This window comes from Onychostruthus taczanowskii, unplaced genomic scaffold (genome assembly GCF_017590055.1).
Source record: "Onychostruthus taczanowskii isolate IOZ18803 unplaced genomic scaffold, ASM1759005v1 scaffold31, whole genome shotgun sequence".
NCBI classification, from domain to species: Eukaryota; Metazoa; Chordata; class Aves; order Passeriformes; family Passeridae; genus Onychostruthus; species Onychostruthus taczanowskii.
The window spans coordinates 8,223,666-8,355,399 of NW_024500461.1; the positions used below are offsets into that span (position 1 = coordinate 8,223,666).

Below are 131,734 nucleotides of genomic sequence, written 5' to 3' on the forward strand. Positions count from 1 at the left end.
TTTTTAATTTCCTTTCATAGAAATTCTCCTTCTCTTTTCTACTTCCTTCTATAATACAGCCCTGTCTTTCTTGTATCCCTGTTAGGATGGTTGTAGTGAAAATGTACATCACGCTGAGGATGTGTTTGTGCTACAGCTCAGTCTTAAATTTATTTAATTAAACACAGCTTCAATTAAGTTCTCACAGTAATCACCTCCAGTGTTTTGGGCTCAGATTCTTCTGGCAGGCCCATTTTCAGTGGATATCAGGAATGGCAGAATGGGTGAGATTGGATACTGAGTATCTGATACCTAAATTTCCTGTTATTCATAAATCCCACTTGAAGTAGGGTCTCCTTATTGGTGTAAGAAATTTCCAAGGGTCCTTAAAGTGAAAGGACATCAGCAAAGTGGGAGATTATGACAGTGTTTGTCAGTTGTATCCAGCTAACACATGCAGTATGATGTTCCTCCATATATGACTTTTATCACCAGATGGAGAAGAAAAAAATAAATCTGTTACTGCCTATACATTACTATTTGCTGCTAAGTAAAAATATTCCTTTTGATTCCAGCAGCTGTGGATTTAAAGGCTGCCACACTGACATTAAGGATGACAGCTATTCAGCCACACAGGAACATGTTTTCACGAATAAGGTGCTCAGATTTTTTTCTAATGTGTTGTTTTCCCTATGCTTATTTCAAACACTCTCCTTTTTCCTCCTTGACTTACAGTAGCTAAATAAGAGACATGTTTTGCATAATGAAAAGGCAAAAGAGATTACCTCTAAGTTGCCTTTGCCTGTTGAACTATTTTGTCAAGTCCCATTTCAAGGAGTCTTTTAAAAAATCTTCTTAATAGTATGACTTTGAAGGAATTTTTTCCTGTTGCATAAGCTGAAAATGTTTCTGATAATAGCAAAGGAAGGTTTAAGAACAGCATTCAGGTCATGACCCCTCTCAGATATATCTTCAGATGAGTATGAGTTTGAAACTTGACTTGTAGTTACATTGCCAACTGTTAGGGATTTGGAAGGATGTAGAACCCAGTTAAAGCAAATAGCTCTGATATTGCTTTAAAGAATTTCTCAATGACTGCTTGCAACTTACCATATTTCTTACATTACTTCTGGATATGAAATTAAATGCTGGGGGTGACATATTTGTTATAATTCTTTAAGAAAGCTGTGGTATAAATACTTTCAAATATAAATATACACACACATTCAAACTCAAAAAGTCTGTAAATAGATTTTTTTTTTTTTTTTTTTTTTTTTTTTTGGTGAATACTGCACCAATAACAAATTCATGTTTAGAAGGAAGTTATTTTCCAGGAGACTTCCTGCTATCTTCCTGCTCAGTTTGTGCAGAGAAGCCTCATTTCTACATAAAACTCAGTTCAGGTAAGCAGCTGTGATTTTGCTGGTGTCCAGTATATTGCCATGTTCTGCAACAGGTTCTAGTATTGGCACTGCAGGATAACATCTTAAAAAACTCTCCATTGTACCTATCCTAAGCTGCAGGCTCTTGTTAGAATTAAAAATAAGTGGAAGGGAAAAACTACATTAAGATTCCAGTGGAATAAAGAGACAGCTGCTTTCCATGCTATTTTCTCTATTTGACAAAAATAAAGCAACCCCATTCCTACAGTAAATTTTATATAAATTGCTTTTCTCTCTGCTTAGTCATTCTGCCTGTAAGTTTTTGAATAGCCAACCAGGATATAAAAAGAAATAACTCCAGATCACTTACCACACACTACGGTGTTAATATAAACTGTCATGCTAGATTACCATCTGGCAAAGGTGCGTAAGGTAAGCATTTGTAAAGGATTACATTTGGTTATTCCCAAAGCAACATAGCAAACCTCTATGTGTTCCTTTTATTAAAAACAAGGGGGGTTTCTAGTTAGCAAGGAAATTGAACAAATAAATTGTTGATATCAAGGTGGAGCTTTTCATCTATACAATGATAGGAAAATCAGAAAAAATTATTCCACACTTCTAAGAGATAATGATGAAGCACAACAAATCTGTTAATATCTTATTATAAAGGGGACAATATGTAGAAAAATAAGTTTTTATAATTTATTTAAAGCTAAAAGGGGGAAGAAAATCTTTCTTCTGGCACTGTTTAGGCAGTTCATGCGATTTACTTAAAGAGGGAAATATATGCCATTAAAAAAGGCAGTAGAAACAAAGCCAAGTTATCTAAACTTGAAAGCAAAGGAACCCAGACGTACAGTCACGTTACGAAATGGAGCACCATTAGCAGCCGAAGCTCCAGGCCGCCCGCTGACCCTTCCCAGCGCGGCGGCTCCCGCGCCGCCCCCTGGCGGCAGCGCCGCTCTGCCGGGACCTGCGCCGCGGCCTTCGACCGCCACGGACTGCGACGTGCGAGTGCTCGCTGCAAAAGCCTTCTCCAGAGCTCAAAAACTCAAAACCAGAAGTTGTTTCTGGCCGTTGCGCCTTCCGTGGTAGTGGTGGAGTGAGGTTTGCAGATTTGTTCCACAGATAGGTTGTGCAGAGGCTGCCTCTTTATTCACCACTTACTGCCTCAGACCACCACTTCCGAAGTGGTCATTTGTCCATGTCGCTGTCAAATGTTTAAAATACTTACCAATTATCTGACTCAAATTAAATCATGGTGGTTTCAAACAGACTCTGTCCTAGGAAAACTGCATTAACCAGTTCTTGCATTATGCTCCACACACTGCCATCTTACTCTCAAAGAAGATAGAGCATAAGTACGTCTTATTTTTACTTCTAAAACAATGTTCTCAGAGATTGTTAAGACAACATTAAGATTTAATACTGAGATTACATGGCAGAAAGCTTTAGGAAACACATATATTCCACTTTCACTCATACTAAAATGAGCGATGGCAACAAAACAAAAAGGCAGGAGATAGTGAAGGAATAATAAAATACAGAAACTTTAATGTAACTGCTTAGGAGTGGCTTGGGCAATGGCAGACAAAGCCAAAAAGCGTCCTTTTAAGAAGTTATTATCTACCCTAGGTGGCAATATGAAAGATTCATCTCTTTGGGATGCAGAAGTTACCCCTTATTTTGGAAGAGAGCACAGGCTATCAAGAGTTTAGTTGATTTTTCAAGATTTAACTCCTGCAGCTTGTTTCAGCTAGCAAGTAGCATAACAGCAAGATATTCTATAGTATTTGAGAAGCTGAGAGTTGCAAAAAAGTTCTTGAAATATTAAAGTGTTCAAAAATATCTTCCATAAACTTTAAAATCAGAACAATTTTAATTAAGTTTTTATATAAGCATGCTAAAAATACCTAAAACTGTAAACAGCTGTAACTACACAGCTTTTATTTACCAACAATCTTTACGCTTTCTCCTAACTTTATTGAGAAACAAAGCTTTGTTCCTCCAGCAAAGACCACTATTCATGTCCAAGTTTTGCATGCCTTAATGCCAGTTAGCACAATCTAGGTGCTGCTTGTGCTCTCAGGTTTCCTGTTGTCACTAAGATGAGGAGGTCAGTGCCAGGGAACTCAGCTGAGTGAGCTGAGCACGCTGCTTGGTGCTGCACCACTGGGAGCCACGAGCCTCCGCACAAGAGCTGTGCTTCAGCACTACAGAGCCTGCCACGGGGTTCACAATGAGGCACAGGAACTTGGGCTGCTATTCAAAAGCCACTCAGCAAAAGTGAAGCGGCGTGGGATGGAATTAAAAAAAGATAAGGTTGTATTGCAGGGCTGCCAAAAAACTCATTTCCCTATTGGGAGGGGGGAATTAGTGGATCTCACAGCAATTTCTTTGGTACTTAACATATCAGCAAGGTGATGCTCTGTCCTACAGCAGAGAAAAAGACATTCATTTATACCACCAGCTGAACTGGAGTCTGACGTACTCTCTAAAATGTGCAGATGACAACAGTGAGCTGAAAGTCCACTTGAAGTATTTTGTGATGAACATTTTAAGAACTAGACCAATGCAACCACATTATTTTACATAGAAACCAGTGTCCATTATTACTTACCTGAAATCTGGTCACTGCAGGGAGTTTGCTTCTGCAATACTTACATACACTTGGTACTCTTGGAATTGCAGATGCTTAATACAAGTCTTTATTATCACATTCTCCATAAATTTATTAAAAAATTATTTTGAATAAAGGTAACCATTATCATGGCAGACACAGGAAATTTTCTGCAGCTGGTAGAATCCTTTAGAGAGCATTTGTGATCCCAGATTAAGACTCCCAAATAAATTCCTGTGTGACACAGTGTACACAGAACATGGCTGATGGAACTGGGAAATAAAGGACTTAGGCAGAAGGGGCCCAAGCAGGTATGATCTCTAAAAAACTCCCTCTTCACCAGGCCTTTTATAAGTAATACTGTAAGCACACAAAATTTTGATTTGAAACTGGTGCTTACCAACAAAGTTAGAGCTGCAGTGAGAACTGGCACAGCACATGCCAGAAAGATTCAGTGACCAAGCCTGGGAAAGGGCACAGCCTCTTTCAGGTGAGCTGATGTGAAAGCTTCATTAGATATTAAACCAGCATTTCTAAACAAGATGAAGAGTGTTAAGCTAAACTATAGACCAGTTTAAATTTCCATAGAAAATGTAAAATAAAACACGGTAACACTTTTCCTACCAGACTTCTGGAGTCAGTTTTCTATATACAATGAGGTTCTCCAAACTATCTTCCATTTATGTGTTTGCAGAATAAAAGCAAGAGGCTCTACTAATAATACAAATTTCCTGTCTAGGAGGTTATGAACACTAGCAGAGCCTTGAGGATGAACTAAGCCTTTTGTTTTTTAATTCTGAGGTTTTTCATAAAAAAAGAGTTAGTTAGTTTCATAAAATTAGAGTTTAGTTTAACTTTCAAACATCAATAAATTAACTCTCCCTCTGCAGTTTTTTCAATAGCAAAACTCATTTCAGAATGACAATGTACTATCAGCATCAGTATTGTCAAGCTCACAACCAAGCACACTCATCTCCTCTGAACTGTCCACAGGTGATGTTCAATACTGTGCAATGGCCATGAAGTAGAAATGTGTTCAGTGACAATGAAGTGCTAGGAAGTGATACTCTGAATTTCAACAACTGTACTGAGACGGGCTAGTTTGGGCTGTCATTTTGGATTTTTTTTGCAATTGGTTTTTCTCAAAACAAGCAATTTTTAGTTTTTGCAGTAAACATACCCAGACATTTGATATTGCTATTTATTTCTTTTTAAAAATTATATAATTCTCAATGCAATATTCTAGCAACATGCTACTAAGCACTCTATACATTCCTTCTTCAAAATAATTCCAACTAGATCTTGGCAAGGATAAACCAAATAAGAATTACTTTAATAGTACCAACCAGAGTTAAACCAAAGGAGAATTCCTCCCCTGAATCTGACATCATATTTATGTGAAATTGCACCACTCATATTTAATACTGTGTTGTCTTATATAACTATTCAAATACAAATATTTCATTTCTCTGACAGAAACATTGTGTGTATATTTTTTTCATCTAATTCAGAATAATAAAATAAAAATTTCCATGGGAATTAAGAAGAGTTTCAACTAGGGTTTCATATGGCAGGCTTTAAAATAGTGCCTGAACCAGTTCCTCCACAGAGTTCTTGGTTAAAATCTACACACTTTCAATAACTATTTCCAGCAGCGCAAATTATGTGTCCTCCGAAAAGTTTTAACGAAAACAATTAAAACTGGTTTGACAACCTGAGTATGCAAAGTCAAACCACAGGATACTAAATACTTTCTGAGATTTGTTTGCTTATCTACAAGCAGAACTTCCCTCCAAGATCCCATGGAGCAGAAACAATTGTGGTAGCAATTAAAAGATTTTCATTTGTCAGATTCAAGGTCACTAGTTAAATTATTCAGTCAAGTTTTACTTCCAGCAAAGACAATCTCTTACAGGCATGTATGGTTTTGTATGTTGTTTCCTAAATTGTTTAGAAGCACACTCTTATAGTCTCTATTTTACGGTGTTGTGCTTTTTTACTTATTAATCTGTACCAGTTTTTAGCTGAAAATTATTGTTCAATTTGTACAAATCACCCATAATTTAAACTGTATAATTACATTTCATGTAATCTCACAATTTCTTTGGGTAATTAAGTGATTCTCTACAGCTTTTTTATCAAAAAAAGAGCAATATACAACTAATGAATCCCAGTAGGATTTCCCCACTTCACAAGCACTGACATTATTTATTTAAACACACTGAACCAAATCCTTGGGCATGTCTGATGAGTTGTGCAGGAATCAGACATGCATGCAAAATGGCTCAAAGCTCACCTGTCACAAAGGGCCAGATCCTACATCAGGGCTATATCCTCTTCACAGAGAAAGGAAAAATAAAGTGTGAATGTCTAAATTACATCAGCTGTACAGATACAATGGACCTTCAAGCAGAAGGAAAGCCCAGTAGTATGCCCTCTTATTTAAATTCTCCAGCATTTACTGTTTTGTTTTAGGAGTGCATATGGAAAGGATATATGGAACTCTATAGCACCAGAGGATACTTAAAATCCTCTCGGGGCAAATTACACTGAATGTAGGGCCAGTTTAGGGCTGGTATTTTAATTTTCAGTAGCTATACTATTCTAGAGGATCTAGCCTGTATCATCATAGTGCAAAGGTACCTCTTCTATAGGTATCTTCTGGCAACAATTAAATAACAACCTTAGAAAGAGAAGTACACCTTGTTAGTGAGGCGTGGTACATGGACTCTGTTATGTACCCAGGCACCTTCTTTTAATGCAGAACCATCCACTTTTCAGAAAACATTTTAAAAATAACATTTCATTTGATAATATTAAAAGTAGATGATATGATTTTTCCTCAGTAAATTAATAAAGTACAGTATAAACTGATTTTTCCAAAGTCATTTCAGTTTAAAATGGGCTGAGAAATGTTACAATGTTCAATGAAAATTTCAGAAGAGTACCTGGTTCACAAATATTTTTTTTTTTGTAATGAGAAAACTGTCTGTAAGAAAAAAAAATAACCACATTTTCAAGTGATTTGCAGACAGTATTTTAGGTGCCACCACCACCTGCAGTTATGATGATGATGCATTGTACCAACAGAACAGTGTCCTACTGATGATCAACATTCATCTTCTTCATGCGATGAAGCAGGGCATCTTTTTCCATTTGGACCTCTGCAAGGGCCATTTTGGCTTTGGCCAGTTCCTGTTTGAGACATTCATTTTCTTCAATAAGCTAAAAGGAAAGGGTTAGAAAAGAAAGCTATTAGTATAACTCCATACTGATGACTTTTCCCATTTCAGTAACTTTTAAAAAACCAAATGCTCCCATTCACTGCTGGGCAGAGGTTTGCTGAGGCTGAGTCAATTGCAGCTGATTCTCAGTCAGTGAGTGTATAACATGGAGAGAGTTAATGCAATCAGCTCCAAAGGTGGGATAGCCAGTGTTTCAGCAATGGAGTAGAATGGAAATGACCCAAGATTGTGAGCTCTAGGACCAGATTCTTACCCAGTGATAAAACCAGCCAAATTAATGTGTGGGTTCTGTCATCATCCATTCAAAGTCTGGGCATGACTGATAGATAAGTATGGATCTGACCAAACAGTGAAGTCCCTTGTCTTTGATAGCTGTGTTGTACAGGAATGAGGGAGATGGGGAGAAGAAAACTCCCTTATAAAATTCCCTCTGTTATAAAGGAAAAGAGTCAGTGTGCAGTGTAATATTACACTATTTAGAAAGCAGTGTTAAATTGCTGAACCACACCATAATATCCACAATCCATATTTTCCATCTCAAACAGATTTCTAAACAGAAGTTCATCACAGGCCTACCTCCAGATAGCCTTACAACTATGATTAATAATGATTCTAACATAATTTTGAGGGGGCAGAGTGAAGTCAAAATGAGTTCTTTATACCTCATTTTTAAGGAAGTCAGATGAATCCCTGCTTGATTTAGAAGGTCTGGGTGTTTCCCAAGTAGTTTGCGTGGCTTGGTCCTGTGTTTTATGTTCAACAGATCCCACTGCTTGCTGCAATGTGCTGCTTGAATTCTTCATCTTTGACACATCATTTACTTTTTGATTGTCTGTATTACACAAATAGTGTGCAGGGGTTTTGTCAAAAAAATTTTAAGCTTTATTCTTATCAGTACAAAATTAAACCCACCTAAAACAAATATACTTATAATATTAAGTATATTGATATTTGCCTCTCAAAATCAAATTTAAGAATAAAATTTAATCAAAACTCATAACCTTTTAGAGGAAGAAAGAAACAATAGGTAACTTCCAGCCTGAAGCAAATAAATACATTTTTATACCAACCTGTATCATCACCACAGAAAATGCACTCTGAATAATCAGAAATTGAAGAACTATTAATATTGCTATTAACATACTGTCTCCAGGTCTCTCTCAAGACTGCATTTACATTTAAAGACACAGTGAGATAAACCTGCAGAATCAAGTTTTTAATTAGAAAATAACCTTAATTACTTGGCATTAAAGAAACTTGCTAGCATTTGTAACTGAAGTACACTATATAACACCTGTTAAAATACACTATTGTACATCAAGGGAAGAAATCAGGGTCATGGTTTTACAGTAGTTTCTACTAATACCTGCAACACAAAACAACAAAGACAACAACCACCTTGGAACTCTGTAAAGAAAGGCAATTTTTTTGTTTGCTTTGTAGCAACAAAGGAACCCTAAACTTATCACGATAAAGTGATATGCACTGATGAAGCATATCCTGATGACATTATAAGCATATTTTTTATTTCTTCCAGGGTTATCACAGCCAACACACTATTCAAAAAGGCAATCTTCTTTTTTGTGACTACACTTAGAATTATGGCATATGGCAACACAGCTTACACAAATTATCACCAGTTATCTTTTCATAATTAGTCACATTTATGCACAAAGGAAAAAACAACAGGATGACTGAATTATCAAGCTACAGCAACATACAAACCTCTAATGAGGAAAGTGCCATCATCATTTCTTTCTATCCAGAGTATGTCAATATGCAGTTTTATGGGTACCAGCTCAGACGCCTTAAGATTTTCACGTGGACTGTCATCCTAAAAAATACACATAATAAAAAATGAGTTTACAAAGAAATCAAAATAGATAATTAGGATGTTTATTTTAACATAAGTGCATTTAATGAAACTTGAAAGGGAATGTTTCAAAGCAGAATTTTCTAATGGGATCTCCACTAAACTTTGGCTCCCTTTTTTTTCCCCCAGGGATTGTTTTAAAGGCTCAAAATTATCTCTGGAGTAAGTCTGCTGAAGTCAATATATAGTCCAGCTAAAATACTTCAAAGTGTTTTTTTTACAGACATCTCAATAAGATTACACCCCAACTCAAGACATTTGTTAGCTCAGGAGCTGAGTCACAGATAAGAAGCCTGTGCTATATAGTGTCTGATTTTCCCTTGAACTATTTAAGGATTGAATGGGTACAGCTATCATTCCTGAGCAGATTTTGTCTTTTCAGAATTTAGTTTGGGATGACACCAACTGCAGTTTAGTTATACTACTGTATTTAACAGAAGAGAAACTTCACAAATTAGTTATTTGGGGTCTCCCCAGGAAGTCTTTATAGGTCATTATCCCTGTCAAAGAGAATAACGAAGCCAGTATAATCAGAAACTATACATATCAGCATTAAATGCGTACTAAGAAAGCTGTTGAGATATAGCTTCCAAAGCTTCTTGAAACAGCATTGAAATTGCAGCAGAAAATGCAAACAATAATCTTTCTCAAATGCCTCCCCTGCCATGAAACACATTGCATGAAGTCTCACGCAGAAGAAATAAAAGAACATACTGTATTGAATAGGCAATGCAGCACACATTTGAACCATATCTTCTCACTCTATAATACCCAACAAGTCTATAAACATGAATTATCTCTATGTCAAATCTGCAGTTTGTCAACCATCATGAGTAACTTCACCATGACTTGTGTGCACCGCTGAGTGAGCACTTTGGTGCTTTTGCTGCCAAGTAGAATCTTGTTGCCAGTTTGTACCTTCTCCATCTCAAGCAGCTGCATTCTCAAGAACATTTTCCTTAAGTCTTCCTTCTTGCCAATAAACCAGCACAATCCTGGTTTTAAATGCAAGTGATTATGTGTAAAAGTTTTGCTGTTTGCATTTGGGCATTCATGTTTGTGATCCACTGAAATCTGAGGAACAGATTCACAGCTCTTAGAGAAAATGCTTGTGCTAATCCTGTAGAGGAGGAACAACTCTAGGAGTACCCAAAGATCCTCAGGGGATAGAAGGGTTGTATCACTGAGGGAAGGAATACTGATGCATTTTGACTAGAACACAAGACAATTGCCTTTCCAGTCAATAATGATCTTGGCAGACTCAAGACCTTAGCCCCAGATGTAGAACTGGAGCTGGTCTTCCAATCTTCACCTTGTTCAAAGTTTGTATGGGTGATTATTACTGTCCAAAGCAATTATCTTTATGTTTGTTTGTTTTTCTGTTGTTCTACATCCCCCAAAAAACTGTTTGTAGTCATTATCTTTATGTTTGTTTTTCTGTTGTTCTACATCCCCCAAAAAACTGTTCTTTATAATCAGTGGTTGTGCAGCACCGAACTCACCATCTTTTTTAAATGGCTGAAAGAAAGTCCCCTAGGAGACTTGAGCAGAAGTGTCCTCTTAATGTTACTATGTTAAGATATGGTGCTGAAAAATGCTTGCACTGTTCAGTATCTGTTTCTAGAAGAACATGAAATTTGGATTGTGTTCAAGTGGTTTGTACTGGAATTCAATAACCTTTCTCCTTAGTTTGTACAGAACTTTCATTGCAAGAACTACCCTCCAGCTAGGAGAGAGAAATAACCTTTAAAATCCACTGTTTGTAATTAGAAAACCATATCCTTTGCTAAGCAAAAAAGCCCAACCAGAAAAACCCACATTGTGCCTCTAGAACCTTACATATAAAATTCCCAGACACCATCACTCTACAAGAAAGATTTGGGAGAGGGGGAAAAAAGTATAAAACATTAATTAATGCAAATAGCTTGTTCATGCAGAAAATTCCCCTCCAGCCATACCACAGAGCTAAACAAATCTATGGATATTAAAATTGTTTTAGTGTTATCTAAAGACCTTTCAGAGTATGACAGTAGTTTCTTTGAAGTTAACTGCATCCAGATTAGTAGTTTATCATCAAAGAAACAAGAACACAATTTTTTTTGGAGCAGCCAAGTATCTCATTGTTAACATACTTTTAAATTAATCCTTGCATTAGAAACTTTTATCTTCATAGGCATCACTTCTGCGACAGTTTCATCTTCTAGAAAATGCTGAATGTTTGTGAGAGATGATGTTAGAAATTCAGCACTGAAGTTCTCCACATGACACTGAAGAAACCCATTTTTTACAGCTAGCAGGGAATGTACAACAGCACTAGGCCCGCTTTCCCATCTCAGACTAATCTCAGGTGATGAATTAACAGGTCCAGCCACAGATTTACAGTCAGAACCTGTTGCAAAAAGAAAACAAATTTGCATTAAAATTTTGCAGTGTACAGAAAATCAATTATGATGTAATTATTTCCGCCTCTATTGTCCAACTGATTTTCCAAAAGGTACCAAAGAGTTATTATTCATAAAAGGCAGTGTTGCAAATACAGAACTTCAGAGCAAATTTCTAAGTATAGCACTTCAAAGTACAAAAATAAAGAGTACATATAAGGGCTAGTACCTCACTGTGACAAGAGAAATGACAATGCAGAAGTATCACCATCTACAAAAAAAAATTGTTTCCTTGGTGTCTTGATGACGGATAACCAATTATTTTGCATAATTTTGCATACTTTTCCACTAAGCTCTTAAATTCCAATTCAGAAAAACATTAAAGCCACTTCACTCTCTGAGGAGAGCAGGTATTTTCTTGGAAAGGCTGAAGTTCCTGACTTAAGAACCATAAACAGCAATGCAGCAAGATAGAGAGTATGACCACATATGCATTACTTGATTGGCAATAGACTTGAGCATTAAAAAACTCTGGCACTTTCTTGCTAATTTCCCCATCTTTAATCAGTAAGGACAATTACAACATTCAGCCTAAAAACCAGAATAAACTAAACTAAAGTAAACTAAATTAAAAATGTAAGGTAACCAGATTGCGGGGTGGACAGGGGGGCAGTGAGCAGTAACCATTTTTTGTATAAAATAGTTACCCCATGGGATTCTCAAGTCATGTCATCACTATGTGGCTGACTTACAGAAATTACAACAAGAAGCACAATCACAGTAACAGAAAAAACAAGCATTGAAAGGTGAAAGATACCTCAAGAAAGAAACTCAAGAAAAATCAACCGCATTATGTCAATTCATCATGCATCAGACACTGCCTAGAGCTACAGCAGCCTGACAACGTAATTGATTTGCTTTCCTATTTGTACATTAATTGGGTTCCTCTTCCTGTATAGTGTGGAGGTTCATGGATGATCTGGCACAGCAGCAGAGTCAGGACCTGTGCCCTTATCTACTGGCACTAGGGTCAGGGTAGATGGACATACTGTTGATCTGGGCTGATAAAGACCAACGACAAGATGTACATGAGAGTCTTCAGCCTCTGCTGTGAACAAGAATCTCTCCCTTTGTTACCTGTGTGAATAGAGGTTTCCACAACACTGACAGCCATGACTCCATCCTTCCATCTTTCCAATGTTTAAGAAGTGCTAAATCTCATATTCCCCTTCCCCAGAAAAACCCACCCCAGAAACCAAGCAACCAACCAAAACCATACTGCAAGTATCAACTATCTTTTTAGGCTCAGTCCAGACAAAAGTGAATAAACTACCAGCAGCCCAGGAAAAGAAGGGACACTCTCCAGACAGAAGAATAATGACCACTCTGTTCAGTGAATCTCTGCAACTGGTTTGGGAAACTTTGTTTCCCTCAAGGATCAATATACATCCCACACATACAGATAAAGAAATAAGCAGTAGGTGCCTTAAGTATTTCTGCACCTGAAAAGAGTGCCTGCATCATTGCTGGAAGGATCTAAAGTACAGAAAAAGAGCAGAGGAAAAGAACACACATTCAGGTTCAAGTCTCAGCCTTGAGTCAATTTTAGTTATCTTGCAGATACCTGAAAGGGGCAGATGGAGTAAAAAATGCGTTACAAAATTTGGAAGCTGCTGTGAACTGCTTTTGCCTTTTAACAAGCAGGTTCAGCATGATAAGATCTCAGTAAAAGCACAGCCCTCCCACAATACTTCTGCCATACTCCATCCCTCCTTCTTTTGGTTTTGCTGCCAGGCAAGATCAGATAAAGTTGCAGTCCTGCATCCAGCCTGCAGGGAATTGCACAGCTGCCATGTCGCCCTCAACTTAGTCCCACTTTTAGCCACATTCTTCCCTTTTTACACCTACTGCATTAACAGTATAGTAGATTTTAAATGGTTATTTTCATCCAGAACATCTTGTAGACTGTAATTATAAGTTGAGTATTCACTGCATTGCATGGTTCCTCAGATTACCAGTTTCAATTGTTAATGCAGCACTTGGAAAGTTTTATTAAAGGTCTTGAAGAGGGAGGTTGCTTTTATTGGGATATTATCGTACACATTTGCTCACCTGTTCTTTTAGTTGTATTTTGTTACTATTAACTCTTTTAAACAGTCTCTTTTGATCTGATTCTCAAGCTTTTTCCAAACTTTTTCTCTTTTAGTTCTAATAGAAATGAATATGGGACACAGGAAGCAGCAGCAGAAGATTCCTGACAGCACAGAAATCACAGTGAAGTGAAAAGATCAGTGGAGAGAAGATGTACATTACAGAATAGGAGTGACCGGCAATGTATAAAAAACCAAAAAAAGTGTTGGCTCACCCATTCAGGTACCTGCCAGAAAGAGAAAGGAAGAGATATAAAGTGGAAGTATTTGGAGATTCCAATCATGCTATACCCTTTCTATACACAAAATAATTAGACAGTGCACAAGCCTCTCATTATCAGCTGAGAAGCATTATCATTATCAGAGGCTCCAGTTGTAGATACAAACAAGAGCAGGAAGGTGGCATGTTCATGTTATTTACTCCCTCCAGCTTTTACAGAGGATATGGCAGATAACCAGAAGTCAATTTGTCTGCTGTATGAACCGAGGGTCAGCCATGACTCCTCCCTGCTGGATCTTCTCCTAGCCTTCAGATGCTTGACTACAACATCATGCAACAGCTGCTCAAGCAGCAGCTGCTGGCAGTGGCTCAGCTTACCAGCAAATGTGTTCTTTAGCCAGGGGATCAGAGGTTGTACCACCTCTGAAGCTGAAGCACCTCCTGTACAAAAGCCATGCTGATTGAAGGCTGGAATAAGGAAATGGCAGCCAACAGCTGCTATAGCTATTTCCTTGGAAAGGAACTGAACCAGAAGCAGGTGCGTCAGAGACCTGCCCCAAAAACCCTATAGTGCAACAGAGTTGACATCCAGCAATCCATGTAGAAGGCTGGCAGAGGGAAGCAAAGCGTGACATGAGCTGCCACACCAATACATCATACCAAGGAAAACACCTCATCCATGAGAACTTGGTTTTTCTGGCAAAGTGTGTATATATTATACTCATGCCCAAGAACAGCTCTGACAAGACACTGGTTGATCTTGCTTGCAAATATTTGGCATGAAACTACATTCTTTGTATTAAGCTTAAAAAACCCAAAAACAACCAACAAACAAAACTCCCAAAAAACCAAAACAAACAAAAAACCCCAACCCAAACCAAACTAAAAACAGTCATCTGTCTTTAAAGCTCATATTTCCTGACAGAGAAAATTTTTAAAGTTTTATTAAACTACATATTATAAGCCTGTTTAAACTCTGTGTGTCATTTAATCTAGAGAAACTGATCTTGAAAAAAAGAAACATTCCTTCAAAAGAAGGTACATAAAGCAAAGTACTATTAGAGTCATAAGGAGTTCCATCTTCACGAAACAGTAACACAATGCAATGTGTCCTGGTTCCACCCTGCCAGCAGCCAGGCCCCACACAACCTCTCGCTCACCCCCCACCAGTGGGATCAGGGAGAGAACTGGAAGGGTAAAAGCAAGAAAACTTGTGGCTTAAGACAAAGACAGTTTAATACAGAAAACAAAATCCAAGAACATAGCCCCATACCACTCACTATGAATACAATTAATTCTACCCCAGCCAAAACCAGCACATAATGAAGCTTACTTCATTTTCAAAAAAGCAAACTAATGACCAGAATTCAATACAATGCACCTTTTTACCCACATGATCATACACACTTCCATTTATTTATTCTTCCTTTTTAATGTATGGCAATGAAGAAAGAAATCAGAGTTCTAAACTAGCATAAAAGAGATGCTAGTCTAACATAAAACTGTGTTTGCATTTTTATTTACTTAGATCAAATATTTCCAGCTTCAATTTCAACGCACTGAATTGTTAATTCTTACCAACAGTTCTGTTGCACAGATACTGTCGAACACCAATATTTCCTAGTTGGTTTGGTACCACTTGGTTGACCTGTAAGCATATTTCTGTGTCTTCTCCTCTGATATCAATTTCACCATTAACACCAAATACTTGAAAAACCACAACAGACATCTGTGAACAAAATCCAGATAAAATAATATAAGATTATAAAATGAATTTACAGTGATTATTATTTGTAAGGTACGTCTAAACCTTTTTCATCACAAAAGGAAAACAACCCTTTGAATTGAAAACCCTTGCTCACAGAGAAGCAAAATGTTTTCTCATTTTTTTATTATTTTCTTTTTGTACACATTGGCTTCATAATGGATTGCTCAACAGCCTGTCTGAAGACAGACACTTGTATTTATACCCTACTGATGCCAATTCAGAACTGGCTAGAAAAGCCATGGAAGTGAGACAGAGTTTCCTTACTGACAGAGAAGCACATGACCTATGTGATACTTGACATCACGTATCTGACATTACCTACAACTGCATTCAACTGTATGCATATCATAAGCACAACCAAGCACTTGCAGTGCTGAATCAAACCAGGTTAAAAAGCTAGGACAGGCTACTAAACTTTGGCTATCTGTATAGTAGTCGGCCCTTTTTCTCTATTTACTGGGTTCCAGTATGTTTAAAAAATAAGTAGAAGCCAGTTTTAACTCAGTTTTGGTATCAGAAGATATGTATCCATCATCATTACTAATATTTTGCGTTCATTTTTCCAATGACTCAAAAAATCACCTCTAAAAGGAGACATTTTAGTTGTGCTTTAAAGTTTAATTTACATAATCATGTATTCTAATGGGATACAATAACATTACCATTTCTTCACTAGTCTCATGGGCATTTTCTGAAGCAGCACTCATGGCATCTGGAGATGACCCATCACAATTCTCCATCACTGTGCCTCCTTCATGGACATTTTCTGATGGGCTTTGATAGTTTATGGCTGTAATACCTTCCAAATACACATCAGAAAAAAGGCAAAGTTAGCACAGCATAATCTCAATCACTCTTACATTAAGAATAAAGTCAGTGTCTGTTAGTGAATGCACACATTAACTCATTTTTCAATATGAGTTGAGTGGCTTATTAAACAAATATTTATGACTGAACTGCCAAATCCATTCCTCTTACGGAGAGTTCCAAGTTCTAGATACTAATCAAAAGTAAAGCAAGATATAGTGACAAAAGCAATAGAGCACTCTACATGCATTGTTAAAAAAAAATGTGAAGGCATTTTTTAGTCTTCCACATCAAATAATATAAATGTGAGGCAGCTGGAAAAAAAATTCCAAGTTGTGTATCTAAAATACTGCACAGTGCCTTTAGAGCAGATGCTTGTATGTCTAGAGAAATAAGCTACATATATTTTCATTAGAGCAGTCATAATCATGATAGTGTTTCCTTGACAATTGGAAGGCATAGATACTTAATCTGCAGTTAAATATTGTTTAACAAGCTAAAAAGACATATAAAGGTTATTTAAAATGGAAAATGTATTTCATGGCATACTCCCACATAAGCACATGCAGGAATACTCCTACAATTCAAATATGTAACAGGCTTGCAAGTGAAGCAGTCTTCTCATTATTGCTCTAGACTGAAGAGAAATGCTACAGAAAAAAACCCAGTCTTATGCAAATTATCAGAAAAGAGGTAGCAATAAGGTCTTCTTTCTCTATTCCCTGACATGGGAAAACTATTTCATCAGTATATACACAGATGAGCAAAAATTGGACAAATACCTGCTATTACACAGTCAATACTAGGGAAATAATCCTTGAGGGATGAGCTGCAAGGAGACTACCAAACTTATCTGACTGGTAATTAGGATGGTGAGTACTAGTGAAAACTCGTTTCTTTTTCATCCCCTTCTAAAATGAAAGCTTCTTTACCACTTCAAGTGTAACACTGATTCAGGCTCCAACCTGTAAGTATTGCAGGCAAAGCAGTTGCTTTCAAGCATAGCAAGGAATAAGTTCTGCCTAATTCAGATTTGCAACACAGCACTTGAATGCTCTTACTTTCCTTAAGACAGGAAAATTAAGCAGTGTTAAAATTAAATAGTGCTGCTTAAGTAGTGCACATTATTGCTTTCCCCTGAAATTATATATGCTGAATACACTTGATATTACTGGTGACGGTAACAGAAATAGTCTTGTAAAGTATGCAGGATTTGCTGGACTAGAATCCTTTTGAGCATGACTTTAATAACTAACAACATTTTCATGTATTGCTTAAAAATATTTTGTTAAACCTGTTTACCTTTCTCCAGAAAGCTTTGACTATCACTTCCATCACTCTCTATCAAATGATCCTCTAGCATCATACTATCAATAGAGATGGTATCCACAGAGACTTGTGATGGACTTCTCTTCATATTTTTGTAAGAAACAGAGAATGCAGGGAGGTTGGACGAGCAGCGTTCCTTAGGCTTAGCACTTTTAAAATATAAAGATATGAGGAAATTATTATTTAAATTAAATAATACATAGCAGTTACTTTAAAAATTCCTCTAAACCAAGCAAGATGTAAATGAAAGTCTGATTATTCAATAATCCTTTGACAAGAAGAGGTAAATGTACAAACCTCATATATTCATCTAGGTATTTATGCCAATACTTCTCTCAATACATATTTACTAACATTTAAGCTAAAAGTAAATAGTTTAAATCAATTAACTAACACTTCATTTTAACTTTCACTGGATGCTGGATACTGCATAACTTTTTGCATGCTTTAAAAATTTTAATCTGCTAGAACACAGAATCAAATCACAGAACAGTCTGAGTTGGAAGGACCACAGAGTCCAACTCTTAAGATGTTCCCTTCCTGACTGCTGAAAGTACTAGAAGTCTGTAGCCAACAAGATTTCTAAATATTTTCAAAGAGTAGGAAAACTGTTTTAGTATTAATTTTCTATACCTTGAAGAAGAGTGGGATGAAAACATTTTAACTGAAGCCACTTTGTCTTTGTTGATTTCAAGTTCTTCAGATTCTAAGGCAGTTTCTGTTTCCAAGTCAGCGACTTGGTTAGGACAGCCTTCAGTTGTGCCTTCCTGTTCATTTAACTTATTTGAGAATATGTTTCTGTCATCCTCCTTATCAATGAAAAATTCAGTAGAATCTTCTCTCTTATTTAGAATGGACACCGAATCCCTAGGATTCAAACTACTTTTCTCACTTAGAGGTCCACAGACCTCTTCTGAATCACTTCTACTAAAAAGTCCACTGCTTCCTCCTTCACTTGTATCTCCCAAACCTTTATCTGATGCATCATCGGAAAATGACATTGCTTTCTGAAAATCCATATTACTGTCTGATTTAAACAAAAGAGGATCTATTAAAATTCCTTTATTAACTTCAGCATTCAGAGGCTTGCAGTCATTTACATAACCAAAATTAGTAATACTGGCTTCCACTATCTTACTACCAACTAATTTACTCTCTGAAGTAAGAGTTTCCCCATTTCCTACAGGGGAGAGTTCTGATGCCATGGGACTTCCTTTTTCCTCAACAGAAGATTTACAAGAGTTTCCCTGAGTCACTGGATGGAGCAGTAAGGCTACTTCTGCACTTTTCAGTAGAATCCCAATGCAGACATCTGTTTGCTTTGCAGGTTTTCCTGTCACTGCCTCTACGTCCTTCCTTAAGTTTTCCAGGAGCAATACAAGAGATTCATGGAGAAACAGCAAAAAAAGATACTGGTAGTGATTGATCTGCACGCTTACATGTTTTTGAACATGGACAAGAACATGTACATCTGCATCAGAGGAAGAGCTTTCAGAAAGCACTCCTGAAGTCTCAGACATTTGAATGCCATTGGTCGAGGGTTCTGATTCACTGCTGTAATACTCCTTCAGAAGTTTCTTACGTTGCAATCTATTAGAGAGATCACTAGATTCACTTTTTGGAATGTTCAAGGCTGTCTGATTGCGGGATACAAGCTCTTTTTGTGACTTTGCAAATCTTATTGGCTGGCAAATCCAAAGTGAAAGCGGGAAAGAGTCCACAAAGCTTATTGGCCGGCCTTTCCCACTTTTCGTTCCTTCGTAATCTATCCAAAACTGGGAAAAATGCATGGCCCAAACATCAGTAGCTGCAGATGTCTTTAGTGCACATTTATTCAATTCTGGAATGACATAACCTTTATAGACATCATGCATTTTGGTATCTTGTTCATGAGCATGTCTCTGGAAGATTGGATGTAAAAGATTAAAATTTTTAGGGGACTTAGGAAAAGTGGTGAAATTTCTGCTAAAAAATTCGGAGTCCTTGAAGTTCTGAAACAAAGCTTCTAGATCAGAGTGTCTGCAGTTCGGTGAGCATCTGGTATTCGTAGCAATCATCTCTGAACTTTGAATGGAAAGTGCACGAGGTTGATCTTTATGAATTTCAGGTTTGTTTTCAAATGGGATGATGATCTGCAAGGGAGAAATACATTTTTTCTAGTTAAAAATATATAGATTAACAAGGTACACAATTAAAGAAACCAAATAATAGCCATGACAGCTGATACAAAGGATTATAATTATAGTTTTATGAGAAATCAAGTACAGTGAAACAGAACAGGGATAAGTCAGGCTCACAGACTATGATTTATGTTCTCTCTCATTTTTAGAAGAATGCTGTGGCATCAATATTTGTACAAAAACATAAGGGTCTCAGGCTTTTCATCAATATTTGCACAAAAACATAAGGGTCTCAGGCTTTTCTTATCTGAAGGTCTTAAATTTAGTTCAGCTATATTGGCTGAAGTGGCTCATTTCCTCAACTCAAGAGCAGCTTGGTAGAACATTTCTTAAAGTGTTTCCAAAATTTACAGCTTTGAGAAACAGAGAATTATAATTTGGAGTTCAATCTGGCATGTCAGATAGGGTTTTTCACCATACAGTATTTTATTTCTTTGTTAAGATACAAGCAAACAGTTAGATGTACCAATGCAGCTAATATTCTTAATATTGAAGAATACAGATCAGGTATTTTTGACAATTATCTGATAATCATAATACATTTGTTTCACCAGAAAAATAGTAATATATCTCAATTCCTAAAGAACAAAAAATAGTTCAGCACACTGTAATTAACTTGTGTATTTTCAGTGCACATTTTAAAGTAAACTTGTTTTATGCCAAATCCTGAATCTTAAATTGTTAACATGAACCTTGGCCACTCTAGTTTTGCTATTATCAGTGACACTGCCTTCTATCACAACATCTCCATTCTGAATCTAGAAAGTAGGAGTAAAAAATCATCCCTAAAGACACAAAGATGGGAGTTATGAAGCTTCTTCATTTAAATACAAGGACTCAGAAAAAAAAAACCTAAATAAAATAATTAACCATATGATATGTAAACATCAATTCATCATTTGCTTGAACAAAAATAATGCTGTTAATACAGGGTGACATAATTATTATGAATCAAGGTTTGAGGGATGTAAGAATACTTTTATCCTCTCATAGTTTAGTAGGCTATTCCCATATAATAATTCAATATCAGATTAATCTACATTTGCAGATTTCCAGTTGTTTGCTCTTAATAACTGTTTCTATTCAGTAGAAACCATGTCTTTGTAAAGTCCCATTAAGGATGTAGCAAGAGCTTAGAAAGATAACCATCTCTCCATATGCTGACTTTTTAGAGTCCTTGGAACCTCTCCTGTGGGCAACACTGAAGAGACTAATTTTGTTCACCTCTGAACCTTGGAAACCGTACAATGAAACACTCAATGCAAACATGGGATGGGTGGGAAATTTATCTGCTCAATAATCCTTTTTTTACAAAGAAGGAAAGACAAGGGAAGCAAAAATTTGATATTCAGCTGGATTAACAAGCATCACCTGAACTACACCAACAGCCAGCATGAAACAGAAAATGGTGATCCTCTGGAATAAGCATACAGAGAACTCATGTACCTGAACTACACCGACAGCCAGCATGAAACAGAAAATGGTGAGAATGGGTTTTGGAGAAGGAAATATCAGATGAACTGCTTTCTTTACTCTAAAGCATTCACCAACAAGACAAAAGAGCTTTGATAGAATACAACCAGAGGAACAAGGGAAGACCTTTGCATTGACACAGAGTACAAATATTAATTTTTCACTTGTTTTTTTACTTTAGTGCTCAATTTCTTTTTAGCTCTGCTATGTAAAGTTCGTTGACCACAGGGAAATAATTTGTTACCATTCCCACTCAGGTCTTGAAGACAAAACCAGAATACCCAAACTAAAATACCAGGACACGGATGAAGAAGAACAGGAAACAAGATGTCTGTCTTCAAACAATCATATTCTGCAGAGTTTTTTAGAGAAGGGTTTTTTCATTTATGTAGGTATTTGTAAGAGAATAAAAAAAATATTCTTCCAAGAAACCAAAAAAACCCTACTCAATGACAGCGTACCTTTATCATTAGTCCATCCACTCTCACATCAACATGTTCATCTGATTTTGAATTGTCATTTAACTTGTACATGGCCATGAACTGAATAAGACTCTGTTTCAAATCCAGCACAAACTGGTTTAGCCAAAGAATACTTCTCTGATCCAGAGTGAATTGTAAAGCATTCAGCTGACCATACAAATTTGGACATGGAACTAAAAGAGAAAAAAAAAACGAAACCATGAGAATAAGTAAAATGTTTACGGGTTGGGTTTTTAAATGATTGCCAACTTACATTTTCACCAGTACTTTTCATCAGAGAAAGAACAGAAACTCAGTCCTTTGGTCTCAAGAAGAATTAATTGTTAGGGGATACCTGAAGCGATGCTTCTTTCTCTCACTCCAAGAAAGCAACAGAATTTTTGAGTGTAAAATACGAAGAATAGAATTAAGTCTGAAGAAATGGGGAGAAATTCTCACTATAGAGGAAATTTGCTGTCATCAAGTTCCATCCCCAAGAAATCCACTAACATTTCCGTATATAAAACAAGGCCAGCCACAGAACATATTCCTACAAATAACTCCAGCAGCTCTTCATTGCATTTTAGGTATTGTTGCAATCGTTTGAGCTCTTTTATGTAGTCAGACAGTGAAATTGCAGAAACAATATGTGGATGGTGGAGAATGAATAATTCATGTGCCAGTAAAAACACTGCCAGTATTTTCACACTGAACAACTATGTTTATAAAAAATAGTATTAATAGGAATGTGCAGAAGCAAGCACTGTGCAAATGGAGCAGTCTTGTACTCTATCTATTTTAGAAAGCCATTACCTATTTCCAAGCTTTGAGCTTCACAACGGTGAAAGTAACACACAAAATTTAGGCATCAGTAATAAAAAAAAAAGTCTTACTAGGAAAGTCCTTTCCATCTGGGTAGTAATATTCAGTGAATTCAATATGAATGGCTGGCATTTCTGGTGGAAGATAAAGTGACTTTTTATTGCAAGAGATCAGAGCTTTAGGGGAAGAACGACACTGGTCTGCTGTTGAAACCTGTAAATGATAAAAGATTATTTCATTAAAACATTACATTTCTATGAATGATTAAGCATTTGTAGTTGCATGGTACTGTCCTAGCAAGGTAACATTCCACTGCTCTTGGGTGTAGGCCCTCAAGCAACAGACACAACACAAAGTGCTGACCAACAGTGACAAACACTTAACTGCCTTGAAGCAGAAATGACTTGCACAGAAGAGTTTCACAAGAAAACTCTTGTAAAGGTACCAGATGCCCTTCCTTCATACAAGGCAAGAGGGAGCAGGTCACTTTCAAAGGTGTCCAGCAGAAGCCTAGAATGATCCGATTCCTTATTGCAAATACTGCAGCTACTGTTTAAGCCTTTATGCTTGCATGGAGTGTATTTCCACACAGTCTGGTCTAGATAAGGGATAGATAAGCTAGATAAGTTTATTACACACATTAGGTAGCTCTTGTATTGTCATAAGAACAAATTCCAGTACACAGGCTGACTCTCAAACTGTGTGTGAAGCAAGGTGTTCAGCATGCACCTGGCAGAGATGTGTAGGTTTGGATATGCCTGAAGGTCTGCTTCACAGGAGAATCAAGATGCTATGGAACAATAATCTCCATTTCTGTTTCCTTACAATGTAAATTATAAAACAAATAAGAAATCAACATTTGATATATATTTGACCTTAAATTTCATTGAATGCATCCTAGTTTAAAAAGCATGTTGACAAAACAAAGCTCTTCCATTCAATAGTTAGTAGGTTAAACTGCTAGTTTGAAATTACCCAATGTATTAATATTGAATATATGATGATGTCTGCTAGAATTTCTCTGGAAATAATGAATACATGACCTTTACAAGCCTGCTTCACTTTATGTAGCTGTTTTCAAGAGGCAAACATATCTGTATTAACAGATACAAAAATTCAAGTTAAATGATCTATTTAGAAAAACAGCTTTTAGGAAATTGCATGGAAATAATGGCAATTTAAAAACTGAAAATGTGTTTGTGTAGAGAGGAGGAGACAAGAGCAGAAGGCAAATGAAAACATGAACAGTACAAAACAATAGTATAAAACCACTTCAGATCCAGATGAAGACTCCCAGCAGCAATCTGCAATCTCCCACAACATCAAGTAGTGATATGGCAGGAAAGTGTTAGAAATTGGAAAAAGAGCAAGCAGAAATCACAGTGACAAAGGGCACACACTGAACATTTTTGTTAGGACTTGAAATTTAAGAGTAGATCCTCACATATCACTACAATTCTGCCTAATGGAGACACACTCCTTCCCTATTTCACTTGCCTCAGAACAGTCAATCTGGACCACAACCAGCAACTAAAACTACTCATTCTAACAAAGGGGAGGGGGATGGAAATGGTAAAAGTCTCTGCTCAAAATATCACTGGAAAGGGAGTGGCTGGAAAAAGATTTTAAAAACTTAATAAAACCTCTTAATAGTTTTAATGTACTTTGAAAAATATAACAATAAGAAACGCATAATATACAAAACCACATATTAAAATATTAGGCACATAAGATAGTACAATGAAAAGATTAAATTTGAATTCCAAATTCATAATTTGGAGAACAACAGAACTTAGATCCAACACTTAATTGTGATAGGATCATAATTTTAACAAAGCAGAAGCAGATTCATAAATGTCTACCCCAATAATGAATGGAAAGTCTCATTAATTTCAATGGGTTTCACACTGTCCCTTAAAAAACACAGTTACATAACAGTAAGGGTGGAGTTGCCCCAGTTTTACTAACTTAAAGAAATGTACCTGATATATATTGAAATCTGCAAGTCTAACCACAATAGGACTAGACATCAGTCTGCCCTTTGGTTGTTGGGAAGATACAGAGGAAGCCCTAGATGTTCCTTTTGGTATCTGTTCCTTGCCTGTAAGAAAGAATAGTGATGGAATCATTGAGAAGAACAGTCTTTTTTTTAGTAGTTTTAATATTACATGGAAGTAGAGAATTAGTGATGCAAACAAAATACCTGTTTGTAGGTTCTGAGGAGATACAGCAGGTGGTGATTTGGGAGGAGAATCTGTGACCTGATCCTTCACAGCCTGCTTAAGCAATTCAACATTGCTTTTGAATTCATTTAATAATTCTTTGGCCCATCCACTTCTGGTTTTAGTGGCATCACTATAATGCATCCAGTGATCACAGCTGTCTCCTGCAAATAAGATAAAGCTAATATTAGCTCATTTGAAATTTTGCTTTTAACAAGATAACAAGTTTCCACTATTTCACAAGTATTCTTCGAACTATAAGCTCATTGCATGCTGTAATTATAGAACAACAGCAGTCATACCAGACGTTAAAACAGAAGTTATATATTCCATATACATTCCATATTCCAAGTCTCAGCACTTCACGAAATCACTCAGAATATAGCATTGCCAGCTGCCTTATAACACCACTAACACTCAAAACATCATTGAGTATTTTCAGTTCAGAGAAATCTTACGACACATTAATGTCATATGTGAGAACATGCAAAAAAATGTTCAATTGAAAAAAAAAAGTGAGAGCAAGTAACAGAATGATGTTCTCATGCTCACTTTTTCCAAGCTTATCTTTCCTGCCAGAACTGTGTCTTAAGTAGTTCCTGGTCCCTTTCCAGAAATGTATTCTTTTTGTCTTGGTTCTCTAGCACCTTTATGGCACACAAACAACAATGTAAGTTCAAGAAGTGCTGCAGCACACACAGCCTTAAAAATCAATCCCACTGGAAATTCTTTTGTTCCTGCTTTCAATTCCAACATGTTTCTGTTCGTCAAGCACTCAAAGCTCTGAAAGAAGTCATGATATCTTCAAGTAGTCCCTGTAAAGACATTCTACTAACCTGTTCAATAATAAGGATGCAATAACAAATAACTTCTATCAGCTGGTACATCACTCTTTAAATACTACCATGTGAAAATTTACTTTATTTGGGACTTAATGACTTTTCAGATACTTATACTGGGGATAAGCAAATATGTTTGCTATTAAAATAGGAAAATTATTTTGGAAAAAAAAAGTGATTTTAAGTCTAAATGCAAATATTGCAGCATTAAATAAACTTTTAGGCTGGTGCCTATCACAAGAGATGACATTTTTCCCCACCCTTCTTCACAGATATCTTTGTCAGTTATTATCATTTTTATAGCTAAGGAAGAAGAAAGGGAACAAAAGGACAAAGATGCATTAGACTGAAGCCCATGACACTGGGATTCTCCAAAACAGGGCTAGCAGCATGGGGTTACTGCTAGCACATGCACGCAGACTCTGAAGGACCTACAGGACTTTGTTAGCAACACCATGGGGAAAGCTCTAACACTCCTTCTGGGAAGCCAGTTTGGGCAACTGCCTCTCTGAAGTGCATGAACACTAACACATGCAGCAGCATGTGGGAGCAGGGCAACCACATCCCTGTAGGCAGCTGCATGGCTGTGATCTCATTAGGATCACAGACACGTGGCAAGACAGCACACACAACTGAAATGCTGCAGGGGATGAACATGGGCTTTTGGGGAGCACAAGAGGGCAGGCAGGGCAAGACCAGTGCGAACAGATGGAGCTCAGCCTTGGGATGGATCACCAGTCAACTGAGTGTTTACAGGATGGGAGCAGAGAACAGAATAACATGAATGATGACATAGCGGATTTCTGCTCCAGACCATCTGATTAGGAAGATGATCAGATCCTGTTTTGTTGTCACATGCCCTGTAATGTATCCCCTTTTAAAATTTTTAGATTTCTACTAGAAATTACTTATGAGAAATGTTTTATTTGTAAGAAACACTTCTTTGGAAATTGCTAATTTTTTTTTAATAACACTACTTAACAAAAGCTACACAATTAAGCCTCTACACACTGAGGTTCTTGTTCAGCAAAATAATGTAAAAAGCAAAACACTTTTTGGAAATGGACAAAAAATTATAGTTTTCTATATATGAAAAAACCTAACAGATTGATTCTTGCTATCCAATTACTGAATTCTCAGTATGCAATACTGCCTTCCTCTGTCAACACAAAATTCTCTTCAAATCAGAAATGTGTAAACACTGTTTTGTTGACCATACAAAACAGTGAAAAGCATTTGGCCTAAAACAACTCATTCACAGAAATTAAATTGGTTCCCAGATTGTTGCTTTTGTTGTTTGCTTTTGCATATGGAAGGAAGTAAAAAGGTGCATTTCAAATGGTTTGAGCATGATTATCCAAGCTGTATACATGTATGCACAATTTTTTTTAGCTTTCAGACAAGATAGCCACAATCACAGGTAATTCATAAAGCACTTGCTTTCATACCTGCTTTGTGAAATGGATAATAATCCACTGTTAAATAGCTGAAGGAAAGCTGCATGGCCCCTCCTGTAACACGTCTGTTTGGGTCTGTAAAACAAAACAATGCTTGGCCCTGCAGACATTGCATTTAGCATGTTAGCTGCTATACTCCTTTAAACACCTAAGACCTACTTTCTTCCCTTTACTGTCTCTCCTTACAACCTCATTATCTTCCCTCAAAATTTTCATTCAGATAGTTTTCACTGGTTTCTAAAAATCAGCTTGCAGAATTCTGTACTCAGTCACTACTTACAAATTGCATGCTGTTTTCAATGCTACTAAAAAGACAACATCTTGAAAACACATTACTGCAGTTTTTCTGAAACAAAACTTTTTACACTGAATATATGACTATGATCAGTCTTTGAAGTCAACATTTACTTTCCAGAATACTATATAATTTTATTTGACAAATATTGCAGTGAAGGGGTCTTCTGAGAATATTCTCTTCTGACTATTTCCACTGTTGAATTTAAACTCCAAAAATAAAGGACCAATAAAAAGATCTCTCTAGGAGTGATAAATTCCAACCGCAGTAGACACACTGCATGTAAGGAAATACGTCTCCAGCCAGCAAACTTTATGCTCTGCTGTAATGAAAGTGTCTTTCCTAACCAAGGAAATGCATTTTTGTTAAACCCTACATTTTTCACGTTCTTCTTCAGCAGATCTTGTATGTTTCCATAAATTTTTCACTGACTAGTAATACAGTAGACCTTGTATGTTTCCATAAAATTTTCAGTGACTAGATATATAATAATATCTCACTCCCTATGATCACTATTGAAAGGCATGAGAAAAATGCCCTTATTTGCCTTCTTTTTTTTCCTGAATCTAAATGTGACCATATGCAATAGGCTTTTGTTAAAGAGAAGCAGTACAAGATTTACACACAAAACTTTAAGGTCACAGGACACTTGTTCCATTCTTTCCATGTGCTGCAGACCATATCAAATTGTCTAAATTAGTAACACAAAGAGGACTGCTCTTTTATTAGTTTGCATTTATAAGAGTATTAAAGAAACAGATTGTACAGTGACCCCTTCAAGCCACAAAAATGTTGCCACTGCATTCTTCATAACCCAGTTAACTTATAAAAAAAAAAAACCCAGAAGCAACAATCAGACTGACAGAATAAGTTCCTAGAAGACAGAAAAAGCACAGAAGCTACCAGCAATCTTAGGTTTTGCACTTATTCTAAAATAATTATATTTATTAATGAAATGCTGTCCTAATAGAGACATTTAAATAGCTTTAGATGAGTCCATAGACACTGGAGACAATTCTAACTATTCCTCTAAACTTAAGTCTGTTGACTTTATTGTATTATTATTTTCTCATTATCGTATTCCTCAAAATGTCTCCTCTGAAGATGATTATGATTCATAGACATGCAACTTTAAAAAAAATTACCTTTTTCTTTAGAATGGATATCATCACATATATGTAGGTCCAAGTGGGAAATTACTAAGTGATAAGAAGTTTCCTTAACATCATATTCATTAAACAATTTTACTATTGCATCGTTTTGATCAGATGCTGCTGTTGTCTGGTGTGCTTTCACCTGCTGGGAGCTGGGTGCAGGGGCAGAGCTCTGAAAAAATATTTAGTCAATCACATGAATTTATTTCTGTTTATTGTTTCTTTTAAGCATAAGTATCTGTCTCCTTACACAAAACAGGCATTTGAAACAAGGAAAAATCTGCACAACATGCATTCCCCCTGGGATCATTACTGAGATTGAAGTTTAGTGTTTTAGAATAAAGCTAAGTTGAGCTAACGGATGTGTGCACTGTACTGCACTGCCAGGGCACCCCCCATTCTCCCCATTCCTCACACTTCCTTATAGCCCTGTCACTCACAGCACTGGGATTTTTCTAACTTTTGTTGCAAGCTGTTCAGGGAACTAAACCAACAGTGGGCTCCTTTCTGCTAATTTAGTTCCTCAAGCTACATCATGATAGGGTCAAACATAAGTCAGCAGCAGTGTCAGAGAACAGGTGAGATGCAAGTACAGGGCACTGAAGAATCAGAACCTCCCTGCTCAAGAGCAGGTAACCATTCCACTGCTGTGGCTAAACCTTCACATCACTGCATAAGGCATCAGAGCCAGCAAAAGGACTGAACTCTCTGTTACATACACTGGCTTTACTCTAAGAGTTTCTCTACAACTGACTGCACTTAGTAATCAATCATGTTTTATTTTATAGCACTTATCTTCTATAAGTGTACTTGTCCTGCTTCTTCACAGACAAGAAGAGGTGCCTCCCCTCAACACTCACAAAGCCCAGCTGGTCTAGCCTGCTCTATGTGCTGAAGAACACCAAGATTTACATGCAGCATCAACAGCACAGATATGCCAGCAGAAATATATTCTAAGTAGAATTGGTTTACACCATATATTCCAACAAGGGCTGCATAAAGGTAAGCTCTTAATAAAAGCTAATTTTTCAGTTCCATGAGAACAAACTGGACAAGCACTTTAAATTATTATAGTAAACATAGCTACCCACATATTAAGGTTACTTTAATGTGTCTTAATTATTTAAATTCATAGCCATGAAATATTTGGAGAAAAAAATTCCTAAACAGTCATTAAAGAGGTAAGTAAAGAAGTCTAAATACTCTGTACATGGATAAAGAAATAGAAATACTTTTATTTTCTGCAGTTAACATCAAAACAAAAATATCTTGCAAAATAAAGACTATTTAAAACTATGATTCCCAGTATAATTTAAGATATACAGCTGAAAGAAAATGAATCACTGAACGTTCTCTAAAATAAATTAACACAACTAACCACACTGTGTTGTGTTGTAGAACACCTGATAATGATACAGTGAAAAAATCAATTCTCATACCTGGGCTGTTTCAGAAGCCAAGCTTTTCCTCTGTTCTGCTGATTTCTCTATGGCTTCACTAAGAGATTTGGCATACTGCACCATGGCTTTCAATTGGGAATCAGTCAAAACCCATAGCAAATCATCCAGAATCAGAACCAGTTTGGACGCCACAACATTACAGTCTTTTAACTGTAAAATAAAAATGTAAAGAAGTTGAACTAAGTACTTATATTTCTTATATTATATTAAATATGTGGGGCGAAGAAAAGCTTCATGCAAAAAGCAATAACAAACATTTTTTATTTTAAATCTTATTTCTCTTACTAATTAAGAAGCACCTAAGACACAGTATATTTATGCTTCACTCTATGTATTTGGCATGCATCAGACATTAAACTGCTGCATTTCTCTAAATGTAAGCAGTGTAAATATTACCAGAATCTAGAGAGATAAAACAATGAGCATCATCATGAACAAAACTCTGCAGATCAAACCATTTTATTAATGGGACCTATATAAGGTCTTCATTTTCAAAACCTGCCTGCAGTATTTCTTGTAAACTCTAGAGTCTTACCAGTTACATGTTATTATAAATTTAGTTCAGGTAATTCTACATTCAATATTGCCTAAATTTAAAATCTTTACTATGTATATGTATGCATTAAGAACATGAGCTACAAATTAAAAAATAAAATAAGACTTCAAACATTTCAAGTTTACCCTTCTTTTAAGCGTGACCCTAATTTTTGATTGGTTAGTAATCAGTCGAACTGGAGCACTCATTATTTCATGCTTAGAACTCTGGATTGCATCAGCTTCTATTCTGATCATCTGCCAGTTGATTTCTTTAAAAGTCAAGACCTTTAAAGACAGAAAAAAAGAGAAAAACACCTTGATGCAATATGACAGTTACTTGCACCTAGCCCTGTGCATGTGTATGTATACATCTGTACATATGTACACAAAAACTCACATGAGCCATATAGACAGAACAAATACAACTTACTTGTATTCCTGACACCTAAAGGTGTCAGGAAGTCCTCACCCTGCTTGTCAAAGAAACATTAAGCTACTTCCAAGCAGGCTAAGGTAACAAGCAGCATTTAAAATATTCAGAAGAAAATAAAGGTCACAGCTATGCATACTAGGCTGCTTTTGGGAGAGAAAAAAAAATGTTTAGTTTCAAAATGTTAAATAAGAAAAGGGCAGGGGAGGAAGCAAAGCTACAGGACAGGAGAGGTTTTTTTTGAGTGTTTTATTTCAATTAAAAGAAAAAGTTAAACATTGAGCACACTGCACGCCATGCAGACCCCACAAGCTCTAAATCCACTATATGGATTTCTAGAAGACAGAGCAAGCAAATGTTAGAATAATGATGACACAAGAGCATCAAGTACAGCTGGACACTGAAAATCAAATATGGAAAAATGAGCAACTGTCCAGCAGGAACATCATGGAGAACATCAAATGAACAGGACATCAATAGGGAAAACCAGTAATTCTAGTTTACCTAAAACTCCTTCCTGCATGATTTGGATGATGGGATCAAATTCCCTCAGTAAGTTCACAGACAACACTAAGCTGGAAAAATGTTGATCTGCTGGAGGGTAGGAAGGAACTGAAGAGGGATCTGGACAGTTTGGATTGATGGGCCAAGGGCAATGTTATGATGTTCAACAAGGCCAGGTGCCAGGTCCTGCACCTGGGTCACAACAACTGCAGCTAACACCAGAGGCTGGGGGCAGAGTGACTGTTCCGTGCTGGACTGCTTACTTCAGCACAGACATGGAGGTGGCTGGAGCATGCCCAGAGAAGGTGAAGGGTCTGGAGCACAAGTCTTGTAAGGAGCATCTGAGGGAGACAGGCATGTTTAGCCTGGAGAAAAGGAGGCTCAGAAGTGACCTTACTGCTCTCTACAACTGCCTGAGGGGAGATTGCACAAAGGTGGGGGCTGGTCTCTTCTCCCAGGCAGGAGACAAGACTAGCGACAGGACAAGAGGAAATGGCCTCAAGCTGCACCAGGGGAGGTTGAAGTAGGGACATGAGGAAGAATTTATTCACTGGAAGGGTGGTGAAGCATTGGAATGGGCTGCCTAGGGAAGTGTTAAGAGTCACCATCTCTGGAGAGTTTCAAGAAATGACTGGACATGGCACTTAGTGTTATGGTTTAGTGGGCATGGTGACGTTTGGTCAAAAGTTGGACTCAATGATCTTGCAGGTCTTTTCCAACCTTAATGATTCCATGAGTCTATGATTGCTCTCTGAAGAAACAAGGATAAGCCATGAGTAAAGAGCAAGACAAAAGAATTAGTCTGGTATCTGACTCATTCTCCTCTTGTCAATTTGAAAACTTTACAGCATATGTCCTGAGAAGATATGCAGAGACTTAACTAAAACATACCCAGGTGTCTGGAAAGGAGGTACACTCCATCAAGTGAGCAAGATGAAAAGTGCAGTGCAAAGCATCCTGAATCACTTTTTGCAGAAAAGCAGAGTACACATCCTCCTCATACAGGAGATGCAGTGTAATCAAAAGCTTCTAAAAGTATTGTAAGGAGATTCCTTATTATACTAAGAATGTAGCTACAGTGCAAAGCTAAACAATTATGCCCTAAATATATGGCTCAGCCCATGGTATCTTCAAAGTACAGCACTGGTTTTGGTTTTTCACCTTTTCATGCAATTTGCTGCTAACAAGCCATTCACTGTAATATCTAGAAACTTGTTTCTGCTATTAATTGCACTAAAAGGAACACTCTCCAAAGGAAAGCTCTGTTGTGTACAGGTCAACTGTTCAGAATCAAATCCTTCCTAAAAACCACAAAATCAAAAACTCTGCCAATACAAAACTCCATCTAGTTAAACTTTAATTCTTCCTATTCAGACTTCATTAATATGGGAGCATAAGCATACAGATAAGCTGCAGGAAAGGAAAACCATCAGAAAAATAGTTTTCAATTTCTTACTTTTGTGGTATTTTTAACTGATATTCTCTTGGGGTTTCTTTCCCTACATATAAATCAGCTCCCAGACTCCTTAACTCTGGAGTAAGCTGGCCAGATGTATGATGCTAAAATAAGTCTCCTTGAATACAGTATTTAGAATCGACCTTGCACTCAGTATACATTTAACTTTGCTTAGCTGGGAGAAGGCAAATGAATGGTGTACATCAAACTAACACTTCCACGTGCTATTCTCTGGGACAGCAGAAACATACACACTTTACTGCTATTACTTTTTTATACATGCATATTATTTAGGTATTCCAATAAAGTAATTACAGAAGACCTTGACTAAATTTCATTTAAAACTGCTTTAGAAAAAGAAAATCCTTATCAGGCAAACCCTCACAAGCAAATAAATAACCAGATAAAACTTTTAAAATATAATTCCTGTTGCTGCTGTTGTTATTATTATTACTTCTACTACTACTAACAACAGCAATAACAAAACCAGCACAACTTCTTATCCTTCCCTATTAAATTTACTGTTCTTTGTTCTTTCAGTACTCTTCAAGTCTGGTTCAGTTTGCATTTTAGAATAGTCATTCACTTAGAGAACGTAAGAGGGAAACCATACACCTGCCTTCCCTGCTCTTTGTTCTTGCCTAAGCATCCACGTTGGCTCTTTGATCTGACTCACTTCCACCATTTTTAGATATTTGTGCTCCTAAAGGACAACTGAAATTACTGAGCACAGAATGTCTCCATTCCCAGTAATGGCATGTTCTCTACCCCGTAAAAGGCTGCAATTCAACTTCCTCCTTTACCACAAAAACAAGGGAAAAAAGTTAGTAAAAGGCATTATTTACCTCTCCACGTTGAGCTTCTTGTATTCTGGTAAATCTAAGGTCAGCATGCTCCCAGTTTGCATTTACACTATATATTCTCAGCTGGGAAAGTTCAAATGAAGCATTAAAGGCTTTTGCACCAATCCTTATTATAATGGAGTTGACAGAAACTGAAATGCCTTCTACCACTTTTTCAGCAAAGCCATATTCACTGAAAAGTGAAATGCCAACATATTAAATATAAACCAAGTGAAAGGGCACAAAATTAAACAGAGTAAATAAATTATGAAACAGATGTTAAAATAAATGAAGTTACTAATGTGTTCTACAGTTTGCAACTTTTGCTCAATATACTTGACGTAGTTTACAACTGTCACTCTGTGATCTTCATCTCTACATAATTAACATATATTTGACTAAGCAATCTACACAAAGTATAACAGTTAATATAATCCTTTGATGTCAAATTACATGGATGCATGTATTATATGTTATTATACATACATTAAAAAAGCAGTCTACATCATTATGCAGAAAGCCTACTCTTCTTTATGCATACATAAGGAGTAATTCATGTCAAATTAATTATTTGACAATTCCAGTGTGGTTAGTATTTATGTCTATAAGCCAAATTATTTTGTCCATTAAAAATAATAACTTTCAGATATTCAAAATAGTATAAAGTATTTGCATTATTTCATTCTATAAAGAAAGGCATCCTAAATGGTGGCTACACTTCTAGAGCAAATCAACATGCATTTCAGTATTAAAGAAGATTAAGCTGTTGTAAATAATTTTTAAATAAAAATCTTACATGTTATGAATGTTTTAGGTTAGTGTATGGAAAATTGAACATTAAATATTATTTTAGCATCTAAAAACTTCCACCCTTTTGTTTTCTTGTGGGTTTTTTCCTGCTTGCTAAAAAAAAAAACAAAAACAAAACTTGTGTAGTTTGTCATTCCTTTTCCTTTTTCAACTTTCATTCTACACAAAATCTCTATGGCCTTGGTTTTCAAGCTGTACCTTAGGAGACACAGAGGCCCATGGACTACTTCTACACATTGCATAGAAGTTACTACAAGAAAAAATACTGTATCATCAAATCTATTTCTCTGTATACAGGTCCCAGTGACCATGGAAAAATGTTTTGAGTCCCTGTAAAGGAAATTATTGGGATGTAGAGAGACAAAATGTGTTGTTTGTCATTCCTTTTCCTTTTTCAACTTTCATTCTACACAAAATCTCTATGGCCTTGGTTTTCAAGCTGTACCTTAGGAGACACAGAGGCCCATGGACTACTTCTACACATTGCATAGAAGTTACTACAAGAAAAAATACTGTATCATCAAATCTATTTCTCTGTATACAGGTCCCAGTGACCATGGAAAAATGTTTTGAGTCCCTGTAAAGGAAATTATTGGGATGTAGAGAGACAAAAATCACTGATGTAATGTTGCGTTGTCCCACCAAATTGCTTAAGTTTTGGTCTACACAATGTGCATTAAATCTCCCAGTAAGAATCAGCTGATACAATTAAGGAAATAGAACTTTAAAACACTGCACTAACAAACAACCTTTCAAACTCTTTAGACAAAACAGATAAAGAAAAATTTTTAAAACCCACATGAATATTATATGTATTTTCCAAAACAGATGAAGGCAAGATACTATCCATTTTTAAAAAACTTAGTACCAATTAAACTCAGTAAATATCTGACATAGCAGTTGCACCCCTATGAAATGTACCTTGCAAGCTCTATATCTAGTTCACATCTTCTCTCCAGGCTTGGGTCTGAATAACTCCGTTATCACTATACTAGTTCACACACAAGCAATAAAATAAAATTTTGGAGCAGATGGGAATGCAGGCTGCAACTCTATACACTTCTGAAAATTTGCAGTCAACGTGTTTTACATAATGCCAAACCTTTTTTGACCAATTACATGTAAGTGCCATCACTGACCTCTGCCCGGATGCAGTTGCTATAGGAGAGGGTCCATTAGGGGCACGTGGCTCTTCACATGTGCTCATTTCCATTACAACTTTATCCAAGGACTTGAAAAACAAAGCAAAGCAAAAAAAAATTTGAGACCTTACAAACAAAGTAAATAGATGACATATGAAGAACCAAAATCCAAATGAAAAAAGGACCCTTGAGAACTTTTTTCTGAAATATACATAAAACATTTCCTACCATGTCAATTTTTCCACAAAATTTTATAACACACTAGATTATCTTTTTTAAACTTTTTTCTTATGTTCTTAATTTTGTGAGTTCTAACACACAACCCCAGTCAAATATTGATTCATTAAATTCTTGAACCCTGAATATTATTTATCCAACACATAAATTTTCAAAAATCGCATTTCAAAATGGACATGCTTTAATGTGTAGTTATCTGAATTTTCTTTCTATATGGCTGTTCTTTCACTAAAATACTTAATGCAAGCTGATTCAAAGCACAGCAGTTAAGATTTTTTCCCTGTCTAATTATAACTTTCTACTAGCCTTTCTGAATTCCCCCACTTATGCTCTTAGATCAGACAAATACCAAAAACCCCTTTGTCCTCAATTTTAGATTTTTCATGATTCAACCTGCCTTAGCCACTAGATTATTATCATATTGTGCTAATCACAATATGATAATGCCTGTTGTCATAATCTGCTTGCTCAACATTTATTCTGTGCTACTCTTATCCATGAAAACCTGACTACAATCAAAAAATTCATGAAGTGTCTAGTCTGAATTTGTTTATACTTCACTGTATTTTGATGCTTAAAGGGAAGCAATAGCTGTTAAGAGTAAATCTAGACATTTAAAAAAAAAATGTTTAGCTGTCTCAATGATTATATTTCCTTGAAAACAACAGAGAAAAAAAAAAAACCAAGAAAAACCCAATCCCTTAGTTTGAGGATGGTGGGGGGAAAGCCAATATTTCTCCTAGTTATCCTAACAGTTTTGGATGTTTGACCACTATTTTAAAAATTCCCTTTACTATATGACTAGTGCACAGAACAGTATGCTCCACAGATTCAAGGAGATTGCACAATACAAAAAAGAGATAACGAAGAATGCCTGGATGCAGATCTGTGTCTTTTCTCACTGGCAACTTCTGTACTTGCAGAGAGTAAAAACTGCTGCAGATCATCCTTGGGGCCCAAAATCACTCCTCAAAACTCTCTTGTTTATCATATGAAACCAGAACTGGGTCATGAACAGTACGTGCGACTATGTCAACAGACTGATCCTCACAAAGGGCAAGCCAGCTTAGTCCCTTTGGCTAGACAAGTGGGTTCTAGTTATCCAGTAAGCTGTGCTAACAGAGGATGCTATTCCAACTTAATTCAACTCCCAGTAGCAAAAATATCCCCCCTCCATGTCCCTGCCAAAATACCAGAAGTTCAGTGATGCAATGAAGGGCTGAGGTCTGGCACTTGGGCCACTGAATTCACATTCCTTTAGAAATCAAAAAGGCTGTTGTACAATTTACCATTGCATAGTGAACTTTTGTTACCTATTTAATGCACTTGTTCAAGGACACCTTTATGTAAAAAAGGCTACCTTGAAAGTTATCTTAGCCTCAAAGAGTGCTAATGTAAGTTCAACAGGAGCAAAGCAAACAGCGCCTTGCTACCACAGGTCAAAGTGTGTCATGTTTAAGAATAGCACAGCTTAAACCCATTTCCTACTTTGGCAGTTGCATCTCACAGCCAAGAAGTTGAATCATCCCACCTCGGCATTACCAGACTTTAGGTTCTGGGTGTCAGGAAGAAGCAGAACAGACATAAGTACATTCCAACTGGGTCACTAGCAAATGCATCAATTATTTAAAACAAAATGTCCTTCCCAAGTCTGATTCAGAATGAAGGAATTACAAGCACATTCACTGCAAGACTGGGAAACATGACAGCTAAAGGCATATTCACTCTTAAGCAAATGCAATTGAGAGAGTTTACTCATCATCAAAGACATTACTTCTGGTGCTACCACAATTGTTAGTATATTTAAAATTAAAGAACAAAGGAGAATAAATGCAAGCATTAATGTGACTGCTAATTGTTGTTGAGTCCTATTTACACATTTTACCTCCTATTTATATCCAGGCTGAATCCGAGCTGGTTACAAAAACCCTATAAATGCTATGTGTGTCAAACCTGCTATAGCTGAGATCACAGTGTAGAGTACAGATGTAGAATTGAAAAGTCCCAGAAAAGACTGCTCCAAAAGAAAGGCAGGAACTTGTAAAAGGGGTGACTTGGACAAATAACTACCCTTCAGATAAACCCAAATTAAGATGCATAAAAATGTGACAGAAGTGAGCTAAAGGTCAAACATTACGGTGATTACACTGAAGCCACAGATTAAGAAAATAAACCTACCAAGGAAAACATTAAGGCATTTTGCCTAGATCTGCTGCTACCCAGAGGACACTTAGTAAAGGCCTGTTAATGTTTCAGTTATTTCCAGAATCACATCAAGAGAACTATATAAATATTTGATATGGATTCTGCTACACACAGACTAGTGTATTTCAGAGTTCATTTCAGAACTTACCAAAGAGATGGGATGTGTTTTCAATTTTGTCCATGGTATCTGCAAGAGAAAACACTACCCTAAAGCAAATTAAATATTAAAAATACAGTAAAATAAATCACAGAGAATGTGTATTAGGCATACAAATTATATTTCTAACTTCTCAACTCAGCATGATATTACCTTCAAAATATTAAGTTCATCTGAACATACTATATGGTAACTTTATGCACACACTAGGTGTTAAAAACATTAAACTTCAAAATCTACTTATCACTGAGTAGAAAAACAGAAGAACAAAGTAGAATCTGTCTCTTTAACAGTGAGTTGTCAACCATCAGAAAAAGCATCACAGCCTTACACATTATTTCCTTTAAAAGGAACACATTTCCTTTGTTGACCTACAACTAATTGGATGCCTGCAGCAAAACATCAAGTTCACTGCATTTAGAAAAATCAGGACAATCTCCCATAGTTGGAAAAAAAAAGCAAAGAAAAAACACCAAAAAACCATAAACAAACCCCACCAAAAGACTAAGGAGGTGTTAATGTTTGACCAAATTGTAACTTCAGTCAACAACAAGCCATACTACTTTTCTTAATCACAGATTCATACAACGTGGTACAGATGATACACATTGTTTCAATTATTAGCAGCCACAATGACCAAAAATGGAGTAACTACTAGATTTGCTGTGTTTTCCACATTTCCCACAGAGATCAGAATCCCTCCAAAAGGTATTTTTGGAAATAGGAGCAGAACAAGAGGGAAAGCAATAAACTAAGAGAAGTGAAGAGAGAACACACAAAAAAGAGAATAAGAAATAATTATGATAGCCTAAGTACCACAGACAAATATGAACTTTTACTTCTACCACATTTTCAAAACATGCAGAAATGAATTCTACTCAGTAAGAAAAGAATTTAAAATAATAACTCTTATTTTCATTATTTCCAGACGTATTTTATGTCATCACATGAGAAACAAAAATAAGGAATAAATTACTGTTGACAAAATCTTTGTTGTTCTTTAAAATTTTATCAAGCACTTATCACAATTTCCTACTAATACAAAGTTGCTTGGAAGTTCACAAAGACAAAACAAAAAGAAAAAAGATTTGGTTAATTACTACTGCAGCACAATAAAACACTCACCCTAATGGATGCTTTATTACAAAACACCTTGTTTATAGCCAGCCATGTTGGAAGATCCAGCATGTTCTGGAGTACTTCTTGATCCAACTCTAAATTGGTCAGCTGACCTTCCCCCTTTAACGTGCTCAGGTTGATCTTGTCAGGTGACAGATTTTTGGTGAACCTAAAAACAAACACACCTTAAGTAAATACATGTAAAGCAATCAAAGTTATCCTGCATATCAGTGACAATTTAACTTAAAGCAATGGTCTGGAGGTGAAGAAATCTTTGATGAATTTCACCCAGGAAAGAAATGGTATGATGGAATTGATTTGTCCCTCTAATTTTTTTTCATCTCATTAGCCCAATTTATAAATACATAAACAAAAAAAATATTGTGAGCTATCTTTTAATTTTTGTGTCACCCAGAATAACAAATGATCCTTGATTCAAACTATTGAACTATTTATTTTAACTATATAAAGTAGAATTGAATTATTTCACTCTAATTTTTTGAAAGGAGAAAAAATCCCAAAAATTACTGTTGTAAGCAATACCTTTCCATATATTTAGCTAAAATCTTGTAATAAAAAAGTTTTATTTACAATATTAATTTGATTTAGTCATAGAATTTAATGACAAATTAGAAATACACATACACACACATAGCAGCATGAGGTATATAAAATATTGGATGAAAACTTGAAAGCTCAATATGATTTCCATGTGGTAAAAAGTGTAACTATTTAAAAGTGTACATATAAATTACTCTATATTTCAAATGCACTAGGATTTGCTGATACAATGAAACAATCTGTGTGACTGTGTCAAATGGTTCACATCCTTGGGAGACAACACAACAGCCCATGGGTTCTCTACCTTCAAACCAACAGCAGTAGCATTGTATCTACCTTAAGTTAAGAGCAGGCTATACTTTACCACACTTTCAATCTGCCATGAAAAATTGTTTCTGCTCATGAGTTGAGTCTAGTTTTACAAGATTAGGTAGTAGAAAATACTGCTGTTGGCAGTATGCTTTGTGCCGTTTCCCACCAAAATCTCCTGGTGTTGCTATTCTCCAGGCAGAGAGCAAAGGGGTTTGTCTGTCCTCAGTGATGGAACATCACACTGCAGCAATGCCCCAGGAGGCGCAATTCCAGCATTTCCTTTCCATTCAAGAGACCAACTTGTAACTGAACTACAAGGTCCTCATTAAGTTTGATACTGGAGGAGACAGTGGAAGATGATGAAGAAAGTTGGCAAGCTTTTTTTTCCTCTTAACAGTTTCCAAATACAGCTTGAAACAGAGAAGGCAATTTTTGAGTCCAACTCCCCAACTCCACTCCCAGAATAGTTAGCTTTGAAAATGCTAACTAGCATTACCTAGCCTGAAAAATACAAGTAGTATGTGTTTGCAAATAATACTAGACGTGTTTCTTATGACAGAAGTGCTGCAGTTGTTACTGTATTGCTTACAGTCATAAGTTATCCACAAGCAATGAGATTTAATCCATGAATAATATAGTTTCATAATTTCAGTACTAAAAATATATTGACATAAGGCTACTGATAAATGTATTTTCCTTGGCAAGTAATGTACTTCTAAATGGTCTGTTTAGAAACATTATGAGGGGAATAAAGGACTTGAATTATTTTGTTTTCAGGTTACCCTTTTTTTCAATAAGAAAGAATAATGAGAAGAGCTAAATAACCTTCCTCATTAAAACAACCTACCAGTAACAGCAAAATATAAAACTTCCTATCTCAGAACCAATTGCAAAGTCTCATATGACTCAGTTAGTACAAAATTCCTAGAAGATAAAATCAGCCATTGAGTGTTTTCAGTCACCTGGTAGTACCTCTCACTCTTGACTTTCTACATAAGGGTCAACATAAGAATTGCAAACTGGTGTCATTTTGAAGTCACATTTACACAGCAAATGCAAAACCATTCTGCCATTACACACACACAGGTACACACAAGTCTCCTGAGACTCATGCTGTGTGAAACAAGTCCCCCTCAGAGTTCCCTGTTGCTCAGCCACACCAGAAATGCCTCTCAGCTTGGAGACAGATCTAGGCATTATTCTGGGTCACAGCTGCAGACACATCACAGTGAAATGCACAGAACCTACAGAAAGAGGTTTTCAAATTTCAGAGCAAGAAAGATACCAAAATACCAATCAGGGGGAGAATGGCAACAGCAAAGCCATTTTTGAGTTACTTTCAATATCCTTCAAATCAAACAAAATAGAAGCCAGTTTCTCTCAACATGGAGCAGAAGGACAGGGAAAAAATTCAAGACTTTTTCTATACATATTTTTTTTTTAATTCTTCATTCAAAAGAGACAGACATAAGAGGATCTCTACCTGTTAAGACTGTACCCTTCATGTCGAAAGTCATGGAAGGAAACTCTCAACAGGTGAGCTGTGAGAAGGTATTTTTAGCACAACTTTTCACAGATTGAGTTTCAACTTTATAAACTACACTTCCTTTCTCAAAACATATCTGAGGTTTGAAATACTATGTTATAATATGGATTTCAATACAGCTTTAATACTGAATTTCATAAGTAGAATAATACTGTAAAATATTTACAGTTTAAATGCAAGAATCCAGAAATATGAATTTGTCAATATCCCAAGCTGCCTGACACAGCTCTTTGGGTATCTCTACACACATATGCACTAAATATTCCTATGCAGTTACCGATACACGGTTCAACTTCAATTTACAAAGAACAGACAAAGAGTTTTGTGAAAAGCATAAAAGACTGTACAGTAACCATGCAGTATTAAGAATCAAAGAGGAGTAAACTACAATCAATGTATTTCATCAGGACCACAACAGTTCTTTCAGTTCTCTCCCTCTAAAATAACTCAAAACCTGCACAGAAGAGACATTTATTTCCTTGGCTAACATATTTATTTTCTAAAGGTTTGTTTGTAACACCACAGGCTTGGAGCTCCACCATGCTGGCAGAGAAGATGGCCAAGAAGCTGAAAACAGAAACAAAAAAAACCCCCAAAACCAGGTAGAGAAGACGGAAAAACACTTTTCTGAAGCCACAAGCTTATGGTTTGTATACAGAAGGCCACAAACTACAGGAAGCATAGAGCAGTGCTCCACAAAGGTTTGGCGTGAATACCAGGTGCCAGGTGTCAAGTTTGACAACAGAAACTCCAACCTCTGGATTTAGCAGACAAATAAGAGAAATCTGGATCACATTTGGACACAGATTCTCAGCTGCTTTTCCCCCCAGCTCTACCATGTGCCTTCCCTGCTTTTGAAATAAAATTTCCTCAGTGATATGACCCTAAATGTATGCTCTAATCATGATAAATTATTAAATCACAGTATGTGCCACAAGTTTTACTTATTTCCTTGTTATGAACGCAAACTGCTTAAACAGGCTTTGAAAAAGGGAAGTATGACCTACTAAGCACTGGCAACTGGATCAATAATAGAACAGCAGAAAGAACACAAAGATAACTGTTTTTTTTTTTTACTGTTTCACCTGGCTGAACCACATTATTTGATCACTAAGGAATATTACACCATTTCTGAAACAAAAAAAAAATGGTCTTTTTCAATTGAGTTTCTCAGGAAGATGTTTCCTTCCCATGACTCTAAGTAACAGAATGAAGGAGGTCTACTACCATTCAGCTCACTATACCACTTCAAAATTTAAGATTTCAAGTATAGAAGAGGAATAGAACTAACTCTCTGTCAAATTTCTCACAGGAAAAAAAGTGTTGGAATCAACAGCGTATACTGTTACAACTGAGTTCCTCTCATCCAATGTAACACTACAAACCATAGGTGATTTTAAGTAACTGGCTTGATCAAGTACACCCCTCACTATGTGTGACACCCAACTGGCACCCTGTTACACCCTCCAACATCAATTTGTACATGAGAAAAGTATCACCCCTTTACCCATTGGTATTGTGGCCACTCCACAAAAATTCCTACATGCTTTTTATCTATCTCACCTTGAACATTTGCAGAATTGCCAGATATGTATTTGCTGTCTGAGTGCAAGATAGAGAACCCTCCATGGCCTGTTGGATGTCCAGCACGGAGAGGATCTGCATCACCTCCTGCAAAGCACTTTGTGAAGGTGCTCATTGCGCTCTGGAGCAGGTCAGGACATTTCCTTGTTTATACACCCAGCCTGGACCTACTACTCTCGGGCTGGCCATGAGTTATAGCACACTGGACAAATCCAAAATAGCACCTACAACAGCTTCAGGTGGGACTTTTCATGCTACTATACGGGACCTCAAGCACCTAACAGTTATCATGCTTTTTGACCTATCATAGTGTAAGGACTAATCTTCTTTTCCAGGGAAATCACTAATTAGGACCGTGGCTCAACAAGCAACCCATATTTGTGTAGCCCATCTGGTGCAGCGTCACACCACCTCCTGATCCATCCCATTGCAGGAGTCCTGAATAATACATCTACTTTGCCAGCACTTTCCAAATAATTGCTTCCATTTCATTTCAACACAGAAGGACTTCAGCACAGACTCCCACGCCAGGTTACTTCCTAAAGACATCTTAGAACACTTCTACTCACTTCAAGACCTTTCCCGCACTTTCTCAAATAATGACATCCCCACTAAGTACATAATGCTTCCCGTAGTTAATTCTGTAGGAACACGTATAGGAAATTATTTTCTTTCCATTTAGAAAAGCTGTGTTGCTTGCTTTTTGGGTACAGGCAGAAGTGAGACAGCTGCTGTCATCACTGGTTATTATCTAATTATGTGTCATGAAGCAGATCTGTGCAGACACAGCCAAGCAGTGTGCACAAACGAGGAGCTTGCACTGCACAAATGGCAATCATGTCGCAAGTAAAACATTGCTCAAGCAATTTACCTTTCATTTATGATAAATTCTCACACAGACCAATATTAAGCTTTTGTATTCCATATTTTCACATTCCATATTTTCACATCAAGCAGAGAAATGGCCAATATGATCAACCTCAAATAACTTTATTCAAACATGACAATCCTATATGTCATGCCTTCATGATACATTGTGTACAAGATCATGTAAAATCCTGAATATATCAAACAATATGTGGAAATGTATATACAACTTCCATATTGCAGGCAGCAAAAACCCCCCTTAATTTTCTTATACTTGATAACTATTAAAATTGATAACCACTTGATAACCATTTAAAATACAATATTCTGTACCTAATGAAAAAAAGAAAAAAAAAGCCATTTGATGAAAAATAACTTCAGAAATTTAAAATAATAAAATAATTATACAGTGTAAAAGCATAACAATACCTGCTTTTTGGAAATGGCATCATTTATTTATATGACATTAGCAGGTATCTTTTTTAATGCTAACTGATCAGATCTCACAACAAAATAAGATCTTTTGATATTAACTATAAGAACTCTTTTATTAAAAAAAAAGAAATAAAATCAGTCACTTTCTTCTGTAAACTAGTTAAAGAGCTGACTGATCCTTCAAATATGTCAATACAGAGCTAATACACAATAAGTAATGAAAAGGAATTAATTAGATGCAAATAATAAACAGTAAACATTATATAGCCTAAAGATAATTGGGAATTACCCAGATTACATTTAGAAAATACACATCAAGGCATGTTTATAATGGGATTGCTGATTTAGTCCACAAGCCCAAATTTAGTTTAGGACTTAAAAAAAACCAACAAATCCAAAACACACAGCTGCATACAAACAATTATTTTTTGCATCATTTTAAATTACAAAAGAAACAGGAGTGGAAACCCATGTAACATTTTATAGAGCTCACTTCACTCCTAAATTTATATGAATACATACCACCTCTTACATTTACTCTATGAAGGTGGGAGAGGGGAAGTTACCTGAGGGCAAGGTATTCAGACATAAGGCCCCTATTCCTGGTGAAAGCAAGTGGTCAGTTGCCACGGCTTCTGAGAAGCTTCTGGTACTCATTTTGGTAGTAAGGATATTCACAGCAAACCAATCTCCACCAGAGCCAGCTGGGATCGCTGCAGGGAACGGGACAGAGGGGACACACAAGGGATCAAGTTCAAAGGGAAAAAGGAGTGATACAATAATGTAAGAGAGTTTTAGCTGAAGAGAACTGCAGTTACAACAGTTTGTTACACATCATGACACTACAGAATTCAAAAGGAAACAGACCTGTGTAAAACACTAGATTCCTGTGAGAGTGTCCCTTGCTTTCTGATAGTACAGTACTACTGGAGCCCTGTTTAAATGAACGGCTTATGAAGAAAATGTTAGTCATGCAGAAAAGATCAATATAACATAGCCAAGTCATTTCAGAGATATCCAGTAAGTACATTCGGAAGATGAGGAAGAAGATAGCCCAAAGATGCAGCATATGAGGGCTTTATTTTATTTTTAAATGGGAGACAACTTTTCAGTTTTGTTTTGCTTAGCCTGAGATTTCTCACATCACTTATTCCTATTGACAGTGTCTCAACCTCAGCTATTTAAAATTCACACTAAAGAAACCTGACTCTAGAGATGTAGGGGAATGGGAATTCTGGATCTGTTTTTGTGTTTGGGGTGGTGATACAAAGACCTGCACACATTTGACAGTCTGATTTCTCAAGCTATGAAATTTTAGTACAGTAAGTTCCTCAAAAAGAAGTTCTCTGTTAACTGTCTTCACTTCAAAGAGATACCTCAAATATAATTAATTCCTACACTTTCATCCTTTTGGGTGCAACAAAACCCAAACATTTGGACAGTGACCTTGGCAGACCGTTCGTTGGGATATCAGAACAGAATTTAAGGGATTTATCACTGAAGTGAATTACAGATACCTAGTTACAAATTATTATTCTTCTCAAGTCTCCAGACCCCCAGTAAAGGAAGAAACTGCAACATGAAAACTGTTTCAGAAGTAGGCAACCACGTAATTCAGATTCCTGAGTAGTTGGATCCAAGTTGTTGCTTCCATGGGGGGTCTCTGAGGTAAAAAAAAACCCAAAACTCCAGAGTTCTCAAGCTAAATGGTTAAGATGCATGGCAGAGCTGCCACAAAATCTGTGCTGGGGACATTCTTCTTCCAGCAAGGCTCATACATCCATCCAGGGGAGGCTGGAAGAACTCAAAAGCACAGCCTAGCTGGCACACTTTCCTGTCCTGTGTTTCCTTATCAAAAAAGAAGACAATGAAGAGATCTGAACCTTGGTCAGCACCAGCTCCACAAAGGTGTACTCCTACAGGAGTTACTGGATTGAGAAACCTGGGTTGTTGTGCAAGTGGCCAAACCCAAGATACTCTTGATATAACTGAGTAATTTCTTTTTAGCAATTATACTGATGATTCGCAAAAAACCTGTGAAATAAATCACTTTGCATAAGCTTTTATGATTCCATTAATGTCTCATCATAAATTACCTGATCTCCTTCATCCAATCTTCTTGTAGAAAAAAAATAAAACAAGCCACTTTGAAAAGAACCTCTCATTCTTGGGGTTATTTAGTACTGACTTTTATTCTGCTTCAATATTAAAAAACCCTCAAAACACTAAGGCTTTGGAAGGAGAAATAACAAATTTCAAAAAAAATGTAACTCTGGGCTAGTTTTGATTCTTACATACTCCGTAATCACTTGACCTTAAGAGACAATTGTATTCCTTACAGGCTTTATTTAATTACCTTTTTTTCCCAGGGAATACCTGATACTAGTGTGTCAGATACTTGAACAAAGCAATCTTCAAGATAATTTTCATTGTGAAACTTACTATTATTCTGAGAACTCTTTAAAGAAAATGATCACATATAACTAAAATGGTGCTGATTAATTCTTCTTGATTGTGCAAATGTATTAGTTTTCATCATGTATGCACAAGAGCTGTCTGACTTCAACAAAGCTTCAGCAGAACTTTAACTGTACAAATACAGTGTCTGTAGAATTAGCATTTAGATGTATAAGACATTTGCAAAAATAACATAAAACAAACTGCAATGGACAAGTCAAATTCTGTGACTTCATTTTATTAACCCAAACGCTACTGAAAGCTTAAGAGATCTTTCTGAGATGTAACACAAGCTTTAACAGCAAATCTTAATAAAGGTAACGATTTAGAATTTTCCAGAAAATGCATTATTGCTCATTTATCTCCAAAATACATGTATAATTTCATAAAGCACAACAGCAATTTCAGTTTGAATTTTGGAAGATGTTCTGTTACAGAATCTTGAAATGCATAAAGATACTAACAAAAACAGAAGAGAGTGAAAATTTTTTATTTCTGTTTTAAAAAGCATTTATTGATTCCTTCATGCTCATCAGAACATTACCAACACGTTCACATAGAAGAAATTGTTGGCATGAAGTCTCCACTTAAATACTAAAAGTATTGATTTTCAAACATAGGGGAATTAAAAAATACAGGATTACAGTGAAATTTTAAATTGCTCTTTCTCCTTCTTGTCTGCTGTCTCAAGCAGTTCTGCTTTACTACCTGTAGTTTTTTAGGCTTATTCTTCCCCTAGGTGCAGCCTTTAAGACACACATAATGCTAACACTTTTTGCAAGCATTCAGATACAATACAGACTCATTCAGAACAATAGAGATTGTTATGTCTACATTGTGTTTTGCAATTTTCTCACATACTACACAAGCCAAAAAAGTCAGTCACCTAGAATACACTCTGCAAAATTAGTACAAGCAAAGAGAGAAGCGGAAAAGTACACATTTTGTGTTCTTTGGCTGGCTAAAGGAATTGGATACCTTTCACAAAACTAAAGTGACACGCAAGTGGAATACACAAAACTGAAAATAAGCAAAAAAACTACTTATTTTGCTACTAGCAGAATTTTCAAAGTTCATCCAAACAATTATGGTCATTTACTTTCAGGAAGGAAATGGCCCACTGTAGCCAATAAAAGTGTTACACTGCTTTACTCTAAAAGAAGCCAGCTCAGATCTCCTGAGAGGACAAAATTCCTCACCAATCAGGCACATCTGACTGGCATAAAAGTAGGTCAATATGCAGGGCAAATACTTTGGTAGGATGCATGTCAGTTGTACCAGATAATGTAGGGTATCATTGTTTATATCAGTACCAGCTGATTCCTGATATTCACACAATTAGGATGCTATTCTTTGTACAACCATTCTCCATATGAGCTTTAGAATGACTTGCTAACTATGAGATGAAAACAATTGTCACAAAACTCACTGCAATTTTCTTCTATTGAAATCTTAGAATGTTCACGTCTATTGATTCAGATAAGCAAAAGCAAAGGTCTAAGTTCATGCAGAACATTAACTAATGACACAACTGAAAACAATTTCTGTCATACCAAACACTTCAAAACATCTTTCTCTTTTCTTTGTGGAAAATACTGAGTAAAATGCAAACTGTAACTTTTTAAGTTGAACTATGTGTTATCATTAATAAACTTAAGAGTTAATATCAACTGAGGTGAAGACTGTCATATTCAGTGTGGCTACTTATCAGACCAGCAAAGCTTATATGCTTGCCTTCATGCTTCTTACACATATAAAAAACCCCCTGGTTTTCACAGAAAGGTATGGATCATGCAAATATACAGAAGACTCAGACTGCTCATTAACTAGAAAGGGAATTTCAGTGAGACTAGAAGCCAAGACTACAAAACACCTGAAAACACCCTTATACAAGTCTGAGTTAGTGATACCTGATCCCTGTATGCACCTCACATCCAAAAACCCCAAGACTGAAACCCCTGCCATAGAGATTATCCCCTCAAAAACAGAGATAGTATTACAGTAACCCCACAGTGAACTTGCACAGGGCAATCTAGATTCCTATTGGAAATCTTTAACAACATTGTTTCATACACTTGTCCACCAAGCCTGAGAAAAAAGAAAGAATGCTGAAGGATACCTGCAATCATCACAGCAGAGCACTGAACAGTAGATCTGGCAGTAAAAAGGTGCTGCTCAACAACAATTCTCTCACCCACTGAAAATAGGTAACAGTACAAATGAAGATTCAACACAAGTTCCAGTTCAATGGGGAAGACCTTTACAGTACAAGTAAGTGATCCCAACACTACAGAGAAGACTTCTCCTAGGGATGGTGTATCTTTCCTACCTTGTAAAGGATGATGAAGTGTTTTCCAGACACTTGTTTCATTTTAGGGCATATATGAAATAAAGACACTCCATCAACTGCATTCAGTAAGACCACACCTAACACAACACGGAGATGTCAAAATTTCAAGCCTCCAAATGGCAAACTCATTTCCTCAGTTTAGTTGATACATTTAGTTTCATATCCTACACCAAGCACCACATAATGTGAAGTATAACAAAAACACATGTAGTTTGTTCCTAGCCCTTCCCTCCTTCTTGTTTTCTACCACAGCCTTGGGAAAGAACAACGTATTTTGAAGACAGAGGACATTTTTTAAAATTTTAAAAGACTGGAAAAGCAAAGAACTCATCACCACATTCTCATATGAGATAAAGACTTGTTACAAACTGAATAAAATAAAAAATTAAAAAAAAAAATATCAAAAAAAAACCTTTATAAAAGTAAGAAGTAATTTGGATACCAAAATGGTTTCAAAATGCAGTTTGGGTCATCTTCTTGTTCTCAGACTTTAAAGACTCATACCTCTGTAACATTTTCACTGTCTAACAAATGTAGAATAATGAGGGCTCCTTCTACACCAGTGTCCATTATCAGTTCATCTAATAAAAGCACTGTGAACTGCTAAATGGAAACTGCATTGCTGAATGACACAGTGCTTCCAAATTTGCAAATACAGTACCTAGATAGGAAAAAGAGTAAAAACATAACCAGCAGATATTGCGGTAATCTTCACGGCAAACATTGTCAAATCAATGATGATTTGGGGAGCTGAACAAGATCTAAAGATCCCTTCCAACCTCAACAGTTCTGTGGTTTGTGGCAAAAAGTCAAAGCACTTCTGTGTAATTTAAGGTACAACTTCATCTATTTGTTCAAACATAACGGAAAATAAAATATTCAAAAGTGAAAATAAATCAAGATAAGAGGGTAATTCTTTCCACTATGTATGTACCTCTTCCAATAAATTTGAGTCCTCCCACTAATGCCTGTGTAGTTGAAGATGACAAGCAGGCAGCAGTTTCAATAAACTATGAAAACTGCAGAACAGCAACTATTATAGTAAGAGTAAAAAGTGAAAGTGTCTTTTGGCACTCTCTCTATTACAGGAAATTCCTTATGTGTTTGGCTCCTTAGTCACATTCTCACAAAACTTATTAATGAAAATCCTGAATGAATACTTCTTTATTTTTTGCTGAAAAATCAAGGTGCTGAAATTCAAGCTCATGTCACCTGAACTCTGCTTTCCTGAGTAACCAACTTCTGAAACCATTGAAACACTTGCTCTGCAGGAAGTAAAAGTATTATCTGAACATGTAATGAAGAATGCCCATAACAAGGGGCTTAATAATACTGTCTACATTTTAGGTATCGAACACACTCTGAATAGTATGGATTATGAGCATCAAGTTCAACTTGCAAGCCACAGATCACTGGATATATCCCATAAGCTTTCCAGAAGTGATAAAATTTGTCATAATCATTTGACAGAGCCTTGTCGAGAAAGCATTATCACAACACAGAAGAGAAGAATCACAAATTTATCAACATGACAAAGTACTTAGTTCTAATCTATTCAGCTGTTCATTTGAAAAACTGGACAAAAACCAACTCATCTTACTCATGGCCTAGTTCCCAGGTACATTTTAGAGTTAACCTGTAGCACAGAGACTAGAGCTTACTTCTCTTTCCATACAGCTTGCTACATATCACTACGGGAAACAAGCTGCTAAATCCAGCTATTCCAAGCACACTGCTGATTAGAAAACTGACTCAAGGCTGATGACATCTTCTTGTTGCATTTCCATTCACACGGTGCTCTGTCATTTTCATGTGAAGAGAAGATTTCTTTGGTCAGCATTCCCTGCTACATAACTCATGAGCAGGGCAGAGAAGAAAAATTATTCTACTACAGCTCCATACATCACATTTAGAAGATAGATATCAAAGGATTTGGAATGAGAATTATGTTCTCCGTATGCACCAACAACAGATTAGTCAAATGACAATCTGTCACTTAATTTTGTTTGATTTTCTCTATAAACACTTTTCAGAAATACTAGACAAAAGTGGAATAGAACATTTTGTAAGAAAGAAAAGTATAAAAATGAAGTATTTCAGGTTGTATTTTTTAAGATATAAAAGTAAGCTCTGAAGAATTAGCAACGCTATGGTATTATGACAGATCAAGTAGCTAACAGGTTTTTGCCTCTCTTTAGAAAATGGGAGAAACCTGATGCGGCTTTTAAAAACTGTATGAATCAGATTCTGTACTTTCTGAGATTTCTCCATCTTTCAAACACACGACACTGACAGCTAAGAAATTTACAGGAGGTTTGTTTTGTTTTAGGCCGCGAGGCACCTCTGACATTATTTCAGTCACCCAGAAAACCACGAACTTATTTTCACCTCTCCCCGTGCACCTTTCTGTTGCCCGGCCTCACCTGCTCGGTGTCTCAAGAGCTCGGAACTGGCGAGCTGAGCTGCAAGGGCACAGGCCGAGCTGCCCCGGCCCCGGCCAGCAGCGCACCGCGGCGGCTGCTGCTCGCCCCCGCCGCCCGGGAGCCATGAGGGTCGGGGTCTCCCCCGCTTCTCTGCCCCCCGCACACCTCGGGTAGCGGGGGCGGGCGCCGTCAGCCCGGCGAGGAGGCGGCCGGAGCCCGGCGGTGACTCACTCGGTGACTCCCTCCTGCGCCAGGCAGACCGAGCCCCCTCCCCGCCTGCGCCGCCGGGCACCGGGCGAAGGAGCCGGGGGCCAGGGGCCAGCTAAGCGGCCGTGGCCGCCGGACAGCCCCACACGAGCACCCAGCCACCTCCTCCGCCTCCAAATCACTACGAGGAGGCGTCTTCAGATCCCACTTCTGCGCGCAGAATAGAGCCGGTGCCCCCGCCCAGCGCCCAGACCGGGGGTCGCTCACAGGACAGGGACCAGCAGTCGCCCCCGCACCGCCTCAGCCTGCCCGGTGCACCGCGCCCCACTGACCTGGAGAGATGCTTCAGGATCTGCTTCTTGATAATCCCCGCCATGGTGTCTGCCTGCCCGCGCCCCTCACGACGACCAGCCGGGACCGGGAACGCGCCTCATCCCTGCGCCCGCCCCTGCCCGAGGTGGGGAGAGCGCCGGGAGCGGAGCCGCTATCCCCACTCGCGCTTACTCGACGCCCGGCGCCATCTTGGCCGCAGCATCGCCTGGTGACGGGGGCGAGACGGGGCGGGACGGGCCCGGGGCCCCCGCCCCGCGCGGAGAGCGGCGGCTGCGGGCGGGCAGAGCGGCACGGGCCGGGGACAGGTACGGACACGGGCGCACGGGCACTCGAGGGGCCATGGGCGAGGGCAGTGGCGCCTCCGCCCTTCGCTTGTTCGCAGAGCCCCTGCCCGCCTGCTCAGCATCTCTGTTCCCATTCAGCGCCCAAAGCCTCTGCCCTCCTCAGCCCCACCGCCCACCTTTTCCCCGCTCTCTTCCGCCTGCTGTTTCTTTCATCTCTCTTCAGCCTTCCCATCTCCAAAATTCTGGAAGCGTATCTCTGCATCCCCGCCTGTGGCTCCATCCCTCTCCCGCCTGTGGAGCGTGTCCCAACACCATCACGCCTTTACCTGGGCCTGACCTCGGCCAAGCCCAAAGATAGGACAGCTGCAGCTTCTACAGCACCGCACAAAAGAAACAAGGCTACATAAGATAAAGGGCTCACTGACAGAAACTTACAATGCTATGGCAAGAAATTCACATGTATACACACACATAAATGTCCTATACCCAAATTGCTCAAACACAGAGACTTGTAAAATCAGGTGGTCCCTCAGATGCTTACATTTTGCTGGGTATCTGTGACAAATATGCAGCCTATGAGTTATTTTACTTTCAAGAGAACAGCCTCTCGTGCTGTAGCAAAATCTCCAAGTCAGTTAAGAAATTAGTGTCTTCTATTAGTTTTGTTCATCCAAACAGGGTTTTGTAACCCTTTTCCTCTGGCACTGCCTCATTCACAAAAGGCATCTTGAAGAATTTCAGTGGTGGGTAACCAAGTGCCCTAAAAACATTAACTGGGGGGCAGTCAGAAAACTAAAGTTTTTCAGATGTGACCTCCATATGCAGGATGGGCCTCTGAAATAGAGCTTGAGCTGCAGAGCTGCAGAGGAAAGACATCAGATGCTATTTGCTCTGCTTCTCATATACATAACATTAATGATTTACAAGCGATGAACCAAAACCGTAAGGACCTTTAAGTCAGAAATATAAAGCAGAATAGAAAATAGGTCAGGAGATGAAAATTTTCAATTGATTTTTCCAGACATTTCAAAATCAGTCAGTTGTGTAATACTGACCTCATTATATTCTTTGGGAGATTTATAAAGTAGGAATGAGCTGTGTATGAAGCTAACGCTTTTATGCCTGTTTTACGTTCGGTTTTCTCAACTAGCAAAAATTCTACCAGTATCATGGAGAAACAATACTCATCATCATGATGGGTCAGCTTCTCATCAAGAGAGAAAATACAAGGGGTAAGGAAAGCTGGACCCATGCCATGTGTTCTCTTTCAAGTGTCCTGCAAGCATAGCTCTGAAAGAACAGGGGAAGTCCTGGGGCTCTTCATTGATGTCAGAACTGAAGACCAGAAATATTTCTGTCCAGCAGGATTGATTTGAGTTGTGACCTCATGTTGTATCCCCATGTCCTGGAGTATATTGTGTAGAGGAATAGAGGAAAATGCACAGATTAACACCCACCACACACCACACCCTCCTCACCCAGAAGGTAATTAGAAGGGCATCAACTTTTTCATGTTGATTTCAGACCGTTGCAGTAACTGTGGACCTGCATAGTGATCCCCAGACTATGTCTGGCCCTTGCTAATCCCACCAGTCCTGATCCTGATTGTGACCTGAGGATTGTCTTATGTGCTTGATGTTCCACCTGCTTCACTGTCACATTAACCTGGGCTCTGGGCTTCACTTCCACACCTGTCTGCCTTGCTCCATGGCTGGGGGTGGTGGGACAGGCCCTGGCTGGCAAGGCCCTACCCTGCTGGCCACAGTATCCCTCCTGGCTCCTGGATTCTCTCCCTCTCAGAGCAGCTGGCACTCATGTCACTAAGAAAGAATCCCACTTGTAAGCATATCCAGGATGCTGAAATGATCTCAAAGAAAAAAATTGTCTTATATTTGCCATAGGTATTTTTAGGGCCTATTTGTGACCACAACAGAATTTGTGAATTCAACAGGACACCCAAGGAGCCATGGATCTGGAGTTTTCCATCAGGCAGTCATCTCAACCAGCACCCTGCCCTTCACCATCACATGGAGCACTGTTCATTGATGCGAAGTCCAATGCCACCCCTGTGTCAAAGGGTGCAGTAACCTCTTCCTCGAGGTAATCTTTCTTTGGATGCTCTAAACAATCTGGAAATTCTGTACTTGGCATCATTCAGTCATTCTGAGGCTACTTGTTCCCAAAGACTGGAGCACCTGTGCTCTGTAGAGGGTGTGCAGAGTTTGACACTCTCAGTTTCATGTGTTCATGGGGATTTCTTAACTGTAAAAACTGAAATGGAGTTGAGAGGAAAAAACCAAAACCAACTGGATCTCAAGCAACTTCAGAAATGTGAAATTTTTTTTAAATTGTTTTTTCAATTAAATAAAGCAGTAGGAGATGTATTAAGAGAACAAATTAATTTGGGCTAAGTTTCAGTGAGTGCTTTGTATCATACTTGCAGAATGAGAAATCTGGCATGCCTTCTTATAGATAATGCAAAAGATAATGGTCTGTCTTCAAATGTAGATGTGCAAGGCTTAAGTAGTCTGATAGACCATTATTCAACGAACATCACAAAACATCAATTCTCACTATTTTAAGGGGCAATGTACAAGGTTTGCTACCACTTGGACTTTTGAAAGACCTATTTATGTGTCCTTGCTGTGTGGCTGACTTGGTCTGTGTTATGCACTCCAACAACAACAGAAAGTCTTATCAGAAGTGCCATTGGAATATATGGGTGAATGTGTAAATCTCAATAAATATGTAGGAATTGCCCTCAAGTAGCAGTAACAGAAAATACACCAACTTTAGTTTGAAGAGATTTGAAATATTTATGTATATGAACCGCTTCCTATAAATCTAAGTAAACTCTTAAAAGCCTGGCACTTGTCCTAGATCCTAGAACAAAAAAAAAAAAAAAAAAAAAAAACAAAAAAAAAAAAAAAAAAAAAAAAAAAAAAAAAAAAAAACCAAAAAAAAAAAAAAAGGAAAAAAGCAAAAGTAACTCCAAATAACACAAGTCATTGGATGATAACAGATGAAGCTTCATAGAGCTGGAGCTAGTACTTAGAAGGGAAACAGTCATTTACCAAATTTTGGGTTTCACTTTTACTTTCACAAGGCAAAAGTTATCAATAGAAATTAGGACTTTTTGAATCTAAACAATTATTCTAAGGACTTTATATTAGTAAAAGCATAAAGTAAAAGTGATGCAATTTTTAAAGTAGTATTTTATGTTTCTCTTTAACACTGAATACCTAATAAATTTGTTACTATTCTATGTTTTGTGTATTTTGGATTTTAATTACAAACCCAAAATTTACAATGAGTATACCTGTCAGTAGGCAAAGAAGGGAAACAACCTACAGTGTTCTTTAAAAAGCACCCAGGAGCTCCTGAACTTGGAAAACAGGCTTCTGATAATTCCTGTGACCTCTTCTCAAGAATCAAATAATGTATCTGCTACGGTCAGGATTAAGGAAGCTGTCCTTAAGATACACTTCCTTCACAAGCACATAAAGAGGATTTGTCTAAAAGCAGATTGCCATGTGTTCCAATGAACATCCTAGCTCGTGGAAAAACATTTTATATTTGTTAGGGAGAAGAGCCATCATAGAGTAGCAGATACTTTTAAGTTAAGGAAAGTCAATTACACACAAATACAAAACTCTTTCTGTTTTACTGGAATACAACAAAGGAACTAGTGATGGTAAGTAAAACATATAAACAGAACAAAATTCATCACCAAGACAAATGCAAGGTGCTGCACCTGAGATGACATACCCACAGAGCCCAGTGCAGGCTCAGAGGTGTGTGGCACGGAAACAGCCGTGTGGAAAAGGGACTGGGGTCTGGATGGACATCAGGCTGAACCATACTTAGCAGTGCACCACTGCAGCAAGGAGTGCAAAGCAGATCCTGGGTTGAATCTACATGGGCATTGCTAGCAGGGACAGAAACTTGGATCATCCCACCCTGCATGGTGCATTTCAGGCCACACCTGGAGTATTGTGTCCAGTTCTGCTTGCAGCAGTTACAAAAAAAATTGTGGGCAACTGGAGAGCATCCAAACTAAGGCCATAAAAGTGATCAAAGGCTCAAGAACACACAATGAAGAAAGACTGAAGGACTTAGTTTTTTTCTGGAGAAGCTTGGGGGGACCTTATAACAGTACTGTGGTACTTACAGAGTGACTACAATGATGGAGGCTCTCTTTTCACAAGAAGACAACTTAACAACAAATGTTAAGTTGTACCAGCAGAACTTTGGTCTCGATATAGGGAACTTTTGCTCAGTGAGAACAACCAATCACTGCACAAACCATTCCTCAGAGAGTTCCCACTGCAGGTTTTCCAGATGGTGTTGGACAGGGTGTTAGATTATCTCATCATGGTTCCCTTTACTACGAAAGGTTGGACCAGATGATCTTTCAGCACCCTTCCACCTGGTGCTGTTCCGTGGTTCTGTGATTCTATAAAGCTGTGTGCTGCTATATTACACAGACTTCAGGAAAACAAAAACTGGTCAGAACAGAGAATTCCAATAACACTGTTTTCCATACTATTTGTAATAAAAATGTTAATTTTGCATGCTTTGAAAGACTTTCTGCGTGAAGGAAGATTATAGCCAGTTGGGGTTGGTCTCTTTTCCCGAACAACGAGGGACAGGATGAGAGGACTTTGTCTTAAACTGCACCAGCGGAGGTTTAGGTCGCATATCAGGAAGAACTTTTTTTGTTGTTACTGTTTCACAGAAATGGTGATTAGCCATTGGAATGGACTGCCCAGGGAGGTGGTGGAGTCACCGTCCCTGAAGGTGTTTAAGGAAAGGTCAGGCATGGCACTTAGTGCCATGGTCTAGTTTACATCGTGTTCAGTTACAGGTCGAACTCAGTGATCTCAAGTCGTTTCCAACCGAATTGATTCCGTGATTCCGTAACAGTGAAATGATGATGATATAATTTAGAGCTGTCTCCCTTTCCATTGTGTCACATTCTTACACAGCCCAGGCCCGTGTTGCTGTGCATTTCTCAGTGAGATTGTCACTCATCACCTGTATCCCGAGGCGCGGGGTTCCCGCACCGCAGCATCCCGAGCCAGCAGGGTCACCGAGGCAGTCTGTACTTTAAACCACCGCCACACCGGGCTCCCGCCCTAACCACCGCCGCCTTGTCCCCAGCCGTCGGTGCCGCCCCCGCGGTGCTGACGGCGGCGGGGAACGGTCCTCCCGGGCCGGGCGCCGTCGGCGGTGACGCCGTGTCACCTCCCCGCCCACCCGTGTGACGAGCGCTGCCGGGTCACGCCCGGCCAATGGCTCCCGCAGCTCCGCGAGCGTCACCGGCACGGCGCGCGCCCCGCGGCAGAGGCGGAGCGCTGCCGGCACTCCCGCGTCCCGCGGCCACACGCGCGCGCTGCTCCTCCGCTCTATGGTCACCGTAGAGATCCACGGCGGTGGCGGATCAATACTGGGACGGCGGCGGCCGTGGCGCCGTGGGGAGCATGGCGACGCTGGTGCTGGATAACGGCGCCTACAACGCCAAGATCGGCTACAGCCACGCCAACGTCAGGTGAGGGGTCGGGCCGGGACGGGGCGGGGAGAGCGCTGGGCGTCCCCCCACGGCTTCGCCGCCGCCGCCGCTCTCCGCCGGCCCCGCGCCCCTCGGCCGCTCACCGGCGCGCGGGCGCGCCGTGTCACACCGTGCCCCTCCGTGTCACACCGCCCCTCCGTGTCACACCGTCCCTCCGTGTCACACCGTGCCCCTCCGTGTCACACTTCCGGTGGCAGGGGGTGGCGGTTGCAGCTCAGCGCAGTGTGCGGCAGAGGTGGGGGTGGAATTTGGTTTTCCAGAAGGTGTCTCGTTTGCACTGGAGTTGTCAGAAATTAAACATTTCCGTCACGACTGGCTCCAGTTAATGGACTAAAGCCAAAATACATCAGCAAAAATATTATTGAAAGTACACTGTTAAGGAAAGTGGCGTAAAGAAAGTGAATGTGTCTCATACCATGTTTAATAGGAAACTTCCCAATCTTTTCCAGCGTTATTCCCAACTGTCAGTTCAGGTCAAAGACTGCACGCTTGAAAACTTTTACGGCAAATCAACTGGATGAAATTAAGGATCCCTCTGGTCTTTTTTATATTCTTCCCTTTCAGAAAGTAAGTAACATATCTCCAGTTTAATAAAGCCAAATGTAAATTGTTCTAAGGAATAGTTTTCATAGAGTACATCCCAACCACGGGGTTATATGTAGTATCATATAAGAATCAGTCAGCAGTGTGAAGTTTAACAGTAATAGAATTGTTTAGGTTGAAAAAGACCTTTTAAGATCAAGTCCAAAAGTTAACCTGCACTGTCCAGCCCATCATTTAGCCATGTCCCTAAGTGCCACATCTGCACATCTTCTAAATACCTCCAGGGGTGGTGACTCAGCCAGTTCCCTGGGCAGCCTGTGCCAGTAGTTGACAGCCCTGTTGGTGAGAAAATGTTTCTAATCTAAAACTCTCTGGTGCAACTTAAGGCCATTCCCTCTGGTCCTGTCACTTATTACCTGGGAGAAGAGACCAACCACCACCTCACTACAACCTCATTTCAGGTCGCTGCAGAGAGCGATAAGATCCCCCTGAAGCCTCCATTTCTCCAGGCTAGACAGCCTCCCTCAGCTCCCTCCTCACAGGATTTGTTCTCTGAACCCCTCACCAGCTTTGTTGCCCTTCTCTGGACTTGCTTCAGTCCTTCAATGACTTTCTTGTTGGGAGGGAGCCAAAACTGAAAGTAGGATTCAAGGGATGGCCTCAGCAGTGCCAGGTGCAGGAGGGCAATCCCTGCCCAGGTCCTGCTGGCCACACTATTGCTGATCCAGGCCAGGATACTCTTGGCCTTCTTGGCCACCTGGGCACGGCTGGCTCATGCTCAATGGCTGCCAACCCGCATTCCCAGGTCCTTTTCCCCTGGGCAATGTCCCAGCCACTCTGTCCCAGGCCAGCAGTGCTGCATGGGGTTGTTGTGACCCAAGTGCAGGACCCCGCCCTTGGCCTTGCTGAACATGATAAGATTGTCCTCAGTCCATCAATCCTGCCCATCCAGAAATCTTTACAGAGCTTTTCTACACTCCAGCAGATCAAGTCCTACCCAACTGAGTGCTTTCTGTTGAACTACACCTGATTCCCTTGTCCAGATTGTTATCAACAGTCTGTTAATCCTATGTATCATTTACTCCTTAGAGTAAAAATGTAAATTTAGACATTTTAACTCTCAAATTTTTTATATTACCAGCCTCAATTGATTTTTTTTTTTTAAAGTATGATGTTTTTTTTCTAAATAGTGTAAATTTGTTTCTAAATTCCTACAGGGTTACTTGGTGAACTGGGATGTTCAGAGACAGGTTTGGGATTATCTCTTTGGAAAAGAAATGTACCAAGTAAGAGCCTTTTCTTAATTACATATTTTGTGGAGATTAAATACTGACTAATGGAATTAACAAATATTAAGTAGAGCGGGTGATCTTACTGTTCTTTTTGAAATTGCCTTCAATTAGAAATCACAGGGATTTAAGTTTTTGCAAATATTTTTGAGTTCTGGTGTAGAATTTTGAAAAATACTAAATTTTTTTAGTCTTGTAGGTATGTACTGTTATTGTTGTGAGTGCAGCTCACATAAGAAATTCATATCAATATAATTAAGAGGTCAAGTTAATTAAAAATAATCACAGACAGATACAATGTAGTTAAGCTATCAAGGGGGGAGGGATGAGCTGGGTCAGTAAGCCAAAATACATAGACACTTAGTAATTACCTTTGGTTAGCCATTTTCTACCCCTGAATAACTTAAATGTATAAAATATGAAATATCTAATACTTTATTTTTTTCATATCACGCAAACTGGATTTAGCACAGGAAGTATATTAAGACTTTATTTTACTTTTTTTCTTTTAAAAATGTTACATTCTCTGGAAATTCTTGAGTTTTTTCTAACACCTGTATACTGAGAATGAAGGTAATCCCGCAAATTAATTTATATTTTTAAATATAAAAATGTACATATCTGTACATTTTTGTATTTAAAATGGAAAATGCTGGCTTTTGATACATAAATTTCATTTTAGTTTTGGAACTGTATTCAATGTAATCATGGTTTTGAGAATTTGTTTATAATTCTTCTTCACAAGTGAAGACTACAGAGAGATATATCTGGTAATGTTTTTAGGGCCATATCCAGTTATGGTTGAAGTAGCCCTATTAAGTCTTCTCTAAAGGAGTATTTGAGATACTGGTAAATGTGGGAAGTCCAGGATCTTTTGCTGGCCTCAGCAGAGGTCACTGGGAGTTTTATTATTGATTTTTCACTGTACAGGGCTTTGGTTATTAGACAAGTAATCTGTGGTGCAAGTGCTGAGCTGCCAAGGAGACTTAATTTTCTGTAGCTGACAGGATTAGTGTAAAGTATTTTACATTAAAATTGTAGTGTTCCTTTGTGGTGTCTCTTTAAAATGTTGGGTTACAGTTTGTAAGGATGGGAACAGAATTGGGATATATATGAAAGTGTTCCCTTCTATTATGTTTTTTACCCATTAATTAGATAAACTTGTATCACTGATACTGAAGCCTTTAAAAAAGCTAAAACATTCTAAGTCTAGCTTCTACAAACAGATATGGCAAGTGGTAATCATGTCTTCAGATTTACATGATTTTCCACTGCTGCAAAAGATGGTAAGGGATTATAAATTTTTACGTTTTATGCAAAGACAATCTTAATGTTTTTTTTTATAGGTGGATTTTGTAGATACCAATATTATTATTACCGAACCTTATTTTAACTTCACTTCAATACAAGAATCTATGAATGAAATTCTATTTGAAGAATATCAATTTCAAGCAGTTCTTAGAGTAAATGGTGAGTATATCTCCTTCCAGTTTGCATTTATGTATTTTGAAGCGTAACTCTTTAAATAAATGAATAAACAAGCACACATGCACACACACACACACACACACACACACACACACATATATATATACATAGTAAAAAATATTACTTCAGTTCCTTCTTGGCTCTTGAGTAAAACTGGATTCAACATTTTAAAAATTCTTTCTTTTACAAATTCCAGCTGTACTCTTGTACTACTTCCTAAAGAGTGTCATTGTTTGAAATTACAGGAAATTTGAGGAGAGTAAGGATGACAGAAGTAACAGATGGATTTTGGAACGGGATAGCATTTAAAAAATTCTAGTAAGACTTTGCATGAAGTCTTTGATAATTTTCCTTTTTTAAAGGGGTAGGATTAGTTTTTTGTTTGGTGTTGTTATTTGTTAGCAAATAAAATGCAGCATTGCAATTATGAAATGTATTGTGTCTCACAGGGAATGGGTAAATACCATACCACCCTTCTGACAGGTAACTGGATACAGGATACTCCTTTAGAAGAGTTTGATAAGTTTGTAACATGATCAGTGTGATTATACTTTAGAGGAAATGGGAACATGAACTGGAATTCCTGAAAAAAATTAAATAGGGCCATATATAACACTTAATTTTATCCACTGCCAAAATGAATAAATGCAGTGGCTGTATTATTATGTATTGAGGTCTTGAAGGTCTGTCAAAGGCATTTAAAATATGAATCAAGTACACCTTCATATCATTGTAAATTATAAATGTTCATATAAAAATGGAATTAAATTTTGTGTATTTCAGCTGGAGCTCTTAGTGCACACAGATATTTCCGGGATAATCCATCTGAGCTGTGTTGTATCATCGTGGATAGCGGATACTCTTTTACCCACATTGTACCTTACTGCAGAAGTAAAAAGAAAAAAGAGGCAATCATCAGGTATACTGCACCATATATGTTCTAAAAGAACTGTTGTGCCTAAGTTAATAATGAAGAAGTTATAATGACAGAATTCCTCATGTTACTCTTTTCCTGTAGGATTAATGTTGGAGGGAAACTCTTAACCAATCATCTAAAGGAGATCATCTCTTACAGGTAAAGCATGCTAATTTTCACTCTGAAACTTGGTATGAAATGAACCAGAAGTTTATGGGGTATTCTTACTGGTTCTGTGAATTTTAGATTAATTGTTGTTTAAAGGAGAAGGGAATTTTTTGTCTGTTAACTACCATCTTGACCTTAAGATCAAGATGAATTAAGATTGAAGAATTAGGCTGTTATTTTTCAAAGTGCTAGTGCTTTTGAAGTTGTTGGGGTACCTGTGTGTTCACAATTATACAAGTCTTAACATATTTTCTGAGGTGTCTCAGTAGGTCATCAGGCAGTTTGTTGACTGATTGTGGCAATACCATAAATAAAATGCAGTAAGATCAACCTTTCATTGGGATCCTTCAGCTTGGAACTTTATCTAGGTACAGGTCTTTACCAAAGAGTTACTGGCAGGATTACAGCTGTGCTTTTTAGCAAGACAGTGGGCAAATGCAAGTTGATGTATTTAATGAACTGTGAAACAGGACAATATTAAGCTCCAGTAGGCCAGGAATGCTTTTGTAAATTGAATACAAGTTTAGATATTGAGAAAGTAGCATCCTGCGGCTGAAAAACAATGGTTGCTTAGTTCCAGAGGAAAACTGGACAGGAAAGGGAGCACTTAATTATTCTCAAACTTCTGTGGTTTTGGTTTTTGTTGTTCACAGGCAACTACATGTTATGGATGAAACACATGTAATTAATCAAGTGAAAGAAGATGTGTGTTATGTTTCTCAAGACTTTTACAAAGACATGGACATTGCCAAGTATGTATATGATGGTACTAAATGTAGAATAATCTGTTTGTAACAAACAAAACTATACTCTTAATCATAAAATTTTCCAGTTAAGTTAAAGAAGTCTTCTTAGTATAAAATAGTTGGAATTTAGAACTTGTCCTTTATTCTGTTGAATTTTACATTCTTTTTCAGATTGAAAGGAGAGGAAAATACTGTAATGGTAGATTATGTTTTGCCAGACTTCAGCACAATCAAAAAAGGATTTTGTAAGGTAATAATAGTTCTGAAGTTTTTTTTGACTGTTCCCTGCACAAGTCTAGTGGAGAGGTTAAAAATACTCCCTTTTTTCTAACGCTGTACTGTAACCTCTTCCTTGCTATGCATAAATTGGTAAAGTTTTTCCTCAGTAAGTTGGGATGACAACAAAATACTGTTTTTCCAGCATAGCATTTTATGTTCTATTATTTAACAGTTGTAGCTTTCTCTGTTTGTGCTCTGTCATATAACTTATCCATATAATTATTATGATTTTTAACATTAAGTTATGAAATGTTTTTTCTGCTTTGATGATTTTTTGTAAGTTTCTCTGAATTACATTTAAACACCCAAATAAGGTTGAAAGTTCAAAGTCATGTTATAGAAGAGCCTGAAATACCAGAGAAGACAGTTTAACAGTTTTATTTCATTTACTGAGCCAGCCATAGTTTTGAAAGCAGTCCTGTACTTTAAGGCCACTCTCATGCAGTTTTATTTTGCTTTGGGCAAAACTGCAGTTTATAAGAGCAAAGTCACTTCAGATTTAATACCAGAGGTATGCATTATTCTTAAAAGATTTGCTGATAGATAATATGACAATGGCAGCATACACTGCCTACCTCTGCAGGACATGAAATAGATCGGCTGAATATTCTAGGATGTGATTTCTTTTCTTAAGCAGTGGGTACTATTCATGTCTTTAATTTAGCCAAGGGAAGAGATGGTGTTAAGTGGAAAATACAAGACTGGTGAACAAATACTTCGTCTTACAAATGAAAGATTTGCAGTTCCAGAAATACTTTTCCATCCTTCGGATATTGGTATTCAAGAGATGGGAATTCCTGAAGCCATTGTTTATTCTATTCAGAATTTACCTGAAGGTATATCCTGAAAGTATTTTGAAAAGGACAGGGGGGTGGGAGAAGGAGGGATGGTGTAATGGCTTGGTTTCATTTGGTGTGAAAGTGACCAAAAGTCAGTAATTTAAGCAGCGAAGAGTAAAACCTTTCTGACTCCTGTTTGTCAGAAGTAATACTAAGGCTTTAATTTCATAAATTAGGTACAGGTAATTATTATTACAAAGAAGATTTTCATAGGTTTTATGATGCCATGTAAGTATGGCAGCATTTAGGCTATTAATGTACTCTTAATATAAAAGCGTCACTTAAAATCCCTCTTGAAAGGGGAATTGTGTTGGCGAAAGTGAAATTTAATAAATACAAGAAAGCAGTAGTTATCAAAGCCAAATTCTGAAATCGGGAGAACATAGGGTGATTGATCACCTTCTCATATTTCTATTTAACTGATACAGTGATTAAATTATCATGAATTTTTTGTATGCATATTTCTTCTGTTAAATTCATAACATAATTGGAAAAATTACCACCTTTAATCTTTAGATATATGTTACATCTCTTAACTACAGATTTACTTAATTATTTTACAGAAATGCAGCCTCATTTCTTCAAGAACATAGTTCTGACTGGGGGAAACACCCTTTTTCCAGGCTTCAGAGATCGGGTTTATTCTGAAGTCAGATGTCTCACTCCAACTGACTATGATGTTTCCGTTGTTCTTCCTGAAAAGTAAGTCCTAAAATACTAAATAGAAGGGACTTTATCTTTGTAGCAGAATAAACAATAAAGTAGGGTTTCTTTTGGTGATTAAGAAAGTAGATTGAGTAAAAGTTAAGTGAACAAAAATAGTGCAAGAAAGATGTTTTAAATCAGTGTATTTTCAGACAAACTAAATAAACTAGAGATCACCTGTTTGCTATGTACTTTACCCAATAAAGTTAAGGAAGTGTTTTTAGGGTCAGCCATTTAACTGTAAACAGATAAATAAGACTGTATTGTAAGTATGTAAGACTGGAACTTAGTCTTTTACTTAGAATTTTCAGCATCTGAATGCTGCCTTGTCATTATTAATGTACCACTTCAGGGATTAGGAAGGGGTAACATCTTTGCAGAAGGAGTGGAGACAAAACAAGTACATTTTGAATATGCCAAAAAAAGTCTTACTTTTAAAAAGTACTGTTGAGGAGTATTTTTAAATACTATTACAGAATTAATATCTGTGCAAAGTAAATACAAAGAAATATCCATGTTGTTCCCTCTTCACACCTGCCTTCAAATAGGGCCTTTTCTATAAACCAAGTCAGCTAGCCCTGCTACAGTTTCAAACTTTGTCTCATAACTTCTCTGGAGCTGGATGGTTTGATGTAGCAATCAAAAATGTAGTTTGAATAGGTGCAGCTAAAGAAAAGTCTTGGAAATCATCACTGCTTATTTCTATTTTAAATGAATCTATAGAGGAGTAACAATAACTTCGTTCATTTTCCAGCCCGATCACTTATTCTTGGGAAGGTGGGAAGCTCATTTCTGAAAATGATGATTTTGAAGACATGATAGTAACTAGAGAAGACTATGAAGAACACGGACACAATATCTGTGAAGAAAAATTTGATATATAGGTAGCATAGTTGGATATGTTGTTATTCCATTGATTTACTTAGAATGGAATTCTTTGAACTACAACCTCTTTTCCATCAGCTAGGATTGTGTTTTAGCTTTCCTGTATTGAATTGGGTTGAGAAAAAATAATTTTAAGTGTTTAGAAATAAACTTTTACACATGTAATACTATGAAATAATATGTTAATTGTAATTTCATTATGTTTGTATCTTTTCTGATAGCTTCACTGTATTTTTATTGCAGAACACCTCAGTGCATGAGGCAATAAAAATAGCAAGTGCTTGTACTGGTGTGATGCTAATATATAGTGAGAAGAAATGGTATTTTGTTTTTTTTTTTTTTTTTCCAAATGAGTATTCTAACTCACTTATTCCACTAAAAGAGCATTAAACATGTCTCAAAAGGACCCTTTGATGTTGCCTCTCCTGAAAAGAAACACGAGTTTTATTTTTGGTTATTTTAGTGAGTTATTTTAGCTATGAGGGAAATATACTTGAAATGTGGCCACTGCTATTGACAATATGCTTAGGCTTTGAGAAAAGAGTAGTTTGAACAATTCCTTTTTCTAAAGGGTTTTGAATTTAGTAGGTTGTGGAGTTTTTTGTTTGGTTTTTGTTTTAAACAATGCCTGAGCAAATAAGCTTCTTACCACTCCCATCTTTTTGATAAGGTGCCACAAAGGTGAGCAAAGCTTGCAGCTGTGTCCTGGGCAGTGACCCGTCTATGTCCTCTCCATGCATCCTAGATAAACACAAACATCCCAGAACTTGTTATTTCTGGCATCAAAAGCTGTGTTCCTTTGCCATCAGTTGTGCAGCATGGCATGCAGGAGTGGGCAGAGCCAGAAGGCTGGCAGGGCCAGGTGAGATGGGGGTGCCCCACCTGGCCTGCTTGCTTGCCAAGACAGACAGGCAGACAGGGTGGATAAGGGACACTGGAGTATCCTGTTGAGTTTCATATTCCCTCTCTCATCTGTCCTAACATAAAGCCAGTAAATATTCCTACACAGTGCACTTACCTGGCTACCTTGAATAAGAGTAGCATGGAAGAACAGCCAGTGCTTCAGAGAATGGGAGATGATATTTCTTCTTGAGTGTGACTTTTTTTACTTTGGAAAAAGTTCAAGGTTGCTTTCCTCTAGTCTAACCTGCTGAAAGGAATGAAAGGGGTACCTTCCTCCTGCTCTGAGCAGCTACGCGAGCCACACAGGAGGCAGCTAGGGTGTGAAGGCCTGAGACCAACACCTACAACTTGTTGGACACAGATTTTATGACTTCGTGGAGGACATGAGTAAGTCTGGTACACTGTCACTTCGACAGCCACATGGAGAAGCCCTTGTGTCCAAGCTCTAGTTTTTTAACTTAAGTGCTTCATGAAACTGTCAGCATACTTTAGCTGGGACTTAAAGAAACATACACATGAAAGCACTAATTAACTTTTTGTAGGAGCAAACATGAATGCTCTGTGAATAGAAGCAGGCCTCCTTTGAAGGTGGCAGCACTTGTACTTTAATAAGACTACTGAAAAGTACCTCAACTAAACTCTGAATATTCTCTACCTCAAACAAATTCATACTGGCAATTAATTTAATAGCTCTATGCTAGAAATCATAAACAGAAATGAGTGGCAGGTCCCAAGTTCCCCTACACATGATTCTGTGTCAGATACTGTTAAAAATACATGACAGAACTTTCTATAGTCCAATAAAATTTTTCTAACTTTGGAATTTAACTGAAAATCAGTAGTCAATAGTTCACCAAACTGTTCTGTTCAGTTCTGCCCTTAGATGTAAAATAACAGGCTTCTGTCAACAGAAGATTAAAAGGTGAGTAGATCCTCCTGTTAATGTATGTGAATAAAACAGGGCTCTCAAGAGCTCTTCCTTTCCTTTGCAGTACTAGATCTAAGCTTCTTGTCCATGAACTGAAGGGAACCACAGGGCAGCTATAAACTGCTGCTTGGAACACTTCCTTACTGTTTAATACCTCGTTCTACCCCCCCCCCCGGGCTGCCTCTTCCCAGTGAATACATTATGAAATGAAAGGCTCATCACTTTTTATACAATGATTTATTATATTTAAATTAGCACAAGAAAATTCTAAATCAAGTCACAAAGTGCAAGTTTGTTTTTTAACGACACAGTTTTTACCCAAAGCAATTCCAAGCCCACAAATTACCATGTTATCACCCCTGCCTGTTACCAGGTTTAGTATTTTGAGTAAGACACAGTAAAGGGACTGAAGAAAGAGAGAAAAAGAGAGAGAGATTAGAAAAAAAGAACCAAGTAAAAACCTCTTTCTTCTACTGCGCAACACCAGAAGCACTTAGTTAGGAAATACTTTCCCGTTTACAAGTCTCAATCGCCTGCTTCTGTATGGGCTCCCTCTTCTGGGAGAATGACCAAAACCCCACACAGGGCTAAAAAAAGAATACATGGCCCTGTACTATAGGAATTAAGGCATTCACCTCTGAAAGGGGAAACTTGGATGTTTCTCCTCCTCTAGAAATTATTTCACACTGGTGAGTCACACTTAAATAGCAAGTGCATGAACAGGGATTCATGGACAGAGATTTCAACTACATTCCCTGATTTCTAATAGGGCCAGGTAATTTAAATAAGGCTACTTCAAATATGCAAGTTAACTAAGTGTACAGGTAATGAGTTGTGTTGTTTATATCTTACACTGTCACTATTTCAATTTAAAAACAAAACACTTGTTCTAAGAAAGCTTTGGTATCCTGCTGACTTGACTATATTTGAAGCCTATGGGAAGATGGAGACAAAGCAGCACACTCACAACAGGAAAAAAAAAAATCATGCTTGTAGTGGAGCTAGTCCAGCTCTGGGACCAAGAAAACAATAGAGAAGTAGAGGATCTGTCACACAGGGAAGAGGCTGAGAGTGCTGTGATTGTTTACCCCTGAGAATGCTCACAGGAGGGAGTGAAGACTGAGCCAGACACTTCAGCAGTGCCAGTGAAAGGACAGGAGGCGGTGCAAGAAATTCTTCCTAACCATAAGGCAGTTTATTTTGATTGGGTTTTTTTTTCTTTTTTGGTGTGGAGGTTTGTTTGCTTGTTTTTAAATACTGTGAGACTGGTGAAAGTCTGGACCAGACTCACCCAAGAGGCTGTGGCATATCTGTTTTTAGAGATATTCTAAACTCAACTGGAGAAGTCCTTGAGTAGCCTTGCACTAATCAACTCCAACCTGGATGGTGAGACTAGACCAGAGGTCCCTTCCAATACCAAGTCTTTGAGCCTTTGTCCAATACATGACTAAATGTCTGTTGCAAGGATGAAAATAAGTAATGTAACCCCTATCACACTAGATCACATATTTGTTTATTATACAAAAAAGGCTGAGAGAGCATGAAAAAGAGAAGGCTTTGGGGTGACCTAATTGTTGCATTCTGGTACCTTAGGGAGAGCATTTCTTCAAAATGTAACTTTTCCCTTGAATTAGCAGCAGCTCAGTCAGCCACAGTGGGAAGGCAGTAACAAGAGGTTGTAATTACTGACTGCAAGCACACACAGCTCACCTGCCTAATAAATCCTTCCTGCTGCAGATTCAAAACCCACTGACCTGCTTCCAACATTTTTTACACACTTTTACAATACCCACAGGAGTCATAACCTATGGTTTAAGATAAGATGAAGTTATTATTAAAGATAGAAAATATTAAAACCCCCTACTGATTATCAACCCAAGCATGGCTCAGAACATAGATGTGGCTCAGATAGAAAGCCATGGGGTTGTGGGACAGATTGAAAAAAGTGCCAAACCCTGAAATCAAGGCAGCCCAAGCAGTGAGCTGCTATTACTTACAAATAACTAAGTATATTTTCCTTAAAAGATTAATTAGATTCAATGCTTTTTAGCAGCATAGTAATTTTGATAGTTGTAGCTTCCTGAAACTGAAGATGTAAAGATGTAAGATAAAAACATTTTTCCTGAGCAATTTTCATGTGCCTCCTTCACTCCTTGAAAAAAATACTAAAAAAAGGCTGTATTTAAGTCTAACCATTTGGAGTACAAAATTCACATGTAGTTTTACAACCACTACAGTAGACAAAAGAATGGTATTTTCGGAATTCTTTGATTAATTTCTTCTTTTGCTTCGAAGGAACAGTAGGGTCATTGTCTATCTCTTGAACCAGTGCTAGAACATACTGATTGGTTTGTTGCTTTTGATCTTCATATTCTTTAGTTGTAATGCGCTGACAGAAGGTGAAGCCTTTGTAAGAAATCAGAGGTTCAGATTAAGTTTTCATGCATCAAATAAAAGCCTTGTTAAAAAATATGATAAAAAACATAGGTATATTGATATTCCAGTTCAGATGCGATTACATCTACCAGTAATGTCAAACTTACAGCTCTCCATTGAGAATGGATGGAAATCTAAACATGAATTGCAAAAAAGTTGAAAGCAGTGTTACAAGTACAGTACCATAGAAGATTCTGTATTGCAAAACAGGCCTGCAAGAAAAGAGCAAATACAGCTCTCACACAGAAACCACAATGACGAACATAACACAATAAGAATGGCACATTGCATTTATCAGGATCCAAAGATTCTGTGTGAGTAAATCAGATCTTTGCAAGGTTCAGTACCTAATTCAAGTGAATAAATACTTCGGAGAAATAGTTGCCTCTAAACCAGACTACAAAAATCAGGAACAGAATTTAGGAGCTTCTATGTGAAGCTCCTGATCTTTAAAAAAACCCGATCTTTACAGAAGAGAAAAAGACAGTTTGAAAAAAGAGGAAAATAAAAGTTGGTTAAATCCCAGAGGACTACAGAAGCAGTTTATTATATGGCCTACTATAGCCTACATGAGTGGACAGCCGAGCATGGTTTGGGCACCAGAAGCAGAAGTGATATAAGAGAGATACGTAACTCAGCACAACTTAGCTATTAAAAGGTTGTGAATCTCTGCAATAAAGTACAGCCCTGCAAGGACTCAAGCCCCCTCACTGGGCAGGTGAGTTCTGGCCTGAAGAAAGACTGGCATTAAGCTACTCCACAAACGCTTTTTCTCCCTACACATATTAGAGAGCAATTTGGTTGAACAAGCGTCAGTTGCCTAAAGTGGAAAGATTTTTTACTAATCCTTCTTTACAAACACCATCTTCTTCAGGCTTCACACAGAGAGCAGTATTAACCTGAGCTGTCAGAGTTTTCATGTGGACCTGTCCTTCCCTTCTTCTAAAGTAAGTTTGTCAAACATCAATACTTTTATGGTTTAGTAGAATCAGATGAAGAAAAAAGACAACTCTTTCAAACGGGAAGGCTTAACAACTGATAAAGAGATTAATTCTTAAAACTTCAGCATGGATCTTTAGTTCTGTGGTTTCAAGTGTCTTACTAGATTAAAACCAATTCCACAGTTCTCTTGCTGGTTTTAGTCTTGTTTATTTCCAGCAGACCTAAGGATTACCTTCCTGCAATTGACAGACCCCTTTTCTTATCTGGGTCTCCCATCCTTCCCTCCTGCTCCCACCTGGACTTAAGAAGTTTACCAGCAAAGAATGCTCAATAGCTCCTAGGAAAGATTTTGGAAAGAAAAGGGAAAATGACACCAGCATATGAGGCACACAGGAAAACAGGAATATGCCATGCCAGAGTTTACAATCAGATCAAACTATTTCAACAAGTAGATGGAACCTATATTTATTTACAGATTGTAACCCCAAAACTTAGTAGGAAAAATGGAATATGGGGTTTGTATTTCTGTTGTCTTGTCAATGTGTCAATTGAGATGACATAGCCTCCGAGAATATTACAGACAGGCAGCTCTTCCCACTGCTGCTCATCTCTGTATTCTTTGGCTTCGTAATAATGTGATTCTCAGAACACTGAACCAGAAGGAATTTGGCCTCATTCCACAATCCAACACAGATGATAAAAGATTCTGTACCAAACTACTTCTCTGGCAGCTGCTGTATTAAATATATTATTACACAGGAAAATAACTTAGTGTAATTTGTTTCCCGAGGGGTTTCTCTGCAGTGTTTAAGCACACAATGCACTGGCAATACAGGAGTCAAAGAAGATAAAGAGTCAGAGAGAAATTCAATTATTTAAGCCAACTCTTTTAATCAGTATTGGCAGCAAGGCCAGACAGAATGTTAGCTGAAAGAAATAAGCTGAAAAGCATTAACTCTACATACAGAAGGGTAGTGTAGCCTAAAAGGAAGGCATTTGACACTTGGTGTGTAAGTCCTAAGATCTTAATAAACTTTATGCTTACCCAGAAAAAGGAGAGAGTTCTTCAAAACACTTAACAGTCAAAACACCAACAATCAAAGTCTGTGCTCAAGTCATCTATCAGAACCTTGAACTACTCAGTTCTGTGAGAATTTATAGGTGTCTTGTAGCAAAAATAATACTGTTCCTAAATACAAAGTCCCATCAAATTCCCAAACCAAAGTAGAAGCAAATTTTGCACCACTATTTCCAGAAGTAATTATTTGGTAAAAAAAAAAAAAAAAAATTAAAAATTGTAGCATATCCAAACCAGATTAATAGAATCCTTGTTCTCCAATATTCAGACCAGTCTTGTAGACAGCATACAATTTAATATTTAGTGCATTAGCCACTAATCCCCCCAGTGCTTCACTTCCAACAAAGGAAATAAAGTCTATGCACGATTATAGTCAACAATCAGTCCTTATACAATAATTTATATTGAAATTTATCCCATCATCTACCTGAATTGACATCTGGATCTCGCCCTTCTAGCAAACTCTGAAGTCTCCTACTTGTTAGTTCCAGAAGAGTTAAAGGAGCCTGAAAATACAACCCAACAAAGAAAAAAATTACAAAAGCAATACTTCTGTATTTCGATAATCTAAAGCTTTCAGATAACCACTTTAAAAACACATAGTTAAATGCAGAAGAATTTATGCCCACATTTATTTAGGTACACACTCAAAGTCTCTCATAGAATTGCATTAAAACACTTAGTTTTACTAAGATACATGTGCTTATTTCTGGTATTTCTGGCCAAAGAAATAGGAAGCAAAAAGTTCTAGATGCCGTTTTCCATGGCAAAAACTGCAGTGCAAAACAAGCTGATTTTGACTTTCACACAAGGCTCTCAATTGCAGCTGTCAGAGTGAACCACTGTCCACTTGCTGTCACTGCTGCACAGTTCTGGCCCTAACTCCAGAGGGCAATCAAAGGCCCAACCCTCATGTCAGAACCCTTAACACAAATTAAAAAAGGGCGGTTGGCTGTGTACTAACAAATACAAAACCCTCATTAACCACGTAATGCTAACTAAAATGGAGCTAATTAAAAAAAAAAAAAAGTTCTCCCATGTCTCAGCCTGAACTCAGAAGTGGAAATTAATGTGTTATATAAAAGTACAAAAACAGTATTTTACTGAAACAAAATTTCTGTGTCGTTATAGAATAAAGTTTCATCTTTTAATCTGTGATAATATGATGGAACATAAATTAAGGAGATTATAAAAAACCTGCATATTTACACAAATCATCAAGTCTAATAGAAAGGCCTACTAGCATTTTGTGGTTGTATTTGTTTTCTTCAATTTAGAAGCTAACATTCCTAACTACTGAAGGATCTTTTAGAGTTGTCAAAGCTATACATATACACTGAGGTACAAGAGCATGCCATTTTTCTACCACGCAGAGTATGCCAGTGAACTTCTGAAGGAGAAAGGCACTAAGATACCTAAATATTTAGTAGGCATTAATTACCAACAAGGTGCCAAAATGACCCTATAAAGATTATTAATATTTTAATTATTTTCCTAATACAAATCATGTAAATATAAGGAGAGGAGATAATTTATAAAGGATTGCAAAGCTCTCAAAAAATCTGTCCTATATAGTCTGGAATAGCTTCTTACTCTGTTTGGCTATACTAATAATCTGTAACAAATGGAACATTAAACACAGTTCCTCAGACTTGCCATACTCAAAAAAAGGCAATTCATAGCATTTAACATTTAAAATGACAAAGCCAATGATGTAAGGAGAATGATACCTTGAAGAGCTCAGAGTGATTGTCCATCAGAAACTGAGTCAGGAGTTCCGCCTGTGGTTTTGACAGTGTCCTGTTTTGTAAGATGAACTTTGTACAAGTCTTGATGATCACAAATCTGTTCTCAAACTAGAAAAAGTAGCACCCAGATCTGGCATTAGATTGACTTGCAGTGTGCTAGCAAAGACTAACTACAACAGGATGCTACCAGTGGGAAACAGATTACACGGAAAGGCAGTAAACAGAATACTTCTAACTAGACTAAAATTTTAGCTTTACTATGAGAAAGTGCTATTTTTCACATTAAGCAGAACAGATACTTACTTGTTTTTGCAATCTATAGCCCTCAGATTCCGATGCAATGGCCAGGAATGTAAGGAGCCTGTGGAGTTCTTCACTGATATTCGGTGCTAATAATTTTAAATAAAGTTGCAATGCCTCTAGAGCTTGATCTGTTTTTCCTTTTTCTGCCATGGAGTAGAACAGAATATCCAATGTTACTATTAATTTTCAGAGTCATGAATACTTATTTAAATCCCAATAATAATCCCAGTTTTGGGGCTGTTTCCTTCTAAACAAAATTTCACGTTGTTCCAATTATTAAAGGATTCTTTTCTCAATTCACAAGTTTTAATTTTTTCTTCCCCACCAGGGGCAGGGTGGCAGCAGGCAGTGAGTGAGCAGCTTTGTAGTACTTAGTTGGCAGCTGGGCTTAAGGCACAACAAGAACCCAATAGGACTGATGCAGGAGCAACAAAGCCTATTTAGGTAGGATTAATCTTAAACTTGCATTTAAATTAAACCCTTCTGGTTTGCTTGTATGCATACAATAGGAGGGCTCTTAATAGGGCCTTTTATAATTTTAAACAATTTCTATTACTAAAAAGGACCCTATGTCCATAACTTCAAAAATCTTATTCTGGTTAAGAGGAAAAACTTTATAGCAATAATTTTAGTTATATGTTATTACTTAGTAGTAGCAGTAAGGCAAATTCTGACCTGAGGTAAGTAACTTTCACAATGGGAGTAGTTACATATTGAAAGCGGTACACATAGAGGTTGGTGAATCTCTATCTTCCAGATTTTCAAAATTCAGATGGACCAGGCCCTAAGCAAATTGATATAACTTTGGAATTTGTCCTTGTCTTGAGTACAGGTCCATAATAGTGATCTTGAGCATTTCCTTCCAACCTAAAAAGTGCATCTGCAATGGCATTGCAAATGGTGTCATGATTCACTCAATTGATACTTAGTGGCATCCTCTACATAGCTTTCATCCTTATTGTTTGTTCCAGGTTGCTCTTACCTATAAGTTCTATAATTCCTGAATGAATATCAAAATCCTGGGTGGCAAGAAGAGAGTCCTTCTTTTGACTGTAATACTTCATTATAACATCAAAAAGAATCTTCTTGTATGTATTCAGACTGCTGGGGTTGTTAGTGCTTTGAGGTAACTGCTGACTAACCATCACTAGGAATTGGTCAGGAAAATACTCCAAGCATTCAATTGCAGCATAGAGCCACCTGTCAAGCCTGTAGAAGGAAAAGGTTGTTTTAGTGCTTGCTTTAAAATGCTCTACCTATTTTTATTTTCACAGATTCATAGAATGTTCTGAGTCAGAAGGGACACACAAGGATCATTGCATCCAACTCTTAAGTTGTGAGATTGAATCTGTAATCTTGGTGTAATCAGCACCATGCTCTAAACAACTGAGCTATCTTAGGGTCCATTTAATTCTTTAAAAGAAAACTAGATAGAAATAACCATGCAGGTATAGTCACATATATGAACCACAATGCTGAACTGGTTTATTAAGCAGTTTGTGTAACTTATTTCACTACAGCAGTTCAAGAACCTGCTCAAAATGAGCAACTTCCATGTTTTTCCTACACTAAAGGCAATACACCTGAGACAAACCCAGACCAAAACAAGATGTAAGCATGCCAGACTGTCACTGACCCCAGGAATACAGCTAATATTTAAAAACCAAACACCACCCCACCATTACTCCAACACACACATTGAGAACCCACCAGATCTTTACAGAAAAAAAGACAGTTTGAAAAAAAGAGGAAATAAAAGTTGATTAAATCTCAGAGGATTACAGAAGCAGTTTATTATATAACCTACTATAAAGGCATGAGTTTTCACAAGCATCTACTGGTCTCTATATCTTGACTAAGGGAAGAAGATATAACCTAATTATGCACCTAAAATTCGGGTGCATAATTTATTGTTGAAAGAAGCCAGAAGATCAGAGGAAAAAGTCTCAACGATTTTGTATAGAAGGAATGTAAAATCATAGAAATGTGTGGGCAGAGGAACAATTACTTTTATCTGATTCTGGATGTAAAATAATTTGATCTGAACCAATGGCAAGTTGCAAATATTATTTAAGATCCACAGAATCTTATTTTTATCATGGAGAACAGAAACAAAGATTGTGAAATTGCAGGAAAAAACTGAATTAATTTGACAAATATAGTCATTTGACAAAAGACATTCACATCAGCCTTGATGTATTCCTCAGAAGTATATGCAGGATAGAGATCAGCCTAAGTACACTAAACAGGAACACTTACTTAGAAAAGTAAGAGAAGATTTAAGGAAAAGAACACTGACAACATACAGCCACATTTATATTCTCATTATATAAGCATTCTTCAGTGCTACAGCTTAGTCTCTCCTTTTCTCTTGCTAACAACAGATGCCTTACTGACTGTGGATCTTCACACCACAGCCACCAGGAACTGTGACAAAGACTCAGAATAAAGTTTTCAAGTTCTGATGTCTGTTACAGCGACCCAAGAGTAAAGAATCTGGTCTAGAAACTAGGAATGTTTACAACATTCAAGGTTAAAGTTTTAATGTTTACTTGAGATGCTCAAGTGTCCAACCCTAAACATATACTTCTTGTGAAATCACTTACCACTTCTGAAAAGAAGTCAATCACACTAATGCCACCCCTCTCTACAAGTACACAAGCATAATGATGTCTATCTGTTGACTTATCACAAATCTTTGATCAAGACTAAAATAAAGTCTTTACTAACAAATTCATTTCATAGATGTATAACTTACTCGGGCAAGTTTAAGCTACACGTAACCTCTCTGTCCAGGAAAGTATTTGAGAAAATCATGTCTTCTTCTTTGCCAAAACTGTCTGATTTTGTCTTCACTGAAGACACCAAGATATCTTCTAGAAGGGGAACATCAATTAACTGCAGCAGTCGTAGCAGAGCTTGCTGTTTCCAGACATCTTCTATTACTGATACCATAAACAAACAAAAAACCCTCAGAAACAATATCTTATGTAAACAACTAACCTTTGTTTTTACTCACTAAAGAAACTTTTAAGTGTTCAAAGAAAACATGGTAACAGCACAGTGTAAAGTTACTGTGCTGGGTAAGAAGGGATCAAAATAGGAATGCTAAAAAAAAAAGTCTCCCCCATCATATTAGGATTCAGAATAAACTACTCTAATTAGTAGAAGAAAAATACAAGTGAAAAGCACTCACATAATAAAGACAGTCTTAATCTTAAGACCTACTTCCTTCTGAAGTAGTATTTTCATAAACAGCACCATTATGCAAAAACATAACCCTGCTGTGTTTCCCTCTGTTTAGTTACTACAAGCATTAACCCCTTTAACACAGGTTAAATTTACGTCTCTGTGGAGCATTGTTTAATAGAAATGGGGCACTCACTCCAAGATACAGTGAAGAACAATCAAGTTTTAAAAAGAAAAAATTCAATCCTCACCTCCTTTTGAAAGCAAGCGAGTTGGTTCATTAACCATGATCTTTGGAGGTAAAGATGCATGAACATATATTGATTGAAGAAGGTCCTCAATCCTCTTTTTATCAGCTGCTTCCAATGCTAAGGGGTTTGAAAGTGTTGTGCCACACTTTGTTCTGCTTAGGGAGGAGAGAAAATAGATGTATAACAAATAGTATTAGAACACATTTGTCTTTCTTAAATTTAATTAATTAAATTTAATTAATTAAATAAACTTACTAAATTGCTCTTAAATCAGAACTTTAGAGCTTCATTATATCTAGAGTCTAATCTGCTACTAGAATTCCTATCATCCACATGTACTTTGTGGAAAGGGCAAGGATATTGATTCCAAATACTGTTTGCTAGTTCCACTTTGTTTACTGGCTTTCAGCAATGAGCTCATTCTTGCTAAGCCTCAGATGTCAGTACAACTGGTAACAAAACCAAATTATTCCTAGGTTTATGCTACTGTGCCAGACTCTATTCCAAATAACAAACAGCAAATCAAAATACTTTACCCAGAAATACCTGGAAGCATCTACAATTTAGACATAACGTTTCTCAAAACTGGCAGAGACTTTTCAGAATTCTCCAACACCTGGTTTAGACAGACATAGCTTCATTTAAAGGTAACCCTCCTTATTAAAAAAAAGAAAAAAAATTAGAACAGTTCAGAGTAACTCACTTAGAACATCTTTTTGTTTTCTGTTTGCAGATTTGCTCAGGAGATAAGCTTTCATTGTCCATATTCTTTCTTGGAAGAAGAGGATCAAGACTGCTATTTACAAATCTATAGAGACTAGAGTACGTGTCTTCAAACTCAGTTTCCTTCCCATTCTTGAATAAATAAAGCTTGGCTCCAACTGGCTCAAACACTTTGTGATCCATCAACGCTTGGCATACACGGACCCCCTTTAGCCGAGAAATATCATTGCAGCTTAGGTACATGCTTTGCATAAGATGGCTCAGTACCACATCAACAGCATTGGAGCCGGTGAAACAGTTTCTATATGTTTTCAGGTGTTGTCTACGTCTTTTGATTTCCACTTGATTGTGAAGGGCACGTATAATACTATTCCACAGCTGAGTTGCTTGAAAAGGACCATCACAGTCTGCAAAATGATTACAATAAAGTTTTACAAATTTATAAACTTTTACTTTAATACTTAAAAATATATAATGTGATTTTAGTTCTATATTTTTTTAAATATTCAGAAACCAGCTGAATTTTACAAAGATAATATTTAATGAGTCAGGCCTTCTTGTAAGCTCACACCCACTATAGTAGAGTCAAGAGAAGAGAACAAAAATCCACTAAAAACAGGTGACAAAGGTTTTTTTTTGTCATTGTTACAACGACACATATTACATGTATGTGCTGTGTACAAACACATTAAATGATAAGAGAATCACAAACCAGCCGAGGCTTGCAGGGACTCTGGGATCTATCTAGTCCACCCTCCCTGCTCAAGCAAGGCCACCCAGAGCTGGCCGCCCAGAACCAGGTTTTGAGTATCTCCAGAATCCGAGATGTGCACACACGACAACACAACCTCTCTGGGTACCGCTGAAGAGTCTGCCTCCATACTCTTGCACTCTCTCTAGATCTTTGTAGACACCCCAAACCTTCTCTTATCCCGGCTGAGCAGCCCCAGCGCTCTCAGCCCCACTGGGGGAGGTGCTCCGAAGTCCCCAGTTGATCCTCACACATCATGCCCAGCTCAGCAGACAACAAACAAGGGTTAACCGTGCATTAACCGCGCCTGGCACCCAGCCCAGCTCCGCGCCCAGCCCTACCAGCGGCGTCCCCCGTAAGCTCAGCTCCGGAGTACGGCCGGAGGAAGCTCCTCTCCCCCCCGTTCAGCTGCCGAGCCTCCCTAGCTCCGTTCTGCCCGCCGCCTCCCGCGGCACCGGCAGCCGGGGGTGCCAGCACAAACAACGGGCAGGCACCGGCGCCTCGCAGCCCGCTCCACTCCCCGGCGCCTCCGACACTGCGGGGGAAAAGCTGCTGCGGCGGAGAGACGGGGATGACGCTCTTCGCCCACCTCGGCGCCGCCCGCTCCCTCGCCGAGGCTGCAACTCGCTCTGGCTGCGGATCCTCCTGAAGCGCGGAGTCAAATAGCCCGCCATGGCCGCGGCCGGGCCGCTGGCGGAAGCCGGCGGAGCGCATCACTTCCCGCCTGCCGCCTCCGGCCGCGCCCAGCGCCGCCCCTGCGGGTCGGAAGTGAGCCGAGCTCCAGCCGCTCCCGCCCCGCCGCCGAGGCTGCCGCCGTCACTATGGAGTAGTCGCGGCAGGACGGGGTCCGAGCGAGAGACGGAGCCGGCGTGACAGGCGGCCCGCCGGGCCCACAGGGCGACGGGCAGCCGGGCTCTGCGCCGGCAGCTTCCCGCGGGCTCAGGTGAGAGGCCGCGGCCCGGGTCGACAGTGGCTGCCCGTGGCCTGGTGGCGCTGCGCGGGACGGGCAGGGCCGGCCGGCTTCGGGGGGGCGGTGAGCTCGGGTCCCGGGTGCCCAGCGCTGAGGGCTGGAGGGGAAGGGCCGTCCCGGAGGCTGGATCGCCGGGCGGGGATCGCTGAGCTGCCCGAGCCGGCGGATCGTGGGTCACCTGCCGCCTGTGCCCACCCCCCGGCGCGCTGCTCCCGGCTGCCCCGCGGAGCAGGGAGCGCAGGCACCGGCCCTGCGGCGCGGAGCGGTGCGAGTCCGCTCTCGCTGTAAATAACAGTAAATACTTCATCCGGGAGGGCTGGCCCGCAGGAGGCTTACCGGGATTTGTGCAGCGCACGGGCTGGGTTTCACCTGTCACCAGGCTACAGACAGAACCGTGTTCATGGATCTCGTTCCGTGAGGTTTTGGTAGGGATTCAGCTGAAGCTCAGTACCGGAGTGGTGCATGAAAGTTAAGGTAACGTGCGGCGAGGGCAGCCTTGCACAGTGCTTCATTGCATTTGACCCTCTCGATGTTTTTGTAACAAATGCAGAAGACTGGTTGTGCTTTAAAAATGCTGGGGTTTTGTCCTTTTGTTTGCTGTGACTCAGTTGTTCCAGCACTTACTCCTCTGGATTGATCCTGGCTTGGGGCAGGTGGATGGGATGCGGTTGAGTGGCGTGAAGTAGCTTCGCACCAGCCTGCTGGTCTTGGCTCCCAAAGGGGATCCCAGCTTGATGTAGTTCAGAATAGTGGTAGTGTGTGTTGTGCTACTGTGCAGTGTGCAGCACAGCCATACATCAGGTGAAGCTATGAATTAGTTTGAGGTTAAACTGCTGGGTTTGCATTATGCATTTGCATCATTTTTATGAGTGAGAATTGAAAAATGGTGGACAGTCTTTGTTTTGGATTTCAACAGTCTGTGTTTCAACATTTTGAATGTTCTGCCTCCTGTGTGAGTGCAGTGTTGGTTGTTGCTTACTACCTTGCTGAGTGTTTGTTCTCATCATGCTGCCGTATGATTGCTGATGTACAGCATAAAAACCATTCCTGATTGTGAGGGGCATTCATGAAAAAACATATTGAGCATTCAGCATTTTTTAGGATTAGTTCCAGGTTTCACGGACTCAGAATCAGTAGCATTAATATTACTCATGAAATTCAAACAGGAAGAGTTCTTAAACATTTACTGCATGTCCTGTGTTTCTTGTCCAGACATTGTTATACTTCAGATTTTGCATTTTTCTCATTTATTACCTTTTAACTTGAAATGTAAATTTCATTGTGGGTGACTGGCTTTATTGCCACTTGGTTTTTTGGGGGTTTTTTTGGAAATACTAGACCTGTCTTAACTGAACAAACAAGTTTTCCTACTGATGAGAACTAGACTTATGTATTTCAGATGTGGTTAACGTGTCATTATTTGTGATATTAGAGGTACTATCCAAAACAGATTCTTTTGGTGGGGTATGGATTTTCTAGGTACATTGTTCCTGTTGACATGTATAAATTTTTTATTGAAGTTGGTAATAGCAGTTGTTTTTATAAAGCAAAATACACAATTTTAGCTTACATTCAAATGTTGATAAGAGGATTTCTACAAATTTACAGTTAGGTAGATGTAAACTTTAAACCCCGTCTGCTTATTGAGAAATAAGTTTCTTGGTACTGCTTGCTCAGAAGCTAAATTAAACAATAGTTTGCCTACCATCAAGCTGGAGGGGAACAGGTTGGACAGGGTCTGCCAGGCTTGAATTTTATATTCTAGCACTTCAGATACTGGAATGCTGTTTTCATTCTCACCTAGTGGCTTTTTCAGGCTATTCACTGCAGTTTGTCTGTCACCCGCAGCAGAGAACACTTCTGATTTAATGAATTCTACACCACTTAACCACCATCTCTATAGAGAAGCTTCCTTTCAGGTTTACACAAAGGAATTTGAACATGTATCCACATGCATTTTCTTCATAATATTTCTGCAATTAATTTTGCAAAGTGTTTTAGAGTCCTAACAAGATGGTCTTGCATTGGTACTAGAGAAGATTGGATGGCTGGGAATGAACAAAACAATGGAAAAAGCACGAGATCTAAACCCAAGTAATTTGATTTGGGATTATCTTAAACTCATTAGGATTGACTTTATAGTCTTTTAGCATATAGAGTTTGACCACAGAATAGCTGCCGAATGAAATTGCTGAGAGCTAGAAATGCCTGTAGCTCCTTTTTAGAATAATCCATGATCCTTGTTTGTGCCTATTTATTAGGTTAATGAAAAGTTTCTTCATATGGGGATTTTAGCCAGTGTCTTCATAGAAGTTTGGTGTAGGGCTGCACAGTTAGGATTTGCATGTGTTTTTCCATATTGTGAATCATAATGTAAAATTAATTTCTTGTAATAATAATATTTCAATTACTGAAATAAAATTATGTAATAAAGGAATTCTATGTTTCCATAATTTATTTAAAGCTATGTTCTCAACAAAACACTAACTAGATACCAGATAAGTTCTTAGCTATTCTTCAGATTGTCTTGTTTATTTCAGACACAGCTTCTCATATCTAAAGAGTCAAGATAGAACAGCACAGCTATTCCTCATGTGCACTGTGCTAAGGTTTGCTTGGGGCTTGGCTAATACAGTTACACACAGCTGCACCGGAGGGAATTGTCCCATAACACAGGGAGCTTCTTAAAGAGTTTTGTTTAGTGTGTTTATTACCTCTTTTATATTTACAGACCTCTATTACAGGTCTGTCTTTGCAATTGAAACCTAATCAGCTTATTTGTCCTGATTTGTAGTTGAATCAAATCTATAGTACCAGGGAGAGAAGGAGTGCATGTCCAGGTAGCTTCAGTGTGGTTGATTTTGGTAAAGTTTGACTGAAGGATGCAGTTGTCTTTACATCTTACTTGAAAGAGAGACTGAAGAAATATCCTCAAGTGTTGCTTTTGAATATTCTGCATAATACTGATTCCAGGAAATAATTTCTCTTTTTCTTTGCTCACACAGATAAGGAAGATGAATGTCTATATATACTTTTTTTTCTGCTGTTTGTTTGCTGCCTTCATTCTTTCTTGTGTATACATTATCAGAGGAAACAATTGCATAAATGGCTTCAGAACTTGTATCTGGCAAAATAGACAAGTCAGATTTATTAAGAAAATATAGAAAACTCTGAAAGTCCATACTACAGGGGAAGATGAAGTAAATTGGAAGTTGCCACAGTCTTTTAGCTCTAAAATTTGAAAGGTGATGTGAAAAAAGCTTCCTTGCACAATTTTGGTAAAGCATAAAAAGATGGTTTCTTGTTTCCTTCCCCTGCACTTAATACTTAAGTTCATTAATCATTGGATCATACAAATGGCAATGTCAGAAGTCTGACGGGCAAAATACTGATTTTTGAGCTTGTATTTTGAAAAGCACTGCATAGGAAAGAATATTTCTGTTTTTACTTGCTGTCTGTATGATACACATCCATTATTTTGCTGGCCTGCAATCTTAAGCAATCCTTCACTTCAGACAAATGAGTAGTTCTGCGAGCGCTGGAATTAAAGGAGTCTGTTTTCCTTCAGATTTGTTTTTCTGTTTGATGTATTCTAATACACAGAGTGTGAACCTTTCCTGTTGGGGGACAGTTTATAAATCCTTTGCATTATTGGGTTACAGTTTTCAAGAAATGGTTGAATTGAGAGGGCTGTGAAACCCTTGTTTTCTTGCCTTTGTAGGATAAGCCATCGGTGCAAATTGAAACCATGGAGTCCATGCTGAACAAGCTGAAGAGCACTGTCACAAAGGTGACAGCTGATGTCACCAGTGCTGTCATGGGAAATCCCGTCACCAGGGAATTTGATGTCGGGCGACATATTGCCAGTGGGGGTAATGGTCTTGCTTGGAAGATATTTAATGGAACTAAAAAGTCAACAAAGCAGGTGAGTTATCAAGTGAAGACCTGTGTTTATAAACATTAGATGACAGATTGATTGGTAGCAGTTGGTAAGTGGCAGTTAAAGTCCGACTGGACAGGCTAATGTTATGGGTAGTGAAATGACACAAAAAACTCAGCATTATTTGAGTACGTTGTTCTCAGATATGTAAGTATTGCTTGCTTTAAGCCTTTTGTTGGAGAAAGAAGGGGTTCTGCATTCATAGCATAAAATTTGGAACCAAGATGAAGAATTCATCTGAGTTAAAAGTGATCTGACAAGAAGGAAGAAGTTTGCTTTAACATGGATTAGTTCCCCAGTTTGTTGCAGCTTGCAGCTTTTTTTTGGTAACAATTCTGTCTTTTTACAGTTTAAAATAATCATAAAATATGTCATCATTTGTTGTCAGCAGTACTGTAGTTTTTTGCTTAGTTATGGTGCAGAAATTGAGCAGTTAGGAATGTTAAGTTATGAGATACTGCAACAGGAAGGCATGGGATAGAGTAGGAGGTTGTGAAGGAAGTTGGTTATGCTTTCCATGTGCTGCTTTCAGATCAGTATTGTTCTTTTTTAGTTTCTTAAAGTATTGGGGTTTAGAGCACCAATACTCAAACTTTTGACTCACTTGAATATATGTATAAATGAATATGGGATTGTGACTTAAGAAGAAGGTTTGCAAAAAACAGAGTTTTAAGAATTATTATTACAGAAAATTATTTTGTTGCACTAGAGAAATGTGAAAAGTGTTTTTTCAAATTTGGGGAGGAAATACAAATTTCCAAGTATAAATAAAAGTGTTAATAAATTACAGTCTTTGGTTAAAAGTAAAGCTAAGTAATGTGGAGTCACTTAGACAATGCAACAGCTTGCTGCAAATGTACCAAAAAGAAATGGACACAAAGAAATTACTTTGGAAAATGTTAATACAGTCTGTTAGATCATAGGCAAATAAACAGTAGCAAATAGATACATGTAGTATATAGAATAAATAATCTGCAAAGAATGTGTGATCTGATTCTGTGTGACAGAGTCTGAGCAATGTTTAATCAGGTACTTTTGCCATGTTTTCATGCATATTTTTAGCTGGTGCAGAGCTCTGAGCATCTTTTATTTACTGAATTTACCCAACACAGCAGTTGACTAGGGCTTTTTTTTGGTCTTACTCAGCTATACAAAGTGATAACATTGGAACCATGATAATTTTGATAGGTTTTATACAATCTACATGCCCAGTAAGCATTTGACCTGTAGCAGCTATATCCTTAAGGTCTGGAGAGTTGTAGCAAGTTTCTTTCACTGTATAGTTGACAGAGTATATTTAACTAGGTTCCTGTCAGGTGTTCAGGTGCTCCATGTGATCCTGCAATGTATCTGTAAACCCTGACTAACATCTGTGCAGTTGTATGCCATCATTAGTAATTGAAAATACAGCAGCAGTTGTACTGCATGGAATTTTAGATGGCTGGTCTTTTGACATGCAGTTACCATTCATTATTAATATTACCAGTTAGGTAACATCATGTCAACATTCACTTTACCATTGCAAAACAATTGTGCAGCAATACAGCTTACGGTGTGTTGTGCTGCAATAGATGTTCTTTAACATTATTTTTTATTTCTTTCCCATGTACCTTCTGAATGTTATTTGGGCTGGCTGTCATTTTCCAGGTGATAGCAGTCACTTTTGTGAATTTGCACATATTTGCTGTATTACAAGTGTGTATATCTAAGTTGAAGCTATAAGGGTTTTTCTTTGCAGTGTGTATTGTAATTAGACAAGTGGGATGTAAGGGCTTAATTGTTGTTGTCACTTTACCACAACACAATAGTTTCAGTCTTACAAGTCTAATAGACTTAATCGTTTAAGTCATTGTAGCCAGATAAAACAACTAAATTTGGAGGGTTTAATGTTAAAGTAGTAGGTCCCATCAGAAATCTTTTTTTTCAGGATTATTTTTTGTTCCTATTTTGAGTCAGTGGACAGTTACAAATATTCCATGAGGGTTTAATGTTAAAGCAGTAGATCCCATCAGAAATCTTTGTTTTCAGGATTATTTTTTGTTCCTATTTTGAGTCAGTGGACAGTTACAAATATTCCATCTCTGGTGACAGTAGATATCTATAACTGTATTTTTGTTTTCTGAGTTCTGCCTGGTTCCTGCCTTGCTGCTTTTCGAGGATTTCTGAATGTTTATCTGTTATTATTTTTTAACATACCTTGTCTTTTCTTGCTTACTGTGTAAGTGACTTAGTAACAACCTAACAGAATATGAGGAAATTACTTACCTGTGTGCATATGTTTGTCTGGTGCTATTTCATAGCTGATCTGCTGCTGTTTGTTTGAAAGATTTATGAGTCACTCTGGTTATATATAGGTGTATAATTTCACAGTATGTATTTCAGCTTGTCTTCAATTTATTAACTTAGACTTTATGCACTTACACTTTTTTTTGGCACAATATGGCACTTGTCCTTCTGCTTAGAAAGTGCAATCATAAATAGATAGGGTAAGGTCACAAAGCACTTGCCAGCTCAGTTGTAAAGCTAGCAGAATTCAGAAGGTAAGTTCCAACAACAAGGCTACAGACAGTCAAGAGGGACCTAATGGCCTTGAGACAGCTGGTTCCTTAAGGATCTGAAGCACAAATTCTGTTCTGTTCTGCCAGGTGCAGGGAATTATGACTTTAAACAAACCATGCAGGATTGCAGCAAGCAGCAATAGAACTTACTTAGACTCATCACAAAATATTCAAACCACAGTTGGTTTAAATACTCACTTTCTGATTCTTTTCACTTGTAAACAGAGTTTTTTTCAGAAGTGCAGTCTTAATTTGAAATTTTGTTATTGGTCATGTACTGCTCAGTGTATTTCTTCCATCTCCTGTCATTGCTCTGCTCTGCCTTGTGTTAATGTTTGATCCATTACACCTAAAAGCTGGAGCAGGGAGCCAGTATGGATAGAGGCAGGAAAAGTGTACTTAGTTAGTTACAAGTATTCACTTGCTAAGGGCTTAATGAAAATAACTAAAAACCATTTCTTTGTGTATTGGGCTGAATTTCATGTTTTGGATAGCCTATTTCTAAGAGTTTATAGGGTTTTATTTAATTAATAATGAAGCTGTTCCTGTGAGATTTTAATTAGAGTAATGGTTATAAAATGTGCAGTAAAAGAGCATCAAGTCCTGCAGACTGTATTTTCATATTATTTTCTGCTTTCTAACCTTTATTAGTATTCATAATGCTGTTGTAGCAGCATATAAAAGTCTGTTTCATGATGAAAGATTTTAGTGCCTTTTTTTACATCAGTTGATAAATTTCACATTAACAACTTCCCAGATGGTGATGTAATCTAATTTTTTATTTTACATCAACCTCTGTAATTTCAAAGTTTTGTACAAATTTATTAATTTTCTCCTGCTCCAGTTGCTAAAGTTGGAGAGGATTTCTCTGTTTTTAACATTCTTTAAGCATTACAAAATTCTTAATGTTTTATCATGTGAATGGTCTGATCAGATTAATAGACTACTGTGACTATTTTGTCAGATTGTACTTGTTTGGAGCAGAACACTGAGACAGAACCTGGTTTAATAAAGCAACACTTGATATATACTCAGAATATTTTAACTGTTCATAGTTGATATAAATGCTTTCATCTACTTAAACTGATTTCTGACTGTGGATCTTCTGCTTTGTCACTGTATAGGTAGGGGTTATCGTTTACACATTAGTGTTTATACAATAAAGGAACATTAGTACCTTAATTCAAAATGTCTGTTTCAGGGTTTATTTATAGTAAGCTCTCCCATGACTGGGACTAAGTAAGAACAAGTCAGTTTCTTTGTTTGGTTATTGTATCAGTGGGATTGTACTGTTGATTCAAAAAACACATTTGTATATAATTATGTGTAGGCTTAGATTTTGGTTGTATTATATACTGAGAGAATTCTGTTGCTTATTTTCAGGAAGTGGCTGTTTTTGTCTTTGATAAGAAGCTAATAGACAAGTACCAAAAATTTGAAAAAGATCAGATTATTGATTCCTTAAAACGAGGTGTTCAACAGCTAACTAGGCTTCGACACCCTAGACTACTTACTGTACAACATCCATTAGAAGAGTCCAGGTAAGCTGTAGTAAAGTAGACAACAGTTACTTTTAATCATTGTTTTGGTAGTGGATGTAAGCTGTCTGGAGCATTCAATACATACATCTGATGAGATTCAAGTTTAGTGTATTTGTTCATCTGACAAGGTATTCACCCTACCCCCCTATTCCACCCCCTCACCACAGAATGCAGTTCGAGTGTGGATCAATAATCTATTGCTTGATTTTAGTCCAGTTGCACTTCCATATATACTTTCCATACATTTAATTCCATGTATGAGATGTATTTAGTACATGTGAGATTAGGGATTTTTGATAAATTTTATGTGTTGTAGCTAAATATGTGTTGAAAAGGCCCTCAAGGACCAATCAAGAGAGACAAAATTCAGCATGTTCTTCTGGTGCTTATTTGATTTATGAAAGGCTGGTCGCTGGTTAGTCTTACAGATTTATTTTTCAGCTGTAGGGGTAACAGCACACTAAAATCTAGCAAAGAAAATTGAGGTTTCATGTTAAAAGAGGAAGCTGATCCTGATACTACCAAAGAAGGTCATGGAGGTTTTAGGGCTTTTTTCCCCAAAGAGGAAGGGCGTTGGACTAGATGATTTCCAGAAGTGCTTTCTAACCCCAACCATTCTGTGATCCTGAATTGTAGCCTGATGAAGGAAGATTCATTACATAATGTCCTTCCTTTCCGTGTTGACTTTTTCCAAATGGTTTCTAGGAGCTGAGAATACTATAGGAATGCTTCTTCATCTTTGCAATGCCTGCTTTGAGGCAGGTTTATTGGATTAAATTACACTTGCATATTCATATCTATCTTTCCTCCACTGCTAAACACATTTCACATTAACAGGGGTTCAAAGCTGTCATTGCACCTGTGATCTAGCATGCCCCTTACAATTGCCTAAAGCAAATCAATTAGGTAGTTGAAGACAGCTCTCAGTACTCTACAGCAGTAAATAAACTATTACATGCTAAGTGGCCTAGGGTTATCTCAAATTATAGTGTGTGCAAGTGAATCCCAGAGTATACTCAGGCTTCTTCCTAAAATTGTCACAGTTTTCCAGCTGACTCAGCAGCTTTTCCCCTGAACTTTGCCCTTCAGAAGAAGACACCAAGATTCATACCTTTAAGAAAGCTTTGGTGGTGTTCTTGTGAAACATTTAAACCTTTTAAGTAAAATTAACAGTGTAGTTACATCATAGTTCTTGTGTGTGAGTTTTTAGTAATGCCTTACACTTTGCTTCTGCTGTTTTTGTTCCCATACTCGGCGCACTCAGCTGCTGGTAGAAACACCAGAAGCACAAAACCTGTACAGTTGCATGCTGTGTCAGAAACTGATGTAACAGTTTTTGGAGAAGATTAATAAAAACAAAGGTTTATGTGAAATATATGTGTGTGTACCTTGTGCAAGCATGCTGTAAGATTGCTTCAGGATTTCAGGTCTTTCCAGAGTGCTTATTCTTGAAGAAATCCCTTGTGGGCCTCTAGCTAGACTGTATCTTTTTTTGTTTTTCTTATATATTTCTTCTTTTCTGTTTCCCCAAAGTAACATAGAGTTGTAATGAGCTGCTTGCAGGTCATCCATTATATTCCTCCTTTATGGTGCAAATAGATATGTGGTGCTCCTGGGGCTGAAGCAGATATAGAAAGAAAGGCCATACCTTTCTGACCCTAGTGTGTAGATAGTTTCTCCACTATTAATGGAATGTTTTTACTACAAATTATTGATATCCAACATAGTTATATTTAGTATAAATGTACGTAATATATATAATGACATAAAACCTCTTAACATGCATTTAGATGAGTAAGTCCTTATTTATACTAAATATTTAATATGGTTATGTTTATTTACAAATGGTCTTGAATTCCATTAACAGCACTGGAAAACATTATTAATTTATATTTAGCTTGTAATTGAAGAAAAGGATGAAAAACAAAAATTGTGGGTTAACTCATAATATCATTCCTACCCTTTAAAAATAGTAGTAGTGTGAATTGTCCCTTATAATTTACTAGACATTGCATTTGCTACATTGTTTCTCTGTAGAAAGCATATGTATTTTTAGCTGTCACTTTTTATTTTTAAAATGTTTTTATCTCATTAAAGACTCTGAATTTTATGTTGATGTTATTCAGGAAACTGTTAAGGCAGCTGCCCTGTGTGGCAGGCATCACCTTCTGCAATATTCTGCTATTTAATTAGATTTACTGCATCTGTGGCTTGGGCCCTTTTTTTAAATTACCTCCTAAAGTAAAAAATAAAGGGCCATTTTTATTCCCTTAAAACAGCAGTAATCAGAGAGTTTGTTATGAAAACCACAGAATAACTGTTCCCTAGGTATTTTCATCTATGCCTTAACCATAACTAAATGGATAAGCTTAGTGGTAAAGCTGAAGTCAGACTGAAAAGAAAATACTTTGTCTTTCTATGTTCTCATTTTGGCTGGTGTTTATGACAGAAACAAGTTTTATAACCCTAGTCTTATTAATAGAAACATGAAAGGTATGTCATTATCAGAATGGAAGGGAGGAAACCCAGCAAAAAAATTCTGTCAGGTTGGCTTACACTTAGCATTCAATGTATTTTACTTTTCAGATGTTTTTCTTCTAGAGAGGCAGTAGGTGAAACTAAAGTCGGGATGGATAGTAAGAGGTTTGCATGTTTCAGCAGCCTTATTTTACTTTAAAGGTCAAGCTTGTCAATTATTGAAATACTGAAAAAAATGTGGTAGTTTCTTGCTGAGATGTGTCTTCTGATGTTTTTATGGAATGATCAAAAAGTTGGGCTTTGTCTTCTTGCCTAGAACTTTATGTTCAAAAATGTATCTTTGTTGCTGTTACTTGGTTTCAGTTCTCTGTGTTCATACTGATGCAGTATTTACTGTTCTCATGAATTAATGATCCTTAAAGCAGGTATGTGTGCTAACATCCATATAGTACTTTCTCAAAAAAAGCGCTTTAAAACAATTAAGGGGTGAATTGCAATGGCTGTCCAGGGCCTCCACTGCTGTGCAGAGCAGTACAAAGAAGGATGTAAAGAATGACTCTGTCTGTGCTGCATGAAGCTTGGGAAATTGAGACACATACCGGATTCAGGACCAATTTTGAAATTTGAAATTTTGACAGTGTTACGACCAGTCTTTATGTATGGAAGTTTGCTTCTTCTGAGATTTTCAAGCACAATTGGCACAAAAATGCATTTGCAAGACCATTAATTTTTCATGAAGAAAAAAAGTCAAAATAATTTAGAGAACAGTCACTTCACATGCAAACTGACGTTCATATTACAAGTGTATTTGTGTTTGCAGATCTTCTCTGTCAGTTGTCAAAGAATATTCAGGTGCTCCCTTATATTAATTTAGTTTCTGATCATTGTGTGACCTCATTAGGTACTGCTTAAGTCAGGGACATGTTTGTTTTAGGCATAGGTAGAAGTCTGATTTTGCAAGTTTTAATAGTAGGAAAAATTACTTGATCAATTTGTCCTAGATCAGGACAAGGAAAGCATTGTTTAAAAAAAAAAATTACGAAGTGTTGTGTGACTCATTAGTGATTTATGTGAATGTTAAAGAATAAAATATCCTAATTCTAGTAATTTTTTAAAACTTCAGACATTTATGTGTTTCTCTTTAGTATAATAAAAGAATTCAAAACCTGAAATACAGCACGGCTTTTGGTAGCACCTGGTGCTTTGGCAATATATATGGAGTTTGTATGGTTCTTTATTTGCCGTCAAGAGATATATTACAATTATGTACAAGAAATTTTTTAATGCATTTCCTATACAGGGATTGCTTGGCATTTTGTACAGAACCAGTCTGTGCAAGTTTAGCTAATGTTCTTGGCAGCTGGGACAACCTACCTTCTCCTTTACCATCAGACATTAAAGAATACAAACTTTATGACGTGGAGACCAAATATGGTTTGCTTCAGGTATGGTACAGGTTGTCTTTATAATTTTGTTGCTTTTAGTATTAATGATTTTTTTTTTAATGAAGTCAGTACATTGCCAAAGTTTTGTCTGCCTGTAGTAAATCAAATAATAATGAGGTGAGACATAATAGTGCCCTGATCACTGTAAGTGTAAAAGAGGATAAACACTAGAAGCTGTAAGCTGCTACTCTTTTTTTGATTGTTCTGATATATAAAACAGAAACTTAAATTAATTTTTATTTTCCATGTAAATGTCTATGCTACAGCTGTCTCTTCCATATGTGAATCTTTCCTTTATGTTCTGTGTAGAACCATTAGCTCCGAGGTTTTGTTTGGTGAATATGTTCATAAATGCTTCATAAAGCATTTTTACTCTTCTGATATGACGTGGCCTGAGAGGAGAGGGGAATGCACCACCACACTTAGGCTGTGGTAGTTCATTAACATTAGTAGTCTCACCCGTTGATTACCCATCTGTGTTTAATTTCTCTATGCTTAATTTTTAAGGCATAGGCTAAAATATGAAGAATTGGTTTTTAGTTAACTTAGGAATTTAACTGTGACCATAAGAACAGAATTTTTGTAAATGTCTTATAGGATGTTTGGGGAAATATTTAACCTGCAATAATGGTCTTTTATGAACAGGTTTCTGAAGGTTTGTCATTTTTGCATAGCAGTGTCAAAATGGTCCATGGGAATATTACTCCTGAAAATATAATCTTGAATAAAAGTGGAGCATGGAAAATTATGGGCTTTGATTTTTGTATCCAATCAACAAATCCATCCGAACAGGAGGTAATAATCTTTATTTTTATCATAATTCAGTTTCAAATTCAGGTCTTTGCCTGAAACCAGTTTTATGATTTTGCATTCCAGTATATAACCATTTATTTAATATTCACCTCTGTATTTTGTTGGCCAGAAGTTAGAACATATGGCACAGGTCTGGATTGAAGTGCTGCATTTGATCATCTCAGAAAAAGAGTTTGAGTGGACTCAGTGGGGTCACAGTAGTCTAGTGATGGTTTCAAGCAGAGGCTGCCACTTTTGCTCCCCTTCATGTTGGATGACTTGCAAGCCTAACTGAGTGTGTTGCACTTACTCAGTGCCTGGCAGCTACCTTTGAAAATGAATTCTATCGTATCTCATGTTTCCCCATTACAGCAGTGCTTTGATTTTACATTACATTTCCCAGCTCTAATATTCAGATAAATCTGCATCAGGAAATCGCTCTTAAGCTACAGACAGAGATTCTTAATAGTTTTGCCTTACTGTGTTGCTGTTTGATTCATAATTGAATTTGAGTGGCTTAATTATTTTTTGCTGCTCGAGTTTCTTTTTGAAAATGGTCTTTAAAAATCCTTGATAAATGTACTTTGTTTCACTTCTTGTAATTCTCTTGTAGCCAAAGTTCCCTTGTAAGGAATGGGATCCAAACTTGCCATCCTTGTGTCTTCCAAATCCTGAGTATCTGGCACCAGAATACATTCTCTCTGTGAGCTGTGAGACAGCCAGTGATATGTACTCTCTGGGAGCTGTTATGTATGCAGTGTTTAATAAAGGGAAACCAATTTTTGAGGTCAACAAGCAAGATATTTATAAAAGCTTTAGTAGACAGCTGGACCAGGTATTTGTTCTTTTTATGGTTATTGTTTGTTGATTTTTGTATTTGAAAAGTTACTACTTTAAAATAGATTTAAGTATTGAGAACACTATCAATGTTCAAACATAAACCATCTGATAATGTTATCTTACCCTGCATACTGTTGTTATAACAAGAAAAAAAGTGGTAGCAAAATATGAGCAATAAAGATATGTTTAGAGGAGGTTACGTGTACCAAATTTATAAACTAAAAATTGCATTTTTCTCCTGATTTCTCTGTTAACCTGTTGAATGCTGGTCTTGTGAAGTAATGGTTACCTGTTGGGGTGAACAGTAAGAAACACCTGGCAGTGAATTACCTATGTAGGACCATGGAAGAGGGCTGGGTTTAGAGTGATTTTGTCACTTTACACAGCAGTTGGTATCCACTTAGCTATCACTATTTCACATTCTTTGTGGACTGGGAGTATTAACAGAGGACAGTGTCACAGTTAATTGGATCAGCTGACATAATGTCTGTTCACATGCAGGTTTCCTTTGTTGTAAGTTCTTTGGGTGCCTATTGCCACAGTATGTACTGTGTTTTCATGTGTGCAGACAACACCTCAGAAAATGACATTTGCCTGTTTAAAATACCATGTTTGTGTTCTTTGATAACCTGAACTACAGTGGGAAGTTGAAAAAACGGGTGGGACCTAAAACAGGCAGGCTCTTGGGAAACAGAGAAGACTGTGAGCAAGAAGAGAGGGATATCAAATGCGTGGATAGAGAAACCATCGAGAGAACAAAGTATAGGCCTGCTGTATATTGGAAATAGTTACATGCAGAGTTTTCCGACTTCATGGTGTTCATGCATGAATTACTTCCACAGCTGAGCCGTTTAAGCTCCAGTACTCTTGAGAACATACCCGAGGAGGTGCGTGAGCATGTAAAGCTGCTCCTAAACGTAGCTCCGGCAGTCAGACCAGATGCTGATCAAATGACTAAGGTCAGTCTTTGGAAAATGCAGTAGCCTTAGGAAAGAGAGAAATTAGTGTTTGATTTGTATAACTATTTTGAAGTGTTTTCTGTTAATAATTTTATTTGAAATGTTAAATATTTTTTAACCATTTAAATGTAATGTTAGTTGATGCCAAAAGTTATCCTTATGCTGACATTTATTTATATGGAAAAAGTGGGTGCTGAGACAGAATTTAGAAAAATTATTATATTATTCAAAACTTATTCAATGCAACACTCTTTTATTCCTTTCCATTCAAGAAGATTTTTGGTGCTATGATTTAATACAATTCAGTCTTTGAAATTTATATCGGAAGGATTTGAAAGTGAGGAAATTATGAAGGACAGTAAATGTAAGGATTAACTTTTGGCTTATGATTTTTTGTGTACTCTTAAGTATGCAGAATAATAAAGTATATTCAGAAATTATTTGCCCTAACAAAGCAAAATTTAATTGCAAGCAGGATATAATGTAAGGTTTAATTTGGCAAAACTGTTGCTCCGTTTTCCTATCGGAAAGTAGCATTGTTCTTCCCTTGTCTTACACCCCATTTTCTCCAATCTAATAGCCTTTCAAATTCCTGCTCATAGTTTTGTTTTGCTAAAGGATTTTATTATTTTCCTGTGGTGTAAAAAGATGGTATGCAGAGATAGGAATCAGTGTTTTAACTGTTGAAGGAAGCAATGGGTGAAGAAGGGAGAGGGAGCAGGTGATGATTTTGTCTACCTATATGCTGAAAGATGGGAGTCAGGGAATTGGCTGATATTTCTTGGGTATCAGTTGTCTGAAGGACTACAACAAACAAATCTGTAAGGGGTTGTACTAAGCAGTATGGTTTTATAAAGATGTTGAGTCTCTTTTACCATATCTGCACACTGATTCATAGGGTAAAGAGATCAGAGTTTCCAGGGTTTCTGGAGTTTCCAGGGGTGAGAGCCAGGTGTGGATGACTGAGTAGGTAATCCTGTGTTGTAATATAATGTAGCATAATTATTCCTGGAAGAATATTTATTCAAAGTTTTATTTTTACATTACATTTTTTTTGTAAGCCACTTACTGTATATGAAATAATGTTTTATCTTAGATACACATAACATGCATGGGTTTTTGAAAAATTCTCTAGGAAAGTTCTGTCTTAATAATCAACCTGTATCTGAATATTTTACTACTTGGTATGTAAAAATTCAGTTTTCTAGTTGTTAGTTGCAGACATGTCATTGCAAAGGCTTACTGTCATGCATTGAAAGGGTAGATAGATGATTTTAATTTGGAATTATTGTAGCAGTGTCAGTGTTGTCTCCCTCCAGATCAAAACCTTTTAATCTTATTTTTAGATACCATTCTTTGATGATGTAGGAGCAATGACGCTTCAGTATTTTGATTCATTATTTCAAAGAGATAACCTGCAGAAATCACAGTTTTTTAAAGGACTACCAAAAGTTCTGCCAAAACTACCTAAGGTATGTCTGAATGATGTTGTGTAACAGCAAGCTTGAAAATATATGAATGTCTGTTAGCATTTTGACTCTTGGAATGCTGGACTTTCTGTAGCATTGTACCATAATAGACTGCTGTGAGACTGTCAGAATAGAGTGGAAGGAAATAAAGGGAGATTAGAACATGCTTATTCTGGAAATATTCCTTAGCAATCAATAATACTTTAAATGGAAAATGGCAAATAAGCCAAATACAGAACCATCATTTGCGTGTCCTGTTGTAGTTTATCCCAGTTTGAAAGGGAGTTGTCTTCTCTCCACTTAAAGGCTTTCCCTGTTTCCAGATGCCATCGTAGCTCTCTGAAGCCAATTTGCCACCTTCCTATAAGATTGCTTCAAGTTTTTTCATAGCACGGCAGTACTTTAATGCTGAATGATGCAAAGCTTCCTTCCCTCAGTAGACGAAGTGCTTTCTTGTGCTGGCAGTGCTCAGAAATCTCAAAGGCAAATGCCTGTCATTACTTATTTCTCCTGTGCAGTGTTAAGCAATATGTATAGACTGGCTCCCTTTCCTTTTGTGGTACACCTTAGTTTATATAAGCCTTAATTCATATGTGATAGAAAAGTAGAATTAGTTCAGTACATAATGGAATGACTGAGCTTCTCAACCAGTGCATTAAAAGTCTATATTTTTAATTCTGTTTTGCCCTACACAGTGCAACATTAAGACTCCATAGTTAATACTCTACTCTTTTTAATTTAGTAGTTTTTTCATTTGATCAGAAATGGTTGCTGCTTTGAATTTGGAAATACCCGGCATGTATTTTACCTAATTTTAGACTGGTTGACCAAATCATCATTAGGGAATTCTTTTTATTGTTTTTCTGTCTTGAAAGTATATTTTGTGAGGGAAGTGACTGTGCCCTTGAACCGTATATTTCTGTTATTGATGTCAAAAGCATTTAAGGATGTCTTAATGCTACAGTAGACATCCACAGTTTTAATATCTATTTCATCAGCAGAATCCTATATAGGGAATGTATCTGGAGTTTTATAGGAAGTTCTAGTGGGATTATCTGTTTGTTCAGTGAATGATGGGATACATAAGCAAAAAAATTACTAATTCGGAGGATTTAAAGGGTATTTTTTAGGGTTTTGTTAGGATATTTTTAAAGAAAGCATATGGGGTATTCATAACTCATGTGGCTCAAAGTCCTGTTTTCTGTGCAGTTAATTGCTTTTTGTTGATCTTCACAGTTGTTAGTTTTGAGTGCAAACAGAGAAAGTTAAGCAGAGTAGCACAGTGTAAATTAACTATAGTGTGCTGTGCAAATAAGAGATCAAAACTGAAAATTATCTGTCTACTTTTGTGTTAGTATCAGGCTAATAGAAAAGCTGCTGAACTTGCTCAATGATAACTTACTGCAGTGCAGTATGTGATTCATACTTGGGTCTTTTTTTCTTTTAGCGTGTTGTAATTCAGCGAATTTTGCCTTGTTTGACTTCTGAATTTGTGAATCCGGATATGGTACCCTTTGTCTTGCCTAATGTTCTCCTAATTGCTGAGGAGTGCACCAAAGAAGAATATATCAAGCTCATTCTACCCGATCTTGGTCCTGTTTTTAAGCAGCAAGAACCAATCCAGGTATGTTAATATTATTTATATTATAATTTTTATATTTGGTTTTGTTTTCCCTGAAAAAACGACTGGTTATTCTATTTCCCTTTTCCAGTTTCACACACATTGCCCAGTCTGCTCTGTAGTTGTCCAGGCAGTCAGTCTTGATTCAAAATAGATTTTTCTAGGAAATTCTCAAATCCGCTACCTCTGCTTGTTTAGATGGGTTCTGAGGGTATATTGCATTTATATATGAGATGAGATTTGCAAAAAAGGGTTAATTTACTACTTGGTTTTGGTTGATTGTAGAAGATATATTTGTAAGCATTTTAACACATATCTGGGCAATCTGAGCAGGGTTGTACAGTACAATGTTTGCATGTATTGTACCAGTAGATGAACCTGGGGTTTTTTTAGTTGGGTTTTTTCTTGTATTGAGTTTGCTGACATTGGGATCACGGGGTGGAAAAATTGTGGCTTTGACGCTCTCTAAGAAGTGCTACTTATTCATATTAAGAGTAGTATTTGTTTGAAGACTGCAAAAATTTGTGAAATTAATTTCATTTCTATTTGACAAATGTAATGTGTAAGTAAAATATGCTGTTTTCCCTGCTGTTTAAATGTATAAATGTATTAATACATAGTCATTACTGTAAAGGAGCAAAAATTTGCATCCTTTTGTCATCACCGTGATGATTCCTGAGAAATCTGTCGCAAAGTAGGGCATTGTGCCTCCACAGATGAGAGACAGGTATGCATTCCTTGTAGCTCACTCCAGTGTGCCATTATTTTTCTGCAGAGCACTGAGAGGGCAAGGTAAACATAGCAGACCTTTTATTTCTGGGTTTCAAAAAAACTGGACCAAAGGACCGTCATTGTAGTGTGGAGGTGGGGAAGGAGATAGCTGTCTGAGAATACCTCAGGAAATTTCAACTACTTAATGCTGTTTATACTTGGTACACTGAAGCTTTATGTTAGTTTTTTTGTCTTGAAAAAATGCCGTGTTTAACCAACCAAAAGCCAGTGAACATCTCATTTGTGCCGTGTCATCCTGAAAGGTAACTCTGTGTTCTGTTGCCTTCAGCATTAGATTTGTGACACAATCTTTGCTGCAAATAGTTTGTAGCAAAGTTACATCTGGAGCAGAATGGACGCAAAAGTTGGTTTGTATCTTGAGCGATGAAGGAAGCAAAATACAAACTTGGAGTCAGCTCATAAATACAGATCTTTGCAAAGTTTTTCTGTGACTATCTAGACACTGTTAAATTCTTACACTGGTGTTTTTAATGCAAAGGACTGCATGGCTTATTCAACTATTATTTCTATGGTCTTTTTAGTATTGCAAAGTTTAAATAATCTAGGTCATGTTTTTAAAGTTAATATATCAGGAATTCTGGAAAAAATTACAGAGGTTCAGAATGCCAGAGGATAGATTTCCAGGTGTGGCTGTCTTTGTGCAAGGCAGAAATGTCTAATTTCTGTGTGCTTGTAACTCCTGGAGAAGAACATTCAGGGTACATGCCAGTGTTTCTTCCAAACATTCTTTCAATATGTTACAGATTTGTATGAGGGGCCTGTTGCTTGACTTTAGTAGGATATTGAAATTAGGAAATGAATGCATCATAGGAAAGCTGCTCTAATTCAATGTGAAGAAATTTAGGGTTCACAGTGTCTTTTTGTAAGGGAATTCATAATGTGAAAATGGAATATTTAGATGAAGTTATTCTCTGGCTTAGTGTGGAGTAATGTGTGCTGTATGTTAACATCCTGGCTTACTCTGACATATCTTCCCAGACAAACCCTTAATTTGTCTCTGCAGGATTCCACAGACATAGGATCTGCTGTAAATTCTTTTTCTAACTCACTACACAGAAGTGTTCCCTGACAAGTACTGGGCCCTGCATTAATGAATAAAGCATTATTACTTAGAGTGCAACTGCTGTGTATTGCTTATTGAATGGTGTGTGTAAATCTGTGACTGTACCTTCTTAATTTTTACCTATTTAGATAAAAAAGTATCAGATAGGATCCTGGAAGCTTAAACATAGAAACTGTAATTCCACAATATTACATGGTTAGGGTGTTAGGGAAGAACAGGTGTTAAGAGAACATGTAAGTCTTAGAATCTCAAGTTTAGGACAAGGATTGTGTATTGAAGAAAGACATAAAATCTAGCTTTAAAACTGGTCTCATCCGTTTCACCCTGATTTTCCCAAATAATTGGGGTATTACATGAGAATCAATGTTCATGGAATGATTGAATGAATGAATGATTTTGTGTGTGTGTGCAGTTTGGGAAATTATAAATTTCCAGTAAGAAAACACATATTAGCTGCACTGTAAAAATCTATTTTTCTTCTCTGTAAAGAGAAGGGGGAATGAATAAAAGGGGAAAATCTGTAATGGGGTCTTGGTACATTTCTGTTTCTACACTTCAGTACTTCTGTTTATTTGACATAGAAGCACTGATTGCCATGTATTTTTAGACAAAAATGTAAGTCTTCCTATAAAATACTTGGCTTTTTGTTATAAATGTGATACTTTTAGACATAATTTATCCATCTACTTGAACCTATTTTCTGAAAGGAGTTCTGCTGTCAATGGATATTCTCACTGTCCCCTCTAGTACCTGTCTGAGTTGTAGTATGAATCTTCTGAGTTACATAACGCTCTGTATTTGAGACTGAGATGGCTGAGTGATTTAGAATAGTGTTTAACCTTTGGATGGCTGATCTTAAGCAAGATGGATCCCACTATGCATATGTGCTATTATTGTGGGGTTTTTTTAAGTTAATGTGATGGGAATATTTTGTTTTGAGATCATTATAATTTTATGATACACAGTTTCCATGTTAAATAGAATAAAGGCTTTTTTGTCCATCTAGTAGCCATAATATTGTTTTTATTATGTCCCTATTTTGATTTTAGATACAGGGAATACAGCTTATATGTGTGGAGTTGTGATCAAATGCTTTGAGGACAGAATCTGAGTTACAGTTTTTTGGAAGTTTAGCTTTTGTAACAGTGATGTGTGTATAAAGATTTTCTGTGGGTGTATATTAACAAAAAAACATACAGAGAAACAAGAGCTGTTTACAAGTTCTTGTAAGTAGAAACAAGAACTCCTACTGAGTCATTATGATTTGTTATTTCAGAAGAATCAGTCTAGAACATGCATATTTTGTTTGATTTGTATTTGCTGTTTTTAAAATGCAATAACATGTCAAAGTGTTTTTTGTCTTCCATGCCTTCAGGCAAGCAACATGGTAAGTGATCACATTTACTGAGTTATAAGAAAACTTCTGAAGTTTTTTGATATGATACAACACACTTCAAGTTGTAAATATATCCTTTGCAGTTAAAATTTTGGCTTCTGAATTGTCTTTCTCTGAATAGATATTGTTAATCTTCCTGCAAAAAATGGATTTGCTTCTAACCAAAACTCCACCAGATGAAATAAAGAACAGTGTTCTACCAATGGTTTATAGAGCCTTGGAAGCACCTTCGATTCAGATCCAGGTGTAGTAGTTGCAGCCTTTATTAAAACTTTCTTTTTCCTCTTTCAGCTGATATGCCAACTTTTTGTATAATCATGTGTTTGTTTACTTAAAAAAAAAAGTATATGCCTGAATGTTGAAAGAGATGAATGCTTTATTAAAGAACATTTGTTTTTGTTAAGGTAAAATTTAGTTTCCTTGTTTTCCAGGAAGGTAACCACTTGACTGTTGTTCTAATACTCTTATCTTAGATTCCTACAAGGCACCATAGCAGAAAGTAGGATATGCATTTATATTTCACTGCCTGTGCAGCAGAAACCATGCAGGCATGCATGCTTGTACCAGTCAGTGAGAGGTGGCTTATTCTGAGCTCCTGCTGGTGAGAACATCTGTGCTGACAGTTACCTCAGGAGACCTGATGTGCTGTAAAATCATATTAATATACATTGCAGTGACATTTTTATATATCCATTATTTTTTTTCTCCTCAGGCTTTCTCTACCTTTCTGAGGTTCTTCTGGGGATTTTTTTAATCATTCAACTGCAATTAACTTCCAGTTACCCAAAAACGTACAGGAGCGGGAAATAAAGAAACAAAATATTTCTCAAAGGCAGTTTTGGATAATCAGATGTGACTTTGCCTTTGCAAAGCCTTTGTAATATTAGGGACAAAGGTTTTTGTTTCTAAGTATCTGTCATGAGTTTCCTTCTGCATCAGTACTTTGGTTACTGAGGTGTTTGCTTACAACATACACTTAGTATTACTGTCTCTGTTTTTTTTTGAGATTGGTCTGAAATTATGTGTTTATTTTTTCTCTATTGCTAAAGTATGGTTAATTTTGACATTATATTTTATTATTCAGTCTATCATTGTACTGCAGTCTTACTGATAGTAGTCATTGAAATTTTCTTGATTTATGTAAGAGATTGATAGTTTGATGTAGTAAAAGCTGGGTTTTATATAAAGAGCCTTGTGAAAATGCAAGATATTCTTGCTGTTTAAATATTATAAATTTATGAATGCTCTTTTTTCTAAAATTCTTTTTTGAAGCTTCTGTATACATACCATGATGCTTTATTATTCTAGCTATTTTTAAGTGAGTCTGATAGATTAAGGGTAGCTTAGTTGAACATATTTCTTTAAATATTTCCTGAAGAAGAAAGCTTAAGACACTTCAAACTAACTGATATTGAGTTATATTAGTACTAATTTTATAATAAATATGCATGTTTCTTTTTAAACTTGTGTGGATATTTTTTTTTTAGGAGCTTTGCCTAAACATAATTCCCACGTTTGCCAATTTAATAGATTATCCATCAATGAAAAATTCATTAATTCCAAGAATTAAAAATGCATGTTTGCAAACTTCTTCTCTTGCTGTAAGTATCATAGTAACATTCTCTAGTGTTCAGAAAATGTTGTAACCTTTAATTACTTTGGGTTTACCATGTTGTATCTTTAAAGAAAAGCCAATCATTGTGTTCTGATTTCTTAGTGAAATTTTTTTTAAAAACTTTTGAAAAGTGCAGAAGCAGCATTTCTTTGCTCTAACAATTTTTAAAGTTGCTAACAACTTAGCATTTTTTAACTTGTCTTGAATTTTTCAGTACAAAGACTTTCTTATGAGTTTTGTAAATTTGTTTTGGTTTTTTTCTATAAATAAAGAGTTTGTTTAATTGTTATCGTACTTCACAGGTCCGGGTAAACTCACTAGTGTGTTTGGGCAAGATTTTGGAGTACTTGGATAAATGGTTTGTGCTTGATGATATTTTACCTTTTCTACAACAAATTCCATCAAAGGAACCTGCGGTGCTCATGGGAATTTTAGGTAACAAATACTTGCAACTTTCTCTTTTGTGCTTTGATATTGTTAATCCAAGAGCTTTTTGTGTTACCATTGAACATGTTTACATAGTGTATCCCTAAAATGGCTATCAAAAACTTTCTGATTCTTGAATATGTCCCTGTTCTGTTACCTTATTATGACATTTGAGCACTAGTACATACATTTTCAGTCCTTAGGGCCTGGTGCAGTTCTGAGTACTCGCTATAGTTCTTGGGCTGTGACACTTACATGGACTGGGTGCTCCACAGAGTCAGAGAGGCTGTTTTGTTCAGAAGAATATATGAGCTGTCATCTTTCAGATGCTGGAGCTTTTGAGATGTTGCAGTTGCCTTCTTTTACCACTCTTGCATGGCAGGTGCTGTAAATGATGGTGTACAAATCTGCCATTCTTTACAGCAGGTTTTGTTAGACTCATTTTGTTGGATATTTAGGCATGCAGTTGTGCCTGTGGGCAGAAATGAACACAGTCTGGGTGAGGTCTCCCAAAATGACTGACAAAGCCTAATGGTTTGGTACTTCTGGGAGGGGAGACCTCACTCCCACCTGAGCTTTCCTACTGCCACTTGGTGCTTGCCTGTTGCAGGGTGTGTGATTTTAGCAAATTGAATGGCCTTAAGGAGTCCAGATGACCAGAGCCACTGCCAAGGAAGAGTTGTGACTCCTTGGCCAAGTCTGGAAGACAATGACTATTTCTCCTCCTGACACCAAAGTGGTGTAGACCAATTGTAACAGCTGAGCTGCACTGCCAGTAACCCTCAATAAACACTGTACTAATATGTGATAGCAACATTATTTGCTCAAAAGCAGCAAGAAGGCATCTTGTCTGTACTGATCTAAAGCTGCCTGTTTCCCTTAACCCTTGCAGCTTTGACTTTTATTTGCTATCTAAGAATAAGGGACTCTTTTTGCTTTAGTTGTGTTAATTCTGAATTCTACTCAGATACAGTAAGTGAATCCTAGTTTGGAAATGATGGGCTGAAATCAGTTTTATATACTCAAGCTCTCTTTTCTTCCAGAATCATAATACCATCCTTTACCATCTTTGTCTTGGTGACAGCTCTCTTCGACTACCATAGAAAGTGAGGAAAGCTGCTGTGTATTTTATGCTAATATGTTCAGTTTTTGCCACCAGAATTTGGACTATTTCAGCAGAGTTACAGAAGAGAAACTCTGCAGAACGTTTGGGCTTAACACTGGGTCTTTCATGCCTGCCAGGGTTCTTTTTTCAGTGAATTTGAAAGAGATAAAGATTAAGCGTGAGTTCTGATACTATGTGTAACAGTCCAAACCTTCTAGTTAATAGTTTTTGTTAAAAAACCATCAGAGAGCAGGATGATAGTTAATCCTAGCTACTTGTAGTGAGCCAGGAGAGAACACATCCTTAGTTGATGCAACTTGATTTCTCAGGTGACAGTGTGTCAGTTTGTGACAAATCACTTGCACATTCAAAGATGTATATTCTCAGGTAATTTGCCAGAACAATACATTCACTAATACCAGGTTTCATAGCTGCAAAGTGTGACTTTGGACATCTTGTTCTGAACTGTAGCAAAGCCTCTTGCTATTTGTCATGGGTCGGTACTTAGCCTTTAATATTCTCTTGGTCATGTTTGTCCCTGCTCACACACAAGCACAGTGGTTGCTCAGAAGATCAATACATGAGTGTGCTACTTCGAGTTTGTTCACATTGTTTACTAAACTTAACAATTTCGCCTATTTTTGTCCTGTGTTAGGTATTTACAAATGTACATTTACGCACAAGAAGTTGGGAATTACCAAAGAACAGCTTGCAGGAAAAGTGTTGCCCCATCTGATTCCTCTTAGTATTGAGAACAATCTTAATCTCAATCAGGTAGGAACATGACTGTTTTGCACACTTTTCCTTGACAGTTATCAGAGAATGAATTTAAACTGTTGTCATAAAGAAACTCATACATTACTGCATGTCTGTGTCTATTGTAAAAATAAGCAATAGAAAGACCCTTCCCAATTTTACTGTATTTCCATGTTTGAAGCTTGTTATTTTTTAGTGTATTTAACTGATCTGGTGTAAAAGACCCAAAATTATTCAAAATTATTACTGTCACCTTCCAAATACCTGCAAAAGCAGTTAGCTACTAACATAATAAGCATTAAAATAAAATGCTATGATGCTATGAAATATTGGGAAAGGGAATAATAGGTTTGTTTGTTTGTTTGGATATGAATCTGGTAATACTCATCTGTGGAGGTTTTGTCTGCATTCGCCCATTTCAATTTTTTTTAGTGGCTTGTATTTTTCCCTGTTTCACTGTATGCACTCTGCTTGTAATTTGCTATCTACTGCACAAGAATGAAGGTGGAGTGTAAATTATTTTAAAGTCTGCACTTCCTCTTACGTTGTATATTGTAGGTTTATGAGGTATTACCTGCTAACTTACACCTATCTGATTCCATCACTGCAAAATCCAAACTTCTTATTTATTTCTTTTCCAGTTCAATTCTTTTATTTGTGTTATAAGAGATATGCTCAATAGATTGGAAGCAGAGCATAAAACGAAACTTGAGCAACTTCATGTCATGCAAGAGCAACAGAAGTAAGTGTTAATGTTTGTGTTGTAGAAGTAGTCATTTTTTGGCAAATGTTAGAGAACTCTAGCCATAGCAATAAAAAAATCAGGTAATTCTAAGTTCAGTAGTTGAGAATTATCTCAAATAAGTACAGTTGTCAGAAGATCTGCTTCTATGTGCTAAGCTGCTTTCCTGTAGTTGCTGAGAAATAAACCGTATCAGAGAAACGTATACAATTGCAGCCTTTTAGAAGGCTGTGATATTTTGAAGTATTTGGAGTTATTTTATGGAGCCTGATATGAAGTGAGATTTCTGAGACAAAATAATTTGGGATATCTGAAGTCTGGGTCACCCTGTTCAAAGGGAGAAATGAAGACCATGGGAAATTATTAAAAGATGTTACTATTTCTCAAAGGGACATTTGCCAGTCTGCTGAAGGCGCTATGGAGAAGTGGTTGCTCTCAATGCAATTTTTTGGTGTTATTTAAATGCAAAAGAATGATCTGCATTGTTAGATTAGTGTTGTAGATGTGATTGCAAATTTGTCTTGTTGTAATATACTCTGTACTATGTAGATCCTTGGACATAGCCAACCAAATGAGTGGGGCTGAAGAGGCGAGATCTAGTGGTACAGGCAATCAGGTAAGTAGCAATATATAACTTACACATAGAACATTGAAATTTACAATCACTTAGTTGATATTTACATAGCCTTAAATTACAAATATTACAAAGTATTTCAAATAACAAAAGTTTTTTTTCTTTGAACTTAAACAGATTGACAAAGTATTTAATAACGGAACTGACCTTCTAACTAGTGGATCTGATAGTAAAGAGAATGAGATGTCATCAATACAGAGAAAGGTGTGCTTTGTTTTATTTTGTAATGCTTTTTTTCCCATCTGTCTAATCCAAGGCTGATGGGGTTGCAGAAAAAGAGTGTGTGTATATAGGTACCATATTTAAAGCCTTAGTAGAAAAGCTAACTGCTTTATATAGTCACATGAGAAGGTCCGTGAAAAACGTTCAGATCATATCCTTCAATTTTGGTGTAAGCCTTTCCTTGAAAATATGTTTGTACAAAGTAGGCAGCAATTAGGATTATAAATTTGTGGTCATTTTCTTTCTCCTTAATTATAGATTTAAATGAAACTGAAACTTCACCACTGGATATAGGTAGGAAAAGCAAAATAGGGATGCTTATGATAAAATGACAGAGAAATGAAGATAAAATGTAGAATTTTAAGTAGTAGTAGAGACTAACTTTTACTGTACCTTTCAAAGTTAAGTGAAAACAGTCAATATGTGGTTAAATACAAGAAGTGAAGGAAAAACGTAGCAGAGCATCAAATATAAGCAGCAGTACAGTAAACATAAGCTTTAAGTATTGTAAAATTCTTTTTGTACTAATTATGGAAATGACTCCCCAGAATCTTTATGTTTTATCATTTCTCCTTCTAGTTATCTGAATCCTTGCATTAATTTTAGGCTAAGGGGGAATGATTTAATTATTTCATCCTTCATTATTAACAAAAGTGGAGGTTAAATCCTCAAAAGACTCTTGAGCAGTTTTAAAGTGAAATTCCTTTTTCAACTCCATGGTCAATTGCATTTCTAGATAAGTTAGTAACCATATAAAAACAAAAACTGTGAAGAACACTTTTTCTTATGCCCAGTATTAAGGAAACAAAGCTAAAGTGGTTTTGCTGATAGATTTCTTTTATTTGAGATCTGCTCAAATTTCTTACTGTGCTGCTCTTAATATTATATTTATTTGCTTTAAGTACTTTCTAGCAATATGGTAAATATTATAGTAGATTTCACTTATTGCCTTTCTCTTTTGTATAAATAATTGTAATGTTTACCACATATTATTAAAACAACAGTGCTCGTATGAAATAATAATATGAATGTCAGAATAACCATTTTGTGCAACTTACTACCAGTACTTTCCCTTTTAAAGGCCTCACTTACACTGGAAGAGAAGCAAAAGTTAGCTAAAGAACAAGAACAGGCGCAGAAGCTGAAAAGCCAGCAACCTCTTAAGCCCCAAACAACTACAGTAACACCTCCAGTGAAGCAGGTGAGAGAGAACAAACAACTGCACTGTTTCCATTGGAACTCTGATGCCTTTTCAAGAGCTCTATGCATTTAGCATTTTTTCCTCCTGTGAGTCACTTTTGTTTTCTCTGGTGGTACAACGGCACAGCTGAGAAAAGCTAAATTAAATTTTCATGTGCCTTCCATTTGCATCATTAGCAATATTCCAACTTTTTAAATTGCTGGAGTTTCCAAGGGTATCATTATTACCAGAAGGTCATGGTACTAGATAAGGTAAAAGGACATACTAAGAAAGGTTTTTCTCTGAAGAGTTTATTAAGGAAATATATATAGGATTTGGGGATAGGAGTGGAGCATTTAAGCAAACAGTCACACTAGTGCTTTGTGTGTAGTCTGAGATGTGAAATTAAAACTGCATAACAATTAGTACAAAGTACAAAGAACAAAAATAATTTCTCTTGTGTATTACTACATTTCATGCCCAGTTCCGTGCAGTGAATTCTAATTTCTGAAAAATTAATACCAGGTCTGCAGGGGTAATGATAAAATACTGTTGCCAGAGTATCTGTAAAGGAAAAACATTTAACTGCATTTTATATGTTCTGCAGACAAAAGACTTGACAGATACCTTGATAGATAACATGTCATCTTTGACCAGCCGTCCTATCAACCAAGCTCAAGTTGCATCTTCAAACACCTTCTCTTCCGTTCCTTCTGTGGGTGTTGGAATGGGATTTTCATCGCCCATTGACAACACAAAGAGAAATATGACAAATGGACTCAATACAAACATGGGGTTTCAGACTGCTGGATTCACCATGGGAGCAGGTCTTGCTACTCAGAATTTCTTCAGTGGTCCAAGTGCAACAGGAGCAACCAAGATGAGCATGGTACCACCTGCCAACATGCCAAATTACAATCCTATGAATGCTGCATCTGCAATCTCTCCACTGACACAACAAAACAGACCCCCAGATATGTCTGCTTTAGATAATCTTTTTGGTCCTCAAAAACCCAAAGTTAGCATGAAGCAGCTGGCTCAGCAGAAATCAAGCCAGTGGGTTAATCAGTTTGTGCCACCACCAGGGTCCCCAAATGCGAGCAATACAGCCTTGGCACCTCAGATGAACATGCTAGCACAGCCAGGCTTTGGGATACAGGGTAATCCTTTCTTTTCTCCTCAGAACTTTGCACAGCCAGCAAACACAATGACAAGCAGCAGCTCAGCTAGCAATGACTTAAAAGATCTTTTTGGGTAAAATGTTTTGTTTTCTTCCTTCAAAGATTGGTGAAATTTGGATCATGGGTAAGCTGATTAACATCTTGTTTTTATTAATAAAAGCATGACTTGGGGAAGCTTTCAACCCAGCAAAGACTTCTGGGCAGGAAAAAAGGCTGATGTTTCATTCACCTGGTACTGCAGTGGAATTGTGTAAGTCCAAAGTAATCTTACATGCTAAAGATTTCCTGTCTTTTTACCAACATGAGAGTGCTGAAGGTAGGATGCATATATTCATCTGAAAAAGAAGTATATTGAAATTATTCAGAGCTAAACCATTCAAGTCCAATGGAATTTCCTACACAATTTTGTTAAAGTTCAGCAAAAATGCTTAGGGGATAATGCTGCTGTTGGATGCAAACCTGGAGAATTACTCATGTTGCCTGAATTTGTCATAAGCTGTCATTTTGTCCTATGACAGTTTGCAAAAAGAAAATTCTTATGCTGGTCTAAAACTTTTGATAACCAAATTATACAGAGAGCACTCTAACGCATAACTATGGGTGAGACTAAGAAGGGAGTGTATTTTGACTTTCTTCTCTCATATAAGCTAATGTAATGAATGTGGTAGTAGACTGCAACAAGATTCATCAGGCATAAGAAGTTGTTCTAAACTTTGGTTCAAGTTTGGGACAGGGTAAGAACGCTGCTTCAGAGGTTGATCATGCTGGTTTACAATCTCTTGTAATCTAGATCCTTCTTACAAGCCCCATAGCAAAAGCAACATACCACTTAAGCAGGATTTTAAAATACATGTGGTGATTTCATCACATTTACTGTATTTTCCATTGTTTTGGCTAATATGATATTGCTTCTAACTGATGTGAAAAAACCTGTAGTTATGAAACCTCAAAAATGAATGTAAATGTAAAATTCACATGTTGACTGCCCCAACTGTGTAACTAACCACACATTACATAGTTACACAGAAACATCTTGAATTAATTAGTATTTTTAGCTCAATTGAGACGATGAAAAAGGATCACCTTATACAATTTGCACAGGGTTTTGTGAAAAACAGACTGCCATAAATTGCCTTTGCTAGAGTGAACTATTTCATTTTACTTTTGATTTAAATGAAGTCCTTATGAAGGATACATTGACATGAAGTGATTTCTCAAATATGGATTTGTAAGCTCTAGAGTTTATAATGCTAGATCCTTCTTACAAGCCCCATAGCAAAAGCAACATACCACTTAAGCAGGATTTTAAAATATATGTGGTGATTTCATCACATTTACTGTATTTTCCATTGTTTTGGCTAATATGATATTGCTTCTAACTGATGTGAAAAAACCTGTAGTTATGAAACCTCAAAAATGAATGTAAATGTAAAATTCACATGTTGACTGCCCCAACTGTGTAACTAACCACACATTACGTAGTTACACAGAAACATCTTGAATTAATTAATATTTTTAGCTCAATTGACGATGAAAAAGGATCACCTTATACAATTTGCACAGGGTTTTGTGAAAAACAGACTGCCATAAATTGCCTTTGCTAGAGTGAACTATTTCATTTTACTTTTGATTTAAATGAAGTCCTTATGAAGGATACATTGACATGAAGTGATTTCTCAAATATGGATTTGTAAGCTCTAGAGTGTATGACAAATACACAGGTATTTCAGATCCTTTTTATTGTATTATTCTAAATTCAATAAAGGTCTCCAGAAATCCAAATAGTAGTTTCTTCTGCTTCCAGAAGGTGTATGTTCAGCTTGCCCATGGTGGAATCTCTGCTCTCTCAGATACTACTGTTGAGTTTTAACTTTTTTTTTCTCTAAGAATTTCAAGAGCTTTCTTACCTAGTATTTTGAAGACTATAAATGGTTATTTTGAGAAGGAAAGAACTAGTTACCTTTTTTATGGAAAGCCTACTTGCTTTATTTTTCAAAGCCTTTCACTGAAGAAACTCTTCTTTCATTTGCTGCTTAAGAAACCAAAGGGCCTTATGCTGTAAATATGACTTGTATTTTGTTATACTTCCACAGTTCTAAGCTGTTATAGCATTAAGCATATTTCTTAAAGAATTCTTTATGTATTATAGCTGCTGCATTAGTCCTATTATTTTAAAATACCCGGGACCAATAAATTCGTGGTCTGGAAAACAATACCTAATACATTGTGATGCTTATGTGCTGTTAATATTCATGGTAAGCATTGTAGGTAATGTTAAAATATCCATGTAAATCTAAGTACAATACTAGAACAGTTGAGCTATATAAGTTCATTTACAGTTGCTGGCACTGTATACTCTCAGTCACACTCATGTCTTCTTCAAAGCTGTGTTTTGTTAGGGTAACCTAAGGCAATCCTTTGAAGAATTACTTGAATCTGTATTCCTCTAAATTATTTGGAAAATAAGTTTATATTAGAAACAACATCTCATAGGACTCTACAATGTATCAAATTAATGTATCTATGGCAAAGGCGGTCTTAAAAGTCAGTGTCCTGATCTGGGGTTTCAGTCACTGATGTCTCTGGACTGGGAGCTTTTCAGAACTGGATTTAGTTTAACCTATTGCAGGGAAAGTGGAAAAAAAATGATTTGATTTCATTCACTAGACCTCCTAAACTGTGTGGTTTGGGGTATGTGCTTTTGGCATGGGCTATACCAGAACATAATCTATTTTGTAAGAACAAAGTAAAAATAAATCCTACAGGTTCAAATTAAAATAAGCTCTTTTTTGAAGTCATAATGCAATGGAATAAGGTCTTATCTGACTCAAGCAATAGGACTTTTTTCCACTTATATTTGAGAGCATAACTTTGATTTCTCTTGTTTGCTGCAATTTTCAGAATGCCCAGAGTGGAAGAACAAGAAAGAAAACTGGAAAGGGTGCTTACAAAAGCTCTAACAAAATCTTCCAGTTACTTAATTTTTTTTTAAAAACCCAATAAAACAAAAGCAGTGAGTCCAATCCCTTTTCCACATAGATGCTTCTTGCTTAGTGTGTCAAAATGAGTTTGAAGTTCTCAAATTATTTCTTCTTAACTTAAAGGAAGGAGAACTTGCAAGAGGTAAGTCACCAAGGCCATGTGCCACTTGGCTCCTGCTACAATAGTTTTTCTTTAGGAATCCTTGGCCAACTGATCTCTGCCCTTACAAGTTGTGGTTCTGAGGCCCTGCAAGAGGCTGGAAGACTTGTTTTGTGGCCATAGTGAATTGTTTGAGAGCAGCAGTTATGCTTCGCATCCAAGTTGGTTTTTGGGAAAGACAGAGGGGAAGGAACAATGTTACAAAATGTTGGTATTCCAGGAGCCTCCTGTGGCTGAGCTTGGATGGAAAGCAGTGCTACATCTAGCTTGGCCTGAAGCAGAGAGTCTGCTTAGTCCTCATGTAAAGTACAGCAGAGAACACAGGTTTGAAATTGGTACCTGGTTAAGAAACTACAAATGCTGTTAATGAAATAGTAAGCCGGTAATAAGTTATTCTTTACAATGCCTTGAGGAAGACAGTAAATTACACTAAATTTCTGCCCTTCATATTCAACCTAATTTAAAGGAAAAATGTGAAAGCCTGTCAGGTTGTATCATCACAGCAGCCACTGTGCACCACTTTGCTCACACACCGTCAGCATGTCTTCATTCTACTGTGGAAATGAGGATGAGGTCTGGGCTGAAATGCCCAGCCCATCTAGTTTACATTCATTTGTAAAGGGGAGGTAACTGGAAGGGCATAAGTTCCTATTCTTTAAGTGATTCATCTGTATTTTGTTTTCTACAAAAGGAGAAGCTACGTGAAAATAGCTGCACATCTTACATCAGTTATGCTTTGGCTGCTCTGGTGTATGCTAAGTGAACATGACTGCACCAAGACAGCAGTGTTTTCCATATTAGAGCTCTTGGTTCCATTTGGGTTTAAGTATGAAAGTGTCTGAAGCATCCTCTCAAAACTCAGTCACAGAAAAACTAATTCTGCTAGAGGGAAGGATTGTATTAAAGAGGCTTGAAAAACCTTCTCTACTTGGGTTGATGGAGAACCTTAAAACTACTGAGTTTCAGATTATCTGAGAAGCCCCTAGTTCTGACTCTTGAGAGAAACCAGGAATGAAATGGCAAAGGTGTCACTGGACACCGAGGGAACCGATCTTCTGTTTCTTTTCATCACATGAGTGGTGCGAATAAGGCACAGAACAGCCCTTGGAACTTGCTTATTCAGGGGGCAGCAGTACCAGTTGAGTCTTTTGAAAGGTAAAGGAGTTACCAATTATTTGGGAGATGGGGAGAAATTCTACTGGGAGCATGGGTGGATGCTAGGTTTTTTAATGAAGATGCTATGTTCTCCTCACTGTGAATAAGAAATGCTGTGGAGAAGTTGTGGCCTTACACAGGTGTTGAGTACCCCAAGTAAAAGGCTGAATTTTTGGATGCGTAGGTGCACAACATTTCAAGCCTTATTCTTTAAAACTTTCCTTTTCTGTTTTGTCTTTTTAGCAACAAGTGGTTCACATTTTTCTGGAACCTTAACAAATACCCTGATTGCCTTTTAAAGTAAGAAAAATGTATGTTGACTTTTGTATTATAAGCTCTTTTGTAATGTTATCTATGTCTGTAGATAGATAAGTGTGATTATATTCTAGATTATAGGATTTTTTGATTTTTCATTTCAACTGCACCGAAAAAACAAGACTAAATGAGAAGTTAGATTTGAATCAAATTCCATAAAGCTTCCATACAGGCTAAGAATTATATGATACTTGTGTTATCTATTATAAGTAATACATGCTTAGTCTGCCTACATCTGTGTGACTTGAGCAGAAAAGGAAAGTTTTTGAAACATAAGTTTATGAACACTTGATCTTGCATTACTGGATCTTGCATTACAATGAAGTTTTTGGACTTTGGAGTGACCTTTGCTTATTGATTAGGGGTTTTTATTGGGGTTGGGTGGGATTTTGGTCATTTGTGCCATTTCCAATGAAAGAAGGGTGGGGGAATACAGAAATAAATACCCTGTTGTATATGTAATCCTTCTTTTTCTTTAAGAGATATGCTGCATTTTATATATTCATTGTGAACTTTTCCTTTGGAAAGCTGTGAGGAAACCTATCTGGAGAATTTTAGATGAGTTGGCTGATTTTCAAGTGAGGTTCTGCCTTGTACATTACCTTCCATTACGTGTTGACAGCTTTGAAAGAAAGTTACACAAGGCAGTAAAACCTTGGATTCACACACCAAATCCTGTTGCCTTTCAGGCCTCACCCTTGTATCAACATAACAAATAAGCCCTGAAGTTGTATTTCTTTAAATTCTCTGGAACAGGTCTAACTGCTGTACAGATTTCTGAGATGAAGCTGTAAATCAGAATGTGTTATAGTGAACTCAGGCCTTGTGCAAAATATTTAATACTTGTTTATTTGTCAAATTGTACAGTCTCTGTACTAGTGGCAGTTTTATGTTCTGATTGTAAAACATTAAAATTCTCATGAGATTTATAGTGATACTGTTGTTGTGTCAGCCGTGATTTATAAATAGAACTGTCATAGCATGGCATTAGTGTATATCTGGTTTATTGGACAGCTCTTCAAAACCAAAATTATTCTTGTATCAACTTTTAGATCAGTTACTTTAAAGCTATGTAAAAGGTACAATGACAGTTTTGAGAAATCCACATCACTTTGTACTCTGAATTAGGTTGCCTATGGAAATAAATGAATTTTCATATTTTCACGTTGGAAGATATTTTTATTAATAATTTTCATTAAATTAACTAACAGTAACTTCTGTAGAAGACATTTCCCCTGTACATTTTGTTGGGAATACATTATATCCCTTGTCCTTCTGGGTTAATTTCTTTGAGATTGCTGTCCAGATATTTGTAAAATGTCATCACATATTGTCTTCATGCAGTGGATTAAAGTTCTGGGGGGAAATTTCCATACTAGATGCCTCTAAAATTAGCATTTGCTTTTTCTGATGACACATAGTGATCTCAATTTGCATTTCACAGCTCATTGACCCAGAAACCATCCCTTTCTCTAAACCTGAGTTTCAAGATACACTGCTTTGGCAGGTTAGAGTTTGCCAGCACTCTGAAGAAATGTAGTTCTCAGCCTTTTGTATGGTATACATTGTTCAAGTACAAGACATCTGGTGTCTGATCTGATTAGAAGCATCATTGTTGGCCAGAGATGGTGTGGGAGAAGAGGAAAAGAACAAAAAGATAGATGAGGTGAAAATGGAAAGGTAGCATCAGCTGGCTTCAGTTCTCTTTTTGTTTTCACTTGCTGAGGATGACAGCAGCCCCTTTCCTTCCACAGCTGTATCCATCAAGTGAGCACAGTCCTGTCATCTGCCAGCCCCCTGCTGAGGAAATACCTGCCTTAATTTGGTCAGCTAATTACAGTCCTGATCTGACTGGTATGTCCTTCACTCTGGTAATGTTCTCTTTGTCTCTCCATTTCTAGATATTGGTAGGATCCATAACTCCTGCCTGTTTCTTAAGGTAGAAGGTTTCATGTGCTGAAATCCAGATGTTCTGGGTTGGTTTGTTGTGGAGCAAAGTTGACATTTTTATAAACTTTTTCATTAATCCAGATAGCCTAAATCTTCTAACAGGGAAGCTGGTTGGTTTTTCTTTGCCTGGAATCCTTTGATATTGGCAGCTAATTGTCTGTATTTAATCACTTAAATATCTCTAGTCCAACCTTTGGATTTGTCATACACCAGAACTTTAATCTTTTTTATGTCAGCATTTGTAGAGCTGTGTTACCAGCTGGAGACCACTGCAGTTGCTCAGAGGATTGGAAAATGGTTCATAAGGTAGCAAGGTGGATTCTGATTTCCTGTGCCAAACTGATAAAGCAGGAATTCACTTCATGCTCCTACCCATGCACAAAACCAAGAGCAGCTCAATAAATACTAGTTATTCAAACTCTGAAATAATTTACTAAGTATTCTATACATAAAATTTAAACTCTAGACTTTTTTACTTTTTTTTTTAATCTTTTTTTCTTTCTCCTCTGTAGGACACCTGCCTATGAACTGTACTATTATGGATCTACTGCAGTTTCTTCCCTCAGATTAAGGCTGTTGTGGGTGTGGAATGATTGGAAACTCAGAAATGGTAGAAGTTTAATGTCCTACTTATACATACCTACCAATTTTTTAAAGGGTTTTTTTTCATTATTTTGCTTGTGCCTTAATTATTATTTGGCCCTTTATGATGGAATTTCTTAAAATGCTTCACCTTTTGCACAACATCAAAAGACTAGGTTTTACGCTCTCCTGTAATAATTAGCCAAATAATCAAAGAAAGACCTCCATTTGTAACTACATCAATGAAAACATTGTTAAAACCCCTGAGAAGCAAGGAGTTTGGGAGTTGAAGTTATGACACAGGCAGCCTTTGTTCATGCCACTCTCTGTGTCTCCTTGATGCAACCTAGTACTTGTAAGAGTAAACAAAATCAAAACCTTTAAGAGCTTGCTTTCCAGCAGGTGACTGAAGAATAACTGCTTATCTTCTGAACAGAAAAATCAAATATTAGAGCGGAGAACTAAAAAAAACTAGAATTGCAATTCCTGCTGTTACCATGCAGATGAAACAAACACTTACCTGTGGCACCAAAGCTGTGAATAAGCATTTTAACCAATGTCACAGCAATGACTTCAAGTATTGAAAATAAGAAAATGCTAATGAAGCAATCAGATGCCTCTGCAATTACTGTAAATTTCATTTGAAGAATCTATCCTAACTTGGCTCCAGATAAATATTTTTATTATTTTGTTTTTTAAGAATTTCTAAGAATAATTGTGTCTTACAATGAAAATCTTAGAAAATCAAAGCAGAAGAATCAGGAAAAAATAAAATTAGACTAGAATATAATTTTCATATTTTTGTTGTTGAATGGGAACTTAAATTGTAGACCTTCCTCAAATGGCCTTATCCTATAAACCCTGGCTTTACTTGGGTAAAAAATAGGAAAAAAAATTAAAGTATTTGTAGAACTATATACAATTTTGGTGCAAGCTGTGCTTAAATTCTTGATCTGTTCAATAAAACTATCAACTGAAGTATTTTCTGTGTAATTTTCGGACTTGATAGATACTAAATGTCATTTCTGCAATTGGGGTGATTTCAGTATAAAGTACTAACATTTTAATCATTATTCTGTACAAGATTAAATTATTGTTTATCCTTTTTTATTATCTGGCAAGCAGGAAGCTGTTAAATTAGCTTTTTTTTTCAGTTTGATTGTCCTTAACTGGTTTTATGTTTCCTAAAGAATTCATTGCTTGAGTCTTACTGATTTACAGCCATTACAAATAAAAGATTTGCAGTGACATAGCAAATATCTCTTGCAATATCTTCACTGCCACACTTTGCAAACCAGAGCCATACCGCTGAAATTCTTCGATTTAGCAACCAGTAAGTATTTCTTAAGCTAACCAGATCATTAACTGGCTGCTGGGTAGGAAGTGTTACCTTACTCTCTGACACAGATAGGCCAAAGCTGTGATTTCCTGCACATTGCAGAGATTAAATAAGTGTGTCATAAATTATGTGTGTGTTTTATACATAATTTCCAATTTCACTGAGCTCAATCCCACGTTAGCACTTCCTCTGTCAGAATTTTTCTTTGGACCATGTGCCTGCTACTTTTCCAGGCCCTTTCTGGTGAAGGCATTTCTTGCATCTACTTTCTTCGATTTTTTCCTGCATCAGTGCTCCCAAGCAGTGCATGGCTTTAGAAGTAAGGGCTTTTGACAATTTCTTTTTTTGGTGATGCTTGTTAAGGGAATGCTGACTTTATGACAGTGACAGCCTGAATTTTGTGCTTGTTGCTTTTCAGCTGGAGATTGTTGCTGTGCCATGAGGGGCTGCAGAAGGGAACCTAACTCCAGGCTCTGCATCTCAGCTTGATGGTCGAGCTCTGGCAAGCCAGTGGAGTGGGCTGATGAGTAGGCATCTGTTTGCCTTGTCTTCTGTTCTACAGGCAGCGTGAGCCTGAAGTAGAAATATTAAAAGCAGCTGCAGGTGAGTGACCTGAAGGATTACTGAATCCAGGTGCCACAGTGATACAGCAACCCTTCAGTGCAGAGAGGCAGAGTTCAGGGAATTGCTGAGGCAAAAAAAAAAAAAAAAAAAAGGAGGGCGGTGGAAACTGTCATCTGCAAAATGCCAGAGTATCTAGTGCCTGCCCTGCAGGGTTGGACCTATTTTCTTTGAAATTGTATCTCCTGCCCACCTGCTCTCTTCACATTCCCGGGTCCTGTGCAGGGAGTGCTGCTGGATGCTGTTTTATGGAAGACCCTGACTTGTCCTGACAGCTATTGCTGCTGTTGATGGGCAGCTGCTTGAGCTCTGATTTAATCTAGTCTTAACACTTATTGAAATGCTTCATTTCTCTGTGTTTGTTTTTTTGTTGGAAATTACTACTTTGTTAAATTGAATGGCTGCAATTGGTAAGTTGAAAAATTCACTTTTTTTGCCAGTCCCTGTTTTACTGTAACAGATATTTTCTGGTGAAAGGTAGGTCAAATATTCAGCATGTAAAGATACATAAAGATTAGAGACATTAGAAAGGAACTTTATTAAATCTGTTTTAAAGCAAAATTTATTTGAACAAAAGTAATAATAATTCAAAGTACTATCCTGAACAGTGAGTTACTGGTCACTGTGTCTTTCAAGAAGGTACAGTTGTTTAATTTCATTTTTCTTCAGTACATTTTAATGCAGGCATTGTGGGGGAAGAAGTTTTGCTTTCTGTGTTGCTCAGTTTCTTAGTTTTGCAACTCTAATGATTTTAAATTGAAATAGAGCTGGTTTGCTTTCCGTTCTTTCAAAAGAGCTGCATGTGATGCTAGGTGTTTAGTCAGTGATTTCAGCTAGCTTAGCAATGAAGATACATTTAAAATTATGGCAAAAGCATGTGGGTTTTAATTTTTTAATTTATAGATTGTAAGAGATTTTACATATTTAGTCATTGACATCTGTTAATACACTTAACAGTGTATTAACTGACATCTGTTGGCGCTTAAGATATTGATTTAAAGCAAATATCTTGCTCAAAGAAAAAAAATCTTCATCATTTTAAGCTGTCTCTATGTCAATTTTAAAACAAGAAAAGGTTATCTGAAAAGTATTCTGGAGTTCATTTTATTCTAAGATAATTAAGCCCTAACTGCAGTTCAGCATAAACACAACTCCTCCTCCAAGTCAGCTTGAGCATTTGTAGATTTTCATCTCTGTTTTTAAGATTAATGTGACTGCTCAGTCATCCTTCTCCCTCATTCCTTCTCAGCCCCTTGCAACTTCAAACCTGTTTCCCACTTTCCGCCCTTGTTTGATGAAAGCACTGTTAAAGCGTTGTTAAGATTCCAAAGATAAAGAATTAATGGACGTTTTATGGTAATTGTTGCCTCATTAAAGGGACCAACTTTGCACCTCAGGTGAGGGAAGGGCTGTAAGTAGAGATAGCTCTGGTTAGACACAGGAAAATTCATGAAAGGGAGAGCCCCAGGAAGGCATGTTTTGTAAATTCTGATCTTCATGTAGTAATGAGTTGTATTTTCATGTCCCACCGTTTTGGTTTCCAACAGTATTTAAAAGGAAAAAAAAAATTCATTAACTTCTGTCATGATGTTTTGTTTTAAAGAGTTCAAATCTAGGATTAGAGAAACACAATGAGCTACATTCTATAATTTAGTGAATCCATCAAGTAAGAGACTATTCACAAATTGGGTATCACCATAGGTAGTTATGAACAGTACGTTATAACTGTACTGCCTGGCATAGATTATTTGTTAAATGTGGAGAGAAGATAATTCCAAAGACTGTAAAAATTTTTTTTTTTTAGTAAGAGGAAAAGGGAAAACACAATTTTGAAAAGGTGGAATGATCTTTTGAGTAACTTGTAACTAAAAGATTTCTAAAAACATCAAAGCAGTTCCTTACGGATAGAGACAGGCTGTAAAATGTTGAGATGTTAATTTCAAAATTACCTGTAAGGTACAATAAAACTGCCATAAGGTGTCACTATAACCCAAGAAACTTTCAAATAAATTTCAAACATTATAGAAATAGTCTTGTCCAGCTACAAGACTTTTCTTATACAGCTTTGTGAAAGTAAAAAAGGACTTATTTTTAATTAATAAACTGTATTCCTGTATGCACAGAAATCATAATTTAAAAAATCTCTATTAGTGCAATGGTGTAGGAACTCTGCCCATTTTTGTTTTGTGGAAAAACAGACATACTTCACCTAGAAACTTTCCACATAGAAATCCTTTAAATGCCCTCTTACAGCGTAAGGTAAGAAATGAGTACTTAATTAGAAGCTATCAGTAAGGAAAATTATAAATAGGAAATCTTATTTCTATTGTTATTTTGTATGTTTTAACATCTCAAGAGCCACTATTTTTATTTTGTGTCCAATTGTGATCAGATGTTTTTCATACCAGCCATCTGATCAGGAAGCAGAAACTAGAAACTAAAGAGGGATTTTTTTTTAACCCTTTTAAAACTTAGATTTAGTGCTGGTCTTGCTGTTGTTATCAGGGAAACAAACATAACATCTGACAATTTGGTTTGGGCTGACTCAACATGAAGCATTTTAACCTGGCAGGAAAGCACTCAGTTCTCATATATGGTAAAATAGAAATCAGGATTCTGAAGTCTTTGAATTTATCTTCATTTATGGCAGAAAACTGTAGGTGTAAAGCCATAGGTTTCAAAATCTGAAGGACCAGATTGCTTGTTTACTCTAAACCCTTGTATAACATGGGATCCCAGGTCACCTCTTTTATCTTTGACAGCCAATGCTGTAGATCTTGAAGGCTGGATTCCTACAGTGCCCTCTTTTTGATGCAATGTTACAATGACTTTTACAGGTGCCAAGAGAAATAGGGTTTCCAGTACACCAGACACTATTCAAATACAAAGGAAGAATTGGCTTAAGCCCAAAATTTTGTGCCTAACAATAAAATATGCTTGTCATCTCAGTGGACCTCTTAGGCACTGCCTAAGGACATGGTTTGGTGGTGGCCTTGCCAGTGCTGGATTAACAGAGGGACTTGATGATCTTAAAGGTCTTTTCCTGAAAGAATGATTCCATGATTCAATGAAATCTACCAGCCAACTTTTATCAAGGCCTTGTTCTTGGGAAAGCATTGTCAAACTCCCAGTGCTTTAAACATTAAAGTCTGCCAGCCCTAAGACCTATGTTCAGATGAAACCAACATTCATTATCTCTGCTTCATTACTTTGCTCATTTGCAAGAAATGGAGTCACTTAAAATGTTCAAAGATACTTAGTTTTGAAACATCAAAATTTTAAAATTCAATTTAAGTTAAGAAATCTTCAGTTAGTAAGAGAGGTCACTCAGGATTTTCTAGCCTTTGAGCTCTTGGTAAGAGATAAAAAGGCAAAGTCATCTTGCTTTAAGAAAAGAAGGTTCCTCCAAATAACAAGAGAAAACGATGATCTAAAAATCATCTCACCAAGCACCAGGAATGTGACCACATGGCCTTGAACTGAAAAGAAACTGGTGAAAAATTGACAAAGTTATTCTTGTCTATTTCCACTGGAGGAGCCCAGCAGCCTTTGGTTATTATTAAGGTTGATCACAAAGTGAAGCATCTTTATGTTAATTCAGCAGAGACACCAAAAGGTTAAATTGACTTTCTCAGGATGTTAGTGTCAGGGTGTCAATTACTGTCATAATTAAATACTTGTAAAGAGATCAAAATTTTATATTTTACAAGCACTGGGAGAAGTGACTGCTTGCAAGCAGATGAAATGTGTATGCTATCCAGTCTGCACTGAAAGCAGTAGCAAAAATCTCTTTTAAATGTGGCAAAGACTTTACCCTGTCCACTATGATGAGGAATCCTCGGTAGGCGCAGCCTAAAGATGGTATTTCAACAAAATAAATAACTGTAACAAATTAGATAGTCTCTAGGTGTACATTTTCGTGTACCTGTGGAAAGTACTGCTCCACATAAGTTATGTTTATTGCTAGTTCTGATATTTGCAAGCCTGGTTTTCATAAGGGGTCGCTAAAACTCTGAATCAAGCCCTGTGTTTGCAAGGCACAGCTCTTGTTAGGAAGGCACACCTCCTGTATGTGCACTCGACCAGTTCCAAGTTTTCTTGCAGTTCACTTTACTCTTGAACACCTGAGGTAGTGATGGTGTATGAGCGCTCAGCAGTGGCTGTCTGCATACTGGTTTAGGTCTGTATTGGGTCTAAAACATGGTTTTAATACATTTACTAATTGGCTCTGGAGATAGGAGTTACAGGATAGGAGTAGTTACAGTAGTATCTGCAAGCTATGTGAGCCATATAGTTTTAATTTTGCAAAATATTTCCTTACAAGTGCAGGCAAATGCTGTGTCTTGGACTCAGCCCCAGCTTGCAAACAGGAGACTTAAAATGAAATTATGTAATAGATTGTGTTTTAAGGAGGTCTGAGATAGCAAAAGGAGAATCACAAAGTGGTATAATTTCTGAAAAAGGAAATTAGGGCATAGGTTAAAACAGGAAAGAAAAAGGCAGTAACGATGACAGCTGGGTCTGTAAGGGCTGGTATCATGTTAGGTCTTATCAAGGAAGAGTTCCTCAGCTGATCCTCCGAAATGTGTGCTGGGATTAGTCCCGCAGGCATTGCCATGGCCTCATCCAGCACATTCTTGTTGGGAATTGGGTGGTGCCCCTGTGGATGGTGCCCCAGCAGGAGCAGGGCACTGCCAAGCTGCTGTGACAGTCTCTGCAGCAGTGTTTTGGAATCAGGCAGTTTGTTGCTTTGTGAGCCTGAGGAGGAGCAGAGAAGCAGCGCTGCTCCTGTCGAGCTGCCTCCCCTCAGAGAAGCAGCAGTGAGTAAAGCACTTTCTCTGGACCTTAGAGAAAGGATCTGTGAATTTCAAAAGGGGATACTGCTGTAGCACTGCAGACATGCAGGAAGAGAAGGATTACTGAGAGTAAGGAGGAGGGAGAGAGGAAACCTGCTGTGAGAAATGTGTAATTCTGTTAATGGTGAGACAAGTGATATTGCTAATGAGAGACCCCTACATCCTTGAGGAGAACATACTCTGCCAGGGGCCAGCCAGGAGAGATCTCTTAGGGAGCCACTTGAATCAGCCCCAAATGCATGGAGGACAGGCTTCAGAAATGTGTGCTAAATGCAATGAGAATGTGTGGATATGTGAACAAAACAGCAGATTTTAAGCATAAGTCCTTTCTTGTGTCTGCTCTGTGCTCTCTTTATCCAAACCAGGACCAGAAGACCAGAAAGATGGGCAAGATAAAACCCTTTTTTCCACAGCAGATGGCAGGTATGGGTTTTGAACACCACTTTCCAGCCTGAGTTCCAGTCTTCCAAAGGGGATTCCTTGCACTGGAGTTTGCACCATTTCCAGTTTGGAGCCGGGTTCTTCCATGATTTTAGGTGTTCAGCTGCCATAAGAGCATTCAGAATGCTATCTCAAATGCCAGCAAATACACGTTTGTTTACATGGAAGACAATTTTGTTTTGTAGTTTCACATGTATATATTCCCAAACCCCTATGTACCTCTGGTGTCTGGCAGCTGGCCTGCTGGGGTTCATTTTCGGTGTGTCTGGTGAAAACCGGAGGGGCTCCTTTAATGCACACACGTGGTTGTGTTGGGCCTTCCCATTGTGGCCTTCCTTTGCTGCTTTGCCCATCTGCACACCCACAACACAGGATTAGGGGTCTGGAGTGAGAAACCACTCAAGAAGGAGGAATTCCTTCTTTTTGCTCAGTTTAGAGATGGCCAGATGCAAGCCTGAGAAATGTGAGGAGGAGGAGGAAGAGGAGGTGCAGCTGCTCCCAGGGCAGCAGGAGGTGCTGCAGGGAGGGTCGCTGGTAAGTCCTTGAGTTGGCATGAGAGCAGCTGCTGTTCAGCCCAGATAGAGAGAAACACACCCAGAGAAGCCCTGCCAGAGGCATGTGGGTAGGTAGTGCTGGGATCTGGAGGTACCCATGGTCTAAATGCTTGCTATGGGAGAGTGTTCTGCAAGGACAAATGTGTTGGCTGTGCTGAGCCAACGCTTCCTACATCACATGAATTATTCAAAGAGGAGAAACTCTAACCAGTGCTGCAACAAAAGAGACTGCAGCAAAGCCAAACTCTCAGCTCCTAAGTATGCTCCCTCTCCCTCTCTTCTTCCCTCCTGGTTCATACTAGGAATAAAGGACTTCAGTGAAAGCTGCTTGCTTGCCTCACATAAATCGCCTTCCTCAAAGTGGAGCTGGGACAATCCAGAAATTTGGTGTTTGTATTATGGAGCGTTCTAAAACGCAGAGACTGGGGGCCCATGCAAGGAGCCAGGAGAGGAATGAAGTGGTGGATGGATAGTCCTCGCACAGCTTTGGCCCAGATTTACATCCCAGTCAAACCTGCTCACTCAGGTCAAAGACCCAAAGGAGGAGTTTTAAGTGAAAACTTAAAAGGAGGAGGGTTTTTTTGTGTTGTATTTTTTGTTTTTTGTTTAACTTGTCCCAACTTAACCCAAATCCAATATCTGAGGCCTTGCCAAAAGCAGAAGTTCTTCATTTGACTCCAGCCAATGTGCAGGCATGAGTGGAGTGGCAGGCTGCATTTCCACAACAGTTTCATTAAGTACTTTCTGCCACGCTAGGAGGAGTGTGTTGTCGTCATGAAGTCACACTGAGTTGGACTGGTTCACCTCTTTGAGCCACTTTGTGTTTCAAAAATGCAATGGATTCTGTTTATGACTGGTCTTCCATTGCTTATTCAAACAGCATCGCACCAATGCCCCTCCGTGCCTGTCTGCCCAAGGGCCCAGCAGCATCAACAATAAATGACCAGGCATGGGAAGGCAGCTTTGGGTTCAAACCAGCGAGTGTGTTGGGGCAGGATGCCTCCCCTGGGCGGGGGGTACACAGTGTGTGGGAGCTGTAGCTTGCAGTAATTCCCTCCCTGCAGAAAGGACTCGTAAATATTTAATAAACTTCTGGCCCTTGCCATAGACGAGGTCTTATTAGTGAACTGGAGTGGCTTGAGGACAGGTATTGTGTCTGTTACTATAGCACCACCTTGCACAGGATCTCGGTGTGAAAGAGGCAGGGGAGGGAGGGAGGGAGGGAGGAAGGGAGGGAGGGAGGGAGGGATGCACTGAGGATGAGCCCCAGCGAGCCAGGCTGAGGTTTGCCTGTGGAGCAGGCAGCACCTCCTGCCCAGGGGCGCCGGCCTGAGATGCACCTGCAGCTCCCAGCTGCAGCCCAGAGCCACTGCCCCGCACAGTGCCGACCCAGAGCTGCTCCCAGGGCCACGCCGAGCCCCTGAGTGCTTCTGGGGGGGCTTTGCTCCACAGCTTTTCCCTTCTGGCTTTCAAGATCTGACTTTTTTTATTATTATTATTAATTTTTTACCCGCTCCTTTCTTGAGCAACTGGTTGTTGCTGTAGAGGTCACCGGCAGAACTGGTGGAGGCTCCCGGCTCTGGCATTGGGAAATATGACAGCAGAAGTGAATGCTCGTTAGCATAAGGGATTTACTGAAGAAGAAAGACAAAATGCCTTTCAAAGGGCTTGGTTCACTGAAAGAAAGATTTTTTAACCCAGGAAAGGAAGAGGTGAAGAACACCATTAGTGACTCGCTGGGGAATCTGAGAAGGTAAAACCCAACAGAAAATTCCCAGACAGATCAATTGATTCAATTTATTAAGAGAAATGCAGTATGGAAAAAAAATGTATAAACATAAAACAGATTATAGAGTTGCAAAATTAATATCCGAGTACAGAGAGTGAGACAGCTTGCTGTAAGACAGAAGATGTAAAAGGAGCAGTTACAACAGCGTATGACTGTAGGTCATAGAATATTTATATTAAACAAAAAAGTGAAAATAAATTATGAAATAATGTTCTAATATTAAAAAGAGCTTGAAGAACTGTTTAATTAAAAAACCTTTAAATAATTAAATGTGACTAATTCTGTGGTTTAGCTTGCATGAGAAAAAACCAATAATTTAATGGGAATTAACACTCCAATGATGCCACTCTTGAAATGAGACTTAAATTACAGGTTTGGGGTTTTTTAAAACTTGTTCCAAATCAGTAAGAGAAAATGTATTGAATAGAGATGTGTATGTGTGAGTTTACTGACACTGCAAATGAGAGAGAGAATAAGAAGCAGCTGTTTGCTATCAGAAGCAGAAAAAAAGATTTAAGATTTTAATCTTCACATGATGTTTTATGAAGCAAGAAATGGAGGATTCTTATTTTTAGAGAAATGAAAATCTGATGTAAGAAATTATCGGTTTCATAAAGGGAAAGATATTTCTCATTTAAAGGGAAGATTATTTGTGTTTGTAATGGCTACTGACAACACTTATTTGCGTAATCAATAGATGAGAGCTAGAGGGGTTAGTGGCATTTCTTCCATGCTTGATGTTGTGTTTTAAATCTTTGTGTGGATCAGGCCAACACTTTAACTGAAGGTGTTTCTAGTGACTGAATAGTATTTGATTTCATATCCACCTCTTTGCCTTCTATGCTATTTTGACTCAAGAAATAGTTCTTGGTACATCTAACCAAGCCTTTGATCACAAGAAAATGTGTAAGAATGTACACATATCATACTGCGGTTATTCTATTTCTTTATCATGTGAGCAGAGTATCTGTGTTCTACACAGTTTCTCCTTAATTTTTTTAAATTTACAGTGTTACAGATGAAGTATGATGTTTTGCTTTTTTTTTTTTTACTTTTAAGATACTCTACAGTAATTCCAGGAAATCTGTTCATCTTTTAGAACATTGATTCACGTCATTTATTCAATGATAAATTCTCTTTGCTGTGGGCTCTGCTGGTCAGTTTGAGCAAATACCTGTAAGGTTTGTATCTAGTGAATATGTGATGTGGCAGTACACTGGGCTCACTTTAGATTATCCAGATTGCTCTCCTCTTGTAGCCATGTATTAAAGCTGTCATGCTAGTTCCTACACAGTTGATAGTACAGGCAGCCAACTTCAGCAACACTACTCCTGAATCAAATTAACCCAAATATCACTTGAGGTGCAAGAAAGTTTGCTGAACTTAATTATTTTCTGTTTTAAACATAGGTATCTCAGAGCCTTCCTTAGATGTACCAATCAGCAGAGGAAATAATCCAAACTATAAAATCTTTTTATTATGTCTGCAATCAGATCTAAGTAAGAATTGCTGCAACTTGAGCAGTCCTGTAGGAAATATGCAGTCATTTTGAATGTTTCCATAAATGAATGAAACATGCATGTTTTTAATATGAACTTCATTCTCTACAGCTTAGTGTACAAATGAGAGCATACACTTGTGTTTTTGTATGGTGGCACATATACCTATATACCAGCTGCAACCTTGACTTTGCTCTTCATCCAATCCAGTTGTCTTTAATGTGGTTAAAATCAGCAAAGAATTTGGTGTCTCTTCTAGCATTCATTATAATGTGATGAATTATTATAATGCACATCCTTGATTAGATCTCCAAGTGTGACTTCACTGACTGTGGTGTGTTGATGTCAAAACTGACACAGTGGGTAGAAAAACATGTTTTAGCTTTGGTAAATATGACTGGTCTATGCCTTCCTGCCACATCCTCTGTCTTGCAAACAAGAAAGCAGACCCAGAAGCGGGTGCTTGGCAAGAGCAGCTGCTCCATAGCAATTATCCACAGTCCAGCTCAAGTGCTAAAGCACAAGCAGCATAAAGCAGCTTACTGCCTCCTCACAGGTGTGCTTGTTTGGTGGGTGCTGCAAAATAAGAGTCTGCTCACAGGAGGTGACTTTAGAGTGTCTGGATCCTGGAAGGGAGGCAGGGGAGACTGAAATGAGAGACCCAAGAGCCATCCTTTCTTTAGGCTGTTGGCAGCTGTTTAATTTGTGAGATCTTAGAAAGTGTTTTAGAAAATGTTGTAAATGCTTTGTATAATTTTTTTTTAATGCAAAAGTGGGGTTTCTTTTGATTAATTTTATGCAGTTGGGCAGTAAAAATATTAGAGAATTCAAGGCTTGGGTGAATGAATATCAGTTGGGGCTCTGTCACCATTATGTTTCTCAGAAAAGAAAGATTTCGTACATATCTTCATGACAAACACAAACACTTTGATCCTTCTGTGAACTTACTGCAGTCAAGGAAAAAGTCAAAGACTGAAGTAAGATCTTAGGCTCTCCCTACTCTAAGGATTTCAGGAGTCCTGGACCAGCTAATGGCAACTGTGGTCTTCTTGATGAAGTGGGATGTGTTTAAGTGGGTTTACAGCCCAGTATTGTCACTTTTAATGTAAAAAGACATATGGGCCACGTCACATGGCTGCTGTATCAAGTGTAGCCCTGATGGGTGTAGTTCTGGCTGCTGTAGATGTCCCTTGGTGAATTAGCCTAAATTGCTGAAAACTGCATCTTGAAACTGGGTGATAGATGCTTGCATTGGACAGGGCTCCTCTGACTGTGGATCATGCAGTTATTCCTCTCAGATTTTCCCTTTGTGCAAAAGCAGGGGCAGCTTGGAGCCTCCCAGACCGTGCAGTGCTGAGAACACTGTGTGGGGTGTGTAGACCCAGCTGATGCACCAGTCGTGCCTTTGTAGCACTGTTAGTGCCAGGGCACGGTGCACTCGTGCAGCGCTGCACTGCAGCACCCCACGGGCAAACATCCCTGCTGAGGACAGACTGCCCTGCAGCCCAGGAGTGCAGCACCTGGCACATGCAGTCCCTCAGTGTCTGAGCCTGCCGTGTTGTGGGTTTCATGGAAATACTGTGCAGAAACCAGCAAGAGAGGTCCTATGCCCTGAGTAACTCAAGAGAGTTTGGATATTTGTGCAGGGATTTGGTACCAATGCATCAAATACAGGATGTTTTTATGGAAAATTATCACCTGGACACATCCCGAAAGAATTAATAAGATCTTAGGAGATTGTATCTGCTTTTGGATTAGTGATATTTTTTGATAATTGCTGTATAGGTTCCTAAATTACATAGGGATCATTGTAGGTACTGTATTTGTAGGTGTGAGCTTTGAACATTGTGTACGATTGTGCTCCAGCTGCCTGTGAAAGACTGCCACATCTGGTGAAATCCATTCTACAATGTGTTTTAACACATTTATTAACATTTGCCTGTTACTGTAGAATCAATGAGTTTTTAATAAAACAAAACTAAATTCTAGTACACCTAGAAAGAACTAATTCCTCTGCTAATACCCCCTTAAATATAGAGAGCTGAATGTATATGTGCTCTAGGGATTTTACTTATTACTGATAGGGATTTTTACAATGTCTTTCATGCTTTCAAAATTCTGTATTTGCCAGAGTAGGCATTCAATAAAAAAGAGAATTGTTGCATAAAGTTATGACATTTGGGCACAGAATATGGATGCAGATTCAAATAACTTAGCTCTTACTTGCCAAGTGTTGTACATTTGCTGAAAAAAGGAAAAACAGATCTAAGAAATGAACATTTCCTGTGCAGGAAAATACACATCTGCATCTCTTGCATGAGGCTGATAATTAGAGGAGAGCACTGGCCCTGAAGCAGTTTTCTTCTAAGTCATTGGTCTGCAACTAGTAAAAATTTTCACTGACACTGCAAAAATACATTGATCGATTGGAAGATAAATTTCTCTTCATTTCATGGAGTTGCTATATTTCCATTATGTACCTGTTCAATAAAATAAAACCAGAAAAACAGTGAAGACACTGGCTGTGTGAATGTTTGCACTGCTCTAATACTGATGTGTTTGGACTGCTACCGAAAAATAGTTTTCTTCTTTCTTCTGGTATAGAGGCATTGAAATTAATCTCCGGGAGTAGGAAATAAACTGTGTGGATTTGGGGTGATGGATCAATCCTCAACTTTCTCCTTTTAGTTAGTGAAATACAATAGCAGAATGATTAATTTCTCTGCAGAGACAATATTGGTCCATAGTTCTAGTCCTAGGTCACCACTTTTAGCACTGAATTTGGGGCAGAAAGATGTTTTCATGCCTATCTGAATTGACAGCCAGCTGAAAATGTCCAGATGTTTTGGCTTTGCATGAAGTGTCTAATCTTTACCAGCTGCCCAAAATAATGCACCCCCTAAAGTCTAATGTCTTTCTTATAAATAGAGTCTGGTAATATTTGGAAAATTGTTAATTGATTTAATTCCATCAATATCTTATATTCTGTTAGCGGAAGACAATTTTTTTCTTTTGGCTTGTTAATAACACTTTGGAGATGACAGCAGTTCCAAAAATAATTATTCAATTGTTTTTTCACTTCCTGAGATCTTTATTTTTGATATCTCATTCTGTTTACACTTACCTCTATTAACACATAGAGCATGGAATATATGGTTTCTTCTTTTTCAAGTGCCTGACTGAATTAGTCTCTCTACTTCCATTTCACTAACAAATGCTGTTTCCCTGCAGGTGCATCATAAGATCTCAATCACCCCCAATAACACCACAGTAAGGTTACATTTTCTGTGTTACCTTGCTTGAATGGGAAGTCTTTGCTCCAGTGTGACAATGAGCTAAGGATCTTACTTTGCAGTGAGCACTAGTTTGAGAAAGGAATTAAATAAAATAATCCCAGGACTTCCATTCTGGCCCAAAACACTGTGATTCTAGTGTTTCTTGAAAATGTGAGCTGGTGGACTGTAGCATGCTTATTTTCTTTTTCTAAGACTATGGCTGAAATAATGGGTTTATATTGTGATGTAAAAAGGAATAATATGGTAAATGATGCTCCAGTTAGCTCTAGAGCCTAAAAATGATGAGATTTTTAAGTGAAACTTTATATTGGAAAGATATATTTAAGTGCACAAGAAGCCATACTTACCATGTTTATCTGCAAACTGTCTAGTGCAGAGCACTATCTGTAAGATTGTGGGTAGACTTCAAGCAACTGGGAAAAGCAGTGATTTAACCAACGATGTCCCAAAAAACCCAACCCAGTCAGATGGAGCCCATCCAGGCATGCTCTGTCAGCATTTGTTTATCTTGATTTTCATTCTGAAAACTGATGTTTCAAATACATATCAAATATATACATTAGATTTCAAATACACTCAGCCAGATGTGTGGAAGAAGGAAATAAATTATTCCTTATCAGAAAGGAGTGAATGAAATAATCTCATCATTTTACATGGCAAGCTGGGCTTCCTTTAGGTTAATTAACTATTCATATTTTCTCAGTACGCCATGGCAGGCACATAAAGAGCTGGATCCTGAGCTCAGTGCTTCAGGGTGATGCCAAAACTGAAAGGCTGCTGATCAAGGCCTCTCTTAGTAAATGCTAATCTTAAATTTATGGTTAGTTTTCAGTGGGTTAGTCACATATTCACAGCTAGCCATGTCCTTAAA

General features: G+C 37.6%; 4 protein-coding genes across 10 annotated transcripts; 2 read left to right on the forward strand and 2 right to left on the reverse strand.

The window, feature by feature from the left end:
- Positions 1 to 5,171: 5,171 nt before the first annotated feature.
- UHRF1BP1L (UHRF1 binding protein 1 like) lies at positions 5,172 to 52,841 on the reverse strand. 6 transcript variants are annotated; one of them, XM_041409810.1, is made up of 21 exons: positions 52,634 to 52,841; positions 39,566 to 39,728; positions 38,432 to 38,485; positions 35,839 to 35,930; positions 33,893 to 34,082; positions 30,802 to 30,942; positions 30,100 to 30,270; positions 28,652 to 28,832; positions 27,203 to 27,286; positions 24,897 to 25,079; positions 24,676 to 24,794; positions 22,765 to 22,906; positions 21,872 to 22,065; positions 18,391 to 19,889; positions 17,731 to 17,906; positions 16,284 to 16,420; positions 15,432 to 15,582; positions 11,235 to 11,491; positions 8,955 to 9,063; positions 7,892 to 8,061; positions 5,172 to 7,209 (listed from the first exon to the last, which is right to left on the reverse strand). In XM_041409810.1, the coding sequence occupies exons 1-21, from the start codon at positions 52,675 to 52,677 to the stop codon at positions 7,084 to 7,086; spliced, it is 4,383 nt and encodes a 1,460-aa protein (XP_041265744.1). In that variant the 5' UTR covers positions 52,678 to 52,841; the 3' UTR covers positions 5,172 to 7,083. The 6 variants fall into 6 exon arrangements, with proteins under 6 accessions (XP_041265744.1, XP_041265742.1, XP_041265741.1 ...); XM_041409808.1 differs by lacking the exon at positions 52,634 to 52,841 and adding an exon at positions 52,095 to 52,222 and having other exon boundaries at positions 38,432 to 38,470; XM_041409807.1 differs by lacking the exon at positions 52,634 to 52,841 and adding an exon at positions 52,095 to 52,222.
- A 5,343-nt stretch (positions 52,842 to 58,184) lies between these two features.
- Positions 58,185 to 66,634, forward strand: ACTR6 (actin related protein 6). The gene is made up of 11 exons (XM_041409850.1): positions 58,185 to 58,469; positions 58,940 to 59,057; positions 60,251 to 60,319; positions 61,669 to 61,792; positions 62,594 to 62,729; positions 62,829 to 62,885; positions 63,548 to 63,646; positions 63,812 to 63,890; positions 64,584 to 64,755; positions 65,322 to 65,460; positions 66,218 to 66,634. Exons 1-11 carry the CDS (start codon positions 58,402 to 58,404, stop codon positions 66,345 to 66,347), a joined length of 1,191 nt encoding a protein of 396 aa, XP_041265784.1. The 5' UTR covers positions 58,185 to 58,401; the 3' UTR covers positions 66,348 to 66,634.
- Positions 66,635 to 68,628: 1,994 nt separating this feature from the next.
- On the reverse strand, positions 68,629 to 80,276 carry DEPDC4 (DEP domain containing 4). Its single transcript, XM_041409851.1, has 9 exons — positions 80,190 to 80,276; positions 78,830 to 79,256; positions 78,127 to 78,278; positions 77,445 to 77,631; positions 75,669 to 75,895; positions 74,687 to 74,829; positions 74,366 to 74,491; positions 73,063 to 73,141; positions 68,629 to 70,585 (listed from the first exon to the last, which is right to left on the reverse strand). Exons 1-9 carry the CDS (start codon positions 80,272 to 80,274, stop codon positions 70,368 to 70,370), a joined length of 1,644 nt encoding a protein of 547 aa, XP_041265785.1. The 5' UTR covers positions 80,275 to 80,276; the 3' UTR covers positions 68,629 to 70,367.
- A 71-nt stretch (positions 80,277 to 80,347) lies between these two features.
- On the forward strand, positions 80,348 to 110,550 carry SCYL2 (SCY1 like pseudokinase 2). 2 transcript variants are annotated; one of them, XM_041409764.1, is made up of 18 exons: positions 80,348 to 80,543; positions 84,292 to 84,495; positions 88,452 to 88,609; positions 92,388 to 92,532; positions 93,178 to 93,327; positions 93,938 to 94,159; positions 95,007 to 95,123; positions 96,470 to 96,595; positions 98,040 to 98,216; positions 101,586 to 101,708; positions 102,952 to 103,065; positions 103,382 to 103,514; positions 105,266 to 105,384; positions 106,008 to 106,108; positions 106,658 to 106,724; positions 106,860 to 106,946; positions 108,046 to 108,165; positions 108,752 to 110,550. In XM_041409764.1, exons 2-18 carry the CDS (start codon positions 84,319 to 84,321, stop codon positions 109,400 to 109,402), a joined length of 2,787 nt encoding a protein of 928 aa, XP_041265698.1. In that variant the 5' UTR covers positions 80,348 to 80,543; positions 84,292 to 84,318; the 3' UTR covers positions 109,403 to 110,550. The 2 variants fall into 2 exon arrangements, with proteins under 2 accessions (XP_041265698.1, XP_041265699.1); XM_041409765.1 differs by lacking the exon at positions 106,860 to 106,946.
- The last annotated feature ends 21,184 nt before the right edge of the window (positions 110,551 to 131,734 follow it).

Coding starts and splice junctions, on each gene's coding strand:
- UHRF1BP1L (XM_041409807.1), bottom strand. CDS start 52,219: ATGGCTCCCGGGCGGCGGGGGCGAGCAGCAGCCGCCGCGGTGCGCTGC. Junction 35,931..38,431: donor AAACACATCCCATCTCTTTG/GTAAGTTCTGAA, acceptor TTGTTTTTCAAG/TCCTTGGATAAAGTTGTAAT. Junction 34,083..35,838: donor GCAACTGCATCCGGGCAGAG/GTCAGTGATGGC, acceptor TTCACTTTTCAG/TGAATATGGCTTTGCTGAAA.
- ACTR6 (XM_041409850.1), top strand. CDS start 58,402: ATGGCGACGCTGGTGCTGGATAACGGCGCCTACAACGCCAAGATCGGC. Junction 59,058..60,250: donor ATATTCTTCCCTTTCAGAAA/GTAAGTAACATA, acceptor AAATTCCTACAG/GGTTACTTGGTGAACTGGGA. Junction 62,730..62,828: donor AAAAAAGAGGCAATCATCAG/GTATACTGCACC, acceptor CTTTTCCTGTAG/GATTAATGTTGGAGGGAAAC.
- DEPDC4 (XM_041409851.1), bottom strand. CDS start 80,274: ATGGCGGGCTATTTGACTCCGCGCTTCAGGAGGATCCGCAGCCAGAGC. Junction 79,257..80,189: donor AGGGAGCGGGCGGCGCCGAG/GTGGGCGAAGAG, acceptor ATCATTTTGCAG/ACTGTGATGGTCCTTTTCAA. Junction 74,492..74,686: donor GCTATAGATTGCAAAAACAA/GTAAGTATCTGT, acceptor TACTTTTTCTAG/TTTGAGAACAGATTTGTGAT.
- SCYL2 (XM_041409764.1), top strand. CDS start 84,319: ATGGAGTCCATGCTGAACAAGCTGAAGAGCACTGTCACAAAGGTGACA. Junction 84,496..88,451: donor CTAAAAAGTCAACAAAGCAG/GTGAGTTATCAA, acceptor GCTTATTTTCAG/GAAGTGGCTGTTTTTGTCTT. Junction 92,533..93,177: donor CCAAATATGGTTTGCTTCAG/GTATGGTACAGG, acceptor TTTTATGAACAG/GTTTCTGAAGGTTTGTCATT.